At 40.8% G+C, this 121,896-nt stretch overlaps 2 protein-coding genes across 5 annotated transcripts in view; one reads left to right on the top strand and one right to left on the bottom strand.

The window, feature by feature from the left end:
- Positions 1–321: 321 nt before the first annotated feature.
- Positions 322–84,255, bottom strand: htr4 (5-hydroxytryptamine receptor 4). 3 transcript variants are annotated; one of them, XR_015842940.1, is made up of 8 exons: positions 83,928–84,255; positions 38,590–38,668; positions 28,316–28,429; positions 24,507–24,707; positions 16,267–16,420; positions 14,550–15,118; positions 8,585–8,708; positions 322–1,753 (listed from the first exon to the last, which is right to left on the bottom strand). XR_015842940.1 is itself a non-coding variant. In XM_088294600.1 (7 exons), exons 2-7 carry the CDS (start codon positions 38,643–38,645, stop codon positions 1,675–1,677), a joined length of 1,173 nt encoding a protein of 390 aa, XP_088150726.1. In that variant the 5' UTR covers positions 38,646–38,668; positions 83,928–84,255; the 3' UTR covers positions 322–1,674. The 3 variants fall into 3 exon arrangements, 1 of the variants encoding a protein (XP_088150726.1); XR_015842941.1 differs by having other exon boundaries at positions 8,585–8,705; XM_088294600.1 differs by lacking the exon at positions 8,585–8,708.
- A 36,482-nt stretch (positions 84,256–120,737) lies between these two features.
- Positions 120,738–121,896, top strand: part of lman2 (lectin, mannose-binding 2) — a 12,015-nt gene continuing 10,856 nt past the window's right edge. The window contains exon 1 of one of the 2 annotated variants that reach the window (XM_088294544.1): positions 120,738–121,164. In XM_088294544.1, the coding sequence (XP_088150670.1) occupies positions 121,029–121,164 (136 nt within the window). In that variant the 5' untranslated portion in view covers positions 120,738–121,028. The remainder of the gene's footprint in view (positions 121,165–121,896) is intronic. The other variant, XM_088294543.1, reaches the window with a different exon arrangement.

Raw genomic sequence — 121,896 nt, 5'->3', positions numbered from 1 at the left:
TGGATCATGCAATTCCTTAAATTACGTGACTTTTAATGCAAAGTTGACATTGCTTAAGATGAACAAGACATCATAAACATTGTCAACTTAGCATCAAAAGTGACATAATTTACGGAATGACACTTAATGACATCTGTCATAAGGATCATGACAGGTGTTATGTCTTGATTATGACATTCAAATAAAGTGTTACCAAACAATATATTGAAATAAATAGATCTTTCCAGAATTTTATTCTTTTCTGGCACCCGCATGTAGTTGTAAGAGACAAAAGAAAAAAAAACAAACAAAATATACATTGTCGTGGAAACATAAATGCGCATATATGAGGTGTGTCAGAGAAATCTAATATTTTCAAAATCTAAGCTACAAATTTTCCCCCTTTGGAAAGTGCAGTCATTTCTATAAATATTGGGACTTTGACACAATACACATCTTTTCGGCTCAAAACACCATCACAATAGATTTGTAATCAAACAAATGAGACGTACTTTAACTGCAGACTTTCAGCTTGAAATTGAGGAAATTTGCATTCAAATCAGCTGAACAATGCAGAAAATACAGATGAACAATTTGCTTACACAGCATGTTTCCCACTTTTTAAGTGACAAAAAGTAATGGAAGAATAATTTTTTAGATAAAATAATAAAAAAAATAAAATAATAAAATCTCCTTTTCAAAAGTCACCTGGCCAAATGTCAGGTATGTATGGCTGCCAATGGAAATGATTCCCTTGTATTTATTGATAACTTGTGACAGACAAAAGCAGCAGGATGAAGTCTGAATTCTCTCAGGGATAATAATCTGCTCATATTCAGAGCATATTCGATGGTGCATCACAGTGCAGATGGAAAATGACTCAAGGAATACAGTGAAAGCATCCTTCAGGCTAAGAAGTGGAATATTATGCAAAGGCCCCAAGAACAAGCAGCAACTGAAAACAGTTGCATTTGAAGTCTGGCAGAGAATCATCAGGTATGAAATCCCATGTCTGGTAATGTCGATTTATTCCAGACTTCAGGCAGTTATTGAGTGCAAAGAATTTGCAACCAACTATTAAAATGTGAAAGGTGATGAATGATTAACAATTGATATTTTTTTCCATTACTTTTAGCACCTTAAAAAGGTGAGCCATGCATAAAAGTGCTGAAATTCAAACAGTTCACCTCATTTCAAATGAAATCTGAAAGTCGGAAATTAATGCACATTTTGTTTGTTAGCGAGCGCCCACACACACACACGCAATCACACAAATGCATAAATACACACACACACACACACGCACACACCCTTGTAGAGAGAGACCGGGAAAAAAAACTAAACAAAAAGAAAATAATAATTTTGTAAATTTCCATCGCCATGGAAACACACACATGCATGCATACACACCTAGACACACACGCGCACACACATCCACATTCAGAAGTGATGTATATGTTGTACGATTAAATTAAATACCATATCAAAATTAACAGAGCTTTGGAAACATCACACCCTTAAAGTCCCACAGGTGGTGCTACTCTGTCAGGACCGCAGTCACATTGGGGTGGGAACCAGAACCAGATGTGGTTTGGCCTCCGTCCACCAGACTCTCTTGGTCGCTGTGGGCCTGGGCCAGGTCAGCGCCCCGCACTGTTCCTGCATATGGGCTTGGTGGAGGTGAGTGACGGCGCGTCACAAGCTGGACTCTGCGTGGTCGTGCAGCATTTTCTTCTCCTGCGCTGTGTGGTTCCCGTTGTGAAGCACCGAATACCTGACAGGCACCACATAAAGCAAAGCACAACATGTCAAAGGGAACATGAAACACAACATATCTTCATCCCAAGTCACAAACATATGGTGGCTAGTATGTGAAGTTGAGGGAGTGGTCTTCATCTTCACTCAGTGTACTGCTCCTCCTTTCCCATTGTCACAGACATCCATCCATCCACTATCGGTTCCGCTTCTCCTCACCAGGGTCGCGGGTATGCTGCAGCCTATCCCAGCCATCTTTCGGCAGTAGGCGGAGTAAACCTTGGACTGGTTACCAGGCAACCGCAGGGCAAAGACAAACAATAACCTGCACTCACAATCACATCTTGGGTAAATTTAGAGTGTCCGATTAACCTAGCATGTATGTCATTGGAATGTGGGAGAAAACCGGAGTACCCGGAGAAAACCCACACCGACACGAGGAGAACGTGCAATCGCCACACAGGAAGGCCGAAGCTGCAATCAAACCACACACCTCTGAACAGCGAGGCAGACGTGCTAACCAGTCGTCCACCGTGCCGCCCCTTGTCACAAATAGACGGACTCAAATACATCATGGTCACACGGGATCCAAATCAAAGTCCTTTTGTTCACAAAGAGTTGGTCGATACGACTATTGGGATTTCAGTTACTACAATGACTACAACTCTGGCTGAGAGTTACAGTGTTTCGAGTTCACAGGAATGGGAACAAAAATTGTAGTAGCGTAACCTAAATACTAGTAACAAACTCTTAATAACACTAATTGATATTTACCTGAGTCAGTCAATTACTCATGAACAAACTATCTCTTAAAATCACTAACTCACATATCACTCATACACTTGTATCTCACTCACTCACTCACTCACGAACTAGTCAACTTGCTCATTACTCACTAAATCACATCTCACTCATTCAGAATCAGAATCAGAATCAGAATCACATGGTATTGCGGTTATAATGTATCCAAATGACCAATCAAAGGCTGTGCGATATGGTCAAAATTTTATCTGTGAAATCTTTGCCACATATCTCGTCAACGAAAGATAATGATTTTACTATGGGTTTAGTAAGAACTAAGTATTCCTTTAAAGAAAAAAAAGTATTCAAATGGATGAGGAAAGTGTTTTTTTTTTAAAGAACTTATGGACATCCCTCAACAATAAAGTCAGAAATAAATTAAAAATGATTTAGATTATATTGCCACTGTGCTTTAACGCATCAACGTGTGTGTTCTGTACCAATTTGTTCTTGAACGACGCTAGAGAGGATAAGTGGGACAGAAACTGGATAGTTGTGTTGTGTGGCTTGAAAAAAACTAAAAATTAACCACTCACATGACAATGCACTGACGCATTACATGGCGACGTGATGTGTGCACTCCCAACAATATGAACTATGTCATTCTGCATCGGGTATTGCGGCTCCCCATACAATATGTTGGATTGTATGACATTTTTCTAAATTTTCAAAAGGAAGATGTGCATTGCTTAATAATCATGAGGAAAGTGTGGATATATTGAATTTTATTGGACTCGCGAGGCGCAGGTTGCTTGTTCATTTCATAACAAGCTATTTTATCCACTGGTAATTGTGAAATGTGAAATTCTAAATACGGTCACATAATGTTCTACAACAAAATATTATACTGACAAACATGGCTGTCTTGCAACTTTCGCTAAAACGGAAGTGGGTTTCTCGCGTGTGTCCTGCCCAGCGGAAGCAGCTTATGTCACCCTCCTTCGCTGCCCGACAATAATCTGCAAGATGATTGCCATTGGCTGGCTTTAGGAGGTCGATCAACGCCAAACTTCAAAGGAGGATTGTGGTTGGTCGGACTGAGCGTCATTGTAGTGACGTTGTCGTATATGCATTTTAAAATGGCAGAGCTTGTCTGCAATGGGAGATGTGTTAAAACTAACGCAACTACTGTGTTAAATACACAAAAGAACACAAGCTTGATAAATCACGTGATATTTACATCAATCACTGCATCACTCATGGCTATAACACGGCTTATCGGATTAAAGGAGTAAAGCATGTAAATGGCAGACCGGAAAAGATCAGGTCATACGTAAACAGGTGACCAGAAATCTTCATTCCAAATGATTTTAATGAGATGGACAAAAAAGTCTCCAAGTAAACCCAGCTATTTCCCTCCCTCACTTGCTCCCTCTATCCAAAATCAGCTTTTAACAGCAGTTATTATGATTCTGCTGGTGCGTGGGCAGGTAATGTCATGGCAGGATTAAGCAGAGTTGGACCATTTTGCCTCATGTCGGCACTGGGAAATGTCACAAAGCGTTACAGAGTCCAAAGCTTATTAGAAGCACCAAAAAGCCAATCTGTGTGTAGTCGGGCAGAAAAGCAACAGAGATGACGATGGCTGCGGTGCAGTCTGGTCATTCCTACACCCTTGGAACACCATGAACGCATCACGCTGTGGATTTAATGAGGAATGATGCAGGGAAAACTTCTCCTTTCTACTACTTGAATGAACGTGTGTGCGTTGCGTGCGTGCCTGCGTATGTGTTGAGCCTCTCCCAGTAGATTAGAGGTTCATTACTTCCGGATGAGTGACAGCCGTGGCGCACCATTACACTACTAATCGCTTTCAAGAGAGATTCTGAGAATACGTGTGTGTGCATGTGTGCTCAGCGGCCATGACGGTGTCCAATGAGGCATCAAAGGGTCAACACCCTAACTCGTTTGAAGTTTCAGTAAACAAATGCAAAGCGTGCACTTGGAGTATCATTTGATGTGTTGAAACGGCAACAAACACATTCGCGTTTACTGGAAGTTTTTTTGTTGTTGTTGTTTATTATGACCGTAGTAATAAACTACAATTCTGCTTCAATGTCACCATCCAAAGTAAGTGCTCAAAATAAACCTCAATCAGTTAAAGCTACAGTACATTTTTAAGTCTTTTGATACTGGCCAAGAAATCATGACCATATTCTTCTCATTGATGTCATATTATATCCTAGTGTTGTATTTTTCGGTGAGACTTTTTATCCAATCAGAATTCAGCTAGCTTGTGTTGTCGGGCAGATTTCATAATACCAGCAGCACGCACTATTCGTCTGAGGCCTTCAGATAAAATCGTATGTTTAGTGTGAGTGTGCGGGGTTTACAGTTGATAGACAGTTGTCTTAGCCAATCAGATCACGAGTTGATGAGAGTAAGGTCTTCTCGCTGGCCTTACGTTGAAGGCGATGAACGCGTTTTGTGATTGGACATTCACTCGTGGGCGAGCAGCGCTATGCGGAATCAACACACCCGTTCGAAAATCTAAAATATATTCTTGCTTTTTTAAACCACAATAGGAGGGAAAAGTGTGGATTTAATTGCAGATAAACTAGAGAGGTAATTTTCAAGATGGACATTTCAAGAGAAGCTAGGTCGTCCAACACTTACTCAGTACTGCGTAAGTGTCTGTCTCTATATTATTTGTCCGTCGTGGTGTCATAAATGATGGTCATATGAGGGGGATTTATTCAAGTCGGACTAAGTTGGACTTCACTGAAGGCCTAAATGTGAAACTGACGGCCTGCCACGAGTTGATGGTGACCCACTATGGAGCTTGCGGCATTGACCAACTCGGCAGGGACTTGCTCCACCGAAGTCGCCTTCCCGCAGCGCTTCATCTGATTTACTTATTTACATATTTCAGCATTTAGTTGAATTATTTGTTGGCCTGTTTACTACTTCTGTTTTCTTTTCTGCCCCCAGTTCCCCTGCTTGGGAATTAGATGATGGTGACCGATTTGGAAGTAGCTGTTCCAATTCTAGAGTAACTGACCGGTACAATATCAAAGGCTACCACATCCTCGGAGGTGCTGCTATGGAGATTACGGCTCTGATCAACTGGGCAAGAACCCGCTCCACTAAAGTCGTCTTCCTGCAGCGCTCCATTTGATAGACTCTCACGTTATTTCAACTAACATTGTAAAGAATCATTTTATGTGTCAAATGTTGATGTTGCCTACTCGGCATCCATTCCAGCCTGATCATTCTAGAAGGGGGATTCAAAATCTGGAGGAGTCAGTCTTTGTAGGCTAATTTGGAAAGCGAACAAACTGTAGCTAAAATGATAGCTTTGAATCAAAACACAGACTTCCTGTTTATATATTTATTAATAATTATATATATATCTACATATATATATATATATAGATAGATATATATATAATTATAAATAAAATCGAGCGGCAAACAGAGCTTATTCAGGTTAAAATGTCAAGCTCAATTGGTAGACTTCTTGTTACATTCCAGCCATGGCTTTGTGAGACTTTTTTGTGGGTCAACTCATCATAGCCATGGCTATTAAATTTCATGTTGGTCAGGGAATGTGGCTTTGGGTACTGATTTCTTTTTTTAAAATCCTATAGAGTGCAACTGAGTCAACAGAGCGTAAAACTGCCGCTTCGGATGAAAATGGCAGACATGTCCATGTGAGACTTTCTGTCTGTCTACCAAGTAGCCAAGTGCAACTGACTTTGGAGGGCTGAATTTTCAAGATCTCACGCAGAGGAACCGGCCTGCTTGATTAGAAGAAATGTTCATAGTTTGACATTCTTCAATCACAAGACAGGATGTGACGATGAACATGGACCTTCATCGTCAACGCCACAGATGAAGCAAACAGAGCAGAAAGCTCCAGGAGCTGAGCTGAACTGCTTTACTTGCAATTACACTGCAGCCAAGCTTCAGCGTTGCCCTCGGCAACAAGCGCTCCTCAAAAAAGAACCATTTAGGTCATTAAATGTGACGCTTGGTGCCTTTTACCCTTTCTGAACCAGCCAGTGCGAGCACACGCGCGCACACACACACACACACACACAGAGCAAACCTATAACCGATACACCAATTAAAATAGTACGGTATATGACATCAATAGGATGCACATTTACAAGTCGGGACAAATTAAGATAATAAGATAGTATAGCATGCAGATGGCAGACATAGGTCAACAGGGTTGTTTGTCCCTTAAAAGCAATTGCAATTCCTAGTTGAGAACATCGAAGGAGGCTAAAATGATAAAACATTTAGCAAATGACCTTGAGACACAGTTTATATTATGAATATGCAATAGACATTCTATGAGACTCGTACATATACACACACGCGCAAACACACACGAAGTGTGGAACGAAATCCGTCGCCGTGGAATCTCCTCCTCATCCTGTGGCGTAGGCGTGGGGTGCGGGGTTAGGACACGTGGCCGCTTAGCTGTGTGCATACTGCAGTACCATTCAAAGAGCTATGACCACGGGCACTCACTTATAGCTCTGAAAATGGCGCTGCGATCTGCAACAGAGGCTCGTGGGGGCAACTGGTGGTTTGAGTCCCGCATTGCATAGTGTCAAACAAAAAAAAAAGCATACAGACATCAACAATCGGATGCACTGGTCGAGTGCAAGTATTGGGACTACAGATACATTTTTTACTTTTCATGTAATAGATTCGCTAAATAAGCTACGGTTGTACTGTATTTAACTTTTAAGTGAGTACAATACATTTGTATTTAATCTTTAAAAAGTCTCTGTTTATAAACATGAATGTAAAGGTATTTTTATTTAATTTATGTGCAAAGCATTTGAATGAAATCATTGAATCTTCATTGAATTTACAGTATTTACTTTTCATGTACTTATATGCATATTGTTAATGTCAAACTGTCTATAATGGTGTCCAAAAATAAGAAAATTGGAACGTCCCCGTATTCTATTATACACTATACCAATTCCCTAACCTTCATTCACTACAATTTATGATACTTACTTCCCATAGCCATAATTTACCCCAATCCCTAAGTGTCATACCTAACCCTAATTCTAACTAACCCAAACTCTAACCCTATTTTGCACTATTGCTTGTCAAATGTAACCATCAAGAGAGGCGTCCCAATACTTTTGTCCTCACAGCATATGACGCCCTAAAAAATAAAATCAAACAATGACACAATGACAAATGCCTCACTCATTGATTAATTCATTCTTTCAGTCTTAATTAATTTTTACAATGACGACCAGGACACTGGCCTCACGTTAAACTCAATGTGCGACATTTTTGCTCAGCTGGTGGTGCTGGTGTAATTAAAAGGCATAATTGTTTGAATATTGGTTCATCACGACAGAGGATTTAGGAGCTCTCGAGGTCAGCAAAAAGCAATCATGACGCACACATTAATCACACTTACTGTAGTTTGTCTTTGTGCACATTCTCATCCTTACTTTGATTGCACTAAATGGTAACAAAAAAGTGATGACGTAGAATAAACACAGCACCTGACTGCTCGCTAATTCATCGAATTTTCTTTCTCATGTGATTAATGGACACCATTATGTAGTATTTTGGTATTTAATAAACAATTTAAACAGCGCACTCGGTGATCTACACTTGAGGGATTTAAATTTGTAAAGTAAATGAAAACAACATCGATTTTTTTTTATTTAAGTATTCACTTTGAATAATCAATTCAATTATAGTTAAAAAAGTATTCTTTGAGAGATTAAAATGAGCAAGTGCAATATAGTCAACATTGCTGTATACATGTTGAAAATATTTTTATTCCCTTTGAGGGATTAACATGATTACAATAAAAATGAAAGCAATAATATTAAGTATTGTAATAATAACATTAATACAATATGATTTTTTTGCTTTCGTTTTCAAATTTATTTGGGTGAGCATCTTTTGCAAACAAAGGACTTTGACTTGGATTTGCTGCAAGGCTCGCCATCCTGCAGCACTGGGTAACGATGATTTTCACTCAGATTTTATTCAGTCGGTCATTGATGTCAACAGGAAAGAGTTGTGTGTGCGTGTGTGTGTGCGCCAGACTCACTTGAGCGAGCGAGCGAGCGAGCGAGAGAGAGAGCGAGCCTGCAGGTGAGGCTTAGAGCGGCTAGACAGGCACTGGCCTGGTGTTGCACAACCAGAGCAGCAGTTTGGAGGCAGAGGAGCAGCTGCTGGAGACACGAGCAGGAAGGACAAGGAGGAACAGCAGGAAGAAGAGGAGGAGGAGGCAGATGAACCAGAGGGATGTAATGAAGGGGAGAATTTGGATGAGGAATGAAGACAGACGCAAGAAAATGTCAAACGGAGGGTTGACGTGCAAAATATGAGGGGAGGGAATGAAAGGATGGAGGAAAAGTGGATGGAAAATAAATTAACAGATGGCAGGCGGAGGTGAAGAAGGTGGAAAAAAAGCAAGAGAAGACAATAAGAATGACACGATAGGTTTTGACACAAAAAAGAAAGAAAAAGAGGAAAGAAGTGAAATGGGTGAAGTAAAAAATAGACGGAAAAGGAGGTGTTGAATGAAGAAGAAAAGGCGGGTGGATGGGAGAGAGACGGATGGAAGACAGAGGAGCAATTTAAATGGGAGGAAAAAGGGAAAGGAGGCATAGAAAATGTTGAGAATTAGATGAATGGAAAGAAGGAGAGGGATGGGGGGAGAGAGAGAGAGAGAGATATTCACGGGAAAGAGAAAGATAAAGAGTGGGGAATGGATGGGAGAGAAGGATCGGAGAAGGAGGTGAAGAAAGAGAAGAGGATGAATAGAACGATGGAAATGGAGAGAGGGAAAGGGAAGGGAAGAGGGGGATGATGAAGAACAAGGTTAAAGTTGACACATCCAGTCGACCAATCAGAGAGCAGATGTTTATTTTCATTGCCGAGATTGTGAGCAGTGAGTTAAAATACAAAACATTTTGAGAGCATTTTTTTTTTTATAAAAATTTGCAAGCAAGAAGTTTGAAAAGAATAAATTGAACTGGACAAAAATTTACAAATCCCAAATTTATGAGTACATATTGAGATAGCAATTGTTATTTAAGATAAAAAAAAATGGCAAATAGTGCAACTTTAGATGTAAACTTTGAGCGTCAGTTATGATATAAATCTTTCAAGTGTAAATGAAAATAAAGTCCTCATTATTTTAGTGCGTTGAAATCTGCGGCAAAATGCATAAGAGAAGCAGCTACGGCATCTGCATTTGCGACGCATTCGTGTTTGTGCTTGCGTGTGTGTGTGTGTGTGTATAAGCATCGTTTATTGTGATTGGGAGCTGAGAGCAACATTTCCTGGTAGGATTTTACTCTCTTTGCTTTTGTTTATGTCTGCAAGACATCGTTGTTATCCACACATACACATGCACATGCTCGCAAAAACATATGCACGCACACGCACACACACACACACACACGCACGCATAGAAACTATAAAAATTGCTGGAGACAAAAAGCCCAAACATGCGTTTTGCAGCTAAAGAAATCCAAATAATATTCAGATAGTATCAAATGTTTTAATGAAGACCACCACTGATTTCCTGAGTGGGATTTCACAATTAAAGACAAAAAAAAACAACTTGTGTGGTCACTGGAACATCTGCAGGAAGTTAAAAGAACAACAACAATTTCCAGACATGAAACCAAGACAAAAAAGTGCCAGTTGTCGGCCCTGAAACGATTAAGACCAAAGACCATTCATCCAAATCCACAATTCCAAATGATCCAAAACCTAAAATCATTGTTCTTAATACTAAGACTTTAAATCCATCACATATTAAAATCTAAATTCAATTTGTCCATTAAAAATTAATCAATTCATTCATTAAATTGAAATCATGTACATCTGTAAATTGAAGGCCTTAAATCCAAACCCGTGAAAATAAGACCTTGACTTCGAACATAGACCTTTGAAACCAATTCCTTTACAACGCACATTTAAATTGAAGTACTTAAAACTAAGACTTTAACTACCATGTATTTTAACCACTGGTAAATGCCAAACCGGCGGTGAAGACCACCGTGAGCTAACCGAGCATTAAATATGCATTTTTCAAATCATGGTTAGTCACATAGTTAGTTAGTGGCAACGTCTAAGTTAAACTTGTGGTTCACGTCACTGGTTAGCGAAAATATATACCTCAATTCCTCTTACTTTCCTTTTGCGAAAAAAGAATCCCGAGCAATGTTTTTCTATGTTTTTGTAAATTGACAAAGCATTTAGCAAATAGATACCTAAATATGCAAAATCATTACCACTGACCTTTCCTACCCATGTTATTGGTGCCCATTTTGAAAGCGCCGTCTTAAGTATTATATGGGTGCTTCTTTATCTTTCTGTTGTTTTTGTCAAAAGAGTGTTCTCCTTTGTACATATGTTAAAATATTATTGAATATAAGTCTCAACTCTTCATCAGCGTAATCACCAATGTCAAAGTCAAGCCCACAATAGACTCTCTTTTTGTGCGCTGACCTGGCAGCGTTAGCCACAAACGACTTTCTGGGAGTAAACCACATCCTTGGCTATATTAATTAAAATGTCACGTTATATTTAACCGAGCTTTGAACAGGATAAAGGTAACGGTCTGTTAAATCAACATAAGCAGTGATTAAAAAAAAAAAAAAAAAAAAATCAAGTTGAGAACAACCAGGCCCTGTCATTAAAACTGGGTCCTAAAATCCAATTTCTTCACACTAAGCCTTTTAATCCAAGACTTTGAGCCAATTTCTTAAAACAAAGTTCTCTAAAATCCTCAAATCAGAGCACCTAAACCCTAAAAAGTCAGACCTTGACTCCACATCCTTAACACTCAGATCTTGGATCCAAGGCCCTAAGGCTAAGTCCGAAAATCAAAATCCATAGAACAACGACCTCAAATCCATATCCTTAAATTGAAGACCTTCAAACGTTCGCAAACGTAGTATTGGAAATCCAAGGTCTCAAAGCAAAATCCTCAAACAAAGTTGAAGACAATAAATCAATGTCTTCTAATCCAAGCACTTAAATCCAAGACGTTAAAATTAAGACCTCAAATCCACATCCTTAAAACTAAGACAATCTTCAAAGTAAAACTATAAGGCACCTCAAAACACCTCAAACCAAGTCCTAAAACCTAAGCACTTATATCCAAAACTATAAAACTAAAACCTTGGACCAAAAGATTTCAAACAAACACCAAACAAACCAAGACCTTGAATCCCAAGCCTTAAAGCTAAGACCCAATATCTACGTCCTTAAAACTAAGACGTTAAAACCAGGTCCTTAAATCTAAAATCTTAAAACAAAGGCCTGAAATTCACATCCTTCAAACTAAGACCTTAAATTCAAGTCATTTAAAACTTAATCTTTGAATTGACGATCCGTCCTCCATCCACAACCTGGGCGCCCATCTGTCCTTGTCCCTTCGTCTTTATTCATATAATAATAATTGTATCTTGTGAGTAGATAGAATTGGTGGCAACTGTTTAAGTGTCACCCACGATCACTTTTGGCTGCCAACACAATCACCGTCAGTCACCAGACTGACTGGCGACGTGTACAATTTTTGATAGAGGACAAGTTCCCCTCCTCTTGTCAGCTTGAAGCAAAGTGAAGGTACTCCTTCCTGCATACAAACACGGTGAACACGGACTACGCCCCCAAAATGGCCGTCTGTCCGAGTCGGACCGATGGGCCATTCAGTCCCCGGGTGGAATGCCCTTCTCTGATAATACAGTCATGCAAACACAAACAAAGAAGAAGTATAGGACTTCTACTACTGATATTGTAAAGGCCTTTTCACACAGCACTTCTTGGCGTAAGCTGCAGTGAAGTGCGTGAAAACGACAACTTGGTTTGCCCATATTTGGAAGTGTTCACATTTGTTCTTTAAGGATGAGAATGAGGAGGAGACGAGCAACAGCAGCAAATGGAAGAGGGGATCCCACACTGATGGCACAGGGGGATCTTAGTGAGTTTAAGCTTGTTGGTGAGTTTCAAGGTTTTAAACCACGTCTTATTAAGTGGTCCTCGTATTGTCCAATAGCTTAGGACACAGGGATGCAATATTTATTACATTTTCCCAGTATTATTTAAAATCGCTTCGCCAGCCAGTGGTGATTTAAGGAAGCTTCGCGTGGGGTGGGAGAATGGTTCCGTTGTGGGTGGGGGTGGGAGATGTTGGTGTCAGAGGTTACCTCACTCCTACACACACATTCATTAGATTAAAAGGGATGACAGTATTTGTTTCGTTAAACTTTTAAAGAGCTAACCGTTTATTTGATTTGTAGGGTTTTTTTGGGGGGGTAAATGAGACAATTATTCCAATTATAGTCATTTGTAATTTCTCTTTCAAAAAATATTATTATTATTATTATTATTATTATTAATCTTGAAAAAATAAAATTTTTATTTTTCTAGCAATGGGGTTGTATTTTGTTGTGGATTTTTTTTTTTTTTAATAACAGTCCCACGAAAAAAAATCTGAAAAGTTCTAAAAAAAAATGTAATGTAATATTACTTTTAGATGCATTTTTAAAGAGTTTAAAAAGTCTTTTGCAACAACCAAAAATACGACTCCCGGGTAAAATAATTAAAATGATAATGTGCATCTCCTTCTTGACACTTGGAGCCGGCCAGCACAGCCTCACAAATGATGTTCTCACAACAAAACATGACTTTTATTGACATTATATCTTGTCTGTGGTTAGCGAGGCTGCAAATGTCCACACTGTTTGCATTTCAGCCTTTTCCTTGTCAATAAACTGCTGTGCTTTGCACAGAGATAGCATCTTTCTATCATGTGACGATGAATGCCTGGTATAGCGTGTTCTTATCAAGCTGGAACATGGAATTTATTCCAAGTTCCATTTTGCTGGAAGAAGGACTGGTTATTTTATTTATTTATTTATTTTATTGACTACAATTTAATGGCTTCTTGCAAAAAGAATGAAGAAGAGACTTTTAGGATGGTTCTGTATTGATGTGCGGCAATAAAAGGAAAAGTTCACTTGATTTTCTCGTCTGTGGGTATCCTTGTTTTAAAAATTCTTGTATATATGGCCCACCCTTAATGACTCATATGAATACTGTTCAGTCTAAGAATTATTGCTCTTGGGTTCAATGATAAAGCAGACAAAATGCTATTAAAGAGATATAAATCACAAATGATGCACTGTATAGTGTGTAAGTGGTTTACAAAGTCAACTTGAACAAAAGTATTGGGACACGCAAAGTAGTTGAATAAACATGTTCTGTGATGCGGATGTGCTGTTAATGTGCTGTGCAGGACAATGCGTCGGTCACGTGATGCAATGCGTCAGTTGTCGACATTCTGAGGCAAATGAGCTTCCGGTTTCTGGGACGCTATCTGGAGGAAAACTAACCTCATTCTTTAAAATTGTGTTGACGTGGGTTTTGTAATAGGCATAGCTCAGAGCTGATGCTTTTCAAGGTGGAATTGTCATCCAAAGTAGTGGCTTTTTAAAGACCAAGGCGGAGCTACTCCTGCCGCCTCTGTCGGACGTTATGTTCATGAACTAGAATGCAGAAAGCTCATACATTCGGCGAGACAATTTAACTATTGGATCATTGAATCGATTGAGGCAAAGAAAAGTTAATCTTACGATAATCCTTTTTATATTTCGAGGAAATAGATGCAATTTTTGGTTTTATAATCTAGCAATAAAAAATAAAACAAATAGATACTTACCATGAATATTTTGTTTTTCAAGAAAATAGTAATATAACAAGGCCATTTTTTGGTCAAATTCTTTAAAAACATTTTTTTGGGGGGGAGCCAAAATAGGTTGACATTTCCCACCCCCAAATTTACAATAATCTTATTTGTAAAAAAAATGCAAAAACATTATTTTTCAGAAATATTGACAAAAATCTTCGAAAAATACATATATTTTTAGGAAAGAAAAGTGAAAAAAATCTTCACAGGGACTGTGATAAAATGTCTAATTAAAAAAATACTTTAAATGCAGAAATTGTTTTAATAATTTTTAGAATAATAAAATCATCAGAGCAGCACTTACTTGAGCACATGCGTGGAGCCGTTGATGCGCGTGGCAGTGCAGGGTGCGCGCGGGCCCACCAGCACAGAAGGCCGGCGGTAGCGCTTGCGCCCGCAGCACAGAATGCTGAGGAAGGCACGGCGGAAGGACTTGTTGAGAAAGGCGTAGAGGATGGGGTTAAGCATGGAGTTGATGTAGCCCAGCCACAGGCAGGCCGCCCACAGCTGGTCGGGCACCGTGTAGCCGATGAAGGGGTCCACCACATTGGTGATGAAGAAGGGCGCCCAGCACAGGCAGAAGCAGCCCATGATGATGCACAGTGTCTTAGCCGCCTTCGTCTCCACGCGCATGCGGTGGTTGCGCTGCTGGTCGGCCGAGTCCGATGACGACGAGGCGCCACCCGCCCGCTGCAGTGCGCCGATCTGGAGTGCGTGAGCCCGCGCAGTCACGTAAATCCGCTGGTAGGCCAGCACCATCAGCGCCAACGGAATGTAGAAGGCCACCACCGAGCACGTCACCGCGTACGGCTTGTTCACCAGGAACACACACGACGTGGAGTTGCTGCCCTCCGTGTGGCGACGTTCGTCGATCTGTGTGCAGACGGGACATAAAGCTTTGCGAGACTCAATATTTTTGGGGAAAAAAAATAAACTGGGTGAAGCAGCACATACTCTACATGTGTTGCTCCTCCGTTTGTGTTAAAACATCTTTTTAAACTTTTACATCAATATGTTTTATTTTAATTCAATGTGCTGTTCCTTCTGGAACACGCGCTATGACAAATACAGAGGACCCCTGCATACCCGCAGTTAAGCACCCGCAGGGTCACTTATTTGCAATTTTCTTTTTCAATATTTAAATAAAAAATGCTTAGAATAAATTTGGAATATTTGCTATTTGGATGCTGGCCCCATCCTTATCACCTATAAATAACGAGTGTAATGCACTGATACTAATACTGAACATGGAGGCAGTCGGAACGCCTCAATAATAACGGTAATATTAGTGGATCTTCACAAAGGATAAAAAATATCTGTTGGGTTGGATGATATGGACAAAGAGTAAATCACAATCTAATTATTTCATATAATTTGATATTGATATATTGAAGATTAGTTTTTTTTTTTTTTTTTTTACTCTTTAAAAGAAGCACTTACATTTAATTAATTTTATTTTAAAATGTAATATTTAACCATAATGTTCAAACAACTATAAAAAAGTCTAATTCAATTTAAAGATTAAAGCTCTATTTAAAAAAATGTGCTTCGTGGGGCTGGGAGAACCGCGAAGTACGTATTTAATTGTAGTCTATCAATCTTGAGATGTGTTTTCCAAGAGAAATAAATTACTTTATGAGAATTAAGCGGTCTTTTAACGCTTTTTCCAAGAAAATATTTTTTTTAATCTTGTCTTTAAGGACTCTCGAGAGAATATTTTTTCTTTTCCTTTTTTTGCAATTACAATGTTATGAGAAGAGTTTCGAGAAAAAGTCAATATAAAAACAGTGGTGTATTTGTCAGGTAGGGAAATATTGTCATCTTAAAAGGATACATCATATTTCTATTCTAAGAAAAAAGCTGCAATCCTCTGAGAATGATTAAAAAACAAAGTTGGAATATTGCTCCACCAAATATTCATTCTTGTCAAGCAAACGTTGTAATGGGAACTTGTGAAAAATGTCTGACCTTTTTGCAAAAAGAAAAAAAAAAGCAATTGTATGAAAATAAAGGACGCTCACAACGTGGTCGATGCCGATGGTGTTCCATCCTTGCATGATGGGCAGGAAGGAGATGAAGGTTGGAATCACCCAACATCCGCCGATCATCAGGGCCACGCGCATGGGTGTCATTTTGTTGCGGTACACCAAAGGCTGGCAGCAGATGGCGTAGTACCTGCACACAAAAACACACGCGCACGCACGCACGCACACACACACACACACTTCATACAGTTAAATTATTTTCCAAAACGACTACAATTTTAAAAAGTGTAAGCGCACATTATAAAATGACAAATGTTAGGGAGCAAGCAACCAAGATGGAAAAAAAAGATCATCTTGTGTTTCCTGGTTTTGCCACATACCTGTTGCTAGGCAGACTTCATAATACAAAAGAGAACATTTATTTTATTATTGCACTGTATTAAATATAAACTCTCCATCCATCCACTAGACCTTTGAAAAATAATGCTGATTGTGATGGGGCACTGCGCTAATTGTCCCTAATGTCGACCCACCATTGAACATTTGCTTCCATTAAGGATTGCTGTCTGACGCACCGTCACCCCCATTTATTGATTTTCAAGTCGATATTTGCACTGACACCACTTCCTGTTTATGTGTGACAATGGATCAATATTGATTGGAAACATAACAACAGAACGGTGTCTACTCGCTCTCACGAATTTTTGTCATCTGGCGAGTTTAATATGTCATTGCATGACTCTTCACATGTAGACAAGATGTAGATTAAATCTGGAGCACAAGTAAACCATATAAATATTATGAGCTCTATTTTTGTGAACCAAAACAGAGGCCTTTTAGACCTGGCGTAAATTCAGAGACAAATGCAGGATGGCGGATCATAGAAAAGGAGCCTTGCACTGCTGTGGGAACACACCTGATTCAAATGATCAGGCTTCTCAAAGCTTGCTGCTTTTGGAGGAGGGAGACCTCTAAAGCAGGCTGATTAGGGACTCTTGAGGACCGGACTTCGGCACCCCTAGTATATACTAATGACCCGGGTGACCAACATGGTGCCCACGGCATGAAACTGGTAGGCGTTCACCTCACTCAATCTTAAAGTAGTAGCTCTAACTTTCTAAAAGGTTCGTGACTTGCGATATAATGCATAATGTCAGGGGTCTTCAATCTTGTCCCGGTGGGCCGGTATCCTGTCTGTTTGCCATTTCTCCCTGCTGCAATGCACCTGATTCAAATAATCAGGAACATTATCCAACTTCTGATTATTTCAATCCGGTGTGTTGCAGCAGGGTGAGATGGAAACAAGGGCAGGTGAGCGGCTCTCGAGGAACAGGATTGAAGACCTTTGGTGTGTGTGCTCATTTAAGTTTACAATCATGTCAACACTCCATAAGCTGTACAAGTAGTGCAACCAAAAATAGGGGAGGGGAGGGGGGGTAACTCATTTAGTTTGTTATGAGATTATTTATGATATTTTTGAGCATATGGCCTGTCTTCATTCTGCTCTTTTCTTCTGCTCAGCATCCTTCTGCACTCATTTCCTCATTCTTCCGTCGCTCTTTTTTGGTAGGAAGGAGAGGTTTTGTGGCGCAGCTGTTCATTTCACTTGTGCTTTCTTCTCCGTTTCCCCTCCTGTTGTCTTCTTGCCCTCCCAACGCCTCCATTGAACAAGCGAAGATAAAACCGCTGCCGGCAAAACGCTCCATTCTTTTGTGTCTGTGAAAGCTGCTGTACACAAGATGACTTCATCCGTCCCTTCTCGCTTTCCATGTCTTCACTCAACAAAGCACTTCATACTCTTTGACATGAAAAAACTGACGAGCAGTCGCTCCAAAGGAGCCTTAACACACATGGAGACTACACAAAGATCACATCAACTTTTGCATATGACCACATCTGGACCACATGTAAGTTATACTACACTACATTTAGATCAACTCGGGATCACATCTACACGATATGAAGATCAAATCTGGACCATATGTAGACTTATTATTATTTAAGGTTCACATCCTGACCGCATGTAAATGACACGAGGCTCACACACAGCATATACGAAATGTTGATCACATCTGGACCACGTCTCCACTTCTGAAAATCAGATCTCAACCACTTGTCGACTATGGGCTCCATTTGCGTCTACTGCACATGCGGAAATGTTGGAGTGTTGGTGATATCCGTGCAGGCAAGTCTCGCTTTGTATGTTTGGGAATATTGCAGTTCATTCAACCCCAAACTGGGTGTTTCCGTGGGCCCCAAGTGGTCTCTGGTGTAATTGCAAGGATTCCTTGAAAAACAAATATTTAAAATTTGGTTCCCAACCCCTCACACATACTTGTTGATAATTATCCAAAAAGTAGAATGGAACAGATTTGACTATTAAATGAAAACCATTTTAGTTTGGTTCCTTATTTTGAATATTTAATTCTTAAGCATTGTTAACTCAAATTGAACATGAATAATATGTTGCCTTGGAAACAAATCAATATAAATAAACTAAACACAAATCTAAATAACAAACCTGATTTTGTTATATATGACTTTGATAACATTTACCACAAAAAAAACCCTTGACTATAATATCGTATAGGACCCCTTTAAAGGCATTTACAGTAAACTTTAAATTGGCTTTTGTGATTTTGGTGGGTTTGTGCCTCAGATTAAACGATTAAATGGAAAATACATTTTTAAATCTTTCCACGTAATCCCTGCAATGCGCTCACGTACCCATATTGGGCTACTCCGAATCGTCTATGTATCTGTATTGTTTTATTATTTCTATTTGACTTTATTGTAATCCCACTTGAGAAAAGAAGCATCTTGTAACACAAGTTGACATTTGTGGTGATAGTAGTAATTCAGCCACACAAACGGTTAATTTATTACACGCAGCATGACTTGAAGTTATCTTTAGTAGATGTCTCAGAGACATGTCGTCATCTTTAACAGATGTCTCCATGATATGAAGAGATCGAAAAGCATCGCCTCATTTCCCCAAAATATTTCTGCCACCTACGGCATTGCTCTTCTGTCAATACAAGTTGCTAAAAAGATGAGCCCACGCATGCTCGACCATAATTGCTTCCGTAAACAGTGCCGCATGACGTCGGATGTTGGACGTGTCACTTGATGCTCGTGCTTTGCGCAATTGCGCGTCATAACACAGACGCGTTCTGTACAGATCACAAATTGCATTTGTTTTTGTAATGTGAATGAATGACTACATAAAATATGATAAACTCTGACAAACTCTGACTTGGGCATCACACACCGCAGTGTGAACGTCACCTATGTGAATCACATCGAGATCAATTTTAGACAGAATATACTGTAGATTACATTTGGATCACATGTAGAGCACAGGGAACCGAATGTACAGTCGACTAAAGTATGTCCCAGATTAATGAACCAAAAAAGCAGCAGCGTGCAGCGTTCAGTGACTTTAGCAAGGTGACACATGTGGGGCAACAACATGAATGCACACTGAGAGACAATAACTTTTGTTAAGCATGCCAAGGTGCCCCAAAATGACTGCTGGCCACTGACTGGATCACTATGCAGTGCTAATTACTGTCCTGTACACAGTTTGACCTGAGGGGGGGGGGGGGCAATCCGTCACAGCCTCAACTCTTCATTAAGGTTTTAGCACCAGAGTGTCAACACACAAGGTCACTTAAATAAAGCCAACTGCAGCTGAGTGTAAAAGTTTGGCAATGCTAAGCAGGCCAAACTCTCAACTGACAAAAAACTGAAACACAAAGTGAGCTATGCTAGCAGGAGAAGCTAAAGTCGCTAATCTACATTTTCATGTCGGGGATCATGCTTGTCAAACAGCTGTAATGTGGTGGTTGTTGTGAGAATTACTCTTTGAAATTTTGCGATGGGTTATTTCTTGTCATTCTGTTTATTTCCATGAGGCAAGGTGGCAGTTATCTTAAAGAAATGGAATAAAATAAAATAAAGAAAACGGCAACGAGAAGAAAGATGAAACATCATGGGATGATGACGACTGCGGGGGTCCCATGGGGGTTAATGGAGAGCGATTAGCTCACAATGAATTGGGAGCGGAAGGTCCAGAGGATGCGGGGGCAGCTGCACAATATGCTGAAAACCAGCGCCAAACCCTCGCACCCCCCCAGTCAGTCAAACTCAATTAACAGTTCATTTCCTGTCTTCATCCCATGTATTGCTTTTCTTTTTTTAGATCGTTCCTAATTAATAAAAATGCAGCAGACATGAAGTGATGAGTGTTTCATCATTTTTTTCATCAGAATTTAGTCAAATCTGACAGGGATGAAGAACAAAGGGCTTTTCGCTTCCTCTGAATTCCATCATTCCACATGGAGAGAAAAATTCAACACCAGTGATGGCTCCAACAGACTGTGACAGACGTCGCATGTGACGCCTGTCACAAGAAAGGCCGCCAGACCACCGCTCGGCAGATTGCATGGTGACCCATCTGGACCTCAAATCATCATCAGCATTCTCTTTCAGAGGATTGATCCTGTACTCTGCCATTTTTCACACCAATGAAAAACATTCTCAGGTTTCTTGTGGGTCGTAATAGCCAAATGTTTAAGACTCAAAGTACTTTTATCAAGCTCTTGAAACATCACTCTATAAATAAGCCAGTTTGAGGAACATTGTCGGATGCAAATGAGAATTCTGGTCGTAAATCACCCTTTGATTTATTGGTGTATTTATCATTCTGATTTGTTTGGGAACATATCTGCTCTTGATTCATGTTTGTCTTTGCAAAAATCCTGTTTGGATTTCTAAGGGAATTAATCTGTTTTTGATTTCTGAGGGCATGAATTCACTTTTATTTTACGGGAGGCATAAATAAACTGGGGCACTTGGTTTCTTTTAGCATACCGTAAATCATTTGGATTTTTGTGGCTTAAACCTGCGCTTGATTATTATTATATATGTTCTTATTTTTTAATGAATCATTTTTTTGGTTTTCTTCAGGCATATATCTGCTTTTTATTTGTTTGAGGATGAATCTTCTTAGGATTTATATTTTTATTCATTTTATTTATTTCAGACAACACAGACACTATAATCAAGACAAAATAACACGACTCTGTACAACAACACATTGCAAGGGAATCTATTACTACCCAGAAAGTGAAGATGCATTTGCCGTAAAAGTTTGATATTCCACAGAAAAAAGTGTTTTAAACAACCTTGCTGCAACTGAATGATTAAAAAAAAAAACATCAAGTATTTACAATATACAATAAGGCTTCGTAATCGTGAAAAAAAATCAAGCATTGTCTCAAAAAAGTTCAGCACAATATTTGGGATTTTGTGAAGGTGATGTGTTTTTTGCTCACGTTTAATGTCAGTAAATCCAAAATATTGTGCAGATAGCTTTTATGTTTTCATTTGAAGTGGACAAGAGAAGTAATGTGCATTTGAATTTTGTTGGCAATTGATCGCTGTTTTAGAACGTTACAAAATGAAGCGATAATACAATGCTTGCCACCCCACTATGACGTGGCCTGGCAGAGGTAGAAAAAAAAAAAAAACAAGCTCCAAAAGGGGGCGGGCCAATTTATGGTAAAGTTCATCACAAAAAAAAAAAAAAAAACACAAAAGAAACGCTCAAATCATGACAGATTCCTTTACGGGTGTGAATTTGCGCCCATAATTTTTACATACAGACCTCGTACCAATGTTCAGTCCGTCAATTCATATATGGCGGGAATATTTAAGATTTTGTTTTTGAGCCATTACGGTAATCAGTGTCCTTATGATTGTTGGGAGGGGAGACGTGGGGCCCAAATTGGGCTAATTACTCTGCGGCGTGTATCGAGCTTAAGTAATTCGCAATTTTGCCAGATAGCCACTGATGCGAGCGTAGGCAGTCGTTTCTTATCTAGGAGTGTAGAAGTTACTTATGTCGGATTCTGAAATGTATCATTGAGTGGTGTTGTAGCGGTGCCCAAAAAACAAGAAAACTGAAAGAGAAAAAAACAGTTGAACGCTTTAGCGTCATTCATTGCTATATTTGGCCTTGAAGGATGATTCAATAATTCTTTACTGTATGACAGGATTTTGCAGTGATTATTTTTCAATATGGACTGTTGTCGTAGACTCATGTTGCAACAAGCGTGAGCCAGGAGGAACGAGAGCATAAAAGACAGAAGCTGTCCAAAGTTTGGAGCCAGTTCACTTTTAATAAAGAAGCTAAAGTGAAATTGCCCTATTGCAAAGTACAACTGGCTGATGTAGTGGCGAACGATCTAGTTGGTTAACAAGTCAACTCTACACTCTCATTTGCTGAGTCCCATGTCCCTCCAAAGGAAAGTCCCTGCCTTTTTGATGTCACAGATACTACAGTGTAGAATGAGAGGAACGCAACCCCAAGTATTATTAGATAGTATATATTATATGCATGAACCATTAAAGATTCCACAAATACTAAAATCAATATTTGCTCACTAATTTGTGGATTTCATCTATTGCTGGGACAGTCGGAAACCCCCCGTGATAAATGAGGGATTATACTCTGTAATTGACTATTATACTACCTAGTTGTCAATCTGCACATTTTAACCGATTATCTTCAAACCATTATCATGTATTTCGAAACAAACCTCTGAATAGCTTGACGTGATCTTTAAAAATGATGCAATTAGGATTTTTAAAACAGGCAAGGAGTCAAGTCCTTTCCAAACTCGCACATCTTTTTCAAGGCTATTTGTGGAAAATGAAGCAGAGCATGAGAAAGGCTTTTTTGCAAGTTCAGCCCTTTAAAATGGAATCGACAACATCACCTCTTCATTGTCGATAATTTAATTGCATACAGAGCTTTGTACAATCAAAGAGCAGCTGTAAGACAAGAGCATTCATACAAGGACAGCCTTGTAGATGAAACAATACCAACGATTTAGTCTCTGTATGGCAAGTGAGGGCCATCCAGCCTTGGTATATTCTGCAGTAAAAAGTGCTGCATAAAGGTTTTACAATCCTTGATAAAACCAAGTACAGTGTCTAACGTACTGTAAAGACAATGTGCAGGTGCGTTCATGTAAAAAAGGCTGCATCAGATAAAAAAATCTGGCTTAACAAAGAAAGCAGACTTAGGAAATAAAATCTTCATTTCAACATAATTGACATAAAGTTTAAAAGAGACAAAATCATGAAGCGAGACAGGGATAGAGAATACCAGACAATTTCTATTTCGTTCCCAGAGTGAACACATTTTTTTATTTCTTTATTCTGCATGAGGTTTGGATTCTTTTGAAAAGCTATTCACTCCTTTTTTAAATTCATAGTGCATAAATTAAATTGAGATTTCTTTGACTATACGTCTGCTATTTGAGTTCTTGAGGCATAATTACACCTGCAAATTATTTGGGCATAAATGTTCATTCATTTCTTTTGCTGCTCTGGAAATATATTGCATGAATCCAGTTTTGAATGTGTTCCACCAGCCAATCAAACGCAGTTGCTTTTGATTTCTTTAGCCATACATCGGCTTTTCACTTCTTTGAGCGTAATTCTGCTTTTTTAGTGTCCAAACAAGCACCATAAAAATCGGGTACACGATTATTTATTATATATATTATATATTTATTATAGTTAATTGCTTTGAACATGAAATACTCATTTAATTTCTTTGCATTGCTCTATTATGTTGCATGAATCCAATTTTAATTTCTTAGGGCATGAATGTTTTTTTTTCTAATATTCTTTCCCCATAAATGCCTTTGATTGCTTCGGAAATTAATTTATTTCTTTTGGCAGGCTTACATGAATCCAGTTTTGATATCTGATGGCATAAAGACATTTCTTTTTTCAAATATCTTTTGCTGTACAGGTTTTTAGTTTGTTTAGGCTGAGAGCTGCTTTTGATTTCTTTGTGCATAATTCTAACTCATTTATTCTTTTGCCCCTGCTAAACTATATGGCATGAATTTGGTTTTATTGTAGAACTGCAACATAATGTGTTTTATTTATTTAATTTAATATTTATTTTCTATTTAATTATTAAATTTTTAATTAATTTAATTGAAATATTAAATTAAATTATTTGTTATATTGCACTGGCGAGGGGAGCTCTCCAATCTCGTTGTACACCGAGTACAATGACAATAAAAGGCATTCTGATTCTGATTTCTTAATGCATAAATAGACAACTTTGCCCATTTATTTGTAATTTATTTTTGCATATTTTCACTTTTGATGTCTTTTGGCATAATTCCACCTGTAATTTCATTGTGCATAAATCTCCTTTTTGGTCGAACTTTGAGCTTGGTTCTGACCTGTCAAGGGCAATGCAGCACAGGTGCATAATGGAGGCAGTGGTGAGCAGCACATCCAGCGATGTCCGCACCAGGCAGAAGGTTTCGCCGTAGATCCACTGCTGGTGCACCAAGTCGATGGCGCCAAACGGCATCACCAACAGCGACACCAGCAGGTCGGCAAAGGCCAGCGACACGATGAAGTAGTTGGTCTTGATTTTCCTGCGTAGGACGCACACAAATGTTCTCATCTAAATACCAACATTTCTTAGGTCAGTGTTAACAATACACATCGGGTCAGAAGGGTCTTCACAAATGAGCTTTCGGATGACGCAATCCTGACTCATGTAGGCTGAAATGCTGAGTCATGTGCAATACCAGGCTGCTATTAACAAAATGCACGCCCACGTAGAGCTTTTTTGTTTTGCTTGTTACTCACACACAGCAGCTTTTTAAGAAGGCAACACAGTGGAACATCAATGTTAGATTTTCTTTTCTTTATATAATGTACATACAGTAAAATAAAAAATCCAATCACAGAGAGCTGCTACATTGAATAAGAATATCTTGTAAAATTAATTTTATATATATATATATATATATATAAAATATATATATATATATAAAATTATTAAATTACTAAAAAAAGAAGCAAGGCGAAAACAAACAATGTTTCCATGAATTGCACTTACGAAGCAGATAAATTGTCCTTAAATAATTGTAAAAAAACATTTCAATTAAATAAAAAAATAAATAAAAATCACCTCTCCTGAAATTTAATGCCCCCAATGTTTATTTGTGTACGATTGTATCTATGTTAACTAGTAATCTTTAATTAAAAATGAAATGAAATTGAATGTCTTCACTGACAGGACGGACAAACGGAGCTGCTATAAAAAAGAAAACATAATCGAAGGCCCATTTAATCCAAGACAAAAAACATGACAGAAAATGTAATTGAATGTTCCCTGATTCCTTGAAGGAACTAATATTTTTCACATTGCGTGTTGCACAGTGTCATGTGAAATGCGCTCTTTGAGAGCGACACCCATTTGTGCACGTATTGGAATGTTTAGCTGGTTAATGAGAATTAAACTGAACTACTGTCCACATTATAAATTTGTTTTATTGTTGTTGTATGACTTAGTTTTGGTCCATGTACAGCACTTTGTGGTTGTCTTAAAGTACTTCATAAATACAGTTGAGTTGAGCTGTTAACAAATAGGTCAATAAATCCCATCTCAACAGTGTGGTAACGCCTTGTCATTAAATTGCTCTTGCTCTCTGACGCTGTCCGAGCACACAGGGAGTTTAGCTCCGCGCTGGAGAGCTGGTATGAAAAACACGGAAGGATTCAAAACTGAGAAAACACCCAGGGTTTGGCCTTTGGATAACCTTTCTGTAGGTTAATGCTGCTGCAAAGTATCGCGCTTTAGGAAATATACGGCGTGGATATAAGAGCACGCCTATTATCAGTAACCATGATCTAATTGGAGTTTTCATTCTTTTTGGACTATGATGTGTTTTTCCTGTAAAAGTACAGTTAGGAACCATTCAAGTTGTTTTGGGATTTGCTGCTTAAACAGAACACAAATAGCAAATGTGGATTCTGGGTGCGAGTCCGAACTCTGGTAATGACATTATTGAATAGAATTAGACGGGTTTTGTCACACTGCATCAAATGAATAAACTGCTCTCTGAAAAGCACTAATGTTCATCATTCTATGCGGAGGATAAAAAATATGACGTAATACTGTTATGCTGTCTGTCGGTCTAAGCTATGTAACGTAGTTATTTATATACACAGGGTGAAATTGTTTTGTAAATATCAACTTGAAGTTACACTAAACAGCATGAAGCCCCTTTTTTGAAAAAGTGTTCACTATTTGCTTTTTGCAAAGTGAGCGGGGACCTCAACGTATGTCTCATTTACTTTCTGACATTTTGTGACATTATATTTTATTTTATACAGTTGCACTGCGTGTGTGTGTTTGTGCAAGGAGGTGTGTGCGTGTATTTCCCGGTGGACCAAGAGGCAATGAGGCAAGAAGAAGACGCAAAGATGGTGTGTCATTGTTCTCCCCGTGGGGAGGACAGACGCCAAAGCCACTTTTGCTGTTCGTGCACATCAAATAGACACACTCTACATTCCTCCTCACATGTGACACACACCTGCCAGCATGTGCACTACTTTTTCTTTTTGTACCTCGTCCTAATTTCATGGCTTTAACCTTAAAGTTTGCTTAAACACACATGTACACACACACCCACACACACAAGGACATTAAGTGACCGGTATCTCACAAAGAAGTGAAACACAAAGACAAAATGGAGGTGAGGAGAAGGAGGGGACAATCGATGTGACAGCTCTCTCCCATGGGACAATAACCAATCATCTATTTACACTTGTCACGCACGCACACACGCGCGCGCACCCCCACACACACAGACACAAGCACTCATGGACACACGCGGATCATTTGGAGCCTCTGATGTTCCGAAATCTCACAATGGCCATAATGTTGAGGCTAATAGAAGCCCTAATTAATCCATGCAGTCAATTTACTTCATTTGAACACCCTTGTTCGTAACACTTACTCCAAGTTACTACTCAAAGACAGTCAGATTTCAGAGCCGCTTGGCTGCCGGGTAAAATAATTCAGAATTATGGATTAAGAGCACATGCAGTATGAAAACTGACAATTAATAAATGGACACAAAAATTCAATTTGATTTTGAGTTGACAAGACCAAAGAGCTGCTGCATAATACAAATAATTTTAAAGACAAAAATAATGCAATGACATGACAAAAATAAGCATTTTCAGAAGGAAGTGAAAGGGGAAATAAAGAATGAAGAAAAATGTCAATTCAAAAACATGCAATGAATGAATGAATAAACAAAACAGCAAAAGAACACAATTTACAAATACAGTATAATGAAAACAACCAGAAAAAAATAAATGTATCATTTAATTTAGTTTAAAAATATATTTAAAATAAAATATACTTTTATCATTCAATATTTAAATAAAAACAATATCACTGATATTTCTAATTTAAAAGGTAATGAAATGAAATTGTCAGTTCAAAATTTTAAATATTATAAGTACACTGTATACAGTGGATGGAGAAAGTCTACACACCCCTATTTAAATTCCAGGTTTTTGTGATATAAAAAAAAAATACACCAAGATAAATCACTTCAAAATATTTCCAACCATTAATGTGTCCTAATATACCCTATACAACTCATAATACTACAAAAAAATAAATCAAGAGGGGAACTAAAGATAAACAACTGAGACTGTTTGCACAAATGTGCACACCCTCTTCCGACTGTAGATGTGCCTGTGTTTACAATGATCACATTCATGCTTATGTTAAATGAGAGTAGGCACATACCTGCCACCACTGGAAAAAACCCTGATTAACACTAAATAAATTTCAGTTGTTCTAGTACTCGCATATTTGCAAGGTTCTGTTTTTTTCCAATTTGTTTTCAATCATTTTAAATTATTATTGTTAATTTTTCTGTCATTCCATTCCCCGCCAACTATTAAATGTTCACCAGCGTTTTTGAAGATTTTTTGGGAGGTTGGAAAAATTTCAGTGGGTGTCAATGTGAAGATTTTGGCTATTCGAGGGCCGGCCCAATCCCACTGCAGGTATATTTTGTTGCTTTCTAGCTGAAGCCTAAAGGGATCGTGCTAAAACTGCTTGCACTTTCGAACTATTCGTGCTTTCCTCCACCTTGACAAAGGCTGAAGAAAATCAATGCAACGACACCAAGGTAAAACAGTTGACACTCTAAATGAAATGGTGCGTTACCTGAGTTGCCTGTCCTTGCAGACGGCCACCATGACCAGGAGGTTTCCCAGGATGCTCATCGACATGACTAGAGACAGGAAGCAGATGAGGGCCATCCGCTTTGGCATGCTGTTGCTATAGAAACAACAACACAAACAGGTAAGCTACAACTTTTTTTAAATCATTTTTTAAAAATGTTCATTTATTTCCTGTCAAACACGTAACTAAATGAATAAAGGTATGAAACTGGTTTGAAAATCAACTTTAGACTCTTGCATGTGACTGCATTAACGAGCGCATTGAGGTTAAGGGCTTCAAAGTTGGATTTTTAGGCAAAGATTAGAAGGATTTCAAGCCATTATTTTTGGTTTGGAAATTTGGGTTTGAAATATGGTTTCGGCTTTCAAATCAAGGCTTTGACATTTAAGGCTAAGGTTTCAGAATAGTGTTTTTTCAAAACAGGCCAATGCTTTCAAGTGAGTGAGTCATATTTAGATTTGGGTTAAGGGTTTCCAACCAGGTCTATGGTTTCAAAGTTGGATTTCAAGACTGTGATAGGATTGCAAATTAGGGGTCCATCTTGAGTCAAAATTCCAAAGTATGGTAAGTTTAAAAAGTAAGAGTTCACGTTTCAAATTAGGGTTTCATCTATCCCAGGCGTGGGCAAACTACGGCCCGGGCCCCATTAAACATTTTCATCCGGTCCGCCGAACTTGAAAACAATTAAATGAATAAACCTTGTTAATGTTTTATTTTCTAAATACCGTGTTTTTCAAAGAGATATATATTGTTGTAATGCTTTTGTTCACTTTCATTTAGAATAAAATGTATTTTCTTTCTCCGATGAGGTGAGGATACCAAAACACTCCATCCATCTGCTCCTGGTCCCGCCCCTCTGTCAAATTTTAGAACCCATGGTGGCCCGCCAATCAAAAAGTTTGCCCAACCCTGATCTAGCCTGTTCCAACACATCTGGTTCAAATGCTCATGATCAATTATAAGAATTGTCAGAGTTTTTTGATGAGTTCATCATTTCAATCAGGTGTATTGGAAGAGGGAGACATCTAAAAAAGGATGGGTTGTGGCTCTTGAGGACCCCTGATATAGGATAAGGGTTTTGAGTAACTGTTGCAAATTATTGTTTCATATAAGGATTAGGATTTCAAATTAGAGTTTCAAGACTGGATTGGGGTTGCAAATTATGCTTTAAAACCAGGGTTAGAAATGCAAAGCAGTGTTTCAAGCCTAGTTTCAAGGGTTGGGTTACAAAAAAAAAAGGGAATAGTGTTTCAATTAGGGTTTCATATCAGGGTAAATAAAGCCCCTATCCCACTGAGCGGCGAACATTTGCAACGGGCGCAATATGCGCATTCACATCAGGGTTGGTTCCAGTTCAAAAATGTTCGCTAGGTGGTGAATATTTACAACCTGGAACCAACAATGACGAAACCTAACGAGAGTGCAACATTCGCTGCCTTTGCAAACACAAAATAACATGATTTGGATCCATTTGAAGGTGTGTCAGGTCTGCAGGTGAAACTGGTTTGAAAGCAGTTTAAATTGGATTGATGCAAAGATACTTAAGACACAGGTGGGAATAACAAGGTCATGAAAGTGTAGTTCAGCAACAAATTGAAGATGAAAGTCATCATGTTTGGTTCGCTTTTGGCGTTTTATTTGATGGTGATTTGATCAAAGCGCACGTCTCGTTAGGGAGGTCACCACGTGACGTTCTCTGATCTTCACTCGGGTCGGGAAATTGAGCACCTGCCTCGTCGGAGAGCATGAGAGGCTTCAACCTGCGGTGCTCACGTTAGTAATGTCAAACACGAGCCGCGTCAAATGCCAAAAGAGAGCTTTTATTCCTTTCAGCATCCCGTCAGTTTTTACAAAAACACTCAAGACTGGTGTTGGGTAATGTGTTCTTTAACACTTCAAAATGCGTGACGCTTGCAAATGTCCTGCAGCACAGCATTTTTGTTGTTGTTTGAATCAGCATAATGGATTTTCATTCAAGGTCATCTTAATGCACCACTGTTTGCTTTTTTTGCGTGTTTTTTGTTTGTTTTTAACAATGCTTTTAAGTCAGCTAAGAAAGGAATTACAAATAAATTAACCATCTTTGTCGCATATCAGGGTTTCAAATGAGGGTTACAGATTCAAATGAAGGTGATAATCAGAATTTAGAGTTTCAAGCCAAGGTGGAGTTTCAAAGTAATGTTTCAAGTTTAGTTTAGGGTTTCAAAATAGGGTTTCAAATCAGGTTTAGGGTTTTCAAGTAGGGTTTCAAGCCAGTCTTTGTGTTTAAAATCAAGATTCATCCATCCATTCTCTTCCGCTTAGCCAAAGTCAGATCGTGGACGCATCATCTTGAGACGGGAAGCACAGACTTCCCCTCTCCTCAGCCACACCCAAAGGTGTTCCAGAGCCAGCTGGGAGACATATTCTCTCCAGGGTGGTTTCAAAACAAAGAAGGGATTCAATACACATTGGAGAATTTCAAGCCAGGGTTATAAATTAGGGTTTTAAGACAGGACTCAGGTTTTATAGCAGGGTTATGGTTTCAAAGTTAGCCTTACAAGCCAGGTTAGGCTTTCAAGCCACAGGTAGGGTTTAAAATCTGAATTTCAAGCCAGGGCGAGGATTCAAGTATGTTGTCTTGTTTAGGTTAGGGTTTCTAAGTAGGGTTTCAAAACAGATTTGGGCTTTCTAAATTAGGGTTTCAAGCAAGCGTTCTGGTTTTAAAGGTGTATTGTACTGTCACGTTCAAAATCGCTTTTTCTCGACCTGCTAAGTGCCACACAGGGGATCCCAAATTGAGAACAAAGACTATGTGGAATGTGGGAGTTCTCTTAGTGGGAAAACACACAGTCGCCTTTGTGAGGCTTGGCGGGTATCAAACACAATCGTAGCTCAAAGGTGTCAGAGGCCATGACCAGGTCACGGTGAATCCCAATGTATGCAAATCACGCGCTTATTGGCACTTTTTGACTGGACAATAAAACTGCATGGCCAATGACCGGCGTGCTGGGCTTGTTAGCAGGAAAGATGGTGACGCGGTGCTACTTGTTGCTAGGTGGAATTTCCTTAGACCATGCAAACAAAATGGGAATTGAAAATCTGTTCTTTCCACGGTAACCTGGGGCCGTGAGCGCCGCTGTCCGCACACAGCAAAGATAGACAGGAGGGGGACGACAGATACGGGCTTGCGCAGTGAAAATTCAGCGTTTCAGGCTTGGGTTTGGGGTCTCAAAGTAACGTTTTAAGACTGGGTCAGGGTTTCAATTTCGGGTTAATGAAGGTTATAGTTTTTAACAAAAGTTTCGACATGCATGAAAGTAGGGTTTAAGCGAGTATTAGGATTTGAATTTGGGTTTCAAAATGGTTTAGGTGGGGTTCAAACAAGAGTCTTATGGTTTTCATGGAGGTTTAATTTAATGTTTCAAGACATGATGAAGATTTAAATGTAATTACTTTTACTTGAGTCACAATAATTTAAAGTAACAGTACACTTATTTGAGTAAAATATTTGGCTATTGTTTCCTTTCTGCGTCACGACGGCAGTCTGTTGCGTGGAGTGAAAAGGCCTACGGGGTTTTAAACGCCGTCTACCATCATATATAAAACGACATTTGCTTTAAGGCTTGGTCTGTGATGAGAAACTGCTTTCATTTGAACTAAACAGTCAGATTAGAAATAATGAAATTCCTTTGAACAATATGAGTCTCAGAGTTGGTGTCGTCCCATCTCTGGAAGATATAACGACATGAAAATGACCATTATTATCATCTTTGTCATAATTGCACGGCTCATTGTTGCCGCAGGTCAGCGCACACAATTAAAAAAATTTGATTCATAATCTTGAAGCCCTCCATGTGGATCTGTAATGAAGCTCACTTGAAAGCGTAAAAGAGTGATTGGCAACTGTGCGAACATGCTGTGCCTCACTATTGTTAAATGTCACCTCGTGTGAGATAAACTTCAAATCATTTTCATGCCGTGCTCGAACAAATTATTACTCCCATTGAAATCGTGTGCCCCTAAAGCCATGAGCGGCCACTCCAAAATGGGAATTACTACACTGTGTGACACGCTAGCACGTCAAAGCCCAAAGCTAAGCATAGCTGCGTTGAATTTTGTTAACAGGGTTTCAAGGCATGGTTAGGGTTTGGAACAAAGGTTGTGGTTTCAAAAGAGGGTTTGAAGACAGGTTTCGGATTTTCAACAAAAGTTTGGATTTTAAAATAGCTTTCAAGCCACGATTAGAGTTTTGCAAGTGGTGTACAAGTAAGGGTTTTAAACCAGGTTTAGAATTGCAAAATATGGTTAAACCCTAACCCTAAACCTGAAACTGGGGTTTGAAGCCACGGTTAGGCTTTTGAACTAAGTTTAGGTTTTCTAGTAGTGCTGCTTCGATCAATCGGCCTCAGATCGTGAACCTGGAAAAGAACGTGATTATCATGTCAAATAATGCCCTTTATTTCTGAAGTGGAGGGTCGCTCCCTCTTTCCGTAACACAGCACATGATTCAGATCAAACCAGTACTGGAATCATAATGTATGTTTGCGTATTTTCTGCACTGTCAAGTTCAAACCATCTCCTATTTTGGTGTAATACACTGATGGAAATTCGGATTGATTGTTTTTCTTTTAATCTGATTTAACAATTATAACAAATATTTATTTTTTGTATTTTATTATTTTTATTATTCAAATACTTGTTTTATTATAAAAATACTTGTTAAAGTAGGATTTAAGCCTATAGGGCTTACTGTTCTGGCTAAGAAGAATTCAGTCGGAAAGAATTTCAATGGTAAACTTTTGAGATTGGTGTTTCAAACCCGTGTTAGGATTACATATCACAATTGGAGTACAGTAATACCCCGGTTATCGCGGTTAATGGGGACCGAGACCACCCGCGAAAACTGAAAATCCGCGAAGTAGCGGCGCACCTTCAAAAATGCTTAAAAAAAAAAAAAAAGTGCGAAGTAGCGGCGCACCTTCAAAAATGCTTAAAAAAAATAATAATTAAAAAAAAAATATATATATATATATATATATACATACGGGTAGAGAGAGAGAGAATGAAATTCATGTTATAACAAAAAAAAAATTATTATTAAAACATTATTTTTTTATTCCCCAGCCATTATTTTTGTATTTATTCAATTACTTCTTTTTGTATTTATTTAATTACTTCGACTTTTACCTGCTGGTACGCCGTCCGGTGTGCCCTGTGAAATGAAAGGTGGCATTCTTTATTTATTTATTTATTCATTCATAACTGACAGCCTCGCGCTGCGCTCGTGCCCGGGCGGAAGAGGTGCTCCTCTCCGGCTTAATTGTCACGCACGCCGGACCTGCTCCCCCGAAGCGTGTCTCCGTTCGGTTGAACTCGGTTTTATTTCGCCCCGCCCGTGCCCGGGGAAGGTGCTCCTCTTCGGCTTACTGTGACGCGAGCATGCCCTCCTCCTCCGGAGCTTCCATTCGGTTAAACTTAGGGGCCGCTTGACACCGCCCGTGCCCGGGGAAGGTGCTCCAATTCGGCGTAACTGTCACGCACGCCTGCCGGCCTCCTCCGGAGCTCTCGTACGGTCCGGACCGCGCGAAAAGTCGCCCCGGATCGTGCCCGGGGGAACGTGCTCTTCTTCGTCCACTCTCCTCTTCGCCCACGCTCTTCTTCGGCGCACGCCGGCTGTCTAACTGCTCCAGTGCCCCCTCGTGCCGCTCTGCGAAACTACAATGGCCCCGAATATTTTTTATACCCGCGAAGCACTGAACCCGCGACAGGTGAACCGCGAAGTAGCGGGGTATTACTGTATATCAAATTGTATTATAATTGAATCATATGGTAATAAGACTGAGTCAACTTGCAACTGGAATGGATGGGAAACATAATTAGAATAAGTTGTAATCGTATTGTAATTGTAATGAATCGTATTGTAAGTAATTGCTGTGAACAAAAACTTGTATTACAGTATACATCAAATCTAAATTTCACAGTTTCTTTCCGAGAGCCATCTCTATTCTGAATTCTCACACACACACGAGACCACCCTTACCTTGCAGAACAGCATTGTGATGTGTTTTTATATATCCTATATATATTGATTTTTGGAAACAAACACTTGCTTTTTGTATGCATTATGATCGTATCATTTGATGCCGCACAAGCATAATTTATTTTAAACCACATTGCCTCTTATCTGATGACAGCAGAACGGTTATATCATGTTACCAATCACTCAGTTGCAAATGGATCCGCACATTTACCTCCTTACCAACTTTTCAACTGAATATTGTTTATTATACAATTACTGTTAGCATTTAATAAATAAAACTTTGGAACAATTTGAAAAAAAAATCAGAATGACATTTTTATGCTGACTACGACGAAAAGGGCAGTAATTTTTTTTCTAGCAGGTCAAATTTTTTTTTCTTCAGAGCTTACATTCCTAATAAGCAAATTTCACCTGGTTAGCTTTAGTAAGACTAGTAAGAAGAGTTAATAATGATTTGACTCATCTACAGCTACTTGCTCGTGCAGTCACAATTGAGACAGTGCGGTGAGAGGTGTGTGCAGCTCTCCGTTCTGAAAACAGAAATCTTGTATAGTTGGAATTAAAGGGATCGATGTTGACTTTTCTGTTAACCTTGTGACCATGGGCAAAAAGGTTGTAAATTCCATTTTATTTTATTTGTTTTTATTTATTTTTATAACTATTCTATTGTGTTTTACTTACATACATGCACACTTGTCTGAAGAAAATGTGGCTCCTGTAGGTGAAAAACGTGACACTCAAAAAATAGTTAAAGCAGCAATCAGACCTAACTTAACAAAAACTGTTCAAGTTCCAACAACATAATTTATCTTTGATTTTCATTTTTGGGAATGAAAAGTGTCTCTAGTATATATATTTTTAGGGCCCAATTTCAGATTTCATTGTTCTTTTGAGGAGACACTAGTTCAACTGCACCAATTGCAAAATTGCACCGATATACCATTTCTATTTCAAACTGAAACTAGTAACGACCTAAAACAATGTCTGTGTCATTAATAGTCTTGTGTTGTACTACAGTCACTCAGGGCAGAGGGCTCCACTGCCCCACATAACCAAATAAAGACAGGGAGGGACAAGGTACAAGAATCCAGAAAGACGCACACTCAAGAAATGACTACCAGCACTAGACTAGTCATTAATACGTTATGAACATCAATCGCATTAAATCGCTTAGTGCCATCAAGTGGCACTGGTGGGGCACTATTTCACTTGCCCCAAATTCAAGCGTGGGTCTATAAATAAATGTCACACACCAGTCAAACTCAGTCTACTGTTTCCATGCCAATTTGGGGCAGACAGATGAAATGACAGGTCAGATTAAAAATAACTCGACATACAGATTACGATGTTCCCTCATCATATTTTGGTTCATTATTTGCAACCTCGCTATATCACATTGCTACACTGCCCCATCTTCTGTGGTGGGGCACTACCGTACTTGATCCAAATACTCAAATGTAATGTTTTTCATGCCAATTTAAATAAAATATTTTTCTAGAGGAACAAAGACAACAACACAAATACACATTTACTCTGGCATGTAATGAGTGAACGTTGAGCTTCCAGCAAGTGGTCATGTTCGTCTCCCGTCACGTTCCACTTCACCGAGCATCATCCTCGCCTTCCGATTCATTAAAACACACCAGCGAGCGACTTCGCTAGTGCGCTACATGACAACTGTGTGTGCGGCCGTGTCAATCAGATGAAAAACAAACTCGCGCCGCATAGAAATTCCATGGAGAGAGAAGAACTCCAGGCGGTGTTTTGCTCAGAGCAGCTTGTCTGCGCGCATTAGCGTAATGATTTTTTTACACCGACATTACATGAGAATTGTTTGCAACAGCAGAAGAGCACATGACACATATTTCCATTGGTAGCAATCTGGAAACATGAAGCTTCTTGCAGGCCTACGCAAGAAGGCTTAAATTCCCCACTTTTTAATTTATTTTTATTTATTTATTGATTTTTTTACCAATGGTTCTTCAAATTCTAAGTCACTTTTGAATGATCCCTTTTTGATTGGTAAATTCCTGGCGCACCCTTATTTGTGACCCAAACACCCTGAAACAGAATTTCTTTTTTTAGCCAACCCACTAAGTTGCAACAACGTTGCAGCTTGGTTGTCACGACAACACAAAAACACATCATGAAAACATAAATGTCGCCGTTCAAGTTATTCCACGGCGCAATCATCCACAATCAAGCAAATCAATCACATCTGCAGACGCCATTTACTAGTGTCCCGGTCGGGCTGTGTTAGAATTGATGGAACAAAGTGGGGAAACATTTTTCCCGCACTTTCCAAAAAAGTGCTTCGACGTACATTAGACTTTGAACGGAAATTCGACTAGAACCGCATTAGGGTGGAGAGCCAACAGCTGTGATCAGAAATGTTGTATTACAATTAATACGTATCTCGACTTAAAATAAGTTGACGGCTACATTAGCATTTTAGCAGACGTTCTAAGACACGGAAACAGCTGACATCAGCCATGACAAAGAGCTCGATGTCAAACGTGTATTAAATATTTAGAATCTCATCAATAATATTTGCACTATTTTGCACCACAGAGTTTTGAGATCTACATAATAGGTTTCACAATTATATTTTTAATCAATTTAGCTTTGTTTAAGGCTTTTTATTGACATATAACCTGAAATATATTAGTGCAAAATGTAAAATATTTTCGAGTTAAAAAAAGTGCATTTTCATATACAGAATTACACAAATACAAAAGTCTTTCCTGTCCTTGCATTTTACAATAATAGTTTTTATTGTTTTCAAAGGCATAATGGAATTTTCCGTTATGTTTGTAAATGCCACTGTACATTGTAAAAGAAAATCGCAAATATAGGGATACACCCCAGAGTTAGGGTTCTAAAGTGGGCTTTAAATTTAGGGTTTAAATCTTTCATTTTTTTTCTGACTTTTTCTTTTCCTTGTCCCAATAGTTGTGTCCATGTTGCAGCTGTTCCATACGAACACGTTCAAGTCGTGAGGAATTATTTTCCTCCACAGAAATAATGAAAAGTTAAAAGATAAGACCCAAATGAAACATGCACTGTTCTCTTTGAAGACTGACAAGATGTCTTCATCAAATAATTCCACGCCTCATCATCGTGCTGAATTGAATGTGAGCCACAGCGGTCTGTGAGGAAATAAATAACTCCGCCATGATTGCGGCAGTCATTTAAGCAAAACAAGCTGCAGGCTGAAGGATTTTTTGCAAAGTGCACAAAAAGAAAGAAGGAAAGAAAGAGGAAAAAGAAATAATATGTGCTGGTTCTCTTATTAAAGCACTCAGCCCGAGTGAGGTCAACACAATAGCACCTTGAGCATGAAACCACTGAAGCACACTTTTAATTATACATTAATTTACCCACCGGGTTCTTTTTAAAAGGAAAAAACAGCTCGAGCAGATAATCTGCTTTTTTTTTTAACAAAAATGCATGAAGAACACAGGTCAACTCAAATTCCCTGTAACAAAAACACCATGCATTCAAAGAATAGAATAGAAAACACAAAACATATGGACAGAAATCCTCTGATTGCTTGCAGGTCACTTGTTGCTAGGCAGAATACACAGGTAAGACAAAACTGTCCAGTAGGACAATGAAATATTCCTGCATATACAGCACATGCTCTATCTGAGCTTGTGCAATTCGAAATCTGATCATAAAAGAAGTGACCATGTCTGCTGTGCTTTTTCTTTGGTGACTTTTCACTATGTTTCACTATTTTACTATTAAGATGGAGGAACATCATTTTGCTTCACAGTTAAAAGTGCTCAAGAGTTACTTAAAAAAATCTTTCTTTCAAAGTCTTTCCATTTTCATGAACCAAATACGAGATGGAATGCCACAAATGTCATGAAAAGTTCTGTTATTATCTGTACGTGTGTGTGACAGTGTGTGTGTGTGTATGCGATTGAATGTGCTTGTTTGTGACATTGTGATACAATTTTATTTAAATGGATGTGTATGTTATTCTAAGATACTTAGTTGGTAAAATAAATATGTTCCAATTCAAATGAGAGCATGTCCCGTAACTGAAATGGATGTATTCTTGAGTTTAGAATGTAACAATTGGGTTTGGCGAAAGGAAAATTTCACTTTCAGCTATACTATTAGGACCCTTGTGAGGAGAAGCGGTACAGATGGGGTGCAGTGAGCACTACTAGAGCGGTATATCTAATTAATTTTTATTTCATGTTTTTTTTTTACGTGTTCTCACCTGTCAGTGAATAGCTCCTCCATCACCGGCATGTGGCCTGAAGGGCTGATGTTCATGTGACCATAAATACAGAGAAGCCCTGCAGACAAGACAACTCCATTAACACCTTCATCATCATAATCATCATCATCATCATCAGCTCAATTACACCTCATTAGATTTTTCATCGTAGAAAAACAAACGCAAATGTGACATTTAACACAGACGCGGCGCTGATCTGATGCCGCCGGATTAAACGGTTGATTTAGTCAGCACAAATTAGCGGTTGGTTCTTTTAACTGAATCTGGCATGGTTAATGAAGTGACGCTTGCTATTAAGCATACATTGAACATTTTGTCTTCTCAAATGTGAAAAGCATTGAGAACTCTCTCTAATCTGGTGGTGGTTGTTGTATGTTCAGTATGTGGGTATGGGAGAGTAAGGGGCCTGGGAATAAAACTCTAGTTTTAATATGCACACTTCACCAGACAGGACTGAACAGTCCTTTTTGAGCCTTCATGACCCCCAAGACATATTCAAGAATGACTTCTGAGGATCCCAGACAATGACCCGCTTCAAACCAAAATGACAGATTTTTAAGGCACTGCTTCTTGAGATTTTTTTGTCGGTCTACTTATGATAGACTCGCCAACTATATTGGATGTTGCTAAAGGAAATTGGATCCATCCATCCATCCATCAATTATCTACCGCGTATCTAGGGTCGGGTTGCAGAGGCAGCAGCTTCAGGAGAGAAGCCCAGACTTCCTTCTCCACAACCACGTCTTTTAGTTCATCCAGAGAGATCCGCAGCGTTTCCTGGGTCGTTCTCCTGTCATTGGGACATGCCCGGAACACCTCACCACGTAGGTGCCCAGGAGGTATCCAAATCGAATGCCTGAGTCACCTCATCTGGTTCCCCTCAACGTGGAGGAGCAGCTCAACTCTGATTCCCTCTCAGATAATCGAGCCTCTCAACTTCTCTCTAAGGGAGAGCCCGAACACCCTACGAAGGAAACACATTTCAGGGCGTTCGTATCCGGGATCTTGTTTACTCGGTCACGACCCACAGCTCGTCATCATAGGTGAGTGTACGAACGTAACGAACGTAGATCGACTGGTGAATCGAGAGCTTTGTCTTTCGGCTCAGTGCCTTCTTCACCACGACAGACCGATACAGCGTTCGCATCACAGCAGACGTTAGAGGGATCTGCCTGTCGTTCTCACGCTCCATCCTACCCTCACTCATGAACAAGACCCCAAGATATTTTAACTCCTCCACTTGGGGCAGGATCATGTCCCCAACCTGGAGAGAGCACTCCACCAGTTACTGACTGAGGATCATGGAATCAGTTTTGAAGGTGCTGATCTTCATCCCAACAGCTTCACACTCGGATGTGAACCGCTCCAGTTAGAGTTGGAGATCCCAGGAGACGTTCCCAGAAAACCCTCAATACGTTTGGTTCTTCCTGGTCGGCCCGCCATCTTCTAACCAGTGGGAGCCAACACACCACCAGGTGGTGATCAGTTGACAGCTCCCGCTCTCCCTTCACCGGAGTGTCTAAAATTGCAGCCGCAAGTCTGATGATACAATTAGAAATTCAATCATCGAACTGCTGCTTACGGTGTCCTGGTGGCAAGTGCGTGCATGGACACTTTTATGTTTGACAATCTAAACTGAACCCCACTCAAGTTCAGATCGTGGGGTTTGGGGGCGTTCCTTCCAATCGTTCCCCATGGAGTGCGTCCCCCAGCACATCCTCCAAGGACTCTAAAAAGGGTGGGTACTCTGAACTGCTATTTGGTGCATAAGCAAAAACTACAGTCAGTACCTGTCACCTCACCCTAAGACTACCCTCTTGTGAACCCCAATCTACAGTAGCCAAGCTGGGGGGCGATAAGTATGCCCAAAACTGCTTGGCGCCTCTCACCATGGTGGAAGAGTGTCTAACCCCTCTCAAGAGGACTGGTACAAGAGCCCAAGCTGTGTGTGCACATGAGCCCGACAACGTTCAGTCAAGGTGAGAGCAGGCAGCTGCAGTACACTACATGGATGAGAGGAGTTGCCGCTTCGAGGTAGATATTTCTCCCAAATGAAACAGAAAGCAGACTAAAAATGTTGTTAAATAGCAGCGGAAGAAGCCTTTGGCTAGCTGGGATAGGCTCCAGCACCCACCGCGACCCAGATATTGGATGAATGGATGGAAGAAACCTGTGGCTTGTGTAAAGTTTGAACGTGTGTGTGCATAAAGAGTATGTGAACACTGAAACTCTTTGCCAAGGTGTGTTTATACTAAACGAAGCTAAGTTAGCGAGCTAACATCGCTCCCCTAGTGTTCCCGGTGTAGTCTGACTGATCTGCAGGAATCATAATTAAAGTTTTATCTGAAGCTCTTTTTAGCTGCTGCGAACGCCATCTCAGACTATTGCAAAACACATTAAAATATATTTAGGCACTAATAAATATTTCTTTTCAAATAAACAAAGATTTAAAATAGTGACCAAACTCCTCAAGAAAGTGTGCGTGTGAGTCAGAAAACAACTCAATATTTTTTCTATTCATATCCCTTGGAACATTCCTTTGATTTGTTGACTCTTTACATTTTATGGGCAAATTGCTTTAGAAAAAAAAGAAGCAAAGTGGAATGTGGTTGTTTTTATTCCCACCATTAGTCTCGACAGTGTGAGTATTGAGGGAGCGTTCCATTTTTCCCAAGGTCTGTACTCAACCATGCTTTCTTTTAGCTTTGCAAGCATTAATTGCATCATTACTTTTTTGGGTGCATTTGCAGGGTATGCAGGGAAATGAGACTGATAAAGTGGAGCACGTAACCATGGTGACGTTTGTCACTGGGAGAGAGGATTCTTTGCACCCACCCAAAGACATTAAGAGAGTCACTAATGGAAGATTTGGGTCCAGAACAAGTTTCCCTCATTGTTTCCAGTACAAAGTTGCCATTTGGGCCAAAAAACTTCGTTGAACAATCAAAGGGTGTATGAACGAATTTATGGTCAGTCATCCCCAAGTGCCAATGCTTTCAATTCCAGATTTAAAAACTATGATCATTTTCCCATGCCTGATTGAGCTCTTATAAAGCTTTATTTATGTCTTCTTTTTAATTGAATTCAACTTTTAAAAAAATGTCTTTGTTTGGAATGTCGATAGTTCTATTATTTTTAAATGCTTTTAAATCATCTACTTATATATGGAATTTGGCCCTATATATATATATATATATATATATATATATATATATATATATATATATATATATATATATATATATATATATATATATATATATATAAATAAAGAGAGAGAGAGAGAGAGAGATTTTCAACCCAGCATTAAAACTCATTCACTGCTATTGACCGGAATTAAAGTACTACATTCATTTTACCCGAGCTGCCAGTGAATTTGCTAAGATAATTTTAAATCTTTGAGACAAATTTAAAAAATATACATTGTTCCAAAGTACAAACATTCTTCACATAAAGAAAAACGTATAGGTTTAATTAAAAGGATTCTTGATATAAAGTAAGTAATCCAAAATTCTTGTTTTAAAAATACACTCCGCGTAATTTTACCCCAAAATATGTTTACAATAGACTTTTCATTTGACCATTTATGACTCCCACATTCTATAAATAGCAGATCAACACCTGAGCTGTTCATAATGGGTATTCTTGCAAGACACTGGAATCGAGTTTGAATTTCCTTTTTCTTTCTGCGGATATGATGTTGTGTGCGTTCTCGTCGTCTTACTGCCTCAAGACCAGACATTTGAGCAGTTGACAGTACTGCGATCAGACAGGGGGTTGAAAAAGCAACTCGCAAATGATTCTCTTTCTACTCCAAAGCTAAAAAGTGATGATAATGTAATTTAGAACATTCACCATGCACGCAAAGAAAGGAGTGAGCAGTTTCATTTTTCGGCTGCAGCTGGCAGTAGCGAGTAGAAACTCAAAATCCTGCTGAGTGCAGCTTTAAATTAGGGCAACCAAAAATAATGGGTTCCCTTTGCCTGAATAAATAAAATTACTTGAAGGGAAAACTTTCAGGTTACACCAAGTGAATATTTTTTTCAATTGATTGAAGCCTAAATATTGACTGTGATAGATTATTTCAATCTTTTCAAGTTCATCGAGTGTTTTCCGTTTTTCAGTGTAGCTGAGTTCATAAAAAAGTAATGAGTTGGTCATTGTGTTTGGGTCATCAGTTCAGAGATCCACTTCACACATTCCCAACCAATTAGCTCTTAATGTGTTCCCAGAATACAACACAAGCGCAAGAGTTCCACAGTAAAAGCGATGGCCAGCTGGCGGCCAAACGCTGTTGAAATGATTATTTTATGAGACTCTCTCTGCCCATTGGCAGACATTTTATTTTAAATGTGGTTTAATGACAGAGAGAATAAACAGACATCCACTCAGTTTGGACCGGCTGTCCCTTGACGTCACATAAAAATCATCTTTGTGCCATCAGCTTCTAGATTCAGAGAAGAAGATTTTCTCCAATTGTTCCCCAAAATTTTTGAATACACCTTGCATTTATATTAGAATTAGATTAGAATTAGAAATTAGAAATCCCTTTATTGTCATTGTACTCAAGTGTGCAACGAGATTAGAGGGCTCCCCTCTCCAGTGCAATACAAAAATAATACAGACAAATATATAAATTAGATAAATAAATAAGAGAGTGCAATGGAATTTAGTACTGAATAGGGTATATAAAAACACATCACGATGCTGTTCTGCAAGGTAAGGGTGTTCTCGTGTGTGTGTGAGAGTTCAGAATGGAGATGGCTCTCGGAAAGAAACTGTTTCTCAGTCTATTGGTCCTCGATTTGATGCATCTGTACATTCTCTGGATTAAATGAGTTAAATAATTTAAATCATATATTTTTGACTCGATGCTACATTCCAAAAAAGTAAGAATTTTGATTTATTCTTCCCAGATTGTATCGTTTGCAGCCTCAAAGCGTTCCTGGCAAATGTAAACAACAAAGATGGTTGATTGCAATCAATAATTTCTGTTTTTGTAGCTCAAAACTCATTTTGACAACCTACCTTCCTTCATAGTTTGTTTTATTTATATAAATAAAGGAACGTTTTATTCTAAGCATTTCATACATTTTACCCAATAACTTCCGGCAAGGAGATATTGGCATAGCTTCACTCAGTCAGTACAAATCACATTGTGTTATGTGAGATTATGCAGAATAACTAAATCAATGTAGTAATAAATAAAGATAGATTAATACTTTTTAATAATCTTATAATTAGAGTCACCATTCACGGTCTGTGTCACCCCCTACCAGTAGGTTAATTGAACAGTCTAAATTGTCCTCAGGTGTGAGTGCGGATGGTCGTTCGTCTGTGCCCTGCAATTGGCTAGGCAACCAATCCAGGGTGTCCCCCCCCGCCTACTGCCCAACAGACAGCTGGGATCGGCTCCAAAACCCCCGCAACCTTTGTGAGGAGAAGCGGAACAGATAATTGAAGGAATGGATGGTCTGTGTCACATGGGGGTCACCGTTGTCATGAGATGTCATACTGAAGGAACTCGGTGAAGTCTGGAAGATATTTTTTACTTTTTCCCTGACTTTGTGACTTGGTCCTCTGAGTTGCGTTTCTACAGCAGTTTACCTGGTCTGGGGTCAGACAACTTTCCACTTTTCTGAAATGCAACATTAAAAGCACCTCGTCCTGGCTGATGCAAAGGGTCTTGGGGTGTGTGCTTACTTTGTCAATGTTCGCTCTATTATTATTTTCATCCATTCATTCATTTGAAATGATCATAAATGTGACGTGACATTTGAGGCTGTATGTCCAAATGTCGAACTATTTTTTTTTTTTCGCAGGAAGCAGACTGTCAAGTGGGCTGCAGGAGGAGGATGATGATGATTGAATTAAACTCCTCTGAGACAGCACATGATGTAACCGGTCAATAATTCCGACAGCACTCAGTCTCCTTCAAGTCATCGGCGTCACTTTATGCGTTCGGCATCTCTCTGCTGCCCATCTTAATAATGAAGCTGCATGATTTTGTGCAAAACAAGCACTCGTTTAAACACAACTCCATGTCTGTCCGTCTTTACCATTTACATTAGTTTTACTGTCTAGTATTCAAGGTTCAAATTTGGCTGTCATTGCAAAGAGAAGACCCCTGAATATGGGCAAAATGATCCTAAAATGCCCACTTCAGAGAAAAATGACAATGAAAAGTCACATGACCGTCACGGCCTGATTACACACTTGATACCTGATAGCCTATCACTTTGGGCAAACTATGCTAATGGCAAGCGCAGAAGTGGCCCGTGCGGGATTTTGTCCAAATCAGTCCAGGAGGTCATCAACTAGCAATTAGTATGTAAATTAAAGGGGAAACTTCATCAAGCAGCACTCTTGCTCACGTGCTAGTGCAGGGAAAGTGTCCTCTGTGGAAGGGACGAACAAGAACAAGGAGACCTCCATCCACTGGTTCATAAATCTGTCAGCTGTGTCTCCCCTCTGGCCAAGGAGCCAACTGGCAGGCACTTTTGATTACTGCCGTCAAACAAGGCAAACACTCTCATCTGTGTCTTTCCACTTAAGGAGGCAAAACTCAATTGCTGCACATGTCTGAAGACCAGTGATATATCCAAAAACTTTGTGACAGTACTTAAAGTGAATTCTGTAACGTGAACTAACTGTAAAGTCAGAGATTTATTTCAAAATAATGGATGAAACATACAAAGACCGAGAACTATGTAGTACTCAGCATTACACAGTTTTTTTTTTTTACCACTTCAGTTTCTCAGATTTTTGGAGACTTTGCTGAAATGGGGCCACAGCATGAATCTCGACTACCCCGCAATGTAAGAATTTGAGCACATTCGTTCGCATCAGCAGTTATGCGGCATGATTGCGACATGCAGGGATGTCTTTAAAAACGGGCTTACCTGAGCTACAGACCAGTGGTCTATGGGACTCGAGGGCTTATCAGAATAAAATAAATAAATAGATAATCATAATAATAATAATAATATATAAAAATACCAATTTGCTGATTTTCCTGTCAGTCACTTTACATTCTTGTCAAGAGTTGACCAACCCACAAGGGATTCTGTATATGTTTTTGTCTTAGAAGTCTTGATACCATAGTTTCATATTATGTTCCACTTGATGGTTAGTTTGATGTTTGGTAAAGCCAACAATTAGCCACCAAGGGATTTGGGATGGCTGTTGCATTTTAAGGCTTCACACCAATACGACGTTGGCCGTTGTGGCCAATTGTTACATCGGCCTAGAAGTCGTCACGGCGAAGAACACATCACTAAAAAGCCGATGGAGACGCAAACTACTCCGGACCTTCTGCGCAGGTGTGAGAAGTCGTCCAGGACGCAATAGTCAATGCGTAGTTCATTTAGTTCTTGAGAAATGGCTTCAATTTGTCTTTTGTCATTCTTGTCCAATGGACTGATTTGCCGGCTGACAGCCTATCACAGCCCCGAAAGCCCGACCCAATTCTACATGTTGAATCGACCGACCACTTTACAACGTGGCGCGTTACACCAAATGGACAGCGTGTACCGACTTTCCGACGGTCAACGGTATTGAGACCTTTAGAGCACCTTGTTTGCACAACATGAAAAATCCATGCGACAACTCAGTGGGATATTTCAGATACCAGAGGCTTTTACCGGATATTGACAGCTCACAGTTGAGTGGTATGTATTTTCAACCGGTGGGATTTGTACATCCTGCATTCCTGCCTTGCTTCTTTTGCTTACATGCATTTGGGTCCATCTCTTGCCTCAACGGTCCACTATACAAACCACAAACCTTAGCAGTTGTTCCCACTGTTATTCTCCTGTTATTATTTAATTCTTGATTCTATAGGTTTGTTTCCTGTATTTTTTATTGAATCTTAATTGCCTTTCCTGTGACCTGGCGTCACTTGAAAGCGTATCATAAATAAATGGACTGTTAATATTATTATTATTATAATTATAAATTGAATGCTTTTTCCAAGTCAGCTGAAGGACTATTAAAAGGGAGAAAAAAATGGTAAAGGCATAATGGAAGGCTTTGGTGGGAGTTGGCGGCCCGAGGCAAACATGGGAGCAGGAGGGTAATTGGGGGGTATTAAGAACAAGAGTGGCAGCGATGGAGCCGGGAGAGTCACACCAAGTGGAATGCCAAGAGTATAAGGTGAAAAAAAGATCCAATCACCAGTTCGGAATCTGAGCTGACCTGCCTTGAGCTTGGAGGCAAATTGGCCAGACTTGTTCATGTCAAATAGGAACTAAATACAAAAAGTAAGGCATAATATTCCCACAAGACCCTAAATTCAGATTTGAGTAATTAGACTTTCTAATTTTATAATTCGCATGACAATTTCACTGACACGCAATAATAAAATGCCAATATGTCTAGTATAAACGCCTCAATTTTGGTAGCAATCATTCCAATCTCTTTTCGATGACCCATCTCATGATAGACAGTTGTATCAAAGTTCACAATACAGAAGTGAAAAGTTTGGTTGAATTCTGACCTGCAATTGAGTTATTAGAGTATTGTTTTACGGCAAGTCATCAAACACACCATAAAAATGATGCCAGAAGGAAAACCTTTCCGGCCGCATTGGAAATGCAGTCCTGTGTAGCCAAAAGTGTATAAACTTTATTTAATTATTGTGAAAATGGCCTTTATTTTCATCTTTGTCAATTAATTGAATTGGGTTGATTTTAAAATGTTTAATTTGGGTATTGCTGTTTATCAGTACAGAGGAAGGAAGGTCAAAGTTGTTTGAGAATTGTAGTTTACTTTATGACACAATACTTTTAAACATGCCTTCAAGGAATATTTCATACATTTTAAAAAGTAATAAAACGAGGAAAAAGGACTAAAGTAAAACAAAGCATTTTTGAAAATTAAAAAAACTATATATAAATAAAGCTGCTCTAAAAACCTATTTAACCTAACTGAAATTAAAAAAACAAACTATGATGAAAAATACTAACAGTCTCACATATTGCACATACCATAAACAGCCACTGTTTGGTTCAGTAATGTCACATCTTCGATCATCCTATAATAAAATTTATAATCATGTCTAGAAAAATGTCTGATTATTTTAGTCAAGCTCGTGGTCATGACTATTGTTAGGTGGTCTAGTGTGGGTGTGCGTGTGTGTGTGTGTGCGTGCGCACGCGTCTGCATGTCGCGACGGCAGCTCAGAATTGATAAAGAAAAACAAAGGACGACCTGACCCCAAAGTCCACTTCCTTCATTGTATGATAACGCAAGATGTTATCTGCAAGCCATCTATATATCTTGGATTGTCACATCAACATATCTTTGGATTGCTCTGAGTTCTAAAAAATTGGAATCATTAACACATAAAAATGTTCCCTCCGCGGCTCGACGCCTTGCTCAATTCCAAGACAGAGAGGAAAAAAAAAAAAAAAAAAACAAGAAAGTTTGAGTGCTGAGTTGAGGATTAACCAATCGAACCTTATTCCTAACCTTAATCAATTTATTTTAAAATATTATATTATTATATAAAATATCATTATATCATATTTTATTATATAACGAAAACCACAATATGTTTTGTGGTCATTAGGTGTGCATGCATATTAGGGGTGGGCAGAAAAACCGATACAACCGGATATCCGTTCTTAAACGCGAGCGATATGAGTGTGTAGGTAGCATGCTCCTGTATCGATACAAAATCCGCCAGGAGCCAGTAGGTACATCGACTGTAGAGCTGTTGACCGGCTATCGCGAGGCTAGGAATCGGTTGCCGCTTTAATCTGTTTTCAAATTTAAAATAACGCGAGAGTAACGTAATGACGTTGGCACAGTCGCCACGTTTGTGGCAGACCCGCAAAAGAAGACGGCAACGACAAAGAAGACGCTTACGCAGTAATTTAATTTTACTCATTAGTTGCAATTTAGTAACGTGTTTGAAAACGACCAATGTTAAACATAAATTTGATGTTAACATTGCTACCTGCATCGACTGGTGGCAGCTGTTGGTGGAAGAATGAAGTTGAGACAGCTGTGAGATCGATAATTGACAAGGCCAGTGATGAAGTGCTTCGGTACAAAGATTGTGAGTCTTTACCCTTGAAAAATAACCAGCTGCAATGGTGGCAAGAACAGCAGGAGCTGCCATTGCTGTCATCTCTTTCGAAATCACTCTGTGAACCAGCCACCAGTGTGGCATCTGAAAGGGTGTTCAGCACTGCAGGAGATATTGTTCCCAGCAAACGCAGTCTACTCAGTCATGAACATGTTGATCAGTTAATCTTCCTCAAAAAAATAAATAAATAAAAAAATCGGCCTTGCAAAAATATGTGTTTGTTGACGAATAAAGTGCGAGCACAAGTGAATTAAAAAGGATAACAGTGGATTTTTTAATGCAGTTCTGTTGGGGCTTTTGCTTACAACTTTCAGTTTGTAAATTGTTTACATTGTAAAGGTGTACTTTTATCTACCTCTAATACCTATTGTTAGAAAAATACTATGCCAAATTCAGGCTGAAATGTTGCACTTTTGCAACCTACCTAAATACCTGTCGCGTGCAAAACACGAGGCTAAATGCTCAGGCTGCAGTGATATACTTGGTTTTCATTGTTTGTTTTCTTATCCAATTCAACAGAGTGATGTTATCAAGCATTTCTTTTACTGTCCATGTCTAAAAATAAAAACATTGACATTTAATTTTTTCAATGCTACAAAGCAACAATGAACAGTGATAAGGTTTGTTTTTACATATTTGAAAATATTCCTAGAATCTAATTTTTTCTTTTTTGATTGCCTACAAAAATTTTTAACAATCACAATTTTTAACCAGCGCTTTGTTTGAAATATAAAACCGAATATCGAATCGAATCAAATCGGACAATTCTGCCTTGACAGATATTGTTTTTTTTTATATCGAATGGTAACCCTTGTATCAGGATACGTATCGAATCGGTTTTGTACCAGAGATTCCCATCCCTAAAGCATATGCGGCAAAGACTTCTGTTAACAACCTAGACTCCATTTAGCTCTTCCCGACATGCAATGTCTGTCTATCAATCAAGATTCATCTCTTCTACATGTAGTGGTGCCTTAATATAGCATTTTAATAGGTTCCTTGACCAATAGATCTTTTGTACCACAAACCATTAGCATGTCAACTGCATTTTCCATTGGATTTTAGCATTAAGCTAGTGTTTTTTTAAGGCAATGTAGTTTGGTTGTCCTAATAAACGTTTACATCTCTTCTAAGTTTAAATCTAAAATGTCAACAACTGATGTTAACTGTTAGCATGTCAATAGAACTTTGCTTCATCTGTTAGCATTAAGCTAAGTGGAGTTTTTCACAAGGCAAAGCTATTTTCCTTTAAACATGGCATGTCATTCTCTTAGTAAAGTGTGACAAATTTCAACTGGGAGTGGTTTTAAAATGATTGAAAAATATTTTTAAAATAATTTTTAGTACTTGCCAAACTGCAGCTTAGTTGAGTTTGGTTCACTACCACCATACTGTTATGATCCACCAGCAGTGCTGGTGGATTGAGCAGGACTCTCCAAGCGCAGACACGGGAAAATGGGTTATACAAAGATATTTATTAATAATCAAATAGACAATCTCCAATATGCAATCGTGAATCAACCGGGGCTATCGGCTATAGCGACTATGGAACTTAACTATCGAACGAGGGATAAACAAGGGCGCTGGCGGAAAATCACACCAGGGAGCAAAGGCAGTAAGGAGGAACGAAAAGCGCTTGCAAAAGGCAAGGGAAAGAAACCAAAACGCAAATAGTTTACCGCACAAGGGTAAGAGGATTCCAATCGGGAAGCAAAGAACAGAAAACGCACCGAGCAGTAGCTGGCGGGAAAAACAACTCAAAACACGCAGTAGCAAGAGAACTATTAACAAGAGTGCGATCAAGAGCATGGGACATGAACGTGAGCGATGTGGGACAACGATCCGACGCTGGGGAGTCAGTGTAAGTGTCTTAAATAGTGTGTGCAATCAGTGAGTGAATAGGAGTCCGGTGTGGAGCTGGTGGGCGCGTCCCGCAGCTGCTGACGGCCTGGCCCGAGACGATCGCTGGGGGAACGCCCCCACAGCTGTCAAAACAAAAGCACATGGCATGACAGACACGGATCGTGACACATACAGACCCTTTATTTCAAGTTTGTGCTCGCAAGTCAAAGCAAAAGAACAGCTGCTCATTTCTCAGAAAATCTTTTTAGTCGAGTCACAGCACCACTCTACTTCCTTGACACCAATTACTGCTTTCTTTGTAGACAGTGTTTGGGATACAAATGATGGCATCTTAGGGAGTTTCAGCAAAGCACAAAAATCACAAGATGATATTCTCATCAAACAGCTAAAGACAGGTTCCACAAACAACAACAACAAAAAAGTCAGTGAAAATGGTAAAATGTAAAATTTCCCTCTCTGATGGATTGCTATTCTTAGTCGTCCTATTGATTTGTGGACTCCAGATGAAAAAAAAATGGCTTATTGTCCTTCTCTAGCAGGTTATGAGGGACCCTTATCATCGGCTGTTTTAATGAATTCACAATTTATTTGTGATGCGCGTTGTTTAAGCAGCACCAGATGCCGAGCTTTACCAATGCAAAACAAGGTGGACTCATCCAAACCATATCCACGAGATGCTTTTAAGTCCATAAAACCAGAGAAAGTGCTGAGTGATTTATTGTCCCTGGGAAACATGGCCACTCCCACGCAAACACACGCACGCACACATGCACACTCTGCACTTTATCCGACAGCAGCTTTCCCAGCTGTAAAGCTTCGAGACTACTCTATTATCTGCAACATTAGGTACACCTGGACATCCCATGCAAGGGTGGAAGTGGAGGGAGAGCTCAGTTCAGTGAGCATCAAAAGATTAACGGATTTTTCTGTGATAATATATGTGTTCCATTAATTTAGAAGCCCTCCATAATATTGTTGAACTGATTTTATTCACGTTTAATTGATTGACTAACGATAAATAAAAAAAATAAAATAAAATAAAGTCATAATATGAGTAAAATAAACAATTCTGATGTGGTTTTAAAATTTTTCAATTTTCATGCATTAAATATGCATTTATTGAATGTTAATTAAGTGATGTAATATGAATATCAAAATAAAATAAAGTAAAATAAACTATTTTTACCTCGACATTTACAATCTTATTGTATCAAATTGGTTCATTCATCATAATTAAATAAATACATCACATCATAAATGGGAGCATTTCGATGAAAATGAATGAATGAATGATCATTTAATTAACTATTTTATATACACATTTCAACACAAACACAAAGTTATTACGATAAGATAAAATACATCTTTATTTATATAATTAGCGCTACGAATAAATGTATGGATGAGATTCCCAGTGTCCCTTCATCTGCTTTGGGCTGCATTTCCAAACAACAATACTCTGACTTCATTAATGCGGACTTATGACGCATGCGCTTACTGTTTTGCTTCTTTTTTTTTTTTTTAACATTAATGGGGTTTCTGCATTAGAGACATCCCATTAATGAGAAAATTAAAAAAAGACAAAATTGGACAAACCTATTTTTTACAGGACAGCAACAATATGCCTGGTTTATTGTTACAATTATATTTATCATGCATCATTAATATGTAATATTTATTTTATTATTTATTTGATTACTTCTTAATATCTTTACCAGCATATTTATTTTAAACTGAAAATATGACTTAAGCCATTATTTTAGGAATGTGACAATATTTTATTCTGAAATTTATGTGTACAGTACTTCATAGGTTTTAAAGATTGTTAATTTTTTCTGAATAAATATATCACCAGTTAAGTGAGTCACGAATTCGGGCCCGCCCTTTGCTTTCTTCGACAGAGAGTGGTGTGGGTTGACTTAAGGATCGTATACACAATGACTTGGCAAACACAAATAAACATGACACGCACGCTCTATTGACCCTTGGCTAAGCCACATTTGCGATGTGTGCTACCGCGGCGCTTCTGTGCACAGAGAGGCCACCTGCCTCGTGCACAAGGTGCAATGACAAAACACACTTCTTCAGAGAGAGACTGAAAAAGAAACTGTGAAGACAATCAATGAGTTATTCTTCTAATAGTTAATTTTTTTATGAGGCCCTCTGCGGAAGTAAAAGCAGTTGGGCGGAAAATAGGGCAAGGTGCAGAATATTAAATTTCAGAGTAGTTTTCATCCGAGCGGCTTGATGTTGCCATCAGATAGACGGGATCAAATGCTACGTTAACAGTGAAAAACAAGTGGAAAAAACAGATGTTGCATGTTGGTATGTGCTAAATCACAAATATGAACAAATTATGCTTCAGTGATATGTGTGCAATTGGTACAAAGTAGATATAATGAATTCTAAATTTGTCCAATGTGTACAATGTATGAAACAGCTGTTGGTACGTATAATGTGTAACGTATGCATATTTCTATTGCACATTGAAACTTGAAAAATGTGCAATAATGTAAAATAAGTCATATTTTGCAGACACAATTGAACAATGAGTGTGAATTAAGACATAAAAATTAATAATTATTCAAACAACTCACAATTAAAGTCCATATCTGATATCACCCCAAGTTAATGATGACAAATAAGTAATATAAATGAGAAATTAAATATGAGCATTCTGATAGTTTGACACTAACAACAGTGCATTTAGTCGGTCCATTTACACTGCAGTCGAATTGGCAGATAGAATATTCAAATTCGGGTTTCCACATGCAATATGAAGTTTTCAGCCTTTTTTGATTAAAGGCACATAAATTACACCGAAATGTACGCTTTAATGATGTCATTAACATTGATGCAAGATTGATGAAAAAAAAAAAGAAAAATCCTGAATCTGCATAAAAGTTTCATGGCTTTTTCCTTGGCCTTGTTACTCTGCCAGGGCCAAACAGTTCGAATTTGGATCAACACCTCCTGCCCGTCAATTTAGTCTAAACTGATGTATTATTCATTAAATTCAATTCAGCAAAATGTATTTTTTTTGCCAGCAACAAACTATAAATAATAATGTCCTCCCTGGCAGTGGTCATTTAAAATGACTTCCTGTCGCGGACATAATTAAATTACAACAAATTTGAATACTCGACAGCGGTCAATTTCAAAGTCAAGGTTACTAAAATATTCGAAACAGTTCTCACTATGATGCACTTTTTCTATTTATAGATAACATAACTTGCTTTCTTTGTTGCTCCACTTCCTTGACAACCCCATATATGGGCACATGTCGTGCTTACAGTTAAGTTCCCATCAAACCAAAGCGCATATTTCCTCTTTAAACACACACTATAATGTTGTCATGGCCTAAAATGAGGAAATGAGACGACGCCAATAAATAAGGAGGAGGTCGTTAAAAAGGGGGATGAGGAAGAGGAAGAGGAGAGGAAAAAGAAGGGGCTAGCGCTCCATTTGGAAAACTAGATTCCTCTATTCCCAGCAGCATTTGAGTTGATGCCATTGTTAATCAAAAGGCATGATTAATGTTGCTTGTTTGATTTTGCGGATATTATCATATCACTTGACGGTTTCTCAGAGAGATTGAGTGGACATGCCTATCATAACACCACACCAAAAAAAGTCTCAAGCAGAAATCGAAACTGAGCAGGAAGGCGGACAATTCTATTTGAAGTGGCTATTTTGGGGGAATTCCAGCACTTGTAGTTTTCGGAATGGAGAATTTACCCAAATAAGCCCCTACTCCAAATATGGGTGATGCTTCAGTGGTCAAGCTTTTTTTGTCTCAAGTGGCATCAATTTTTTAATTATACGATGTGTGATGCAAACTTACCAAGCTTGTCTGACATGCTATCAAATGTGGGCAAAGCATGCCGGCAAAATTTGATGATCGAAATTGAGAAATTTTCATGAAAATACAAAAATAAAAAAATTAAGAAAAAAAAGCAGCCCCAACACCAGTTTCATCAATCATGTGTGGGTATGTGTAACACAACAGAAAGGTCTCAAGGACCCAGGGGCACGGTGGCCATTGGGAAGTTTGGGAAGACTCCCATACAGCCAGTCCATTTCAGGCAGAAATGGTCCAGCACGCGTATGAGGAAGAAGTTTCATCAGTCGACTCAGACATGTCTATCATAACACAATGCACAAAAAAGTCTGAAGGAAGGACCCGCTCCCCCATGTGATAAGAAAGATAATCATTTAGTTTTTTTTGTTTTGTTTTGTTTTTTGTCAGAGCTCATATTTTGAAAGTCTTCCTAGGAATATTTTTTCCTAAAATGAGGTCTAACTGGAAGCAAAGGATTTTTGGAACATCGCCTTAGTGTTCAAAATGGTGAGTAATTGACAAAGGCTCAATCCCAATACCTACATGACACCCAACAGTCCTCATTCACGTGTACACAGTGGAAGTGCACTTAGAGAATCTGCTTAAGCTGAGGGGCTCAGTCGAAGTGTGGAGCAAAGACGCATACTCGCTTGAAAGAGATTTGTAACTGCCTATGGAGGCCACATGATGGTGGCAAAGAAAACAAAGAGCATCACAAAAAGGGGATTTTATTACTGCCTCCATGAATTGAAGTGTTCAGATTGGCAAGGTACAGAGGGCTGTGCTCACAAGCAGGCATTCGGTTTGGTTTCATTTATCTAACGCAAGGCAGAATAATCACCCGGAGAAAACCCACGCAGGCACAGGGAGAACATGCGAACTCCACACAGAAAGGCCTCTGAACTGTGAGGCCATCGTGCTAACCACTCATCCAACGTGCCGCCCTACAACTATATTCAGTGGACAAATTATTCAACACAAGTCACCTTCACATTCGGCTCATCAATAGCGTTAACGAGCCTAAATTTCACATTCACATTGACACACTAATGGGATAAGTCATTTAACACGCATTTACACACAGTAAATTCTGGGCAATACCGGGAAATTATAGAAGCAAAATAGAGTTGATACAAATAAAAACAGAATAGGCAAGTATTACAAAACAACCACAAATACGCAAAGGTTTATGGGTTCAAAATAATGGGTTGGGAATTCACTGGGTCGAGTTTTTGGGCTCTCATCCCACCACGGATGTCGGGGATCTCCTTGGCAGGAGGATGTATGACGTACGACAATATTCCGAGCGTAGAGGGCCATCAAGCCGCTGCTGTGTTTATATTTGCTCGGGAAGGTCGGCCTCAGTTTCGGCCGTCAGAGACCACTTTCAGCGCTACATATTCACAGACTGTTGACCTACTTGGGCCAGACATCTTTGTTGGTCATCACTTATCACACTCAACAGACCACAAAACCATGCTTTACTGTTATTCTATTTGTACTTTTTCATCATGTTTTGTTAACGTAAAAAAAACATTTTGGGTCATTGAAATGGGCACCAAGGGACACAACTCAACAAAAATGGCACAAACATTATTTATACTGAATTAGTGATGAGCTTGTCTCAATTCACAAACAAATGTTCTCGCTCAGTGTGAAATCTGGGACATAAATCTTTTGTGTCATTTTGTTGCGCGAATGGCAACAGGGTTCGTTCGTTACAGGTTCGTTGTAGTCCTGCCATCCAGTGGAAGAGGACTTTATTGTTCTGACTGTCACTAGACATTGTTAGAATAGAAAGATGGACAAAAAGACATTATTTATAAATAAATAAACTCGCTAAGTTCCAGTGGCACCGTGGTTGAGGTTCACAGCTTTTATGCAAGACATTCTACTAATACTATGTATCAACATGACATACTAAACAGCCCCAAACACACGAGACTGGACTTAGGATGGCACAGAAACAAAGTTACATCTTGTCCTTATGCCGAGCGCACAGAGAGTCAATTGCAAATTAGTAGTATATTAGCAGTAGTAGTAATATTTAGTAGTAAAATGTACAGTACAAACTACTAATATAGTGTATATAATACAAATGACTAGTTTACCAAATGCATGCTACAAACTACCAATATTATATATAAAGTACAAATTACTATGATATTCTATACCGTATTTCTATTTGATACTACGACTATAAACTATAGATAATACAATGCAAACTATTTCACGGTAAATTTTGCAAAGTACATTTTACTTTTAAAAGACAATATTTGGTCCAAAGTAAACAGAGTAAAATTTGAGCGTAAAATTCTCAGACTAAATTGTACGCGGAATTGTACACTGAATATTTTACTCTCAAAGTTTACTCTGTTAACTGGGACCAAATCTAATCATTTTAGAGTAAACTGTTCTCTACAAAATTTACTGTGTACGACGATCCTATACAAAATATCATTATACCATGTGCACACTACTACTTGTGAAAACTACTACTAATGTACACAGCACTAACTACTAATTTAGTGTGTACATAGATTACTACTGCAGTCTATCCACAGAAAAGATTACTAATGTAAAATATACTAAAATAAACTAAGACTGTACTTCATACTCACTTGCATACTACTATTAAAAAAAATTGTGTACAACTGGCTGTGATTTTTGGACTATTACTTTCTTGCCTGGAAGCAGAGACATATAATGTTCTTAATGAACTGAACACACATGCGCACGCGGACACCCAAACTCCCTCCCCCGCTGTTCTTTCACTTGTGTGGTGTTTACTCTGCAGGGGCCCCAATGCTTTCGCTCAGGCCGCCGCCTACTCCATGTTTATCTCCCGCCAAGTGGGCCTGACCGTTCTCCAACATGGCTGCGTCAGAACTTTTTTTTTTTTTTTTTTAGTAATATATTTGATTTTATTTATTTAATAGGACACACACACAAAAACAACACTTTACTGCTTGTTAAATGAAACAATAACCATACAACAAGAGATGGGTTTGGCTGCTAAGTGCAAAACAATTATGTGGCTGTCTTCAAAGAGTATGTAATTTATGATACTACTTTACTATTCTACTTTATTTTATTTCTAAAATAAGATCAATTTTATTAGTTCCACAATGGGGAAATATGCAGTGTCTCGGCATCAATGATGGATACAGGAAATGTCAATGTCCGTGACGTAGATGTTCAGCAATACAGGTGGAGAATGAAATCTCCATGCTAAAAATCGACCACCGGCTCCTTTGTTTTCCCAATGTTGATAGTGATAACTTCCAAGTACTCTCGGTTGTCTCCATCAGCAGTGTTGGCCAAGTTACTTACAAAATGTAATTTTACATCTTAAATGTTATTTACATGTGCAATTTATACATTTCTTTACAATATAACAGTTTTTGTTACTCAAATTACTTTTAAGGTTTTTTTTTTCGTTGTTGTTAATTGGGGATTCATTTATTTAATATTGATTTTCAAACTTTGAAAGGAAAATGCTAAATTCTCCACCATACTGTAGTTGGTACAGTTAACTCGTAATGAAGATGTTTAGCTACATCATGTGGGCTATAATATTACATTTTCAACTCTATGGTGGGAGAGCACTACCTTTGATCAGTATTTGTATCAATAAGATTTTTTTTTAATGCAACTATTGGAAGCTATATTTTGTACCGAACATAAATAATCTCAAACTGTAAACCATTCATGAAATTATTAAAATATTCAAATGAATTTAAACACCTAAAATAGTAATACACTGTAGTGTGACGTCATCTGTCACCGCACAATGTCGTGTTTCAAGTCAGATGATTTGCATTTTGATTGCGAGCAGCCAATTAGATGACCACTGTTTTACATACTGCAATTGATGGCACAAAATTAATGAAAATCACTACAAACTGGAAGAGATTCCAACCCCTCTCGAGTGTAGAGTCGAGCCCGACTATATCAACGAGGAACTTCACACACCAGTTCAGGCTCCTTCCCTGCTAGAGCGGTGACAAGGTCCCTGCACAGCTCACACTGCATCCAACCCCCCTTGATCCCTCCCACAAGTGGTGAACCCATGTTGTCCTTTTGGGATGAGCCCAGCCGGCCCCATGAGTGCAGGCGCAGCCATCCGGTGCTTGCCAACGAGCTCCACCTCTAGGCCTGGCTCTGGAGTGGGAACCACTTTTGGCCAAGGGATTACAATGTCCATATAAGTTAATCATCAAAGAAGCGTACTTTGTCTGGTGCCTCACCTAGAATCAGTTTAATATGGGTGACTCTGCCTGCTTCCAGGCAACTCAGCTGCTATGATTATAACTCCTCCATCATGACAAGATGGGTGGCTCATGAGAAGGCTCAAAAAGGGGGTAGTCTATTTTCAAATCACTAATTTGTTAGGTGCACCAAGGCTGTTTATAGAAAATGTCCTCAGTCTGCCGGAACTCCCATCGAGGTGCAACGCGGCCTGCCAAATTCGCCAACACGTTAACAAGACTTGCCCTGGCACAAAAATGTGCCATTTTATATACCGAGTGCATATGGACTTGTCTACGTAAATAGGGTCAAAGGTCTTCAAAGGGCAAGTACTTTCGCTTCATTTTACTTTTATCTGACCTCCTTAAAGCGTGAGCAATTTTATTTTACTTTTATTTAGCCTGGTTAGCAGTCTTACTGGATTTTACAGTTATTGTAAAAGTACAATACAGGAAGTCAAAAAAAAAAAAAAAAAAGAAGTGAAGTGAGATTTAGCGTCCTTATCGTCAAGGGGTGAGTCCTTGCATGTTCGAAAAATATTGTTAAAATTAAATTGGTAAATGGGCTGTCAGTTGCTTTTCTACCTTTCAATGCACCTCTCACTATTATCTCATCTACCAACTGATGACAAACCATCTGGAGCAACTGGGGGTTCAATATCTTGCTCAAGGATACTCCAACATGGTCAAAATAGCAGGGGATTGAACCCACAACCTCTAGGTTGGGAAATAACCACTCTACCAGTGAGCCACGCCAACGTTCAGTTCCCACTTAGTGACGGTGTGAGTGGGAATGGCTCTATGTGCCCTGCAACTGGCGGCTAGTTCAGAGCGTTGTCTGCATTTTGCCCACCAGCTGGGATTTGAATATAAATACAAGTTAGCTTTTTGTTACACTTAAAGAAAGTTAAATTTTTTTGTTCATTTTTAGGTTTTATTAATAACAGTGGTTAGCTTACTTCGTTCAAAAACGTGCCTGCAGTGTTTAGGTTTTTCTAAGGGTAAATTTACGACCGTGAAATAGACTACGTTCTTATGGGAAGAATTTTTTTTCCCCCGTGCGATTGAATTAAAAATTAAAATGAATTCCTTTGCACTGCAGGTTAGCGTCAAGGCTTCCAACAGGTGTAGGTGTGTTGCCGTGGCAACTCCTTTGAGGGTCTTAAAAGGACCTCATTAGCATATCATTCAGGTGGTCATGTGGAGTAGGACAAGAGGGAAAAAGGCAATCGGAGGCTCAATGCAGCTTGAGTGGGGGGGACTGTGAAGCTTTTCGAATAATTCCTTGATTTACTTCCTCTAAATGAGGGGATGGCCAACTTGTATGCTCAAAGGACCACATTTGATTTCCAAAACAGAAAGAGTCATTTGTAGATAAGTTAAACAAAAACGTAAGTATCAAGGTATGTTATGATATGGACAGCTCACAAGAAAGTGACACATGCAAGTGATTGTGATGTTAAGAAATCCTGGGAAGTGGACACTGTGTCCCCTGAGCTTGAGCTGGTGAGGTAGGCCTTCCTCAGTCCCTGCAACTGCTATGCGTACGCGTGCGTGCGTGTGAGAAAGAGAGAGAGAGAGGCTACACCATTTAAAAGCACAAAACATGAATGTGCTGGAGCCTGTCCGTGTGTACGTTTCATTTTAATTACACTTCATACAACCTTTTGTTTTTTTTTTTTAATTTATATTATACAATATATTTTTTAATGACAAAAAATTTTGTTTTTTGGGGTGTGCCTGCACACTTCAGGCTTTTTTCCCCAAATCAAATCTGCAAGTCATTTATTTTTAAGGGTAAAGAGTTCAAATTATATTCAAGTGTTTTGGGATCAGGGTAAGTGATACATGGACAGTTTGGACTTTTAATCTAGGCAATTATGAAAGAATTTCAATTACGCACCAATTTCCACTATTCTCAGTATGTGCTACACTCAAGTCAGCAATCGTGCCCCCCTATATCAATGTTTTTCAAACATTATTTGACAGGTAAAATGTTCTGGCACACCACCCAAAAAAAATGTAGTCAAAATTCACATGAAAGGGAGGACAAAAAATGATTTCATATCCTTTTTGATTTCATCAAAGGTGACTGTGTACAAGTGCAGAAATAAATCTTAATTCCAAATGTAAACATTTTTAGAGAGGGAGCTGTTGCAAAGCCACCCCAGACGACTGCTAAGAATGCGATCAAATTGATCCTCAAGGACCCCTATCCAGCATATTTTACATGACTCCCTCCTCTATTAAACCCGACTCAAATGATCAGGATTGTTATTACAGCGCTTGCAGATTAGCTGATCATTTGAATCAAATGAGTTGCAGGAGGGCTACATCTAAAACATGCAGGACAGGAGCGTTTGAGGACCGGAATTTGACACCCTTGCTCTAAAACCAACCTGCTGGTTTATTTTATTAGCTCTCAGAGTCCCCAAAGGACCGGAACGTTGTAAGTGTAATGCTCGGGATGCTGTCATCGGTAAATAGGTCATTTCTTGTGGCACCCCTGATGAACTCTCACGGCACACCAATGTGCCACATCGCAGTGGTTGGGAATCACTCCTCTATATCACATGTCAAATATGACACCTTGTCTGACCACATCCAGTGCTAACGTGATAATGCTATCATATACTCAAACACTAAAACAAAATAACGTATTTTTCCCCAGTTGATGCGAGAGACCGTTTCGTATTGCTTTCTTTCACTGCAGGATATTAACATGATTGACTCACGTAACGGTGTTTGACAGACAAGCGGGAAGTCACGGCTCACCGGAGATGAAAACAAAAACTCTCAGTAAGTCAAGACGGTATAAACAGGACACAAAATGTGCAGAGGACAAGAAGTTGTTTCTAATTTATAACTGTCAACTTAAACATTTTGGAGATGCTGGGTCCCTGGCCTGCTCCACCCACGCCTGGGGTGGGCACCGTAGCCCGCTCTTCCCTTCCTTGCAAACAACCATGATAAAAGAATTTTTAAAAAAAATCTATTTACTCTCCAGACTGTGTGTTATATTTTTAACAGATAACCAGTCGGCAGCTGGCAGCAAAAGTAAATGCAGTGTACCTACGTGGAGTCAAGTTGAATTAGTTTTATGACTATGCCCGCAACTCAAAACTCTCATATCTAACAGTTTTCCCCATTCAAATGAACGAAATGCCATTCTCTTCCAAGCTCAACAACAAAAAAAAAAACTTTTCTTTGTAGTGTTCTTTGATAACGCAGCTCAACTCAACTTTCTATATAGAGCACTTAAAAGCAATGGTTGCTTTTAAGTGCTCTATATAGAAAGTGATGTACGTCGAGGAAAAAATTGACATACAATAACAAAGACAGTTAATTAAAAGCACATAAACAGTAAACAGAACAACAGAAGCTAATCAGTTTCATGCTAAGTCAAAACGCATAGAATCAAAATATGTTTGAAGACGAGTTTTAAAAAAGGACAGAGCAATCTGCCATTTGTTGTGAAGAGAGTTGAGTTGATTTGAGTTGGATGAGATGAGTTGACCATACAGAACTCGTACCTAAAATTATAGCTCACAAGTCAAGGCAAAAAAAAAAAGAAATCGACCAACCAATGTTGGTATCTCAAAACACTCATATGTCGGGTCACTCTTATCTCAAGGAACCATACAAGTCATATAAGAGCAGAGTATTTTCATAATAATGCAGATGGGAAAAAAAGGGAACTTTTTATTCGCCAAAACATAAAAAAACAATTACTTTTCAGAAATGTACATTACAACTTTTAACAAATCATGCCAGAGTCCAAAGTTTCGATCGAAAGGCCAATCAATGACGGTGGAATAAAACAGCTGGAAGGTGAGTATTGACTGTGGCGACAGAGTAACACATGCTGACAGTCATGGATGATTTAAAAATACCAGCGGCATGACAATTATATTTTTAGAAATCCATGCCACAGTCCAAACATTAAACTATGAAGTATTGTTGTTTTGTTTTTTTTGTTTTGTTTCTTTTTTTTTTTTTTACAGCCTCGCGTTGTTGAAAAATTTTTAATTTTGTTTTTGTAATAATATGATCTCATTCACGCAACAATACATGAACAAAGTTATAAAACTCTAAGTGTAAAGTAAATGAAATGTAAAAGATAGCATTGAGTAGCAGGTGCGGGGGCGGTCGGCATGCATAAAAGATGAGTGAACACACGTTAGTGCCGGCTCATTTTGGGAGGTTTTTAGCTGCAGCTCTCATCCAGAGCGAGTGGGAATGAGAGGGAGACTTCAGCTCTCATAACTTCACATTTACAGATGCTCCAGTGCTCTTAGATGCCACACCATCATCCCACGGCAGCTCAAGAACATGAGACTCGGTAGCCCTACAAGGCCAAAAAAAACGATCCTTATTGTGAGGAACGGAACACCTTGTAGATTTAGTCATTAACATGTATAATCATTATACCACACTAAGATGATTTATTTTTCCACAATTGTTTATATCGCAATTCCTTTGCTCCTTTCACAAATTATTCACAATTAGTACCGTCTTGCATGATAGAAATAAGCACAAAAAAATAATCCACAAACACCCAGTAAAGAAAAGAAAACACACTTGGGTACACTTAATGTGCATCATTAGCACATGAGCCACAAATTACTCACGATGCCATCTTGAACAATAAACAACGGCACTATACAATCCACAGTGTAAAACAAAAAGGGCCCACGACACACACAGCCACGTGCACACAAACTGCACGAGCCATGCAACTAATAGAATCACTGCTCCGAAGTGTGGATAATAGAAATGACTAGAAATAATTCACAGTATTTTTGGGGGGTTCTATGTTCTATGTGCCTCCACTAGTCTAATCATGGCATTCTGGTAAGTATCACGTTTGTGGATTATGAGTTAAGCAGCAAATCCATCCGTTTTTAGTCATCACAATGGGCGGCCATTTTGACACTTCTGGCGACTGAAAACATTTGCTCAGGGCTCAGGTTACCATCAAGAGTTTGGCTGCTCAGAGTTTGTCTGAACGTGCGGACGAGCAATAACTGCAGCCATTCGAATGGGGAAAAAGGTGCGTTAGGTTTTAAATCACGTTTTATTTTTTTGTACATATGCCGGTTGCTCGTGAAATCCATAGAAGTGACACACTCGCATGTACGGAGAGAAGCTTTGGTAGGCAGGTCAGCTTGTCTTTCAACTAATGGAAGAGCTCCAATTACACATTCAGTCTTCAGCACAGTCCTCTGATTTTGATTGATTACTTTTATTGTATTTATTAAATGCAGAATGCAAATACACTTGCTCCTTCAAAGTAGCCTGCTTATGATCAGTAGGCTAGAATTTCCAGATCAATACCCACGTCCATTTGACATCAAGTGTGAACTAGTGTTTGAACTATATATGGAATTCACATCTCAGAAAAAACAAACAATCCAGGATTTGCAGGCATCCTCAGAATTCAATGGGTGAGTTTTCACCGGTTATGAAAGTGGGCGTGTCAGAAGCCTAGACGGGACAATTGCCACATCCATTAACCGAATCATTTATAAGCCACGAAAAAAAATATATCTCTCAGTCCACTGCTCTGTTAGGCAAACTATATGTCCATGCACAATGTGTATGCCACACAATTAGTGGGCCCGCACACCCATCCTGACCATTCATGACAGCAAATGAGCACAACGTAAACAAATACTGACGAGCAACAATTAAAAAGTTTTTAAAAAAAAAAAAAAAAAAAGGGGGAAAAACAGGGCACACAAATGTATGTGTGCATAATGTATCATATGGTTGATGTGATTGCTCATCTCACCAGTTATTTATGATAACGGATGTCTTGCACAATAACAATCAATGAGAATAACTAATATTCCAAAAAGTAACAAACCCAGAGGGACTTGCGCATCAGCGTTGTGTGCATAACATCACTAATCTCGCCAATTATTATCAATTGAGATGTAAACAAAGCAATGAGAAATAACACATGCAAAGAAAACAAAAATTATATTTTGCTTCAAGACGTCCTAATGTGAACAATTCTTTTGTCATTGTTTTTTTTTTCCCCCCCACATCGTTTGTCTTTCTTCTGCTTGGTTAAAATGGACTTCAGACTTTGGATTCTTCGCCAAGTGCCATTGTTGTTTTGGCATGCCGGCAAATTTTTTTATGGAAACACTATTGATTGAAAGGACATTTTGAGTTTGGATTAGTGACAAATAGTATTTTAAAGATAGAAGCTTGTGGATTAAATGTAGTTACAATCTGTGTCAATGCTTTATCACTGGCATAAAATCACTTTTTGTGTTTGTGTGGATGTGGCATTCACACTATTTTTTTTTTTTACTCTTTCAATTATTATTATTCCACCACAGAAGTGGTTTCTGTGCCTCAGTGGTCATCAGGCTGAAATAAATTAGGTTCATTTGCATACATTTCCATCCCTTAATTCTATTTTCAGTCCCGCTAACAGAAGAGGAAATGGTGTTTGCTTTGTGAGTGCTACTTTTATTGTTGCAAAGCAATATGGGAGCACATACAGTGGTCCTAAAGTGAAGAAGAAGAAGAAGAAGAAGAAGAAGAAGAAGAAATACATTCTGGTTGTAAAAAGATGCAATGAGTTTGTTTAACTTCAACTTTACTTGACAAGTTGCTGTCCATACACTGCCGGCCCCAACGCAAGTGGACGGTAACCCTTAATAGTATTTACATTGTAAAAATGAGCAATAAAAAATTATTTGTTTCATTTTAATTAGTTATACGGGCATTGCATGATTACTGGAATAATTCTGTGCCAATTATTCATGATAACTGCCATCTTAGATTATAAAAATAAACAGAGTGACAAGAAATAATGCACCAAGCAAAAAAAAAAAAAAAAAGTATCTTAACTGGTATTCATGATGACACAATGGAAACTAAGAAATAATCCACAGACTGATTTGGGAGCAGTGCGAGTGCGAGCGAGTGGGACACAGGCAAGGAGGGGGTGGGGGGTGTTCCGGTGTGCCCTCACACGCTGTCACGAAGCGTCTCAGGTTGGTTTGTGAGTGGGTGAAGTCATCAAACAGAAGCTTTGTGACTGAGCCGCCCGAGGTGCAACAACCTAAAATAACTCCCGCACTCTTCGTCGTCCTTCAAACGTCTTCGTCTCGGCCTCCCGCTGAACCCTCCCCACTCCTCCTGTAGCACTTTTACGCACTGCTGGTTGACCTCGCCCGTGCAATCTTTACATGACTCAATGACTGCTGTCGCACAATACTGCCCTTTACGACTGCAGAGGTTTATAGAGGGATTCGAGCTTTGTGATAAAAAAATATGCAGCAATCCCATGCGGTTGACCATGGTGGAGGGCGACTTTGCCTTTTCATTGCGAACGCCGGTACATATTTTGATTAGTTAACACGACTACAAATTTTTACTAAACTTTGACAACCTGGAGCAATGGAGAAGTACACAGAGAGTACACTTTCGACAGGCATCCGAGTGCGAGGTAAATTGCGTTTCTTTGGAGATTTGGATCCTGCAAGAGGAAGACAGAATTGCGGACCCAAAAGTACTGCACAGGGTGAGTTATCGCCATCTTGTGAATTATTTAATTTGTGTTTAGAGACAGGACACTCGACCTGGCTTTGAGATACTGAAACGATACTCAAAGATGGTATATATTATTACTCTAATAATTTAAAATAGGGTTGCACGATATTGGAAAAACATGCATGTGTGTTGCATATTGCAATTTCGATATTATTGCGATATTTATCATATACCTAGATAAATGACACCTTTATTATCAAATAAAAGAAGGGATTTTTTTTCATGTGAAAAAATTATGTATTCTTATCTAATTTATTTCTATAGTGTTAGTAATGCCCCTCCATACTGCACTCCTATTGCATGGCGATGCACATGTAAGATTATATCTGATTGGTCAAAGTTAGAATGAAGCCAACAATTCCAGACAACTTTATTGCACAGTCGTTGCAATCTGCACTGCATGTGTCATTATCACAATGACAATATTTTTTCAAAAAATTGCGCAGCCCTAATTTAAATTAAGCTTCCTCTATCTGGATAGGAAATAAAACAAAAAAAAACATAAAAGTAGTTGTTGTTTGAAGTCTTAACTATTCCAATGTTCTAAAAAAAATACCTTTCAAATAGAATATGCTGCTTCAGAAAAATATATATTACCATCGTTTCAGTGTAATGTATGTAGAACAATAGTGTCACAAGGATAATAATTTAACAGACAAAATAAATGTCACCTCAGTCTTTAACCAAACCATAATCGGAACACACTACTCGGGCCAGTGACTAACCACAGCAGTGAGAAACAGACGAATGAAAGCGATGTCATATATCTTGCTTCTTCAACTTGGGCTTCATTCCATCCCATTTGAGCGGCAAATGGTTTTATTTGGAATTCACACTTGTAACTGAGCGCACACACAACTAACTGCCACTGCCTTTTTTCTGCGCTCTAAACCCTGCCCACCCTCTGCCCCCACCAGTGGCCATGTCACATGCCTACAATGGTGCACTCCATCTCTAATTAAAACAAAGCAAGAAAAAAAAAAAGCACTCTACCTTTTACTTTTTTTGTGCAAAACCTCAATCAAATTAAACAAATGCAAATTCGTCCCATGGTAAACAATTACAGATGTACATTTTCATGAATTCATAATTGTAAAAATGTGAACGTGTGGGCGAAAGAAGACTTTGGGTCACTCTAGCTAAATGCTATCATACTGTAAGGCAGATATGCTAATCCGAATGATTACCAATGTTACAGTACTTTATAACCCTTCAAACAACACACAAGGAGCAGGCCAGGGTGTTGTACAAAGTACTTATGGTCTATGTACAAGAAAAAGGAAAACGGCAGCATGTCTGCGTTTAAATGTTAAGCTCTGTGCCTCGCAACCATAGCAACAACTCACGGTGAAAAGGAGGGGTGGACTGCCAATGTCGTCTCCGACGTTCACATTTCTTCAGGGCGGCCGTCAAATCCATGGCTCCAAGTCGAAAGAAACCTTTTGCATCTTTACCCTCCGACTATTTAAAGCCAACCACGATAAACATACAAGGCATGACCAATGACAAATTACACTCTGCGAGCGGGGCTCGACCTCCAATATGTCCGCCAGCAATGTACTGTGGGAAATGCAGAAAAGCCTGAACTTCTCAATAAAAGACACCTGGCCTGGTGGGACAAAAATACTCCTTTGAGAAAAATTAGAAACCACATACAGTTGGTGCACAACACTATTGGGGCACTTGGAATTGCAGTTCATGTTGATTTATTAAATCTACTATTAAGAAGGCTCAACATAATAATAATAATAATAATAATAATAATATTCCCTTTATTAGTCCCACAATGGGGAAATTCGAGATTCGAACCCAGGCCTCCTGGGGAGACTGGGTCCTGAACGCGGCGCCTTAGACCACTCGGCCATACCCTCTTGGCAAGCGTGTGGGGCGTGGTGAGTAGTAACATGACCCCCTAAAACTCACTCAGCAGCACCCTCGGAAAGTTGGAAATGGTAAGATCTCAACACCAATTTGACCAAGTGATATGAAGTTGGGTGTCTGTCAACAGCAAAATAAAAACTGCTCCAGACCAGTTTCACCAAAAAACTCAATCTTTGATAAACGTGTGTCATAATCGGATGCAGAAAAAAGACCCATGTTTCAAATGAAACAGGATGATGATAGTTGTAGTGTCATTTTAGGCTTGATTTGGCTATTCATGTCAAAAGAAAATGTTCCCAGGACACCAGTATCCCCAAGCGATCTAAATTGAGTTCACAAGTGCATCATAATTAGACGTAAAAAAAGTCAATCTCAAGGCCCCATTGTATGAAATGGAAGTCATTCCTTTTCATTTACAATTGCCATTTTAGGGTCATTTGGTTTCTCGCAGATATTTGAGAAATTAGCCGTAAACACCAGTTACACCGACCAATATGCAATTGGACCGACGTAGACATCGGTAGGCTGCACAAAAAGGTTCCAAGAGCCCATGCCCAAAATGGAACCGAATCTCAGTCATTATAGTATGAAATAGCCATTTTAGGGGGGATTTGGGCTATTCGAAGTAAAAGAAAAATTAGCCCTAGGAGACCAGTTTCACAGATTGACGGAATTGGATGGACTTGTTTATCTTTGCATGATGCACGAAAACCCTTGTAGGACCCAGGCCCGACATGAAACAGAAATTTGGTCTTTTTGGTATTGCATAAATAACTAAATAGAGTAAAACAGCCAGACATCCATTTTGGTTTGAAGCACCATGGAGCACCCTCACAATTCTCGATTTGCATATTTGCGAGTTTTTATTCTCTGGATTAACAAAAAACATTAACCAAAAACATTTTTAATGTTTTTTGTTGGTCTTTAGGAGACGAATGTCAATTTTACAAAGATTTGCGATATGGCGGTATTCGCATGCGAGCCTGGTGGCTATACCCAGCAAATAGCAGGTGCCCACTGTTTTAGAGTCAATTTGGCTACTTATGCAAATTTGAAAGATTTGCTCAGTAGAGGTTTCACTGATCAATGTGAAAATAAGGAGAGATGACTATCAGGACAGGATTGCACAAAAAGTCTTCAGGACCAAAGCCGAAACTGAACAGAAAGTCAGTCTTTTTTTGATTTGAAGCCATTTTGGCCAAATTCCATACTTACATGAAAATTGTCCTGTCCAACCCATAAGTGAAAAAAAATCCCAACAGACACACAAATTGCACGTATTCACTTCCTTTCAGTGTCGAAATATCTTAGTCCATACAGTGCTGCACTGCCACATGCTTTCAACTTTCAGCTTCCAACTCAATGCAAGACTCATTTAGTTGACTCTTTAGACTTTGTTTTTCTTTAAAAGTTGCATTTACAGCAAATCAAATTGTCTAATAAACTGAATCAATGATGTTCCTTAACACTGACATCAATGAACATTTAATTGCTCTCACTAATTCTGCTTAATGAAGTAGCACTTTTTGGTTTATTATCTAATATATCATTATGTTGGACAGTTTAAAATGACTGCGGATTATTTATTCAATATTAAGTGTGCTTTTTGCAGTTTTATTGAAGGCTACTTTCAAATGACAAATAGAAATTCAGCATTACCTCGTGATAAACCACTGCTGATACACAACCTTAACTATTGGAAATTAAATAGATATGTGTGTGCGTGTGCGTGTGCGTGTATTCATGGCGCTAAGTAGTATCAAGTTACCAACGTGTTTGATAACGACGGCAATTATACATTAAGCGGATGTTAATATTGGAGTGAGCGACAAATCATCCAAAGATTCATAGAGAATGATTTTCAATGCACCGGGGAAACAAAAATCCAGAGTAAGGAGCATTTTTGGATTTTAAAAAAGAAACAAAACATGATAAAAGCCATGCCATTTGAAAATTGTGCCAAGCAGCTGGTTCAACAACAAATATGGACTTTCATGCCATGAGGAAACCCAGCGACAAGTATGGTGATCTGAAATTAAGGAGCAAACAGCAGCATGGCGACAGTCCTTACACACAGTAAACATCGGGTTGAGTTATTCCGAGCTATTTCGGGAAATTTGACTACAATTCAGCACAAACTGAGGAAATCACGGCTGGAATTACCAGTTTTATTGCTAAGGGATTATGTCTTTACTGTATAGTGTGAAGGTTTTCAAGACTTGCCGCTAACCTCAGAGCCAAGCTATGCATTGCCATGCCACTTTGTTTTCATTGTTTACTCTGAATCTACTTTTTTAAATTTTGTTCTCTTATCCAAAGCAACAGAGTGATGTTATTCAGCATGTTTAAAAATAAAAACATTGACATTGCTATTTTATTAATTCTTTACAGTGCCATAAAGCAACAATGCTCAGAGATAGATAAGTGGTCATGTTTCCCCACCTGCACAGAGAGCATAAAGACGTCTAGAATGGGTATACGCAACCTGGCCGTTCAGTCTGTGGTCGCGTTGCGAAAAATTCGATAGCTAGTCCAATCTTGGACCACATATAAAAGCGACCCATGTTGGATTTGACGAAATCAAAATCAAGCCGTTCAGACTGTCATTTAAAGAAAAAAAAAACCCAGATGCAATTCGTGTACGGGCAAAGAAATCCAATCGGAGTCGCATTTGCCAGCGGTGTGAACCGAGCCAAAGCTGACATGAGAATGGGCGCGTATTGTTGGCGCAAAAACAATGACATAAACAATCCGACTGCAAAGGATCGTGAAGATAACTTTAAATAACTAAGGTTGCCCAATGGAAAGCTACTTTCTGATCCATATGGGATTACAGAGTGAGACGAAGATGTTACAAAGTGGCCCGATGTTCATCTTTATTTCGTGGGGCAACCAAATGTTTACACCAGATAGAGAACTGCTTGAGTCATCGTCAACAGAAAAGAGAACTACATGCACAGAGTTAACGACACTTGCGTGGCAAGCAAGTCTGCTAGTTTTTAGTTGTCGCTTTTCATATTATATCAAAGGGAACGTAGAATTGTATCAACTTCAAAAACTATGACGACTGTACGTGAAAGAAAAAAAATCTTCACAACCACACACACATATGTCGCCTGTTATGTAGGACCAGTGATGCGGGAGAAGCCTTTGATATTGTGGTACGGAAAATGATCTATATGTCATCGAAAGCCCTCAGTGCGGGTAGGAAGAGTGCTCAAGAGACCAGTGACCGAATTGTTTGTGAATCTGCTGTTTTGGGGAACAATGCTGATTTTACATCAGATTTATTTTAATCCATCTTGAAACATGAAATAAAGTTGCAATTTGTGGTGATAGTAATGATTCAGCTACGGAAATGGTTTATTTATTATGTGCAGCTATGATGTGACGTCAGCTTTAGTAGACATCGCCGTGATATGAAGCGAAGAGAGACACGTCTCATTACACCCAAATATTTCTACCTCATCCCAAATCGCTCCTCCATCTTTATAAGATGCTAAAAAGATGAGTGTCTTCACGCTGGATCATCGTGCTTTGTGCGCATGGGTGTTATGTCACACATATAAAAGATTTTTTTTTTTTTATGGAACGTAAACTAGTAGGTATAAAAATCTGGATTAACAAAAAAAAAAACAATTTATGTATCACACCCTGCATCGTGAACATTGTCTAAATTGGGAATGTTCAGCTTTGCGAATGTCACACGATCAAAGTCAGATTAAAGGTGAGCCATGATTTGTCTTTACCTGAGCCCTGAGCAGTGCTTTTCAATTGATAGCAAGTGGCAAAATGCCCTCTGGGATGGATAAAATTGGGTGCATTTTGTGGTATTTTGTTTCTTAATTCACAATACACAAACACAATATGAATCTAAATGCTGTGTTTAGTGGTGGAGCATCAAAAATATTATTGTCAAGAAGGTTTTTGAATTTACTTCTCCTTTAACAAAAATAAATATCGCGTCACGTAATATATCAGCAGAATCATTGGTATTTGGTAAATGAAATTTACCAGAACAGGCTATTAAGTTAGTGAAGCAGCATGCGGCTCATCATTTCGTATGCCGGGGCCCAAAATACCTTATATGCATCTATGTTGTCCAATTTTTCTTGGTGACATCATGGCGATAGGCCCTAGTACAAAAATCTGTGCTCAGAACCTTCCTAAACACAAGCGAACACATATGCACGCGCACGCGCACGCACACGCCCTCGCACACACACAGTGCTTGGACGTCCACACGCATAGCTACTTGAGAGAACTGCTATTATTACCATTTACCCATTTTTGCCGGTCCATCCTACGTCCATGACCTGGTCACCCTTTCCATAATCGTCCATCCGTCCTTAATCATAAGATAATCGTCCTGCATCCCCGTCCATCTTCATCATTTTAAAGCGCTTCCGACCTTGCATTTCACCAGTCTGTCCCACCCGCCCCAAAAAAAAAAAAACTCCGGTTACTGGACGACCTATTCTTACCTCTTAAGCCACAGCCACCCAACGATTTGTATATTGAGCATTCAAAATATCACAAAAATGTTCCAATACTTTTAAGTACTGACTGTTTTACAACCTTTAAATCCGTTTGAATACATGCAAAAGGCTCATGGCAGTACCAAAAAGTTCTTTGCCATACATCTAAATCCCAATATTCCACTCTAATCACACGTTAGAAGCTCAAAGCAAAGTCATTTTACGAGTCTGTTTCCTTGTTTTTTGTCTCAGGGGAATGTTCCGTTTGGCCTCCCGCCCACGAGCCAGTTGCTGTTATATCGCTTTTTGCATTGGCATCAGAAGGCAGAGTCAAATCGTAGAGCTCTTGACGTATTGACAGATTGTCCCTGTAACAGGTGCACAGGTGGGCATAGCAGATTCCGCTGAATTTGTCTTCCGTAGATGCGCTGCCAAGGAATTCTCCTTAGACTGCCTGGAGAAGCGGCCGCAGCGGTGGGGTCAATGCCGCTTCAGTGAAGGAGCGACCTTGGCAAGCTACGGCTCAACTTCGGCGGGATGCTAGCTCTTTTTTGATTATTTGCACACCGCATTTTTGCGAGGTGACGCTATCCATGCACTTAGATCCACTAGCTATGCACGTTTTTTTTTTTCTTTTACTTAAAGGACTAACAACTCCAAGTCACGTCATCAAGATTCATTGTGACTGACAGGTGATTTAGACAAATTATCATTTCCTCCTTTTAAACCAGCCAATCATCATGGCTGCCCAGCGTATTGTCACTAATCGACCATCATCCTGGCAAACGACAAAACATAATTGCTCCATTGATGCATGACGACAGTATAAATGAGTCAAAACAAACCCACACAACAGTCAAGGTGGTGGTTGAGACGTTCTTCCGCCTTATTCCAAAAAGCGCATGCTAACCTCTTTGAAGCCTCAAAACTGTTCAAAAAGTGTGAATGTGAGTGTGAATGCTTGTTTGTCTATACATGCCTTGTGATTGGCTGGCGACCAATACAGAGTGTACCCCACCTCTCACACCAAATTTGCTGGGATAGGCTGCAGCTCACCTGCGGCGATGGTACGTGTCATTTATCTGTTTGGTATTCTGCACAATTGCACTTAACTTGAGACCCTAACCCAGGTTTGAACGCCTTCTTTGACACCACAGTTCTTACTCAAAACACAAATTTGAAACCCTATTCAAACTTGAGCCCCCTCATTTGAAGCCTTAAATTGAAACCAGATCCAAGTAGAAAAAGCCCAAAGCCAGGCTCGAAGCCCTCACATGAAGCTAACCCTGGCTTTCAATTTCAAACTATAAGCCTTGCTTGAAACCATCATTTGAAACCCTATTCAGACTTGAAACCCTCATTTTAAAGTCTAATATGAAATCCTAAACCTGATTTAAAATCCTAATGCAGGTTTTAAAAGCCAACTTTACACCATAACCCTTGCTTGAACCCTCATCCATAATTCAAACCCTCACTTTAAACCTTAGTTTATAACAATAGCCTTCATGTAAAACGCTAGCCCTGTCTTGAATCCCCAATTTGGAGGACAAGCCCAGGTTACAAAAACCCTAATTACAAACCTTAAGCCTTGTTTAAAACCCAAGCCCCATCTTGAGACACCATTTTTTTTTTGTTTCAGTCCGCCTAATTTAACAACATCAACTCACGACTACTACTCACAACTAATGGTCAGGAAAGCACGCTGCAGCACCATCGCCATACCAGCTCAATTAGAACACAATAGGCCTGGAATGGAATTTGTCACACTTATTATTCCACATGTACACCATACTCCACTGCACTCTAAACTGCAAGCACACACACGAACACACACACTCACTCTTATTTGAAACTTAATGGTGATGTGCCCATCAGTCTGTCAGTCATCATTCCGTCATTTTTTCTGGACGGCCCATTTCGGCCTGCAATAATGACGGAAGAATGACTGACGTGCCCACCGCTGACTGATTTTCTTCTTTCATCAGTGTCTACAATGATTGGTGTGCACAGACTTGAGATTTTAATTAAATTAAATAACCCTCAAGATAGCCCTGAAATGTTCCTTGCAATCTATTGTTGACACTTTTAATATTTTTTATTCCACCAACTAAAATCACATTTTGGAGGCTTTAACGTGCTCAGAAAGTGATCAAATTGTGTAAATGCACTGATGCCTAAAAAATTCCTAACCTGGCTTGAAACCCTAATTTATCCCTAAACATTTTAATGCCAACCCAGGAATGAAACCCTAATTTAAAACATCAGCCCTGGCTTGAAATATTGAGAGCGTTTTTGAGGCTTGAAACCTTAACTATTGGTTGAAACCGGAACTTTCAACCAGATTAGAAACCCCAATATTCAAACTTAAACATGGCTTGAATGAACTTGAAACCCTAACCGTGGCTCAAAAGCATGATTAGAAACTTTAACACTTCTTTGAAAGCCTACTACGCTTTCAAGTTTAAAGTGAAACCTTGAACCAGATGTGAAACCCAAATCTGAAACCCTAAACTCTAGTTTGAAACCAGATTCATCATTCATTTGAAATCCAAATTTTAGAACCTAAACCAGGCTTGAAGCCGTAACTGGCTTGAAACCCCAATTTAAATCTTGTCAAGGTCTTGAAACTGTAACGGTTCAGGGAACCGTGATAAAGGAAAACTGGACCCAAGAGCAAGCGAGGATGGTTGAGGAGGATTTATTGAAGGGTTCGGGGGGAGAGGAACGGGTGCCGGGAGCAGGGCAGGAGGACAGGTGGAGGAGCGGCGAGTCAGCGCCGGGGTGCTCGCTGGGGTGGCGAGATGTGCGCTCGCGGAGGTGCAGCGGAGACGGCGCGCTGAGTGTGCACCGGCGCTGTGGCGGGAGGAACGCGGGCGCGGAGGGCGGCGTGGAGGCGAAGGCGGCGGCGAGCCGGCGGAGGCGGAGAAGGGCAGGCAGGCGGCGTACGGGCGTACGAGGTGCGATCGACGCTCCGGGACTCGGCGGCTGGCGGCGGAGGATCGGGCTCGGGCTGGCGCTGGGCGGCTGGAGGGAGAGCGAGGAAAGACAATGGTTAACTCGGGTTTCATAACAAAGGCGCGGACGTGCACGAGGCGAACGTCGACGTGGACCGGGTACCGAAGTAGGTAACGGAATAATCCGGCGTCTGGCTCCTGGCAGCGCTGAGCTTTAAACCCCCGCGGTGATTGCTGATGATGGGCAGCAGGTGCGCAGGAGCCGACGCCCTCTCCGGTCGGAGGCGTGCCTGGCGGAAAACAGCCGGAACCTAGGGAAAAGGGAAAAAGCTTGGCAGGCCCCCTAACCCGAACCCCCACAGTACCCCCCCCTCAACGGACGCCTCCTGGCGTCCTTCCTGGTTTGTCCGGGTGTGTGGCGTAAAACTCCCGGATCGGGGAGTCGTCAATGAAGAGCTTGCGGGAGATCCAAGAACGTTCCTCCGGACCGTAACCCTCCCAGTCCACGAGGAACTGAAACCCCCTCCCCCGACGTCTAACGTCCAACACTTTGGAGACCGTGAAGGCTGGGTGGTCGTCGATCATCAGGGGGGGTGGAGGGGAGATGGTCGGAGGGCTTAGGACGCTGGAAGAGACCGGCTTGAGGAGAGAAACGTGGAAGGTGGGGTGGATCTTGAGGGAATCGGGGAGCTTTAGTCTGACAGAACAGGGGTTAATGATCTTGGTGATGGGAAAGGGACCAATGTAGCGCGGAGACAGCTTACGTGAATCGGTCTGGAGGGGAAGGTCGCGGGTCGAGAGCCAGACCTGCTGACCGGGCTGGTAGTCGGGAGCTGGGGTTCGACGACGGTCCGCCAGGCGCTTGTTGCGTTGCGCCGAGCGGGTGAGGGAGGCCTTGACCTCTGCCCAGACGGCCTTGGCCCGACTGATGTGTTCCTCCACCGAGGGAACCGCCACTGCACGCTCCTGCTCCGCAAAAAGGGGAGGTTGGTAGCCAAGACAGGCCATGAACGGCGACATACCTGTCGAGGCGCAGGAGAGGGAGTTGTGGGCGTACTCGATCCATGCGAGAGCCTCGCTCCATGTCTCGGGGTTCCGGGCCACCACGCACCGCAGCGCTGCCTCCAGGTGTTGATTGGCCCGCTCGGTCTGCCCGTTGGTCTGCGGGTGGTAACCGGAGGAAAGGCTGGCAGTGGCGCCCACTGCCTTACAGAACTCCCTCCAGACCTGGGAAGAGAACTGGGGGCCCCGGTCGGAGACGATGTCTTGCGGGAGGCCATGGAGCCGGAAAACGTGCTGGGTCAGGAGTGTGGCTGTCTCCAAGGCGGTGGGTAGCTTGGGAAGGGGAACGAAGTGGACGCTCTTGGAGAAGCGGTCGATAATGGTGAGGATAACTGTGTGTCCTTTGGACGAAGGAAGACCCGTGACGAAGTCCACAGCGATGTGGGACCAGGGGCGGCTCGGGATAGGCAGAGGGTGGAGAAGACCGGCCGGAGCCGAGTGTGAGGCCTTTCCGCGGGCGCAAACCGAGCAGGCCAGCACGAATTCTCGCGTGTCTTTTGTCATACTGGGCCACCAGAAGTGCGCTTGGAGGAAGCGAAGGGTGCGCGTGACGCCAGGGTGGCAGGTGAGCGAGGAGGAGTGCCCCCACTGGAGGACCTGGGAGCGTGCGGCATCGGGGACGAAGAGGAGGTCCGAGGGGTCAGGTCGGGGATCGGGTTGGGTTTTCTGCGCCTCGCGAACCGTGCGCTCGATCTCCCAGGAGGCCGCCCCCAGGAGACAGGAGGACGGGAGAATGGTCTGTGTGGTCTCTGGACTGGCAGGCGGAGCGAACATCCGGGAGAGGGCGTCCGCCTTGCCGTTGTTCGACCCGGGACGGAAGGAAAGGGTGAAGTTGAATCGGCTCAAGAAGAGGTGCCAACGGGCTTGACGGGGGTTCATCCGCTTGGCTGACTGCAGGTAGGCCAGATTTTTGTGGTCGGTCCAGACGAGGAAGGGGACGGCGGTGCCCTCCAGCCAGTGCCGCCACTCCTGGAGAGCCCAGACGACTGCCAGCAACTCCCGATTGCCGACGTCATAGTTCTTCTCGGCGGGGGACAGGCGTCGGGAGAAGAAGGCGCATGGATGAGTCTTCTGGGTGTCGGGGTCCCGCTGGGAGAGCACCGCTCCCGCCCCCGTGTCGGAAGCATCCACCTCCACCACGAACTGGAGTGCGGGATCGGGGTGTCTGAGGACCGGAGCGCTGGTGAAGGCTTCCTTTAGATGCCCGAAAGCTTGAGCCGCTCCCGAAGTCCACTGAAAGGGGGTGAGGGTGGAGGTGAGGGCCGTGAGAGGACTAGCAACCTTGCTGTAATTGCGGATGAATCGACGGTAGAAATTAGCGAACCCCAGGAAGCGTTGGAGTTCCTTGCGATTAGTGGGAGTAGGCCACTCCACCACCGCCTGGATCTTGGCGGGATCCGGCTGGAGTTGACCCTGGGCGATGACGTAGCCCAGGAAATGGATCGATGGGACGTGGAACTCGCATTTCTCCGGTTTCACGAACAGGCGGTTTTCCAGCAGGCGCTGGAGGACTGATCGGACGTGGCGGCGGTGGTCCTCGAGGGATCGGGAGAAGATGAGGATGTCATCCAGGTAAATAAAGACGAAACGGTTGAGCATATCCCGGAGAATGTCGGTCATGAGAGCTTGAAAAACGGCGGGGGCGTTGGTGAGGCCGAAGGGCATGACGAGATACTCAAAATGTCCAAGGGGGGTATTGAAGGCCGTCTTCCATTCATCGCCCTCGCGGATGCGGACCAAATGGTAGGCGTTCCGGAGATCGAGCTTGGAGAAGACCTGGGCTTCGCAGAGGGGCTCGAACGAGGGGTCTATGAGGGGCAGAGAGGTCTTATTTTTGACTGTGATGCCGTTGAGAGCCTTGAAATCAATGCAAGGGCGAAGGGAGGAGTCTTTCTTCTTGACAAAAAAGAAACCCGCTCCCAGGGGCGAGGAAGAGGGCCGAATCAGACCGGCCGCCAGGGAGTCGCGGATGTAGGTCTCGAGGGCCTCCTTCTCGGGACGGGAGATGTTGTACAGCCGGGAGCTGGGCAGCGGAGCTCCGGGAAAGAGGTCTATGGCGCAGTCATAGGGCCGATGGGGAGGAAGGGTGCGGGCGAGGTCTTTGCAAAAAACCTGGGCCAGGTCATGGTAGTCCGTGGGGACGGACGCCAGGTCGGGTGGAGCCGGGGAGCGAGGAACCGATCGGGGAGCGGGGTCGGCGGACAGAAGGCACTGTGAGTGGCAAAGCTCGCTCCACCCGGTGATTGCACATCTCCTCCAGTCTATCGCGGGGTTGTGTAGCTGGAGCCACGGGAAACCCAGGACCAGGGGGACTTGTGGCGAGTGGATTAGGAGGAGCTGGATGGTCTCCCGGTGGTTACCGGAAACAATAAGGGTTAGGGGTCCCGTTTGATGGAAGACCTGGGAGATGAGGCGTCCATCCAGAGCCACCACGCGCCGTGGGGAAGGGAGAGGCTCCAGGGGGACACCCAGCCGGCGAGCCAGAGCCAGGTCCAGGAAGTTCCCATCCGCTCCGGAGTCCACCAGTACGGCGACCGAGAGGGATTGGGTCTGCCAGAGGAGGCGGGCTGGGATGGACATGCGTGAAGAGGAGCCCGTAGCTGACACGTTATGGCTCGCCGCGGGACTCCTGATCAGCGGCGAGCCCCCTCTTTTGGCTTCACGTGGCAAGCGGCGATGTAGTGACCGGGGTTGCCACAATAGAGGCATAGGTGGCTCGAGAGGCGCCTCTGGCGTTCCTGAGGATCCAGGCGGGTTCTCCCCAGCTGCATGGGCTCCTCCTGTCCGACGGGAGGCGTAACCGGTAGTCGCGGAGGGAAGTCGACGGGAGGTGCGGGAGCGCGTGCCGCCGGACGGGGCGACCTACGCGTCCGCTCGGACTGCCGCTCCCGCAACCGGTTGTCTACCTTAATAGCCAGGGCAATGAGGTCTTCGAGAGAGGCGGTCTCATCCCGAACGGCCAGCTCATCCTTGAGCTGGTCCGTCAGCCCGTTGAGGAACACTCCCCGAAGGGCGGGCTCGTTCCACCCGCACTCGTGGGCGAGAATGCGGAACTCCACCGAAAAGTCGGCGGCGGAGCGGGAACCCTGCCGGAGTGCGAGCAATCGGCGGGTGGCCTCGCGCCCCTTGACGGGATGGTCGAATACCCGCCGCAACTCTTGGCAGAAGTGGGAGTAGGAGGCCATCGCCGGGGCCGATGCCTCCCACAAAGCGGTGGCCCATTTCGCGGCGCGGCCGCGGAGCAGGTTCACCATGTAGGCGATGCGAGCTCGATCGGTCGGGTAACTTTGGGGTTGGAGATCGAACACCAACGAGGTGCTCAATATGAACTGGCTACAAGAGCCCAGATCACCGGAAAACGGCTCGGGAGTGGGGACATGGGGTTCCCTGCCGCTCGAAGAGAACACGGCGGGCGGAGGAGGGGGAGAAGGGACCGGGGAGGTGCCCTCCGGGAGGCCGGAAGCAGAGGGAAGAGAGCTGACCTGCTTCGAAAGGAGTGCGAGTTGGTGGTGGAGAGCCTGGACGGAGTCCATGAACTCCTGCATCATCCTCTCGTGTCTTCCCAGCTGTCTGCCTTGGTGGGAGAGGGCCTCTTGGAGGGAATCCGAGCTCGCTGGGTCCATTGGGGCCGGATTATTCTGTAACGGTTCAGGGAACCGTGATAAAGGAAAACTGGACCCAAGAGCAAGCGAGGATGGTTGAGGAGGATTTATTGAAGGGTTCGGGGGGAGAGGAACGGGTGCCGGGAGCAGGGCAGGAGGACAGGTGGAGGAGCGGCGAGTCAGCGCCGGGGTGCTCGCTGGGGTGGCGAGATGTGCGCTCGCGGAGGTGCAGCGGAGACGGCGCGCTGAGTGTGCACCGGCGCTGTGGCGGGAGGAACGCGGGCGCGGAGGGCGGCGTGGAGGCGAAGGCGGCGGCGAGCCGGCGGAGGCGGAGAAGGGCAGGCAGGCGGCGTACGGGCGTACGAGGTGCGATCGACGCTCCGGGACTCGGCGGCTGGCGGCGGAGGATCGGGCTCGGGCTGGCGCTGGGCGGCTGGAGGGAGAGCGAGGAAAGACAATGGTTAACTCGGGTTTCATAACAAAGGCGCGGACGTGCACGAGGCGAACGTCGACGTGGACCGGGTACCGAAGTAGGTAACGGAATAATCCGGCGTCTGGCTCCTGGCAGCGCTGAGCTTTAAACCCCCGCGGTGATTGCTGATGATGGGCAGCAGGTGCGCAGGAGCCGACGCCCTCTCCGGTCGGAGGCGTGCCTGGCGGAAAACAGCCGGAACCTAGGGAAAAGGGAAAAAGCTTGGCAGGCCCCCTAACCCGAACCCCCACAGAAACCCCTTGAAGACCCTTCTTTGAAATGCTAATTTGACACCAAAACCCTTGTTCGAAACCCTACCCTCATGTGACATCCTACCATTTTTTTCAAACCCTAACCCAGCCTTGAAACTCAAACCCAAGTTTCCATCCTTACCCGAATCTTGAATGGATCTTCTTCACCTTGGTGGAAGTTTCACATGAATTAAAAGACGCTTTCCTTGTGCATTTTATCAAACAAGAGCAGCATAATGAGTATGTCCTCTTCAGAGTAACTCTGCACACGTAGGCTACTTCAAATTCAAAGCACCACAAAACGAAGACGAAAAGGTGACGTCCTTGTCAATGTCTAACTTACCTTCAAGAACGCTCCTCAATCAAGTCCAATATTTCCCACCTGGCATAAGCTCGGGCTTGCTGAGCTACATCGCCGCAATGTCACTCCGTGCCACTATCACTTGTGCCTGTCGCTGTTGCGTGCGTGCAATGAGTGTGGCGTGCAAGCGGGTTACGTGCAGCCGGGCCAAGGTGTGAACCGCCAGCGCTCCCTTGTAGCGTAATCAGCACCTTCGACCCCGCCAGAAGCTCCATAAAATGTTGCATAACCATAAAAAGCAGGACGGCGGGTTCACATAGTTTTCTATTGTTAAGTGCTTGAACTTGAGTATGTACTGTAAATCAAATACCGTGTATAGGACTTTATACTGTGCATACAGAGGAACATCGGAAAATTGTTAACCAGTTGTTGAGTGCACAAGGTTTAAATGATGTCACCTCCAGGATGGGTCCGTCTTTGAAGGACATGGAAATGGTCAAAATGACAGATTTAAACCAAAATTACACATGTACTGTAACGTTTCAGGCATTGCATCTTGAGGCTTTTTGTGGGTCTTCTCTTGATAAACGTGACCACCAAATGTTACATTGCAATGTGAAACTGGCTTCAGGGCCCAAATTTTCTTTGAAAATTCCAGTGGGCAAAGAGCCCTGGAAATGAAACGCCGCTTCAAACCAAAAAGGCAGATTTACTGAGTCTTTTGCCGCCATGGATTCCTGAAAAATTTGATGGCTCGTCCGCTCATGATCAACCAGATTTCATGATCACATTTCTAAAAGAAACTGGCTTCATGGTCTGAATTTTGCAGAGAGACAAGGATCCCTGCGTCATCACAAAATCACAGGCTTCCTGTGTTTTGCTTTCCTGAAACATTTTGTGGGTCTATTCCTCACAAACATGCCTTCCAAAATGCATGTTGCCAAGCCTGCTTGACAGGGTGAATTTCTAAAAAAATTGCCGGGGACACTACTGAGCCATTCTGTGGTAGATGTATAGCAATCCAAAGGAAAAACACTTCTGACAACAGTAATGCCATCACACAGTGTTGAATTAGTGCAACAATCAAAGCAGGCACAAACTCAAGTTCATCCCTAAGAGCTCTTCAGAGTGTTGACTCGTGTCTATCAATGAGAAGATCCATGGATTACTGATACCCCCCACCCCTCCACCCCCATCACGTTGGACAACACATGCATGTCATCTCATTTGACACTTGACAGATGGCAGAATGCTTTTGAGTCACATGGGGGTCACAAACGTACATATCTGCTGTAACACCATTGATGGAATCACAATTATTGAAATTGCTTTGTTTCCTCGTTGTTATTATTCTCAGACCAAATAAAACACCTTTGTGGGGGCTTTGTCATAGTTAAAAACTCTCCTTGAATTGCAGGTCAAATATGTCCAGTAGGCGTTGAGAGCATTAAACCCCAAAATGGCAAGGTTACGCCCCAAAAAACTTTTGAAAAGTGTACAACATACACGCAGTGATGAAAAAAAACAAATATTTTTTTCCATTTTGCATCAACCATCTGTCAAATATACACAAGGTTCAAATTTGCAATGGGACAAAATCTGTAATACAGGCTTATCTTAAAGTGACCCCTGTAAAGGTACTGATGAAATAAAATATCATCTTTAAAAGGGAATTTAAGTCAAACATTTTCTTGACAATAAATAATAATATAATAATTCTATGCACCAACAAGCCAATCACAGCTCATTTGTTTTCAGGTTTTGAGCCGTGATTGGTCAAATTTCATCTGACTTAGCCAAAATGGCCCGGGGCAGTTTTTGTAAATGGCCAAAAATGCCCCTAAAATATCCACATACAACCAAAATACCACACTTGCCATTTTGTTTCAAGTATGGCTTTTGATACATTTCTTCTATCTTCTCATGATAGACATGACTACCAAAATTCATTTTGTTATCTGAAGAAGGCTTTGGGGACTCAATTTTAAATTTGCATATATAGGCTTGAAGGAATCAAATGCCCCTAAAATCTCCACACAAAACTAAAATTCCACTCTTTGTGTGCGTAGAAATGCTTCTCAAAATTCACAGTGCAAAGTGAAAATGCCTTTGTTGGTTGAATTTTTGATTTTCCACAAATGACCAAAAATCCACCAGATTTCCTGGGTGGTTTCAGGCTTTCCGAGACTTTTCGTGGGTCTACTAATGAAAGACAATGTGCACCAAAATGTATGATTCTACCTGAAACTGGCTTTGGGAGACTTTTTGTGTCTTTTGTAATTCTTATCATGATAGGCATGTCTACCAAAGGCTGAATTTGAAAAAAATAAACAAATTAATAAACAATCCCGGCGGTGACTAAATGGACAAATTTAAGGGTATTTTACACAGAGCAGAACATTGGCACTAGGATGAATAACACGAAAAACACAATTTAGAATAATTATGAATTTAAGCTATTTCAATTTAAAGGACGCATTTATCTATACTCAGACCCTAAAAATCACTTCACCTGGATCAATGTTTTGTAAATGAAGGTTTTTAAAGTGGAACCACTTTCCTCACTGCAAGGAGACATGCTTAACGTTCTGATTTTGTGCTTTCGGACAAGTCTTTCAGTTGACTTCACGCTGCAGAGACTTGAGGAAGGTCAAAATGCCGCAAAGGTGGCATGAAAAAGGAGACTCGACTCACCATGTCTCCGCGCGCTTCCAGCCTGTCACGGCGCTAAATCCAAATCCCCTCCAAAAATTACATCGTCCTCCGACCTCTGAGCTCCAGACACAGACCACGGAGTCGCGCACGCAACTGAAACGAGAGGCAAACCGACTGACTTGAACCAGGCGGGTCCAGCCAGGCTGCCAGCCACTGGCGTGTGCGTGCTGATATTCGGGAAGAATGTCCAAACGCGAGGAGAAGTGGATGCAGCGCGGCTGGCCGTCCGTGGGTGCGTACGCGCGCGCTCTAGTCCCTCCTCCCGGGTGAGCGACACATGCTTCCACATAGACGTGCGCGTGCTCAAGCCGCCACTCCTCATTCAAGTGGAGTGAACGTGCACGCGAGGAAGGAGACGTGAACTCACGCGTGTTGAGAAAGTAATGAAAATAACATTTAAATTCAAACTAATTAACGCACATAAAATGATGACGCGCAAGTAGCTCACTATATGATGTCAAATCCAGGGCACCGCTAAAAAGTTACAAAAGAAAAAGTTAAACACAGGTGTTCGTATATCTCTGTCGCCCCCTGCTGCCAACAGATGGAAGTGAACGTGATACTTGCGAGACGAACACAGATAGATAGACAGATAGATAGCTAGATAGATCGATAGATCGATAGATCGATCGATAGAGATAGATAGATAGATAGATAGATAGATAGATAGATAGATAGATAGATAGATAGATATTGATGAAATATCAAAACAGTAGAATGGCTCAAAAGTAGCTGTATCAGGAGTCAAAAAGCCTGTTTGACATAAGGTTCAAATTTCGTTACAATCGGAAATGGAGCCACTGCAAACCAAAGTGGCAGACTTACTGTGTGTTTCGGGGGATAGCTTTTTGAGACATTTTTGTGGATTTACTATCCAATGATACACATGCCAGCAAAATTTTATTCAGCTAAGTGTAATGGCTGAAATTTTTAACATCACAGGAGGCACTACAAGGTGTTGCATGTTATATGGATTAAATTTCACTGCCATGCCCAGGGGCATAGCAAGAACATTAATTATGGGGTGGCCAATGTGACACAGCATCTCAGTGAGGACTGAGACCTTTTTTTTTTTTGTTTCTTTTTGTTTTTTACGCTGGAAGCGCAATCCCTATTTTGTGCGTACGCATGTTGGGTCTTGTACACTCAAAACAGATTTTGCCATGTACAAAACATTTTTGCTATGCGTTATTTGACATTACGCTTATGTAAGTGTGGCATAAATCTAACGCCATACTGGTCGCAAACTCTTTTTAATCACATGCCCAGAATTCCTCTCTACTGGCAGATTTAAACCAAAACATACTTCATGTGTCCTTTCGGGCATGGCTTTTTGTGCCTTTATTTGGTTTTACAAACATAGAATAGACTCTGTGAAAATAGCCCTGGGGATGAATTTTTCATTTTGTCTAATTAGCCAAAAGGCCCCTGAAATGGTGGCTTTAAACAAAGATGGAAGGCTTCCTCTGTTTTGACATCTTGTGACTTTTTGTGGGTCTACTTTTGATAGAAATGGCAACCAAATGTGATAATGGTAAAGGGAACTGTATTTAGGGGTAGACATTTCAAATTTTGGTAAATGGCAAAAATGCTTTCAATTTAATTCTGTGAGGCTCACATTCAGGACCCCTAAAATATGTTAGTTACTTGGAGGCTACACAATCTTTGCCAAATATTTTGGAGTATGGAAACACGATCAATTTTGGCATTGACTAAGTTATTTTTGGACACACCCTAGTGTGTTTTCTCAGCAAGATGTTTTTTTGCGATGATAACAAGCAGCAGACACTAGCCTCCATGGCCTTCCTTGCGTTCCGCCTTTGAATACTTTCTTTGTTGCTTTTGTTTCTTTCTTTCTTGTTATCTGCTGGCCATTCTGAGCTTCCCTTTTTGCCATCCCAGGAACACATTTTCTCTCTTTATTTGTATCCTTTACTCAGCCACACAACACATCACTCATACAGAATACAACCGAACAGAATGGAAGAAAGCCTCCATTTATCCCACCATTACGCTTCTGTTTGTTACAGCAACAAAGTGGGCAGTAGCAGCATACAAGTGAGTCTTTTTTTAACCCATGAAAAAAAAAGGTTTTATATAAAATGTAAAACTAACAACTAGACTATTGGATAGAATTAAGCATTTTTTTTTTTTTTAAAATACATGACTCTTTTGCCTTGAAATAATTTAAATATTATAACTTAAATATTTTGTCCTTATTCTTGATTTTAAAAAAAATCCCTGCTCTAAGCACTCTAAAATCAAACCGCCAACTATTTTCCTATCGGATGCAGAAACACCACTCCAGAGTTGAACATTTTTCAACTCGAGTCACAGCACCTCACTGGCAAACACCCACCTTGCACATCCAAGGCATGTATTTATTTATTTTTATTTTACGAATCCCCGAAACTTGTGATATTTTGCTGAAAGAAGGTCTAAGTTGTGCTGGTGATGTAACATCAGTTTGCGGAATTTGATCAAGACAGACAGATTCTGAGCACTGAGGTTAATCTTATCATGGCTTTCTACATAGTAAAAATATATTTTTTTAAGTTATCATCCTAATTTTCTCCCTTGGAGAAAAAGAGAGTTTATGCGCTCCCACCAAATCTTTTTTAATATGCGAACGTAAGATCAATTTCAGCGGTGACTAAGTAGATTTTGCACAGTGAATCATGTTAGCAATTATTGCTTGGCGACGCATGCTTTTCCGCAGTGAGATGTTTTTTTTTTTACAGTGATAACTACCTACAGACTGGCTGCCTCCATCCTTCCACACGTTCCCTCTTTATAAACCCTTTCTTTCCTTCTCTTCCTTGTTATTTGCTTGCCGTTCTCCTGCTCCCCAATTCTTCCATCCCGGCTTTGTAATTGTCGTGTTTGCCTTTCATCCTATTTGCTTCTGGCTCACTGCGCTGTTGGAATAACAGTGTCGCGGTTATGACACACGCTGGATGACACGGTGCAACAATTCAGCAGCACTCACGCACATAGAGCATCTGTCAATTTTACAGTGGAAAAAACACCTCCAAGCATCTGAGGACCTCAACATGCCATTTTGAGCAATTTTCTTAAAACTAGTAGACTGATTTTTTTATCCTTTTTTTTATCCTTCATAAAATCAATAATTTGGTCACAAAATAATAATTGTATATAGCTTTAATTGGATTTTTTGGATCTTTAGATCACAAATTTATTATTCAAAAGACAATTTAATTTCATATTTTGTTTGTAAGACAAAGTTCAAATTAAGCTGTTTTGCCTCACAGTTTGCGATGTAAAAGTGTTTTTTTTTTTTTTTTGTCCCTCAAATAAAAATGTAAAACGAAAAATAGGTTTATGTGGCAAAACGCGGAGCTGTCAAATGTTACGGAATCACTGAGTGGACGCTAACTTGTGATGTCCGTCACACATTGAGATTTTTCCGAATACTTAAAAAAAATCATCCGAGTGGCTGCCACTGCAGAGAGCTTGTTTTGTCTTGGCTCTTTCTGTGCAGGATTCAGGAGGCGAGGAGTGCGAACAACCCTTTGTTTGTCCTTTCTAACCAATCAGTGAAGCGAGCCCATCTCGTGTGTGAGCTCGTCTTTGTGCGAACTGAAGCAAATTACCGTGGCACGAGACCCGTAATCACACAGAGGCTATGAACCTCCTGGAGAAATTCACAAACCCCAGGAACTGTTGGAGCTGCTTGCAGAAGGAAGGGACTTGGAAATTAGCCACTGGCTCAATCTTAGCGGGATCTGACCCAAGCTGACCCTGAGTGAGGATGTAGCCAAAAGACATAGTCGGAAACAGATTTTTTCTGTTTTGACAAAAAGCTTGTTCTCTCATTTTGGAGGACTACAAGGTCATTTTAATTGAGTCACATTATTTAGTAACAGTAACGTTCTTCAAAACGTTTTGAGCTGCAGTTGTACAGTTGACTGTGTTACAGTTAATGCTATTGTTTTCAGACATGCACACCCCACAGTCTAATTTGCATTGAATACATAACCAAATCATTATCTAAAACTTCAAGTGAGCTTAAACTTCTGTTTGTTTGCCACCAAAGCTGTTTTTTTTTAATGGCATCACGCTGTCGCTGCTTTTTCTCCATCATGCTTTCTTTCTTCTTTCTATTAATCAATGTTGTTTTTTTCACATCTGCTCCCCTCAAGGTTTGTTGTTGGTTTAATTGTCGCAAATCAGGAGGTTAATGCGATGTCGTGCAGGTAATAAGCCTCCTTTGCACAGCAACGACAGCGCACACACTTTCTCTTTGTTTGCGTCTTCATGAGCCCACACGCAACATATTACTGTGTCAATAATTTCTGACAATATTTATTTATCAATCATGATTGAACAAGGTTGGATAAAGATTAATATCTTATTTTCCCGAGGTGGGCTTTCTGTCAATATTGTGGTAAGGTCTGTCAATCCATCACTGACCGATTTGCTGGAGAATGACAGAAACCTTTAAAAACTGAACGGACTCTGCACCGGTGAAAGTGTTTCCGTCTGTCATTGGCACTTACTGAGTCAGTGGCGAGGGACCTTTTCAGTCCGTCGCTGATGACTGACGGAAACATGCTCCGCGTGCCTCGCACGGATTTGTGCATGGAGGTGACGACAATGATGATACTAAAGGCATGGCAAAGACAGGAGGCATCCTGATTCCCAAGGGGAAGAATTTCTCAACCAACAACCAGGTCTGTCAAATCGGCCTTATGAATGTGGAAGGCAAGATATACTTTTGAGTTGTGACCCAGACTATTCTTGCTGAGGAAAAACTTTGTTGGCGCCTCTGCGCAGAAAGCACGAATAAGAGGTTTTACAGGATGCCTGAAGACACAAATGTCAAATGGCACCAGATTCAGACGGCCACGAAGGAGAAGGAAAATATGCATGTGGTCTTCTTAGAGCTTGCTTGCCACTGCCTTTGGGTCAGTGCCTCCTGGGTATTTGTGGACAGCATTCAACTTCTTCTAAGTCTCAGAAGGCATCACAAGGTTGATCAAAACTTACTTCCATGAACTCCAGTTCTGCATTACAACCCAACTGCCTGGCAGCGCCTCGAAATAGGCATATTGGCAGGCTGCACTAAACAATGGAGTTCATCATTTGAGCATTCTGATAGGCGGTTAGACGGGGACCACATCTTCCTCCAATCAGGACGTATACAGACGATATGATGACAATAACACCAAAATGCATGCATCAAATGTTGGGTGAACTCCCATGCAGCCTCGAGAACCCTGCCAAGGCTGCAGAGCTGGTCCAATGTTCCACGGCCAGGGCGAAGACCACACTGTTCGCCCTGAATCTTAGATTTGACTTATAAATCCTCCTCTCCAGCAGCCCTGAATAGACCTTACCAGGGAGCCACGGGAGTATTATAACCTCGTAGTTGGATGACACCTTCCGGCCCACCTTCTTAAAAAGGTCGACCATCACCATAGTCTGCCAAACGAGAGGCACTGTCCCCAATGTCTACATGCATCAACCAGGACAGCCCTACTAAAACCCAGAGTTTAAGCCTGTATCTCACCGAGGGGCAAAGGGTTGTGTTTGCAAACTTTGTGAACGTTACATTTTCATCAGGGTTTGTTCAAGGTCGCAAATGACCGCAATGATGTTTGCAAACTGTTGTCTTGTCAGATGGAAATTTTTAACATGTTCAAAAACACTTCCACATCTTTGCCACTCAGTAGGTTACAGGTTTTGACAAAGTCCATCCATCCGTCTCATTCACCACCACTGAGTGGCTTTTCAACTATCGTATCTTGGTGACCTCAACCCCAGACAAAGGAGGGCCTGCCTCAGCGATCCCAGACTCTCCTTCCTCATGTTAAGGCGTGTCCATGGGTGTTTCAGAAGGCGGATGCAATGCACTCAGGGCTTCAGTTATTTAAACAGCGTGTGTACATAATACACTGCACCCCCCAACCCCACTGCCCCCCCCCTTGCCATTTGTGCGCTTGTTGTGGCACAAAGCAGGCTAGAGTCATCCCATATTTGTTAAATATGCTGTAGTAGGTTGACAAAGGTCTAGCCCATGGCATAAACAGTGCAGTGGAGCGCACATTGCAGCACACTTTTTCCCAGCACATTTCTTCTCAAAATATTTGTTATACGTGGAAAAATTCCAGAGACATTACTACTTTAAGTGTCACTTTAGGAACAGCATTTGGACCCACAGACAGACAGGAGAGTAGTGCAAACGTAAAAGTCGAGACACAAAAATATAAAGTAACAACAGAGAGCAGGGCTGGCACAAGTCATGGAAGAAAGTTTGACAAAGCATGACATTCTGACAGAAACTCAAGCATACTGAGCGACAATCCGGAACAAGGTAGCGGACGCAGATCATGCACCACCAGAACAGGAAGTGGTGAGGGAAAGTATAACAGTCTGGTGTGTCACAGTCTCAGGGGGCCTTCCGTCAAAACATTAAGACACAAAATTGCCTCACCCCGACTCATCCCACAATTTGGTAACTGAAAGTAGTCTGCACTTGGCGTTAAAACGGGCGCTTTGATATTTTTGTGTCGGAGCAAGAGTTCAGTTCAATGTGTTTGTGAATTTGGTAGACGTGCTACACCTCACTGGGTGTTCCCCCGCCCCTCAGAGCATATTTGGAGGCAAAAAATACACAGAATTTTAGACCAGCTAAAGGCAGGTCTATTATGCAATGCATGTGGTGTAAGGCGCTTTTGGTGTATTGTTGCCTCGCCACTTCGCACTTCACGTTTTGCGGCTTCAGTGCTTCGTGGATTTTTCCATAATATTAATTAAAAAAATAAACAGCCTCATTGGCAGCCTTATTGTGGAAAGATGCATTGTTTCAAAGAGTTGAGTTGACATTGAGGCTTTGGACCTACCCACGGGCACTCATACAGGGCACGTGATTGATTCCCAGCACAAGATCGACCATTGAGAGCATCATTTGAACTGATTCGCTGCGATGGCCCTGCCACTTCTCTTGTTCTATCTCGCCAGTCTCATCCACGTTAATAGACAAACGGCACTTTTGAAGAACATTATTGTCAGGTTCGCCAATTTGACATATAGGGTTCATAGCTGAGAAGAGAGGACAAACAGCTCTTGTGGAGACAGAAAGGTTAACAAAGTTTATTTGGCAACTTCATCTTCCTTCTGTTCCTCGATGTTTTTCATACATTCCCTTTTATAACATCGAGGAATCAGATTACACTTCGAGAAATCAGATTACATTAAAGGGTGGTACAGTTCGTCTTCTCAAAAGCTGGTTTGGTCCGGTTTATCATTGGTGTGTCGTCGTGGGTCGCAGCTGACTTTGACGTCAGCATCTCTTATCAGGACCTAGCACGATGTTGCTTGCTTCAGACTTTGAGGCCAACTTCTTTATCAGGACTCATCACGATGTTGTTTACTTCATCCTCATTTCTGAAGAAGTGCCACCGCCCTTCTTTTCAACATGATATGTGCACCATGTATTGAAATAAAGTTGTGTCATGGCAAATGTATAATAACCTCCAAATATTATTCTAACATTCCCCCCTGTTTATTCTACATTTGCCCCAAAAATTATCATCAATGGAATTTCCAAAGATTTAATTTCATCAAATCATTAGCTTGATAGCAAATGTAAACCCCTCTATTTTTCTTTGTTTAACTTTAATGTATTTGAGCGTTTTGGATTAACGAATAGGATCTCCCAGGTAAATTCAGTCGTCGTCATCAACTTGGTCATCACTGTCTCCTCCATCACCAGCACCTCTGTAATTAATCAAAGGATATATTTACTGTCCTTTGGAATTTGCTGGAGCGAGAGCTGTTGAGATAAATCGGAAAAGCAAAACGCGAATGCAGGGAATACAACAACATCCACACAGTACAAGGATTGAGGTGAACATTGTTATAGAAATCATTACAGAAAATACCATATTTTTATATTTACCAAACGTTTTGTTCCACCACTCATCCCATGCAGAGGTAGTCACACCTGAGTGTTCCTTCAGCTTATGCTTCAGGGTGCGCAAGCCTGCAATGGCTCTCGTGAGGGACCCTTCCGGAGAAGTGTTGTTAGGAATGAGAGTACAACATTGATCCCCAATCATGGCGCAAACCCCTCCTCTCTCTGCCAACAGCATGTCCACCGCGATGCGGTTTTGAAATGCCATGAGTGATGTTGCTGCCAATTGTTCTTTTGGACCAATTTTACGTCACCCGAGATGGAAGGACGACGAAGGATCAATTGTTCTTTAATAGCTATAAATCCTTCTTCAATGAAGTTCCCCAATCTTTGCACGTTATAGTGTATGTAATTTATTCGATCCACACTCTTATTCGGTGTAATCCAAAGAAGAATGGACTCGAACCCCGCTGCGATTTGATTTACCAACTTATACTCATCTGGTACGCCCCTTGGTTGGCCAAATGCATCCAAATAGGTCATATCACCATCCCTCCAGGAAGCACTTCGACTTTTCCTGGCGTAATAATAGGGGTATTCGTCGGCTTCAACTGCCCTTTGAATATCCCTTGCTGTGGATGGAAAAATAGACACTGGTAAGAGAAGTGACACCAATGCACAAGTTCCAACTGCGTCCTTTAATGAATCAAATAATTTAGTATCCCGCACCACCACCACACATCGCTGCGTGGCAGTAGTGTACCTGCTTGGAGTACAGTTGTTTTACACCACTTGTGTTCCTGTGAGATTAACACAAGTAAAGTTAGCCACTGCCACATCGGTAGAAAAGATAGGCTTATCTTTCGTTGCCTTAATCGCAGCGTACACATCATTCCAAGCAATGCAGTCCGCATTAGGTGTTAATTTCATCATTACTTCTAAAAGGCATGTTGATGGAAGAGCTGTTGGAATTACTCATAGTAATGGTCTCGGACACATGCATGAAACACAGCTTTTAGTGCAACCAAAACTACACAACACAAAATCTCAATTTTTTATCCACGCGAAAATCATGTCAACCGAGAGACCCCTAATAGGGTAGGGTTGAGATGACTTTTTACAATGCACAAGGTGTATGTTGCTTGGGGAAACTGTCCTCGTTTTGGGCTTATGTTTCCCTGACAATTGTGTCGAGCACAGATCATACAGGCTCTTCAAAAAATCTTTTGAGAAAAAATTAAAACCCATATGTTGTATAAAATTGGTATATCCTACTTACCATACCATCCCTCCTGTTTGACATGTGTGTCAACATGTGTCAATATTGCGAAAAATATTTTTTGGAAGAATTGTTTTTTTTTTTTTTTTTTTCTGAACTGACATATATGCCATTAGTCAAAGTAGCTCCTTTTTCTAGCCATAGATTTTCTCTTGCATAAGACTTTGTTGTTTCATGTCTGCAAGGATGTTGCCTCGCAGAACGTTATCTATCAGCGCACACACAGCCACACCTATGAATGGCTTGGTAGCTGCTTCTTCACCTCTTTTTTTTTTTTTTTTTTTCTTTCTCTCCTCTCTTCGTTTTATTTTGTAAGTCGACTATTTTTTGTGTACTAAGCTGACCAGCGAATTTATATTTTGTTATCCATGAGTTTAAATGTTTTACTTTTTCCGGACATTGGCTTTCTATAAATCTCCAGTCCTTACACGTCAATTGTTGTTTCGGATCCTTTTTGCTAGCTTTTTTACTGTTTGATTTCCCCATTTTGCAAGACAGTGGTACACCTAGGGTGACTAACCTGTCCTCCAGTCCCTGAACAGGCTGACAATTACTCTGTTTTAGGTAATTCCCAAGCTTCTGCTTCCCAGACAGTTGTCGGTTAAATTTCCTGTTCCAAAATGAGGTTGCAAGCCTCCATGCACCCTTTTACATTCACACTATTTTTTCCCCCTTTTTTCCTTTTCCCGTTTTCTCTTTCCCATATTTCTCTTCCCTTTTTTTCCCTCTTTTTTTTTTCCCTTTCAAACGCGCGTGGAGGATACACCCCTGTTATCCTCTCTCAGTTTTATAGACTATCTCTGTCTCTTCACGTAACATTGACTAGTGTTCTTACGGTTTTACACAGTTTTAAAGACTTACTCTGTCTAGTCCCCACAATATCCCCACGGAATTTAACTACTTACTTGCAGAGGAGTCCGCCCTCCTGTTAATGCAGAATTTAACTACGTACCCCTTCAAATGCCCACATTTATCACACTCATTCATCACATTCGGACTTCACACACTCACCCAAGATGAGCTGAACGTCTCTCTCCGCAGCCTCCCTTCAACTTTCAGCATCCAGTAGCAAAGTCGAGGACCAGGTCCAAAAAAAAGAAAGAATCCTCATCTTGTCGTGGCCACGATTGTCCCCGGTCGTCGGCTTCGCCCCTGGACGCCTCCAGTATGTTGGGTTCACGGCTCTGAAGGACCAATTTTATGTCAGGTTCGCCAATTTGACATATAGGGTTCATAGCTGAAAAGAGAGGACAAACAGCTCTTGTGGAGACAGAAAGGTTAACAAAGTTTATTTGGCAACTTCATCTCCCTTCTGTTCCTCGATGTTTTTCATACATTCCCTTTTATAACATCGAGGAATCAGATTACACTTCGAGAAATCAGATTACATTAAAAGGTGGTACAGTTCGTCTTCTCAAAAGCTGGTTTGGTCCGGTTTATCATTGGTGTGTCGTCGTGGGTCGCAGCTGACTTTGACGTCAGCATCTCTTATCAGGACCTAGCACGATGTTGCTTGCTTCAGACTTTGAGGCCAACTTCTTTATCAGGACTCATCACGATGTTGTTTACTTCATCCTCATTTCTGAAGAAGTGCCACCGCCCTTCTTTTCAACATGATATGTGCACCATGTATTGAAATAAAGTTGTGTCATGGCAAATGTATAATAACCTCCAAATATTATTCAAACAATTATGTTCGGAAACTCATAAGGTTATTCAAATTTGCCGTCCAGTTAGTCAGAGATGATAATAAACAGCTGTGTTCAGAAGCTGCCACCCGACAAGCACAGCTCGCTCAGCATGACGAAACAAATAAAGCAGATAAAATGTTCAAGTGCTTGTTAAAATTTGTCTTAGAACAGCTTCCCTTAACTAGAATCCCGTGTTGCATTTTATACAAAGGCCGTTGTTGATGTTATTGCGAAAAGCAAAAGTTATGCCATGACTACTTCTGGCAACAGTGCTTCTTCTTCAAGGGTTTAGAAGAGCATTCATTTAATAAAGACAACATCCATCCCACAACATCCTCCTCTAAAAAAAATTATCTTGAAAAATTACAACTTTATTTTGTGACTTTTAACAATGTTTTATATAAAAAATAATGTCACCTTAATCGCATAAAGTTTTATTTTATACCCATAATATTATCACTCTCAATTCCTGGGACCTTTTTTCTTCTAATTTTACACAGCTCAAGCAAATCCATCCATCCATGATCCAAGTTGGAGGTTACGGACAGTAGGCGAGTAACACCCTGAACTGGTTGCCAGCCAATCAGAGGGCACTCAAAGACACACAACCATACCCATGCACTCACAATCATACAAATGGATCATTTAGAGCATCCAATCAACCTACCATGCACGTCTTCGGAATGTGGGAGGAAACCGGAACACCAGGATACAACCCTCGCAGGCACGGGGGGAGATGATGCAAACGCCGCTCCGCACAGGAAGACCAGGGCTGGACTGTGTGGCGGGCGTCCTTCCAGCGTGCCGCCGCTCAAGCAAATCCTGTAAAATATTGTTTTCATGCTGTTAGTGTTTATAATCATTCAGGGAACACTTTTTGACCCAATTTTCTCTGTTCTGAGCTGGACAAAAAGTGTCTTCACATGACTTCCACTTTTCCACCAGCGAGTAAAGAGTTGTGAGGAGCTTGCAGTGCACTCAGCGGAACCTCGCTTGGTGTCTTCACGTCTTTCACAAACACCATCTGTGCCTGGTAGGTGGCGAACGTGGCGAGCACTGTGCTGATTGGGATGTCTGATGACTCACATTTGCACATCTACAGACGCAGTGTGGGGTCGCCCCTTCATTCACTCCTGTTTGTCATTCCTCCTCCTCAAAACTCTTCATCGCACTGCATTCACGACACGCGCAGAATGTCGTGGTGCCAGAAAAGTTTTCTCAAGTAGATTTCATCTAAATTGATTCTTTGGATTACTTATTCCAAAAGGTTTTTCACATTGTGTAGACCCCAGCATGCCTGCGACCGTCGATTGTGAGGATAAGAGGCTGAGATAATGGATATGTGTATGCGTGCGTGTGTGTGCGTGTGTGTGGGCGTGTGCGTGTGTGTGTGTCTGTGTATGTATATATATATATATATATATATATATATATATATATATATATATATATATATATATATATATATATATATATATTAAGAGAAAATGAGAGGAAGGACTGTCAATCCGAAAAAAATACGAGTTTGGACCTAAATCCCGAAGGACATTTGGATTTTCTCTGTTCATTTTTCTATTGCTGTGGGACCGAGAAGCATCAAGATAAAGGTTAATTACACAAGAGGGCATCCACACAACATGTTGACCTTGTCAGGCAGCCAGCAAATGCCGAAACATGCAAGGGCACATCATACAATATATATATATATGCATTGAACACAATGGAAGCAGCCTGAGGGAGAACATAAAGAGCAAAACAAGGCCAGGTCACTCACACACACGCACACGCACGATTGATGCTATTTATGTCATTACGCAAGCCATAAAAAGAGCTCCATCCACATAACAAGACTCATGGGTACATTTTATTGATGCAGGCCAGCACAAAATCTGACCTTAAGCCCATGATAGAGCATGTCATGAAATAACGACCAAGATAACACGTTTTGATAACATGGCTTAACCTGACACTTGTTTCCACTTATAAAACCATTTCACCTCAGTAAAAAAAGGGTAAATGAGATATGACCATCATAAAAGAGGACTTTTTTGTTCCCTTCAAAATTACAAACCAATGCAAATTTAAAAATCATAACACAAGCCTGGAACTCAATTTTACTTGTCCAGTTTTAAAATAACCTAAGTTGAAGTGCCCAACATTCATGGATCACTCGACACAGTTGTGGTCAGTCCAATCTTCACAACAGAAGGGGAAAATGAAAAAAAAAACGAACTATTACCTATTAACATGCTACCCGTGGTCTCAAAATAATTGAAAATGGATTGTTAAATTATTGACAAAGCATCTTACGGTGCCAAACTCCTCTACATCCACAGCAATTTGTCTTTTGCTCCTGTGACTCAACCAAGGACGCTATTGTCAGTGTGCTCCTCAAAATAACCATCAGATTTTAAGAGAAGAGCAGTTATGTTCGTGCCATATTTTTAGACCAGATGCGTTTGGCCTTGTTGTCCATAAAATTCTTTTTGCAGAACAAACTCAATTCAATTTCTCAGCGGAAGCGTTACATTGGATCAAGTCATATACAACAACCGACAACGTGTTGTGGTCAGTGGTGTCACATCACCTTACCGTGAGACTCCACACTTGGTCCAGTCCTTTTCTCATTCTACATAAATGATATACCAGGCCATTGCAAAAACACATATGTAGGCTAACAAATGTACGCTGATGAGGCAATGATGTTAATGATGCAAAAATCACACAAGAAGCTGGTCGCATTCTAACAATCGACCCAAATCCTAACTATTTTAGGTTTAACATGTTTTGTCATATTATATTTTATAAAAACATACAGTAATGACATAGTAAAATAGAATTTTAAATAATGAAACAGTTTTTGTCCCACTTTGAATGGCCGTTGTGCTGCTGCCAACCTGGAGGCAGAGTAAGACAGACAGACTGATGTACGCCACAGTCGCATCAAGGGCGACTGTCTAAATGTGTTTCTCCACCATTTGTGTTCAAATATTTGTTCCTTAAATGGTTAGACCTGTATCTGCGTTTCCCAATATGTATTGGTATTTGAATTAAGATAGTGGACTAAGAATAAAAGTGGGTTTAGATAAACAATAATAATTCGAGTTTCAGTTCATCACTTCCTCTTCAAAAATATTAAGTTGAGCGTCGATTAAAACGTTTTGGTTTTTTTTTTTGGTTGGAATCAAACGAGCGAGTGACTGGGGAGCCATAGTGGGCGGTAAGAGAGACTCTTTTATTTTCATCGGCATAACAAGCGTGGGAACAAAAGATGGATCCATCGTTAAAATGATTCGGAAAACTTGCAGAGGGGAGCAGCGGCACCAAACACACACAAAATCTCACACACACATACACGCTTACAGTGGAGTGGAGCTGAAGATTCCATTTATTTGATGAATGAGGTTTGTTATTTTCCCCCTCCCTTAAAAGAACCAGAAGACAAGAAGACAAGACCAACTTTAATCAGCAACCCTTACCTTTGACATTCAACTAGTCACACAAACACACGCACGCACACGCCAACACACACACGTGCAATCTGGTATAGTAGAGGTGTATAAGATCTGAGCAGTCCATCCTGGGGGTGGAATGGCTCGGCCGGACGCTCATTTTGGGGGCAGGGGGGTGACAAATTTTAAAAAAGGGTTCTATTAACAAAGGATGGATGTTGATTTTTGTCCAGCCCACGACTCAGCCCTCGAGCGTGTGATGGACCTACTCGTGAAATGAGCAACCAATAAAAACAGCCTCAGAACGCATCAAAAGCACCACTAGCAACTGTTTTGTTCTGCTTTTAAGCATTCCTGTTTTTCCTTTTTCCGACATCACGTAACCCACACCTCCCGCCTGCTACTGGGGCATGCCAATACAAGAGAGGGGAGTGGGGGTGCAATACAACAATCCCTCTAACACCAACTGTGCATACATACTTGCATTGGTCACGTTCATGGAGAAGAAGAAAGAAGGCGGAGACAAATAAGACTATAATAAACCCATAATAAATTAAGCGGATTAGTTAGCGGAATAGTAAATTAGCCAGCTAATGATGTTTAAATAAACCTCTGCCTTTTGCATCCCTCCCGCGGCGGCGTCATGCACGGATGCATTTTTCTTTTTCGGGGGCCAGAATGGGGTCTGGTGCCGACAATTTTTATGAATAAGGCTGGAGTGTCGAGACAGCGGCCGGAGGGGGTGGGACTGACGGGCAAAAAAGGGTCATATGCCCAGCTCTGGGTTTAAATATGATGCATTAAGAGTTTCACAGAACATTAAGTACAATGTAAATTGTAAATTTGTGGTATATAGAATGTGAGCAACACTATATTTTTAAGATGTTTGAAACATGAAATATATATGGTATATTAGAGTAGCATAGAGATTAGGAATTATGTAAATAATATATGATAGAGGTACCTACCTTATATACAATCCAAATATGGTCCATTATAGGTTTGTAAATATGATACATTGAAAGTGTATACTGCAAAACATGAAATAAAATATAAATGTGCTTACGGAAGAGGTGTATAAGACATTAGAAATTATGTAAATGTTACATGACAAATGGCACGATGACCACTTGGTTAGCACGTCTGCCTCTCCGTGCCTGCGTGGGTTTCCTCCGGGTACTCCGGCCCACATTACAAAAACAAGCATTGAAGGTTGATTGGACACTCTAAATTGGTCCTAGGTGTGATCACTTGTAGCTCAAAGGATTGTTGTGTATGACTCTCCTGGGTGGTGGCAGAGACGCAAATAAAAATTGTTGTTCAAGTCATGCAGTATGGCAGAGAAAGCAGACTTGAGCGAGATTCAACAAAATTTGTTGGTTGCATCTTCCAAAACTCCTGCTTCATTTATTACCCTCAGACAAGCTCAGTAATTCTCACGTCTGGTGAGTGGGATCATCAATCTTGGAGCAGCACCTTGGGCTTCATGGCATTCAGAAACTCTGATTTGGAAGCAGAAGTAGACGAAGGAACACAATTATGCTAAAGAATTTTCCCTTTCTTGTGGTTTCTAAAAGAATGAGCAGCAAGAATTTAGCTAATAACAACATAATATTATTACTAATGGGTGGCACGGTGGACAACTGGTTAATACGATGTCCTCACAGTTCAGAGGTGAGGTTTTGATTCCGGCTCCGGCTTTCCTGTGTGGAGTTTGCATGTTCTCCCCGTATCTGCGTGGGTTTCCTCCGGGTACTCCGGTTTCCTCCCACATTCCAAAAAACACGCTCTAAATTGCCCTTAGGAATGAGTGCGAGCGCGAATGGTTGTTCGTCTACCTGTGCCCTGAGATTGGCTGGCAACCAGTTTAGGGTGTCCCCCGCCTACTGCCCAAAGATAACTGGGATAGGCTCCAGCACCCCCCACGACCCTAGTGATGGGAAGCGGCTCAAAAAATGAATGGATGGATGGTGTCTAAAGGATTATGGGAAAATAGTTTCAAAATAGAAAATTCACATAGAGATAGTAAGGTGTTCCAAAATATTGTGAGAAAATAGCCTGCTTACAAAATAAAAGTAAAAAAAAAAAACAAAAAAACAGATTAACTTCAAATAAAATAAGGTGTCCCAAAAGACAAAGGGAAATAGGTGGCCTTCAAAATAAGAGTTAACATGAAGGCTGAATTTAGGTGAGGTGTGCCAATGCATTGCGGGGAAAGTAGGCAGCCTTCAAAATAAAATTCACATTAAGGTAGAAATTAGATTAGGTGTTTCAACTCTTTGGGGTAAAACGGACTGTCTTCAAAATAAAAGTTAACGCCACTATAAAATGTAGGTTGGGTGTCTCAAAGGACTGTGGGAAAATAAAATTAACTTGAAAATAAAAGTTTGCATTAAAGTTATGATAAGGTTAAGTGACCTAAAACTTTGTGTGAAAATGAACTGCCTTCAAAATAAAAGCTCACTTTAAGTTTAGAGTTAGTAATATTGTAGGGAAAACAGCCTACTTTTGAAATAAAAGTTAATATTTAAGTTTAAAAGTTGACCTAAAACAATCTGGGAAATGAGGATTGGGGGCGGAATTCCAAGGTCAAGTTCAAAATGTTGCAGTAACATTAGCGGCCTTCAAAATAAAAGTATGCAAAAATGGATGAAATTATGTATTGTGGGGAAAATAGTTTTCAAAATAAAAGGGCACCCAGACCATAGGGAAAACCGCTTTCTCCCCCCAAAAAATGTACTCAGTTAAAAATAAATCAAATACACTATTGAAACCTCAAGAGCTCACCCTTAAATTGAAAGAAATCAAAATAAATTGCGTGAGTGAGTGCATGAACGTGTGCGTGCGTGTGTGTGCGCGTGTAGGCGTGCGCGTGTTTGTGTGTGTGTGTGTGTGTGTGCATGAATGCTATTGAAGTCAATTAAAAGTCTCCATCCAGCCATGGAGTGTAATAATTGCTTGACATGTTTTCCCCAATTCAGGCTGAAGCACTCTCCTGCGCTTCATCTGCTTCCTCAGCTCATAAACCTCAGAATGCATGAGAGGATCGATCGTCCCTCCAAACATCATCTGTCCAGAGGGAAGACCAGAAGATGAGATGGTAACGTTTGTTTGGGTACTCTGGCTTTTAGACTGGGCCAGTGTGAGGGCTACAAGGATTTAGGAAACATGACAATCTTTATTTAAGGATTCAAAACAGAGTGAACGAATCAAGTAGCCTCTGTTTTAAAGTAGGTTTGCAAGCCTGGGTTTAAATTTCAAATTAGGGTTATCAACCTGCATTAGTGTTTTAAAGTAGAGTTTCAAAACAAGATTAGGATTTCAAACAAGTCTTAGTTTGAGGTTGCAAACTGAGTCTCAATGCAAGGTTGGGGTTTTAAATTATCAGAATCAGAATCAGAATCAGAAATCCCTTTATTGTCATTGTACTCAAGTGTGCAACGAGATTAGAGAGCTCCCCTCTCCAGTGCAATACAACAATAATTCAGATAAATATATAAATTAGATAAATAAGAGAATAGTTAGTGCAATGGAAATTAATACTGGATAGGATATATAAAAACACATCACGTTGCTGTTCTGCAAGGTAAGGGCGGTCGTGTGTGTGTGTGTGAGAGTTTTTCAAGTTTTAAAGTAGTGTTTTCAGCCATTGTTAAAGTTTCAATTAGGGTTTCCAGTCTAGATTAGGGTTTTAAACTGAGGTTAGAGTTTCAATCAATGGTTACGGTCTCAAGCCTGCAGGGTTGGAGTTTCAAGTTAGTATTTCAAACCTGTGTTATTGGGTGTCAAACAAGGATTAGGTTTTTAAATCAGGGTTTTAAGCATTGGTTAAAGTTTCAATTAGGGTTCAAAGTATTGTTTCAAAGTAGTGTTTTAAACATGCCTTCTATTAGGGTTATCAAGTAGGTGTTTAAACCATTTCATGGCTTCCATTTAAAGTTTTAAACCAGAATTATATTTTCTGCCCAGGGTTTCAAGCCTAGGTCGAGGCTTCAAATTAGGGTTCTAAATGAGAATTGAGGTATAGGGTCAAGGTTTCATGACTGCGTTAGGGTTTCAAGCAACGCTTAATATTTGAAATTGGAATTTCAAGCCTGGGTTTGGGTTTCAAGCAAGGGCAGCCTCAAGCCTATATCGAGCTTTCAAACAAGTGTTCGGATTTACTCAGCAGTCCACCTGGATACTAGTCATTAGTCAAACACAATCATGTGCTCTTGCCGTTTGTATCTGGCACCCATACACACACACTAGCAGGAATAAACAAACACAGGAAGGGTCTCAGCTGCGAAGAAAGCATCAGTAATGTCTGGTCCACTATTCACGCATCAGACCACAACCTGGAACAAATGAACCAACAAACAAACTTATTGCTTTCTTTCATGTGAATGCTGAAGCAGTTCCAGTGGATGGTGAAGGGTGGTGCGAGAGAGCATCACCATGCATCACTCTTGTGCGGCTTGTAGGGGCCATTACTAGTAGATTGAAGAGAACTATGTGATGCGCTTCATTAGCTAGCAAAACCATTTCAAATGTTAGTGGGTCCGTAAACATGTGGTGAGTTTGCAAACTCTTGTGACCATCAGGATAATACTTTCAGTTGTATATGTTGCACGTACCGGAATGCGGTGCCAAACAACAGATATCTGAATACCTGTATACCTGAAAAACAGGTTAAAGTGTTATTTTGTATTTTTTTTTTGAACAAATACCATCATATCTACCTTGGGATTGTTTGATTTGTCTGACCAGCGGATTTTAATCATTTTGTTAGGGCGTGGCTTAAAATTCAAATCGACAGGCTTGAATCCAGGTGACAGCCCATTTTAATCACATATATGTGATTACTGAGTGGTGCGAATGCAACGTTGACATTCTGTTTTTAACACCAGCCTACAGTAACACTGGCTGATTTGCAGTGAGTGAAACAAGGGAACAGAGATCGGCAATACACTTGAAAACCCTACTTTCAAACCCAAACATGGCTTAAAACCCAGCATTTTAACCTTTACATTTGTATGTCTTTCCCTACTTCATTGAAGGTTACGTCCATGCCGCAAGACTCTGTCGTAATATTTGACTCAACTATTTGTTCCAGGTGATAAGAGAGCTCCTTCACTTTAGCACAGCTGAATTAATGTGATGTTTCCATACACACTATATAGATTGTGTGTTTTTATTGAGAGGCGTTTAACACACTGACCGCGACATTAAGATCCTGCCACAGCTCAGGATGCTGACTCAGCACCAAGGCGATATTCACCAACACTTCTCATTCGTCTGATTTTGCACTTTTTCAAGGTGATTTGTAGTGTTCACCACAAGCACAACACTAGTTAGGACAGAAGCAGAATCTATTAGAAAGAACAGTGTGTTAAATAATGTGTTGTATTGCAAAAACATAGTTTAGTGTGTTTTTGTATTAGAGTCATTAAGTAAAATTCGTTCCATATACTTGTAGTAAAAATATTGCTATATAGTAAACATATTTACATTGCCAGCGCAAGTCTAGAGGGGTCTACATCGGTGCAGAGGCGTTTGTGTTGGTATTTTTGCAGCCGTGTGCAATTGCTGTTAATTGAGTGGCGCAGAGAGATGAACAAGCAACAATTTGCAACAGCATGAAAATCAAGATGTGTCAGTTTTTACGAGCCAATAAATATGAACTCTTTGAATCATTTCAGAAGTCACTGTGCATTCATGCACCAAGCAATTAGCATTTTTTGGGTGGGGCGGAGAGTTGTGTCGTCTGCAAACAAAACATTCAAATGAACGCATCTTTTCTGTGAACATATTGTATGGGACCACTTCTTCAACTAATCCATTCCTTTCTGAATTCACTTGGGCTTAGCTGCCTGCCTATGCCACGCAAGCACAAACGGCGCCGGTCCTTCTCTGAGAAATAGTCGAGTCCATGGGTACTTTGTTTTCCCTCAGAGGAGTGCTGGCAGATTTTTACAGCTTAGCTCTAGGAGGGTGGGGTTGGGGAAGACAGTATTTTTACAGTGTTTGCAATGGGCGTGATTGGAAGTTAAGACCAACTTTTCTCTCAATTCCACTCAGCACCAACTCAAAGTGGAAGGCAAAGCCAAACGTGCAGTCAGTTGACCACAAATTTCTTTAAAAAAATTCAACTTTTGACATTTTTCTGGCAAAAACCATAAGTTCAATAAATTTTATGTTGCGAAGCCAACGAAAAGTTCAACGACTGTTGGTGGTAGAAACTATTGAGGGGGTGCAGTATTAACATTTATGTGACACGAAGACTAGCTATGGTGGAGTTTTAATAAACTATTCAGTCTTGGAAGAAATTTTATTAGTCACGAACAGCAAGGAGGTTTGATGTGTTAGAGGAGGACTCAACTGCAGGGAAGCATGACAGAATTGAGTAAGTTAAAGGCATGTTTAATTTAAATAAACAAAATGGCAAACAAGGCACAGTGATAAAAATCCTGAAGAACAAAAACAACATGAATAAAGTAACAAAACAAACACTAGCAAAATAACTTAGACTTGACAATGACATTGACTGTGAACAGCGAAACAAGCTGAAGCACAGATGAAAAACACGAGACGGACTGCAAGGAATCAGGGAACTAAATACAATCAAATTGATGAGTCAAACGAGGAACACCTGGACAAGTCACAGAGGGTTAGAGGGAGCTGATTGATTAAAACAAGAGAGTGGAATGACAAGCACAGGTGGACACGACAGACAGTCACACTTCGGAACAGACGGAAAACTATGAAACTAAAGTCAAAAAACCTAAAACAAAAAAGCCAGACCATGACAGAATTTGTTACTACTCTGGTTCGCAGTGCCTCCTGTGAAAGAAGTTTCTCTGCACTGAAACCGTTCAAAACACACACGAGAAAACGGCTTTGGGAAGCTGAGGAAATGCAAATTATTGTCCTGGAGGGAAAAATCTCTTGATATGGAAAATATTGACACATTTACACTCAGGAGGGAAACAGGATACTGAGGCTTTTGTGAATTATGCAAGCTGTAAAGCTCTGCACATATTAACAAAGGTAATGAATAATATTCAGAATTGTGTCCGTTTTAGGCAGCCCTATTACCTTTCCTGATAGGCAAAGACACCATGACTTTAAAATTACCTGTGTAGAATTCTATTCGTGTAAATAAAATTCTGCCTTTTGTAACATCAGTGGCTCCACTGCATGGTTGAGGCCCAACAACCTCCCCAGATCCTTTGGACAGACAAGAAAATACAAAGTCCTTTTTTGTGGTATGCCTTTGATGCAACATAAATTTCTATTCTTTAATATGGGGATTTACGAGCACATCTTACCTGCTCAGAGTAACAAAATAAATCTTTTATCTTGAATCAATTTGAGTGCCATGAGTTGTTTTACAAAGTAGCATTTTTTGTGCCTTCTCTTCTGTGCAACTATGTTTCCAAATTGTGTGTATTTTGTTCGATCTATTTAAGTCGGTCAAGTCTATTTTATGTTATACCAAATGAATAAATGTTTAGCAAACTCACTATAGGCTGCATCTATTTACACTATAATTGGGTAAATAAATACATGCATTGTCACTGCCAGTGAGGTTGGTGAGTTAGGAAAAAATGAGCACCATGAAATAACTCCTGGTGCTGCTTTGAGAACCACACCAAAATTGTTGTGCACACCGGTCATATATTCAAAATACTGTATCATTCAGTAAAAGGTGTGTGTTATATAGGACTCATCAATGTCATCAAGTAAAATGTGTGCATTACACAGTAAGCAAAGTATGTTTTCATAGATATACTGTGTCATTGAGTGAGTCAAAATTGCAAATTGTTTGATCTAAAGTATAGCACACGTAGTGTACAGTAAACAGTGCGTTGTGCATTAAACGGAATTTTGGTGATCGTGGGTAATTTTGCTGACACGTGATGTCACACATAAAAAAAGGGAAGTTTGCGCCATTGTGGGTGTGAACACAGATGACTCCACTCGCCACCAACAAAGCAACTTCTCGCGTTCCCTTTAAATGTGGCATACTCGCATCTCAAATGGAGAGCGCTCAAAGGAAGCACCGATCCCGCTTTTTGCCAGTGGGAGCACCAAACAACAGAAGTTGCTTCTCTCAATAAATACAGAATGATTTGCTGGACACTCATGCATCTACTACCCAACACCCTCACCCTCGCCCATCTATAGTCAGGCCTGGGGAGTAATGTAATACATGTGCCGGTGTTGCATATTCAAGATACAAAAAAATGAAACAATATATTGAGACAGTTACAGATAGAAAAAAAACTAATAATCAGATTATAGGCAAGAGTGTGCTAGCCATCGAGAAGTTCGGGAAAAGCGTGTGTGATGGCCGCCGTTCATACCCAATCATATCAGTTTGCCTGCACCTTAATTTATTTTACCAAAATCGGATTAGCCAAGCGGTCTTACCTTGCGTCAAAACTTTGCCATGATCTGATGAGGTTTCGGGTTAGACAGGCTTTCAGCCTCCAGATTCTCAGATGTGACACGTGCAATTCATAGGATACACCCTTGCTATTTTGGAACGGCCAGCACGGCTGTCAGCAAAAGTTCCCACTCGCATTTTGGAGTGCGTTAGCTATGAAAACAGTTTGTTAAATAATAGAGCTGGGTTTAATAACATAGATTTGCAAATTTTAATCGATTTTCCTTTTCAGTGATCGATATCAATTCATTAATCCAATGAATTGATATGTAACCCATATGGTTGGAAAACCTGAGTGTGCTATTCAGAGGTAGTACCTCATTCCGCCACAAGGTAGCGCATATCTCTAACACCTCAAAAAGTCACATCTGGTCAAAAGCGTGATCAAATGAAGCAATCTCCTGTGAAAATAATATGAATTAATCGATGTTCAGCCATATTAAGTAGTAAGCATAACATAACTTTATATAGAAAACATTATTATAATGCATTATATAGCAAATATAGTATTATATTGTAAACATATTGCATTCATAGTAAGTGTCATATGCTACATTGTAAACTAATTGTGAAATGTATTGAACATCCACCCATCCATTTTCGAAGCCGCTTCTCCTCACAAGGGTCGCGGGGCTGCTGGAGCCTATCCCAGCGGTCTTTGGGCATATGTATGTTAATTAATTAACACAGTTATAAAAGAAACAGTGCATTATAAAGCACTGACATGTGCTAAAGGGCTGTATTTTCATAGGGGATCCACCGTGGGTCACAAATGCCGCCACGTCCTGAGTTTCATGCCAGCGCCAGGCTTGCTTGATGTTATTTCAGCGATGTGGTCAGGTTAATTGCAACTCAAAACAACTTTAACACTGTCCCATGATTTTATCATTGTCATGGCAGCACAATCTTCATCTATAATTACTACACACAATAAAAGAGGGGCATCCAAACACACTTCACTCAGACTCCCAATATTTTGATTCCGGCTAAACGAAGTACTGCGGGGCTAATTAGTCCCTGTCTCCCGTCGGATTTGCAACAATTATATTCCCGATGGTGAGCAGACTTTTCTTCTGGTGCCAATCAAGTGGGATGTTAATTTTTTCTTCCCCCGTATGGACTCTACATAATTGACTGGTGGAGGTGAAGAAATAATTACAACAAAAGAAGGGAAGGGTTAAATAACAGCCAAAGATCTTTATTCATTACAACTGCTTCTGTTCACAGTAGAAATAAACAGAGCGACAACAAATAACCTAAAAAGAGTTCCCAGCACGCGTTCTTGTTTGTGTCGTATTATTGATTTGATCTCTTCTCGTGCCATTTATTCATGACAACAGACACCACGAAAGATACAAAAGAAAACACCAACAGGTTTAAACTGTCTTCATATTTGCATGTGTACACACATTGAATGTTTATTGTAGTCCATCACTCACAGCATATACTGTTGAACATTCAGTCCATTCGTTCTGTCAGCAGGTGTTTCCTCCGGTTACTTTCATTCCGAGAACTCTTGCACAAACTGTCGCTATCAGGACAATGTTTCAACAGCAGTCTGATGAGACCATCCCTCAGGGAGCTCTGTGAGCAGCTGGATGTTATGTTATTGTTTTTTTTAAATCATTGAATGTCTATTTCACACAGTAAATGTGAGTCTTTGCAACAAACTTTGTCACCTTTGGTTAACATGATGCTCAACCTACAGTTTATTGTCACAAACGGAATATAGTTGGCCAGGAAGGTGGCTTGGAACACATGAGGCAAAATTCCATTAACAGGCTCATGAATTACAGCCAACATTTCCATTTGGGCCCATGTGTGTTTTAATTTGGGCATATGGACATGGGTTCCATCTGATTTTGTTCCTGGGTTCTGCCAGGAGCACACTTGGCCCATATGGCGCCCATTTGGGATTTTGACTGGATTTTAGGTGGGTTCCAAATGGGCAATTTTATGTGGGGACCAGGTGTGTATCACCCGTGTTTGCCTGCATGGGCTTGAACTTGGATCTGAATAGGCCTTAGGTGGGTTCCACCTCAACCAGTTCAGGGTGTACCCCGCCTACTGCCTGAAGATTGCTGGGGATAGGCTCCAGCACCCCCTGCGACCCTTGTGAGGACAAGCGGTCCAGATAATGGATGGATGGATGGGTTCCAGCTGGGCGAATAATCTGTGAGCCATGATTAAATAAAGTTCATTCTGTCTCTTATTTATATTTAAAGTCATTGGTTCTTTAATCACAGAAAGACTGTTAGATTGTCATTTAATTCATTCATGTTTCTGTATCTTTCGCCTTCCTCAGAGTGTCACATGTTGTGACATCTTGCGTCTGTGACATGTGTCAGTGATAAAAGACCTAACCAATGAAATATATGTGACCCATGTAGGCCACACTCGTGTTTACCCCTTTATGGTACCATCTGGTTTTGGTCCTGGGCTCCATCGGGGCACCACATGCGACCTTGGCTTAACCCTTATGCTTAAATCTGCATTCACAAAACAATGTCAATAAAATACACCAAAAAGAAAAAATCATTTCTTTCCATTTTATTTAATGTGTCACTACACAACACTAATATTATAGAGTGCTGTTTATGTTTTTATTAACATTTCAAACAGTTTTGTTGTTTTTGGGAAGAGGAGGAACTGGAACTGATATTTCTATTCATTTCTATGGGGAAAGATGACGTCAGATATTAGTAATTTCAATTACGAGCATTGACAGGGAATGATTTAAACTATTAAACTATTATTTTCCCATTTAAATATATTATATATATATAACATATTTTGCCAATAAAACGCCAAATTCTATCCCAAAAGGATAGGTTATGTGTACCATGGAAGTATTCTTTTGTGCCTTGACCAACATAGTGACCTCGTAAATTGAAAAAACAAAACAAAAACCCCCCCAAAAAAAAAACATAAAAATATGCTGTTTTTGAGGAGAGTTCTTCAGAACGAGTCTCGTTCAGCACACAAGTCCCGACCTCACCTGCATTTTGAACAAAACTGCTCTATATTGCCCTTCAAAATGCTGTAGTTTGTCACAAAATTGAAAGAGAATCCAAGGTGTTGTCATTAAAACACAATTTGCTCACAATAAGGTTATATTGTATGGAAAGTTGCTTTGGCCTCAAAACATTTTGTTAAGAGAAGGGTGATAAAAGCATTGTATTTTGCCTTAAAAGGCTATAAGATAACATGAAATAGCGCCCTTTTTTGTTAGTTAACCATTTAAATACAATGTTTGGGTGTTAAAACAACATATTTGCGACATCAAGAAAAAAATCTTCAGAATCCGCAATACATATCTTACAAATTCTCATGTACAAAATGACCACAATAAGATCAATAAAACTGTCTGAATCTTTTTTTCTTTTTCCACTTTTACAAAATGCTGTCAAAGAGATTTGCACAACATAAAACGCTCAGCACAATATTAAAAAAACTCCCCATCAGCACTCTCCAACAATGTTGCGGTTACAGGTCAGCTTTTATGGGAGTAAAAAATCCAAATGGTGTTTGCATAGTCATTGTGCTTCACACTGGGCAGCCCGGATGCAAAGTAGCTTAGCAACAAGGCGCACGCCGGAGCAAACGGAGGCGTGGATGTCAGTAAAGAAGCCTTGGATTTTCAAACATGCAAATGAGGCATAGGATCAACCTGAATGGGCAGATCAAAATCAGTAATCCTAGTAGAGAGGACCCATCCGCTACAATAGAAATAAACTGCGACTACAAATAATCCAGAAGCAGCCTATATCACACGCGCATTGTATGTGTCATATGGGTTCCTCTCTCACCACTTATTAATGATATACCACCACCTTGCACAATAGAAATAAATGCCAAAATAATCCACAGTAAAAAAAAAACCCTCATGGCTTTTAACACTTCAACTGTTCATGTTATCGAGAACTCTATGGATTTCCAAGCACCGCCAAGCGACCGGTCTCGTTAGCAGGTGAATGCCCATAAAAAGTTTGCATGTTATGAAATGGCACGTAAATGTCGAGCTTGCTCCCTGGAGGTGTGAAATGATAACCTGAAGGCCTGATGTCGGCCTTTTTTACACTTCTGTTCCTCTTTATTCATCTTCACACATTTTCATCAAGAATAAGCCTTGAAGCCACCCTCACGAGACAAAAAAAAAATGAATTTGGGCTCCTTCGAGCCCCTTGCCACTGACAGGCTGGATTGGCAACAACAGGGTCCAGGTATTTCCTTTGGCAAAACATTATGAATATGTCCCCCAAATGCTGCACATAAATTGTAGTACATACGGCTTTAGTGCAATTTGTGTTTGAGGAGACATTTAAAATGGTTTTAACACTCAGTAGCTGTTTTTGATATAATGAGTGACATGTCGGAAGAAGACACTGATTTGCTTGAGATCTGCAGCAGGTCGAGGCACGCAAAGTGCGTTTTAAAGGAACTACAAGCAGATCTCCACGGGTGGATGAAGTAAGGTTGGCCAGGGAGATCACACTCATGTGTACTCTTCAACTCCAATAGTTCGCGTACCACTCTGCCTGCTGCGCCACCCAAGCTGGCGATGATTTTAAAAATCTAATTAAGATGACGTCTTCAATGTCTTGTTTTCTACAATGATTCAGAGGATTTGACACACACCATTGTCACATTTATGAATGAAACACGATCACATCCACCACAGATGTGCCTGGAGCTCAGAATTTGTCTGCTTGCGCTCAAATTGAACAAAATTGCATTTGATAAGACTAGATGGGCTTATAGTGGTTCCAGAATGTCAAAAGTTGAGTTGTTTTTCTGCCACCAAATTGTCAGGTCTGGTCACATGTTATAGGAAATGCCTTTGTTACGTCAGATCGCTCGTTATGTTGTTCGTCAAAGATTCCAATATGCCTGGACAATATCAGAATCGGAATGGCTTATACTGGCCAAGTAAAGAAACACACACGCTATTTGTCTTCGACACTGTGACATAACACGGTCAGGTCTGGTGCGATTCGGCCATGCATCACCATCACCACCACGTCCGTCATGGTCCAGCATGTGTGCTGTTAACACATTTCGGCGACAAAACGAGATCTGCTATTATCAATGTGCCGTTGCCCGCCAAGATCTGAGACGTCTGCTGAAAAAAATGAGGTTGCGCGCTATTAAGATGTGAGATAAAAACATTGTAATTGAGTGAGTCTGCCTTGTGGGGCTTACAATGTGAAAATGATTCAGCCTTCTAGATTCCACCACACAAGCATCAATCGTCTAATCCGTTCATCAATCCTCATCATTGATAGGCCAGCTCATTGTTTTGGCCCTGGGAGACTTTTCATGTCTCTGCTGCTAATCTGACATTAGTTACAACCATGGGTATTGGCATGGGTTTGTGGAGTAAGATAAAATGGAATAAGATAAGACTTGAATGATGCCCAGAGGGGAAATTCAGGTGCGACAGCAGCACACAGGACATTGTAGAATGTTGAATTGAGTGCTTAAATAAGGGCATGCAGCCATGGAAAGGAGGTGCTCTGCCAATTACATGCACAATTTACAGGCAGCCCATTAGTTTGAATAAATATTGATGTGTCTTCAACATCTGTGAAGAGCGCTACCATCTAACATCTAGCATGCAGTTTTGTAAAGCTCAAAAACAAGTGAGCGGATATGATCGCATACATTCTTAAAGGGACACTTGATTGACCTTAACATTTTCACTTATATAATTGGTTAGCATGTAAAAACGACACTAGTACTAAAATGTACCCCCTAAAAGTCTCTGTAGTGATTTTAAGGGTTTTTATTTTGTGAATAGATTTCCGACAAATTGGCAGGTCCACTTTTGGAGCTCACTTTGTTATTTTTTTCCGGTTTCAGCGTCTAGGTCAGAACCGGGAATCAAGCGTAGTAATATTGCTCGCTTGTCAGTTCTGTCGTCTACAACGGCGACCGATCGCCACCAAAATGCAAAAGCACATTACTACTCTTGCCCACTTCAACCTGTGAAAGTAGAATAGTGTTCTGCATAATAGATTGGATTTATTGACATCAAACCTGAGCTCATGTGATCACCTCCACAAAATAAAAAATACAGTGCCAATCGATTTTCCACTTACACAGCCAGAAGCGGACAAGAGCAAGAATGTGCACACAAACCCAGACTGGTTATATTTGTGATATTTAGCTACGCTACAGTTTTGTCAAGTCTCAGGAGGCAACCGGTGTGGTCGTTGGCAGCAACAGCCTACAGGCGGGTCTAAAAGTTGGATGACCTTGGTAAGAAAAAGTAAGTCGACCCAGTGGAGAAAAAGACATAATTCCATTTATTTCACTGCACCATCTTCTCTTTTACTCGATCCCCCTTGGGGAAAGTCACTTAGGTAATAATGACTTTCTAATTGGTCATAGTTAACATGTTGAGATGCAATCTCAAGTTCACCTTGTTTTTTTGTTATTTTCCACTTGGACACACGACTGAAAGTCAGTGTGACGATTCCTCATGATTGCTAATGTTAACACATCATTTCATGTGAATCCCATTGGGGCCTGATGAGTCTGTGACAGTCCAACCGTGTTCATGACAAAACATCGTGTTGGCTAGATTTTTTTTCACCCTTGGTATGAGAAGATTTGGGAGTGAAGGGCTTCTCCTGGATGGAAATGGTTAGCCTGTCTCCAGAACCACAACTGTGATCCGAGAACAACATTCTTCTCTACCTTTTTTTTTTGTAAAACACCACGTGATAACAACTCCAACGACCACCATCACAAGACTTATTCAAGACTATACTTAAAAGAGCACTGACTGACTTAAAGACTAAATATTACTGGGCTCAGTAGTAGTTGGGGTTTATTTTTGTGACTTATTGTTCTATATGTATATTGATACTGGCTGTTTAATTGTAAATAGTCTTTATTTTTTTTTCCTTCCCAAAAACCAATTATTCTCAATTCTGGCTCCAGCTATTTTATTTGCACACCAAGTAGAGATTTCCGCATACATTTTGGGGCCGGTTGGACAAATTGTGATTTGTCCTTCCCGTGGCTCCCACCAAGACGAGGAGGGTGGGGCAAGGAGGCGTGGCCATAATGCTCATGACCAGGAGGTGTTTTTAAACTTCTTAGCTTTGTATTGTTTTCTCCAAAACAAATTGATAAAATAATCTAATCTAATCCAGTCTAATTTTCCTGACAAAAAGGGATACATAAATTGAGCTTGTTATTGAAAATGGATCACCCAGGCCTGATGATCCCTTTAAGCTGCTTTTCGTCTCTGTGTTGTAAGCAAAGCCAGGACTTTCAGTTGTAGCCAGCTGTGGCCTGTATATTTGGAATAAGTGGCAGGCATTCCTGTTCAGCCGGCAAGGTAAGTGGTACCTTGGAAAGCGGGAAGTGCCTTTGGAATAAAACCCAGGAGCGAATTGTTGAACACAGCACTTTTTATGTATCAGAAATATTCATCTAACCCTGATTATATTTTGTATCCTAAAAGGTTTCCCAAAGATCAGGTACATTTCATCCTCCATTTCCATGCTCTGTGTCGCTTTGCCCACGTAGCCACCGCATGATTAAATTCATGGCCCCACCACTTGCAGACTACCACATGTACCAACCAACTCCTTTGGTTTTTGCATCTGGTTGAGTGCCATTAATGGGCCACTTATGATGCAAGTCGTGTGAAGCCAGATGGTGCCGTGGAGCACTGGTGTTGGACACGCCACATTGCCCTCCTGCTCCTGGGGTGGGAGGGGGCTTGTGGGTGAAGAGTGTACTGCACCTCCATAATCAAGCAGCCACCTTAAGAGCATTGGGAATTGTGATGTTTTGCAATGGAAAAAGGAACTCACATCGAAGGAACAATTGGGTGTGAACAAAAGTAGTCTTTTAATAAAGAGAATTGTATCACGCATGATAAATACCAAACTAGGTTGTCGAATCAAGTACAAAGTGATATACTGCAACAAAAAAAATACAGATCAAGTCTTTCTTTGTGTTGGCATAATTAAACCTCCAAGTGGCTTAAAAATATCACAGGCCAAAAGTCTAACCAGTGCCTACTCTACTGGGAACAAGGGGACAGGAGGAACGTGCGGTCAAGGGTGGCAGAGCTTTACTGTCCCCTCCCCTGAAATTGAAGAGTATACTTAAATTGTGATTATCTTAAAATATTTTCTATTTTAGATATCTGGTCCATGCTTAACACTGATTTTCTTTTTCAATCCATCAATGCTTTTATTAAACAAAAAATCTAGGTACTTTTATTATCATGGCTTTCATAATATTGAATAGTACAGAGTGGCTCGTGCTGACCTGAGCAAAGGCATCAATCTAGCCAAGGCAAACTACAAGAGGAGGCTGGAGTCCCACCTTGCCAGCAACAGACCACAGGAGGTGTGGCAGGGTCTACGGAGCATCACCAACTTCCGAGGCAGCAGCACGACCTCAGTAGACCTGAGTGCATCGCTGGCAGAGGAGCTTAACTGCTTCTTCGCTCGCTTTGACTCGCCCCAACCGTCACACCCCCGCACTTCATGCCTCAACCCCCCCCCCACTCACCGTAGAGGAACACGATGTGAGGCGCGCGCTCCTGGCTATAAACCCCAGGAAAGCTACTGGACCCGACGGAATACCAGGCAAGGTCTTCAGAGCATGTGCCCACCAACTGTCACATGTTTTCTGCAGGGTCTTCAACCGATCCCTGGCTCAAGCAGTCATCCCCTCCTGCTTGAAAACTTCCACCATTATTCCTGTCCCCTGACTGCCGTCCTATTGCTCTCACGCCAGTCATCATGAAGTGCTTCGAGAGGCTGGTTCTCCAGCACATCAGGGACTGCCTTCCTCCCACTCTGGACCCCTACCAGTTTGCATACCGGGCAAACAGATCCACTGAGGACGCCTTCGACACTGCTCTGCATGTTGTGCTGGGCCATCTGGAACAACAGCAGAGCTATGCAAGGATGCTCTTTGTGGACTACAGCTCGGCATTCAACACAATCATCCCGGACATCCTCGTCGCCAAACTGGACATTCTCGGCCTCCCTGCCCTCACACGCATCTGGATTAAGGACTTTCTGACTAACAGACCCCAGACTGTGTTGCTCGGCCCCTACACGTCCTCCACCCGTACGCTGAGCACCGGTTCCCCTCAAGGATGCGTGCTGAGCCCTCTCCTATACGCCCTCTACACCTACGACTGCAGCCCGGCCCACGGTAACAACACCATCATCAAGTTTGCTGACGACACGACAGTGGTCGGTCTGATCACGGAAGGTGACGAGACAGCCTACAGAGAGGAGGTCCAGAGACTGACGGCTTGTTGTGAGGACAACAGACTGCAACTCAACATTGCAAAAACAAAGGAGATCAACATCGACTTCAGGAGGAACAAGACAGCGCCGCCCCCCCCCCCTGCATTGAAGGCGTGTGTGTGGAGAGGGTCCACACGTTCAAGTTCCTGGGAGTACAGATCTCCGATGACCTTTCTTGGACACACAACACCACAGCAGTGGTAAAGAAGGTCCACCAGCGTCTGCACTTCCTGAGAGTCCTCAAGAAATTCAACCTGGACAGGAAGCTGCTTCTGGCCTTCTACCACTCGTCCATCGAGAGCCTGCTGACGTACTGTGTCTCCACCTGGTACAGCGGCTGCACTGAGGCGGACAGAGTGAGGCTCCAGAGGACGGTCAAAACAGCGAAAAGGATTATTGGCTGCCCTCTCCCCTCACTGTCGGACATCTACACCGCCCAGTGCCTCAGCAGGGCTCTCAATATCGTGAAAGACAATACCCACCCAAACTCACACCTGTTCGACCTGATGCCCTCTGGCAGGCGCTACAGGTGCATCAAATCAAGGACCAATAGACTGAGAAACAGTTTCTTCCCAAGAGCCATCTCCATTCTAAACTCTCACACACACACAACAACCACCCTTACTTTGCAGAACAGCAACGTGATGTGTTTTATATACCCTATTCAGTATTATTTCCCATTGCACTAACTATTCTCTTATTTATCTCATTTATATATTTATCTGAATTATTGTTGTATTGCACTGGAGAGGGGAGCTCTCTAATCTCGTTGCACACTTGAGTACAATGACAATAAACGGATTTCTGATTCTGATTCTGAAAGTAAGACCAAATGCTTTTTATTTTTTTTTAAAAAGTGGGAGAGACTGGCCAATTGACCTTGTATTGAATACTCATTTGTTTTTCTTGTTGTGCAGGATTGATTGAAGCATAGCTAAAAGCTTTGCACACAATTCAATTCAGCTCAAGTCAAAATTGAAATACAGACCAATCCTCTATTTTTGTTCATATTTTTGATTCCAAAGAAGTCATTGCCTCACCAGTCATGAACCATGACGCAATACAAAAACATACGTCAAATTGGAGTTCAACACTCACAAATCCAACATGAAATGGCATGAAATCACAGCCAGGTCCCTCGAAAGCAGTGGTGATGATCCGTACAGCCGGCGCCGTTACTGAGTTCCACTTCATGATCAGGCCTCGTTCCGTGGCACAAATTGGTGAGTCGAGTTGGGCACAACGGCCACCAATCGGGGAGGAGCAGTTGGAGATTGTTGGTAAAGGACCAGCACACACAGATGACAGAGACAATAGAATTTGACTGCCAGGAAATCAGAGGTCATAACATGTGACTTTGAGCAAAGGGGAACAGATTTGATCTACTATACAGGTGCTTCAGCACTCCCAAAAATGTGCAACACATCCCTCATTTTTTTTCAGCCCGGTTTGGGGTTTCAAATTAGCGTTAGGGGGTCAGAATGCAGTTTCAAGAGAGGATTAAGATTTCATATTTTCAAAGAAGGGTATTCAAGCTCTGTTAATGGTTTCAAACAAGGTTTTGATTTCAAAGTTTCAAGATGGGTTAGGGTTGCAAACAAATTCAAGTTTCAAATTAGTGTTGTAGTTTCCGGTGAGGGTTTCAAGCAATGTTTAAGTTTACAAAGTAGGTTTTTAAGCAGAGGCAGCATTTCAAAAAAGGGTCAGAGTTTCAAGACAAGGTTATAGTTTCAAATTAGTCATTTGAATTAAGGTTTAAAGAATAAGTTATGGTTTCAAACAAGGCTCGGGTTTCAAAGTGGGATTTAAAGCCGTGGTTTGGGTTTCGAACAAGAGATAAGATTTTTAAAAAGACAAGGTTTCCAGTCAGGATTAGAAATTCAAAGGAGGGTTTCAAGCAAAATAATTTTTAAAGCGAGACTTTCAATTGTTGAAAAAGCGCTATAAGATTTCTATTTTCGTTGCTTTCGGATCAACGTTAAACACACACACAGACACACACACAGTGGTGGCTAACCTTTGTGAAGTCCCCGCATGGTCTTAACTGCAGATCTTCTAGTGGAAAGCCATAAAAACTGAAGAGTGCCTGTTGATGCGGTAGCTTGCAGAAAAGCAGTGAGTCACTTGTTGGAGTCGCGCTGACATTTATCATGTGTCTCTGGACAAGACTGAGAACGGTCTTTGGAGACCTTTGTGGATTTTTGGGCTCAGCACCCATCAAGGAATGTTGCACATCTTTTTTATGTTATTTTTAGAGTTTCAAGTTGGAGAGGGTTTCAATCAGGAACGATTCTGGACCAACTTTACTTGGGGGCCTGGGCTGCGGGCAGAGGTTTTGTCAGGAAAGAATGAAGTCATGTACAATTTGGGCATTCGACTCTGAGCAGAGAGCATATAAAGGTTTACAAAGAAATAATCAATTACCGTGACTGGACAGTCGGCTCCAAATCGCTACCTTTGGGCAAATTCATAACTTATATTGCCTACCTGATTCTACCGTGAATCACTTGTGTGTATTGTATTTTTATAAAAAAAACAAAAAACAAGAGTACCTCCTATAAGTGAAGTCATGAAAATCAAAATTTTACTTTGCCGCCCCACATTTTGGCCAATCCCCAACTCAGCGCCAAGGCAGAAAAAGCCCTGGCGTCATGCCTGCACACACACCAACACACATGTACGCATACACACACTCATGCAGACACACAGAGGCGCTCACACACGCTCGCATGCGCATACATACAGACACTAACCCTGCTCCTGTTCAGAATGACTCTCATTTGCGTACTACTCTAATATCGGAGGTAAGCTACATTAAAAAATAATAATTCTCCCCCTCTTCCACAACCGACTGGAGAAATATATTAAATATGATGTGCTCCAGGCTGGACATTGGTGTTGTGACTGCAACAGTGCTCAAAAACATTATGTCACTTAAAAGTCGCAGTTTATCCTAAAGTTTCAATGAAGGCTTTAAACAAAACTTAAAGTTTGGTCTAAAAATGTTACGGGTCTGTGTCAGGATTTTAAAAACAGTTAGGTTGTCAAAGCAACTTTTAAAGCCTGGTAAATTCTAGATTTTTAATTAGGGTTGTGAGCTGAAGGGGTTTCAAGCCAATTTTTGGATTTCAAATTTAGATTTGAAAATCGATTTGCAAGTCTGAGTCAGAGTTTCATTTGAGAGTTTATCGCCAGTGTAAAGATTTCAACATAAATTCCAAGCCTGGGTTAAGCTCTTGTAAAGACTGGGTTCGGGTTTCAAATTAGGTTTAGGTTTCCAAACAGTGGCATAGATAGCGACGGTGCAACCGGTGCGATGCACCAGGGCTCAGATGGCGTTTGGGCCCCATGAAGGGAGAGGGAAAAAAAACAGCTCTCCAGAATTCCGACAGCCCTGATTTTTTTTAAAAAGATTAGCTTGAGGCGAGTCAGTAACGTTGAGTCTCGATCACCTGACAAGGAGAGTGCAAAAAAAGAAAGGACAATATTTACAAAATGAGGTTAATATTAGATGACTAAGATAGACTTCTTTTTTTTTTTAATCAAAACCAGGCACAAGCTAGCGTCCTGCCGTAATCGAGCAATAACTTGCCACCTAGCTCCTTCACTGAAGCAACATTGACCGCACTGCAGAGTCCGAGTTTCTCTGGGTGGTCAAAGGAGACTTCAGCGCCCACCCTTGCACCTGTTGCAGGGACTATTCTGGCCACTCACCAAGGACTACGATTTTACACTGCCAATGCCAATTCAGAAAGCTATATGACAGCAACTGGTGTGTGCATTATAAACCTAACCATTCCCCAGAGACATAAAACAAAGAACATGACTTTTCTTGCGCACAAGGCCCAGAATAGGAGCTTTTAATGAGCAAGCAAAGCTTCTTTTTGTTATGAAATAGAATTAGTGGGATTTAAATCAATAGAAAAGTACTTGTAACCTAGCCTTTCGCGTATATTCGGACATCTCTAAAGGTTGTAAAACAGGATATATTGTATAGGAACATTTTTGTTTCATATTGTCAATACAATACAAATCACAGTATCAGTTCTAAATTCCTGCTAATTTATATTACACCATATGGAAAGCGCTTTGTTACTGCTCAAGCTGTTGTGAAATGCGATATATGACTGAAACTGTATTGTATTGAATTGTATTGTATTGTATTGTGTATTGAATTGCACAATTGGACGATTTTCGTCAAAGTGAGTGCATGGGCATGTGCAAATACACACAAAAAATGCCAAATTATCACCTTGATATTACGCCTCTCGTTCCAATTTCAAACATATTGGGGTGTTATTACTATTCACAATATTATCCCAATTGTATTGACATTTGAGACTATTAAACTAGGCTACGTAGGCCTTGTGTTTTCCAAGTGGTCAGAGGTGCGTTTCGCAAAGCAGGTTTAGTGAAAACTCAGAGCCGGATAACCCTGAAATTAGTGGAACGTCCCTCATTTAAGGTTTAACTGACTTACGTTTTCACAAAATCTGCTTGGTGAAACGGACACCAGTTAAATCCAGTTAATAAAAAAATAGACATAAATAAATGAATAAATAAATAAATAAATAAATAAATAAATAAATAAATAAATAAATAAATAAATAAATAAATAAATAAATAAATAAATAAATCCAGTTTATTTCTCTATCATCTATTACCATCTAGTGGCTAAAACCTGAACTACAGGTTCCCTCTGATTGGCTTATATTGTGATGTGCTTGTATCCGATTGGCTTTTATATCTTGTGCATTGAAAAACGGGGTCCGTACACAAACGCCCTGAACCGGATATTTCACCTCGTAAAATTAAATTCAATTTCTCATTTACAGTCTTGAATATCAATATGTAAGCACCAAGTAAATTTTAGAAGTGGATAAGTACAAAATAAAATACAATTATTTCGCCTTGTGTAAGGAAGTACCCGAGGACACTTTCCGTGTTGGATTTTTTTTTCCGGGAGAGATTAACCGATGTACCAGCTTCTTCATCGAGTTTGCGAGTCGCGTATTTTGAAGAGTATATTTTTGTCAACAGACTTTTTGTTGCAACATGCCGAGTTTTAGAACGTTTAGCGGCTGTGTATGTCTCACTTTAGCAGCCGTGCTAAGGGCGGTGTGCGGCGACATTACAGATGGTAACGCAGAGCACCTGAAACGGGAACACTCGTTGATGAAACCCTACCAAGGTAGGAAGATAACTTTAGCTCGCTCGCTTTCCTTTTACAACTCTTGACATTGTTTTAAACGTCGTTTCTCCCCACCCACATCGTTTTTATTCGATGACATATACCCTTGAACTGCTTTGTGGTTTACCACTAATTACGGAGTTGGTTTCCAATCATTTTGTAAGCCGCTGTCAAAAGCCGTCGTTGAATTTCATTCAGACTTTTGAAACGTGAACGTGATTATATCAGGTTTGTGAGTATTTGTCATACTAAATGATCTCATACAGTGGACATAAAATAACCAAGTCTACTCTACATACCCTTGTTCAACTGTCAGGATGTAATATAAATGTTGGGCAAGACCAGAATAAAATATCTTAACTTGTTTCCACCATTAACGCGGTACCACTTAAAATAAAAAGTCAGAGCTTTAAGAGAGGGGAAGTCGAAATAATCAACTGATAATAGACACTCGGTTCGACAAGTGTCCAGGGCCTCTCATAACAGGGACTGTGACTATGTTCAATTCATTCATTGTAGTGGGACTGGTCAAACACCAACCCCATTACATTTAATGTCAAATAGGAGTCAGCATACTCCACTGTTTAAAGGGATCATTCTACCAGGGTGGTTAATTTTTCTATAACAAGCTCAATTTATGTATTCTTTTATATTAGCTTGCATCAAATTTGAGGTCAATCGCAGCAGGGGTTTGAGAACTACAGCCTGCCGACTTTTCACATTTTTGGCAAA

The sequence above is a fragment of the Idiotropiscis lumnitzeri genome, chromosome 4, assembly GCF_059441095.1.
Source record: "Idiotropiscis lumnitzeri isolate Australia: NSW breed Sydney's pygmy pipehorse chromosome 4, RoL_Ilum_1.0, whole genome shotgun sequence".
NCBI classification, from domain to species: domain Eukaryota; kingdom Metazoa; phylum Chordata; class Actinopteri; order Syngnathiformes; family Syngnathidae; genus Idiotropiscis; species Idiotropiscis lumnitzeri.
This window is presented reverse-complemented; position numbering and strand designations above follow the sequence as displayed.

What these genes read in the sequence shown, in the direction of transcription:
- htr4 (XM_088294600.1), bottom strand. Translation starts at nt 38,645, where the DNA reads ATGAACATCAGCCCTTCAGGCCACATGCCGGTGATGGAGGAGCTATTC. An exon ending in TGCAAGGACAGGCAACTCAG is followed by an intron (nt 24,708 to 28,315) that starts GTAACGCACCAT and finishes CGTCCTACGCAG; the next exon opens with GAAAATCAAGACCAACTACT. An exon ending in TGCTGCATTGCCCTTGACAG is followed by an intron (nt 16,421 to 24,506) that starts GTCAGAACCAAG and finishes TTTTGTGTGCAG; the next exon opens with GTACTACGCCATCTGCTGCC.